This window comes from Pseudochaenichthys georgianus, chromosome 21 (genome assembly GCF_902827115.2).
Source record: "Pseudochaenichthys georgianus chromosome 21, fPseGeo1.2, whole genome shotgun sequence".
NCBI lineage: Eukaryota > Metazoa > Chordata > Actinopteri > Perciformes > Channichthyidae > Pseudochaenichthys > Pseudochaenichthys georgianus.
In genome coordinates, this window is record NC_047523.1 from 19,344,947 (window position 1) to 19,489,125 (window position 144,179).

Sequence of the window (144,179 nt, forward strand, 5' to 3'; positions counted from 1 at the left end):
ACGACACTCCCATAGACCTCCGTTGTAAAAAATGGCGGCGCCTACTTCCGGGGTATGGACATCGAAATAGTTCAAAATATTGTCATTTGGGCGTTGGACCTCATTCACTTCGCGTCGATTAGTTCCAGAGGTAAGTTTCTGAAATATCGAACTCTTTTGAATTGTCAACTGTCTATATTGTATCAGAGGCCCTTTATGATGCTTATACTGGTCTTCATTTGTATATGCACAGCGTAATTATCTATATTTTATCTTGGTTGTTACAACCAATTTTGCTAGCATTGCCTGCTAGTTAGCTAGCGGGACTTCGTCAGCTTTGAAGGTAAGATGTCAGTAATGAATCGCTAGCAGCTTATATATCAATGATGCTGGGTAACTAACAAGCAGGATTAGATTGATTATGTGTTTTTATTGTTATTTTGGTTTTTATCTGCTGAACCTGACCGTGTCAGCCATCCTTAGTCGGCTTTTTCTGTATGATATGACTTAACTGCTAGCACTAGTAGAAATGAGGTGGCGTTTGTGATAAATATTTCATTTAATATTTCATTGCATTTTGGGATATACTAACATTTCATTATGTGACATGTTGACTGTACTTCGTTTTTTTTTGTACTGTTCCGTGTTAACTCATCTGTACTGTACAACTAGCCTAGCGCTACTTTTTAATGCTTGATGGCATGCTATGATAGATTCCTTTGTAATATACACGGCCGAGGCTATATACAGGACGGTCCTGTACACAACGCCAAATGGCTATATACAGGACCGTCCTGTACACAGCTCTCTGAAATGGCTATATACAGGACGGTCCTGCACAGAAGCCCTGAAATGGCTATATACAGGACGGTCCTGTATATAAGGTCTCTGAAATGGCTATATACAGGACCGTCCTGCAGCTAACGTCAAATGACTATATACAGACCGGGCTATTATAGCATGCTTAAGAAAGTTTCGCGGGTGGTAATGTAGGGATAGGATTCACAGATAAATATTCTCACGACAACATTATTTTCAATGAGTTTCCCCTCAATATAAAATGGTGGCAATTAAATCTCTTTCCATGCCAATTGCTTAGCTTTTTATGCTGATTTCAGTCTTTTTTTTGGCTTATCTTTTTATGTTGTTTCAATCATTTTCTACTTTATATTTTGTTTTACTTGTAAAGGATATCACTGCATACTTTAAAGACTACTCGGTTTTATTAAAACTGAAGGTTTTTTTTTTAAAGAATACGCCGACATTTCGTTGACGTGTAGTGATTTTGCATTGAAAGCAACACAAATCATTTATCGGCTACGCCGGCATTTTTATTTTAGAAATCGGAGAAACCGTCTTTTGAATTGTATGTAGTATGCTGTACATTTTTGTAATTTATCCTGCTGTAAACGTTAATTGTACACCAATTATATCCATATTTCTGTAGACTACATAAAAAGCGACTCGATTTTTCTGCCGATAAAGACGTGAAAATCCCATGAAATGTCAGGTTTCATTTCTAAAATTGGTGAAGGTCACCCTCTGGTTTCAAACTGGAACACCTTTGATACCTTATCTTGTCATTTCGTAAATCCAAGTGCTGGCCCCTTGCCACAATACAATCTATTTTTACCAGGCAATTAAATTAATATCACATTACATTAACGGTAGTTAGGTTTTGAATTTTGCCTGTGATCAATCTGTTATTGTCGTTTTTGCTTAGAATACTATATATACAAATAACCAAATTAGTGGCAATTTATAAGTTAACGGGTGAGGCGTGTTAACACCGGTTGATCTTCAGCGTGACCTTTTAAACATAACAAGTACATAACAAGTACTCTTGTACTCTCTTCCATGAAGCTTGTCTACCGCTAGCAAATTATTTTTTTGTTATTAAAAAACAAAAGTTAATGCCAGTGAAGTAATATTCGGAGAATCAAAGCCGTATCGACCATGCTGCAATGATTTTCATGGTTGAACCCGTTAAAGCTGGTCCATCTTTCATGTAAGAGCTACTAGTATACGCAATGTGAAAGAGTGCACGTTTCCTAAAAGGGTACGTGGTTTCTAATTATTTTTAATATCAAATAAATTGCTCGTTAGTTCTTCACTTTGATATGAATTCTTTGAAATACCAATCCGCAGTTGTCAAATACCGGTTATGTGTACCAAGTAGAATTGTCAATACTTTGATGAAGAGAACTAGTTGGATACGGGCCATATTACAAAGCTATCTTACGTGCGTATATATTTTTAGCTCATCCGCAGATGTGTAGTCCGACAGGGCAGGTCTTTCCGAATTAGTTTTCATTGTGGAATAACATCAAAGGTATTTAATAAGTTCATACACTGATTGTTCAATTTTAATATTCGGATGAAAGATAATTTCTCCACCAAAAAGGACAATGGTTATTTGAGAAAAAAGAAAGTAAAAGAATTCAACAAATTAACGTATTTATTATATAACAACACAGAGTTCCCAGTTTTTCTTGAATATATCATTTGGCATTACGTCTATTATCACAATGATCACTACAGTCATACCACCAATTAAAAGTAAGACAAACACGATCAAGCAAACTGGTGCAATCTTACTTCATAGACAAAGTGTTACAACTATAAAAAAAACACACATAAAAAACTAGTCGTAACTATACTGAGTGTAATCTAGGTATCGGTAATACGGGAGATCCGAGCTCTCTAGGTTTCCAGTTACGTTTAGCGCTATATTGTGACGTCAATCTCAGAAATGTTAGGCAACGTCACATTGTCGGCGATCTGACACGTCAGTAAAAAGCTCTGTGGATTATTGAAACAACTACATCAGCTTTCCGCGATCAGCTTTTTTACGTTTTTACCGACAATGTGACGTTGCCTAACATTTCTGTGATTGACGTCACAATATAGCGCTAAACGTAACTGGAAACCTAGAGAGCTCGGATCTCCCTTATTGGATAGGTTTCTGCAACAAACTCGGTAGAAATGGAATAACTGTCTCTAATGAGTTTACAATAGCAACACCTAGCTAAAAAAAAAACTCAAGATATGTCAAATACTATTTGTTGTCATGAAGCTATTTAGGGGTTTTTTCAGTCACACTTAATGTTGGTTATTTTGGGCATGCACTGTTATTCACCCCTTCCATTTTATGTACAGTTTACTGGGAAATATCAACACAATCCCGACAATGCCATTCTTTAGCCTTTTGGTTGTTCTGGAATACCTCCCTGGGGATGGAAGCACAGGTCTTATGGTAATAGTCATCACACCCACCACACTCGGCCATTTTTTCTTCTCCATTGTCTGGCAGGCGGCAGCTGCACCACAATGGGACCTGAACAGCTTTCACTGTTTTGCTTTTGACAGTGACAGACTCAGATGGGAAAGGAAGCAAGACCGCATCTTTTAGAGCTTGCAGGAGGTGCGACCTCATCTCAGTTTGTTTATAGTTGCTTGTACTGGGATCTCGCCCATTGCACAGATCAGTGGCTGCTGCTATTGCAAACAGACCACAGTCAACACCACCTTGCTGCCTTTGGAACTTCTGAATTTTAACATGCATGCTCCTTTCATTGGTCATGATGATGGAGGCAATCTGCATCTTAATGGACATGGGGACAGATGAGTACAATGAATCGTAGAGTTCAACTGTGTTGTCTCTGCTGAAAAGATTTCTGACTGTCACCCAGTGCAGCGATCCATCATGCAGCACTTGAACAAAACTACCATGAGCAATCTCAAAATGAAGCTTTGTTCCCAGGACAGGATCTTGAAGTCCTTTCATTTGTGGGAACTGATCCTTCAGCATTCGAAGGGCAGCAGCAATATGAATGTCAGTAAGCATGGAAGTAGGTGACTTCAAGACTTTTTCAAAGTTATGAGTATTATATACATTGGTCCTTGTGTCCCTCTTGTTTGTTTACTTTTTCTGCATTTTTCTTTCTCTGGACATAAATACATTTTCACCTTTCTTCACTTTGGTTTTGTTTCTTTTTTCTCTGACATTTCCTTTAACAGGGACAGACAGCGGCAATTTTAGAGATTTCAGTTGTTTTAATGCATTAACTGTGTTCTCAGCACCACCTGTAACAATGTTTGAAGTCTTTTTATCTGCTTTATTTCTTCCATCTTCCTGCTTATCTTCTTGTTCCCCGGCAGACGTTTTTGGCAACATCAGCTTCAGACTGTTCATGGAACTCAACCTGGATGTCCTCAGATGTTTCTCTGGCAACTTCATGCTTGTCTTCAAAAAGTCTAGACCTCCGTTTAAAAACCGGGGATGCCCGTGGTATACTGATGTGTGATAGTAAAATTGGAGTAGATGGGGATGAAAAAGTCTGGGCTGGTGACGGCACTGTAGTTGTATCCTCAGTTGGTTCTGTAAGTTCCTTTCTTGGTGTGAGCAAGTCATCATCAAAGGAAAAGCCCACACCAGATGTTTCATCTATCCACTGGGCTGGAGCTGGCATAGGAGTCAAGTCCTTAGCTGGTTTTAGGCCTCGAACCTTTTTGGGTGTCAACATGGCATCACCAAATGACTCTGAAATTTCCAAGGACAGGCACACACCAGATGTTTCATCCATATGTGCATGATGTGAATCCTTAGCCAGAGATTCTCCATGTTCAATGAGATTACATGTATCTACCGGTACTTCAGGGGACAGTGAGTTATTCTCAGTTTCTTCAGATGGAACAATACAAACTTTCTTGTGTCATACTTCTCATTGAACTCTCTGGTACCCTGTGTAGATGAAAGGTCAGCAATAGACTGACAGACAAACATCATTTCTTTGTATTTTTCTGTTTTAGTCTTTGCAGATGGCTTTGTCCTCTTACCCCCTAAACGCACCAGGAGCGTCTGCGCCACGCTGTGCTACGGCTGCGCCACGCTGCGACCTCCTCCTGCGACCTAACACACCAGGCGCGTTTCAAAACGTTGCGGAAGCGGAGCGTCGTGTGTGCAGCCTCGCAGTTGTTGTTGATTTTGGAATATTTCCTGGACATTTTGTACTTCTACAAGTAAGTAGGCTACGTAGTTAAATGGTTTATGTTTGTGTCTGTTTAAATCGGGTTTATTGTTGTTATTTCCTATGTTGTTGTGTTGTAGACTACAGACACAGTTAATAATAATTGTAATATTCCAGTTATAAACGACATGAATCAAAGATGTGTTGCTGTATTTTAGTGGTAAACAAATATGCATTCATCATCATAATTATTGTATATATATATAATTGACAGTGCCTGTAAACCGGAGGAGAACGCTGGCATGTATTCTCCTACTTGAAAGACGGTGGTGGGGGGGAGGAGAAGGAGCCGGTTTTGGGTGCACCCCCTCAACCAGCAAAGCAGACAACAAGGTGCTTTTCATCACTTCCTGCCTGCGCCGCGCTGCGCCGCTTCAAAAATAGGATTCATCCTATATTTTAGAAATTCCTTGCGGCGAGGAGCGTATGGTGGAACAGCACCCATTGACTAGAGTGGCCGCGATCTTTGCGAACGCCGCGGCGCAGCCGTAACGCAGCGCAGACGCTCCTGGTGCGTTTAGGGGGTAAGATATATGAACCAAATGTTGACTTGGCTCCTCATTAAGGACAGGAGACTCTTCGTTGGTTTCCATAATTCGCTTTCTTTTCTGGACCCCAGTTAACTGCAGCTGACAGGTTAACAGCCATCTATCACTAACATCATCACATGAGGCATACTCCTTGACGTGCATTTTCTCCTTTTCGGTTTAGGCCGATGTATAAATACTGTTGGAACAGCATCTGGCCTCAACCTCAAATTTCCTCCTGATTTGTTGCCAATATATTGGTCGTCTTCAAAGTGTACCTGTGGGTAGGTAGGTTTGATCAGTTTCCACTGCACACTTCAAATGTCATTGAAGAGTCATAATTCTCTACACTTGGAAATATGATGCCCTTTAAAATGTTAATAAGTCATGTCACCTCTGTGAACATTACTTACATGACAGAGTTTTCTGTTCCTATTCTTGCTCTGCTTTTTAGGGCCCAGGAAACAGATGAAGAGGATGTCGCTTTCACAAAGGAACCTTCTTGTTTTTTTCAAAATGGTTAGGCTCCTGGATGCCCCTTTTTTTAATATATATATTTACCATTCAATAACGCAATCGCTGCTGTCTGTCTGTCCCATAGAAGAACATGACAGCGCAGCGCAACTATACTACGGACGTGACTGCCCTGACGGTGACAGCAACATAGCCTGCTTGTGCTACCACACTTTCTCCTCAAAATATCGTTAAATAACGAAACTTGTAAATAGTGCCAATCCATACAAAGTGTAACCACATCATGTAAATATGAAAGCAATCTTTAAAAAATAACAGCGTTGGTTTAATCTATGACTATTTTGACCATGTTTGTGCTGTTTTTGCCATAGAGAAGCATTGCCACGGAAGTGCGTTTTGAACTATCCCGGCATACATAAACCACGTGACCGGCTGGCGGTGACATCAAAGAGTGTCGTAACTCTTATCTCTCTATGGCTCTGGCAGGGACTAAAAAGGGGGTGAAAAGGTTCTCATGAACTAAGTTCTAGTTCCGGATTTTATTGGTGTGAACGCAACATTGCAAGAACTATCGGAACTATACTGGGAAAAGTACTCCGGTGTGAAAGCGCCTAATGAAACTAATGATGATATGAGGCAAGAAATAAATGACAAAATGTGACAAAAAATATAAAATAAGAACAAATGAGATTGCCTCTTGGTCTTACAGTAAACTCACCTTTACTGGTTCCTTTTTTTGCATGAAATGTGATTGAATTCAAAACATGAATCAGCAAAAATATGACTTGTCTATTAGGATGCAGCCCTGGGCTGAAGTCGAATAGTCCATTTAGCTTAGGAACCTTCCTAAAGGAGTGAAATGACCCGGAAGTCCCTCAGTGGCAGCCATGATAAGTGCCGTTCGAATTCTCTAGAATGATGAGAATGATAGGAAAGGAGGTTTCAAACTTCCTTTATAACCTCCTTTAGCTTAGGAACCACTGGACCTCTCTAACCGACAGGAGAAGCGAAAATGCTGCCCCACAATGCCTTGCAGCCGCAGCATTTGCCGTCACTCGAGTCTCGGCCGTTCACGGAAACAACCGATTATGACCGAGAAATTATATCATGAAAGTTACGGTGCTTATTAAGCATTTTAAAACGTATGTGGTAAGTTGCCAAAGTGCTTTGTTTTGAACGTTCATCAGTATTATAATCAAAAAGAGAAATATGAACGTTAGTTTTCACTGAAATTATCAAATAAAGTCAACATTTCAGTCTTTACTGAGCTGTGTGGAGTTTGTTCAACTTTTAAAAGATGTTTGAATGGTGATATACACAGTGATAGATGTTAAGGACTAACGTTTATAATAAATACATTTGTATTGATTTTAAGATCTTTAGTTCATACAATCATATGTATTGGGACCATTTGTATTAATGTGGACCGGAGGGAGAGGGTGACGAGCATAAGTTTCACTTTCCTTTTTTATTTCAATTCCAACTTTGGTCATGAAGAATATGTTTCTCTGTTGTCCACGTTCATAAAGCAAAGCAACAGCATCAGAGCACGGTGCAGAGTCTTTAGATGAGTTTACAGTAGTCCCTCGTTCTTATTAAACATCCATGTTGTAGTCCGCTGTACACGTCGGATAGTGAAAGTGCATTCGGATTCTCTAAAGTACCGCAGTCTCTTCTCCTAAGTCCTTTTGAATTCTCCTATCCACTATCCCTTAACCCCGTGACGTTTCACTCAAAGGTCAAGGAATAGACGATAGGGTTAGAACTTAGGAGCTGATTTTTAAACTATCCGACTGCAGCCCTGGTCTTTGTTTCCCTCTGACACCTTGTGAATGAAACAAGATTTGAGGATGCAAGGGGTCAAAAAACAAATTTATGTCAACAGGAAATGAGACAAGATGAGGGGAGACAACTCAATATGAAAAAAGCAAAAAAGGACTTGTTGGTTTGCAGACTCCTCCAAGTTCACTAATCCCTTAATTAATGAGATGTGAGGAGCAATGGAACCAGATTAACTAAAGGTGAGATAAAGGGAGACGGACAACCAAGCAGAGAGTCCTTTTCAGTTTCTTATTAACTGAACAGTGTCTCCAAGACGCTAGCAGATTCTTATCGAAATTGCGTCCTGTCGCCCTAATCACTGCAGATGTGATTACTGAATTATCCGTCTCCTCTGATCTTTCCATCTGATAGAAAAACTACACTTCCATCTCTCCGGGGCACAATTCAACTCCGGTGAACTGCCACCGTTTTCCCAGCCTCGCATCTGTACCCCGGCTCTGATCATATCTGTGCAGTTCAGCAAGAGGAACAGAGGAGATCACAAGGAGTCAATTGCCTGTCCTGATTCATTGGTTTGGAGTCAGCCTTGAAGACCGGTGGTTGTAATGCTTGTCATGGCTCATAGGCAGCACACATTGGAATCAGCATCACAGTGAAAGATCAGATGAGATCTAAGATGTGAGCAAGGAAGGAATAAACATCCTTTCAAGTAATTCAAGATCGTTCATGAATGATTAACACTTGAATAAATAAAAACAAGACGACAGACAGATTTATTTTGTTTGACCAATAAAAGAAAATATATGACGGGCCATGGGGAAAATATCTGAGGTTCCAAGAATATATAATATCCTGCTTTATAGTTTATATAATATCCTGCCTGTGTATTTTTTTTTTATTGCTATTGAGATGTTGACATTTTGGAATTGACTTATAGTCTTTTAATGTGTATTGTACAATGTATTTTGATGCTGCTGCAACACAAACATTTCCCAACTTGGGATCAATAAAGTACTCATCTTATCTTATCTTAAGAATAAAGGAAAAAATGTACACGGAAAAAAGTGATAATATCTCCAAGAGAAGTTTACACCCTATTACGAGCTGACATGTTATCAACAGTTGAGGGTCAGTTTTCTATGTGTAAAATTAGGTTTCACTACTTAACACCTTATCATCGAAGATTTACACCATATTAAACTGATTAAATGAAACCAGGTACATGATGTATGAGTCATGCTCAGCTGGAGCACAGAGGGGACAGTCATTGCATTATAAAGTGATTAAAAAGCATTAGGCTCTTTGTAAAATACAGAAGAAATACATGTATTCCTGTGGTATACTAAACTGTGCATTATGTTTTGTCTTCTGGTATATCATTCAAAAGACACATCAGATTTTGGAATGTGTCTGAATGAGACGAAATTTACGAGCATTTTTTAAAAATAATAATAATAATAATAACTGTATTTGTATAGCACCTTTCATACAGGGGATTGCAGTTCAAAGTGTTTTACATCAGTAAGAAATAAGACATAAAATCAGTGTAAAACAAGCAGCAAGAGCAAAGCATAAAGTGGGATAAAATAATTAAACATTAAAACATGGGGAAAAAAACATAGAGAAATAGAGCAATGTCAATCACAGAGAAATAGTGCAGTATAATAGTGTAAAGTCAGTAAAATGCTTTGGTAAAGAGATAGGTTTGAAGCTGCCTTTTAAAAATGTCTAACGTATTGGCTTCCTTAATATTGTTGGGTAACGTGTTCCACAGTTTTGGGGCGTAGTTTACAAAGGCTGCATCACCGATCTTCTTGTGACTCTTTCTGGTGACCTCGAATAGACCTGCATCTGATGATCGCAGTGTTCTGGCAGGTGTGTAGTTCATTAGAGAGTCAGCCATGTAGCTGGGTCCTTGTCCATTTAGAGCTTTGTATGTGAGGAGAAGCACCTTAAAATCAATTCTGAAAGTTACAGGAAGCCAGTGTAGAGTAGCTAAGACAGGACTAACGTGTTCCCTCCTTTTGGTATTCGTTAGTAGTCTAGCTGCAGAGTTTTGAATGAGCTAGAGTCTTCCAATAGCTTTCTTGGGGAGACCAGTGAATAGTGCATTGCAGTGTCTAGTCGGCTAGATATAAAAGCATAAATTAGCTTCTCTGCATCATTTTGATTTATGAATGGCCGTACCTTCGCTATGTTTCTGAGATGAAAGAAAGCTATTTTGGTCACTTGGGCGTTGAAGTTCAAATCTGAGTCCAGGATGACACCGAGACTTGTCACCTCCGGTTTGATCCAAGTGGTTAAGCTTCCTAGATTATTTGTTAGCATCTCTCTTTTTGATTTGGGGCCAACAAGTAGGACTTCAGTTTTGTCCTCATTCAATTTAAGAAAGTTATCGTTCATCCATTTGTTTATTGCTATCAGGCAGTTGGTAATGGAGTTTATGGCTGTCGCATCATTTGGTTCAGCGGATATGTACAATTGTGTATCATCCGCATAGCTTTGGAAATCTATACCATACTCTCTGATGATGTCGCAGAGCGGTAACATATAGAGAGAAAAGAGTAATGGACCTAAACAGCTCCCTTGTGCAACCCCGTAGCGGCTTTCATGTTTCTCTGATGTATGGCCAATATAGAACATCCTTCCTCTGATATATATTTTGATCCAGTTCAACACGCAACCAGAGAAACTAATACGCTTTTCAAGTCGATTTATTAGGATGTTGAGATCAATAGTATCAAAAGCTGCACTGAGATCTAATAGGATAAGGATGGAGATTTTTATTTGCATCAGAGTTGAGTCTGATGTCACTAATTACCTTTGTGAGTGCAGTTTCCGTACTGTGGTATCTTCTGAAACCTGACTGAAATACTTCCAAGATGTTGTTTTCTTTAAGATAGGAATTGATTTGGACTGAGACAATTATTTCAAATATTTTACTGATAAATGGTAGATTTGATATTGGTCTGTGGTTTGCTACTGTGTTGTCCAATTTAGGTTTCTTTAATAGAGGCTTTACAACAGCTGTTTTAAAGGCATCAGGGAAGATGCCAGTTTTAAGGGATGTGTTTATAATGTCCAGGACTGGACTGGAGACGCTATCAAACACTCGCTTAAAGAATGTTGTGGGGATAGGATCAATGTCTGAGGTTGTGGAGTTTGCTTCTGAGACAGTTTTACACAGTTCGCTTAGTGTGATGCATGTGAAGTTACTCATGGTTACATTACATACTCTACTGAGATCGGTTTCATCTCCACCTCCACTAGTAATGATACGAGCTCTGATTGAAGTTACAGTATTTTGTTCTCAAAAAACAGAGCAAATTCCTCACATTTAGCTGTTGAGGAGGGTGGGGGGGCAGAGACAGTGTTTATAAAATAAGTCATTATGCTAAAACTAAAGTAGAAGGCTAATCAGATATATGTATGTCAGATACCTCATTCACACCAACAGTGTTTCAGGGTGGGTTCGGAGCTGGAGCTTGAAAAGCACCGGGTTTTCCTGTTCACACTGCAGCAGAGCAGCCTCTTGGCTCCGGAATCCGGTTCGTTTCAAGCACCAAAAAATGGTCCGGCCAGAGCAAAAGCACCGCATACGTCACGCTTACGTCGAGGCGGGGGCAGGGGCGGGATCAACTCCTGAACAACAACACAAAGCCGGCATTTTATCCAGTTTGTACACAACGATGGAGACACTTAACAAGCAACAGTGGTCCACTGAAGAGACCAGCTACCTACTGGGAATCTGGTCTTCCGAAGAGGTACAGAGGAAGCTGGAGCACAATCAGCCATTGTTGTTGTTGTCGGTGTCAGCTGTGAGGGGTTTCCGAGCGGTTTGGCTTTATGAAGCAGGCACGCAAACGGTTACGTCATGACGCAAACGATGAGGCAATGACGCAGCACCAGTCGGACTCTGGGCGGTGTGAAAAGAGCCGGAGCTAAACCGAAGAACCGGTTCTGAACCTGAAAAGCTCTAGCACGGAGCTTGAACCGGAGTTGCGTTGGTGTGAATGAGGTATGACGAACACAGATCGATGCCAGTAGTCACCCAGTTATAATGCGATGATCCTCACTTTAACATCACATTTGTTGTTAGTTGACAGTTCTGAAACAAGGACTTAGTTTATACTCTTTGAAACAATATAATGTGTGTGAGTAGAAAATGTGTCCCGCACTAAGGCATTTTGTGGACATAGATCTGTCAAAGTGAGAGCTGCTGGTGGTTTTAATTGTCTCCTGCAGCACCATAAAAAACTTTGAACAATGTTGTGTCATAATGCTGTGATGAAGAGAGAACATCTGTGCCTGACAGGCAGCCTCTCAAAAACACTGGGACTCGCTGACCTGCTTTGAGGTCCAAAAGTTTGCTTTATGAAATGTTATTCTGCTTAGCTTGATCAAAATGCCGCTGTTGTGTTACAGGCAAATTGATTATTGCCACATAGCCCTCCACCTTTCTCCTTCTCTTGATGCAAAATGATAACAGATAGCCAGTTAATGAAGCGTGGATGATTAAAGAGGCCCGCAGGGAGAGGTTGTCAAACTCTGCAGACAGTAAACCTTTTTTTATTTGTGTCATCCTCTGTTCACTTTCAGCTGGGGGCAGGAGACACACAGGGAGGGGGGGTGGGTGGAGCTGTGTCATAGGGTGAACTTGAAGGAGACATTTTCAAAACAAGTAAGACACTCAGAGAATAAGAACGGAAATACAAGCAATGTTTAAAGAGATCAAAAGTAGAGCAGAATTGTTCATTGTACCAGCATGTTCAAAATACCCTGACAAGTGACCCGCTCTAATTTGAAATCAGAATTGCATGAAAAACCAAAACATTATAATTTCCTTAGTTTAATATGGGCCATTAAACCCTCACACACACCCCTCACACGCCTATATGTTTGCAACTCTGCAGGTTCCCTCCTTACTTCACAGCTCTCCCTGCCACCGTCCATCTTCCCCTCCATCCTTTGATCAGGAGTCCTCAGTAAACAGCGGCAGGATTTACATCAGTGAAGTCAAGCTGCTCTCATCACTTTGTGTGCCAAAGCTCCGCGGAGCATTTCAGGCACCCATGGAGAAGAATTACATCAGCTCTTAGGGTGCAGCTTTTTTCTGTCAGCAGGACTATGACTGTGCTTCAGAGCTAGTAAATAATCCCTAAGTGCTCCTTATTTGACCTCGGATTGATTTGTCGGGGATAAATCTCATTGCCGTGTGCAAAGCTCTCTAATGAAAGTGTGAAAACATTTGGTTGTAGTTTAGTAATTTAGTTTGTGTCAACACATCAAACAATAAGAAAACAATACATCACTGGAACCTGATTTGTAAATGGTGTTTATGGAAATGCATTAATATGATATAGAGATGTTGAAATGCCAACAGTGTTTCTTTCATGCTGTAGATCAAGCTGTTAAGTGGCTGCTATTTAAAGCCTCTTCATTTCATCAACATATAGGATCTTATTCACTTTGAACATTCATCAGATATCCAGTTTACAGTCATTCTTCACAAGCTGAGCCCGTCAAGTATCTTGGGAACAATGCTTCTCCTTTTTTCTGTAAGTGTTTAATCTTTCATACACATTTCAGAGGTTTTGACTCTTATAATTGAATAAAATATACTCTGAAGTTTCAGCCATCAAAATAATGTATTCATCCACCTTCCATTCACACGTTTAAATCACAAATGTATTATAGCCTGTGTTGGTATAGTTAAAGGTAAATACATTTGAGCTTCCTGGAAGTAAATAAGATGTGGAGATTCAAAACACTTTAATCTTTGTACACTAAAAATAGAGCCATTTTATTTACAACTTAGACATTACGATTTTAAAAAGTGTGGGAAACAGCCTAACTTAACGTACCAGAACCTCTTAAACTCCAGTAACACATGGTTATTGTTTTACAGGGGCTGTGAGGGACTATTTGAGATGGCTAATTCAAATAAACAAGAGTGTTCTGCAGAGTGGCAGGAGTAGTAACATATTTCAGCTCCAAAAATATGTATTACGAATAACATTATGTGTGAGTGACACTTTTTATTGTGTCCATATAATCAATGCCCACTTAAATCTTATTGACGAAGAAAAAGGGGAAATAAAGTAATGATATCTTCATATAAATCTAGTCCAGTAACCAGTTCCCCTGAACACTTTATCTTGATGATATCCTTAAAGGAGGATGTTGGGCTATTCATCTGCGTTGCTGATCTAAGCACCTCTCACACAGATGTGCCCCATTAATGTACGATGTTTAAACAGACTTTCACATTATGGGGGTGTCCTAATATAATAAGTGAACTCCATAAAGAACGATCAGAATGTGTTCTGAACACAGCAGATGGTTGCAATTCTGCCAGCGCTAACTAGCGCCGGGTGATTATGTGAGATGATAAGTCGCTTCTCAGTTGAAAGCCTATCATTAGGGCTTTAATTAAAGCAGTAGCCAGGGAGGGTGACACTGTCTGCCTCGGATTCCTCGTACACAGGAGGAGGTGGGAGGGGGGGGGGGGGGGTGGCACTCTTGCTTATTCTCTCTCTGTCAGAGCCAAGTGGTGCACATGTGTGCCACATGAATCCGTTTTTTCCTTTCGTGTAAGTGGCTCGGTATACACAGAATAAGCAGCACGCACACATGGCAGCATCTCAGACTGGGGGCAGCCAGTGTCGCCTTGTGTGGTCGAGCGTCTAGACTCAGTGATGCCCGATGGCATTTATTAAGGAGATGGCATGAGGAGAGGGCAATGGAGAGTCTTATTCTGAATTAATGCAACCTTTCACTGTTGTTTGGACACAAGGGCCTGTCAGACACAATGCAAACTACTCCCCTCATTACTGTCCAAAACTGCAGAGTCATATCGACAGAATTTGAACAGCAGAGACATTCAGCCACATGTTGTGCATCTGCAGCCCATTCTTTGCCGCTTTGTGGCTCCCTGATAGGCAGCTCTCATTACAAAAATGGAATAAGCACTGCTCTGTGCATTTGACCCCAGCACAAAAACAGAAAAAAACAACAATAATGCCATCTGTACAAAGGACAAGTGGAGAGTCTGGGCTCTGTGTGACTGGCCTAGTTTTCGAGGATGCAGATGGATTAATAAAACATGGCTGGGAATATATGTTGTACCCCAGAACTGATTGGAGAGACAGAGGAGGACAAAGTCGCCTTTTAACACTTTTAATGTTCAGGATTTGAAGTTGCAACACCAACAAGTTTTAGAGCAGTTAACATATTCAGGCCCGGTTCTACGGGGGTGCATAAGGGTGCATTGCACCCTCAGTTGAGTTGTTATGCACCCTCATTTGAAAAATTAAAAGTGAAAAATAAATAAATAAAAGTGAAAAAAAAAATGTAATGTAATAGAAATAAAATAAATTGTAATTGTGGTTAAATAACATTGGCTGCTGCATTTATTTGGTCAATTTAAACGGTAAGTAACGTTATTATGTCAGGTGCGCGTGACCTGTGCCGCTGCGCAGTCAATGATGGACATCAGAAAATGGTTAAAACAACCAGCCCTTATCGCCAGCAGTAACACTGCATCTACTGCTGGTAATATCAGTTCAAATCATGGGGACATTACATTACCCGCGGTAGCTCTCTTCGTTGCCCCAAAACACCGCCACCCCTCGGCGGCACCGCAAGTGCCAGAGGACCTCGGGAAAACAGAGCCTGCCATTTAAAAAAGTACCCAACTCGCCTGTACAGTGGGGTAAGGCGCTCATTTTGCAGCTAATGGTTCCACAACAGAGATTGGCTGGAATATTCCTCTAAAAAAGATGCCATCTGTGCATCGTAATGCCTGTAGACATTTCGGTCTTGAAAGGGGAGTGATTTGTAAAATATCCATAAAGAAATAGTAAACCTGCTTACAGTTCTGTTTCATATGGGTGTTGAGAGATCTCTTCATGTTGCTCTCAAAGTGCACCAGATTGATGCTTTTAACTTCAATATTTAAAAAAAAAATAATAATAATCTTCCCCGGGGAGCATGCCCCCGGACCCCCCTAGAGGAGGTGAGGACCCCCCTAGAGGGTGTTATGTCCACTCCCATTTATAAAAATAGCACTTTACCACTGCACCCTCTCTAATCTCAGATGCACCCTGAGTAATATTGTTCTGGAACCGGGCCTGCATATACTATAATCATTAGTGAAGTTTTGTTTCCATTTAAGAACATCAGACTTAATTAAGAGGGTAAAGAGCTGACTTTCACATTTAACACGCTTTGAGGTGTTCAAATTTGGTAAATCCTGTATTCATTAAATACTTGCTCACAACCAAACTGAAAGCAAAAAGTGCTAGAAAATGCAAAAAGTAAAGATGTGAGGCCTGTCGGGTGTTTGATGATGTCTGTTGGTTGTAGACTTTAGCATTGACATGATTCATTGCAAAGGGTGTGCAATAGAAACAAATCATCTTCAGTAATGATAATGATAAGTATATCAATTTCATCTGTGATCTCCCTCAAATTAAAGCTGACAGTAAGCACTTAACCTTACAGCCAATGCTTCATTACAAATCTAATGTCCTGGAGCACAGGCCAAATGATAAAAATGTGTCACTGTCCGATTGCAGCATTTACCCGGCCAAGTGGGAAAAAAATCTAGTATCATAAAATAATTGCTTTAGAGAAAGCACATCGCTTAATTCTGACCTTCTTTGTGTCTCCATCCCTTTCCCCACAACTCACTGTCTCTTAAAGAGCACTTTGAAAGCACCAGGCATCTGGCTGCACCCTTATTAAAAGAAAATACAGATAAATTGAATGCCATCAATACGGCTAAACTGCAGGAGCTGTATAAAATGTCAATCAGCGTCCTTGAGAGGCCGGCCGGGAGCGAAAGGATTTAAATGTTCCCTCACTTTGTTAGTATCTCTGGATTTATGGACGCAGGAAGGACAGTTGACTTTATATCAGACAAATTAAAAGTAAAAAACACTGCAAATAACCGCTCATCTCTCTACCAGCAAAGAGTCATTTGTAAAAGTGTTGTTTTTCAGAACATCAAGTGCAGGTGGGCGATCCATTCGCTCAATAACTGCCAGCTAAAATGATATTGTTGTGTTTTGGGCCTTGCTAATGCCCACTCCTAAATCACCTATTAAACTAAGGACATTAAACATATTTAAAAAGAAGTTACATAATGTCTTTAACTTTGAGCTATTCTCTGCTTTTCTATACATATTAACATGAAGCTAACTTTTACCCTGGGTGCTTTGCAATTCAATAATGAATATGTCCGCTTTGGTGGTTTTTCTAACAATATCAAGGAAGCTCTTATACACACTGATATTTGATTTGGATTATCTTATTTCCTTCAGGTTAGTGCAGTTAAAAGTTTGCTTTATATTACAAACAAAAGAAATGAATCCTAAAATAAATAGATGTATATAAAGAGAACATTTTAGACTTTTGCCAAAGTCTAATTGCCGTGAATGATTTTCAGTTAAAATGTGGAGAGACTTGAGTGTTTTCTATGGTTTCTCCGGATATCTGAAGTCATTCCTGAAAATCCTGTTTCCATATTTTATGTAGCTGAAAGAATGTGATCCCTGAGAGTTCAATTACATGTAAATGATAACAGAAAGTGAACCTGATCCTTTATTGAAACAAGGTTTGACTGATGGATGTCATTTCAGACAGTTTGGGTGTGTTTAGCCCGATGGAGCGAGCTATCTAAACACCTCGAGCTGTTTGAATTAATACTGTACAGCAGCAGCCACCAGCAGAAAAATTAAGATGGATGACCCTGCTATGAAAAACATTCCTCGGTTAAAGGTCAAACATCACCTCACATGCAGCCTCTGACTCTCTCCACCCATAATCCTGTAGGCGAGACTCAATGAAAACACAATCTCATCATGCACGTCAACGTAAGAAAGCAGCTTTAAAGAGTGTTCAAACATGTAAAGCTTCTTGTTTGCCCAAAAGCTAGAGCAAAACTGTATTTATAGACATCTCAGGGGGAGTAAACAACATATCTGAAATGTTTTAACGTCTACAGCATACTGTTGCCCTCAGGCAACAAACCACTTTTTCGACCTCACACTGGCCCTCTAAATATTTTTATTTTTTTAAATATACACAATGTCACCTGACATGCTGGTGTCCAATACAATTAGGGAATTATATGGGTGTGGCATTTTGTCTGGGTGGAGCATATATACAGTCTATGGGGTGGAGCAGTCCTTTCTGCAAGCAAAGCTGCAGGGGACTCAGGGCCACCACTTGGTAAGATACATTTCACTTTTTAACATATTAGAAATGTACACAACTTAAAATAAAAAATACATGCATGTGCATGAATACGTAAAGAAGTATATTTGATTGTTTAAAGACTTATTATGTATTTATTAATTAGCTAAAACTATGTTTTTTTGTTTGTTGCCTCAGGGCAACACTGTGCCACTTGACCACTTTTTTCCAGGCAATATCATACAAGTGTGCAAATGTGCTCAGCTGTAACATGATAAACCTAATCAATGTTTTTACATCTACTGATATTTACAGGACATGGACAACAAAACATGTTATGGGCAGAAGGGACACGATCAGGCTGTTAGGGCTATTCCGTCTGACAGTGAGGACAGTGAATGTCAACATAGGGTTAGGCACACACACACACACACACACACACACACACACACACACACACACATACACACACACACACACACATACACATACACAAACACACACATAGACACACACACAGACACAGAAACACACACAGATACACACACACACACACACACACACACAGAGAGAGACACACACATACAAACACATACAGACGCACACACACACACACAAACACACACATACACAAACACACACATAGACACACACACAGACACAGAAACACACACAGATACACACACACACACACACACACACACACAGATAGAGACACACACATACAAACACATACACACGCACACACACACACACACACACACACACAAACACACACATACAAACACACACACACAGACACAAACACAGACACACACACACGCACAGACACACACACACACACACATACATACACACACACACACACACACACACACACACACACACACACACACACACAGAGAGACATATACACACAAACACACACACACACACACACGCACAGACCCACACACATACATACACACAGATACACACAAACACACACATACACACACAGACACACACAGACACACACACACAGAGAGACATACAAACACATACACATAGACACACACACACACGCACATACACACACACACACACACACAAAGAAAACCTTTTGAATTCATATAGAGTTGTTTTTTCTATTTCTTCTGAATTGTAGAAATCCTTGGTGTTTCAATACCCTCGTAGCACAGTGTTGCCCTGAGGCAACAAACCAACCCCTGGTTGAGGGGTGAGGGGTGAGGGGGGGTCACATGTTATAATTGATATAATATCAGGGACCCCTAAGCTCCTAAAACACATGGTGAAACATTGTTTTCCTCCCAAAATAAAAAGTCATGCCATAGAGGGTTAAATTAAATTGCATGTAATACAGTCATGATCATCATCCATTACCGCTGCTGCTCCTGAAATGAAATCTCAGTCATCCCGTCCTCTATTAGCTGTGCATTATATTACAGCCGAGGGAACGTCAAGGCAGCGTGTGTGGACGTGTTCTGCTCTCCTCATCATCATGCTGAATTCATTCATGGCAATAGCTGCAAAGTTGCAATATTCTGAGATTTTCTATGAGGGGTACTCCGCTTAGGGAGGAGGCAGACTTCACTTGTTCTCCTTTCCCCTCTTCTCTTTCTCTCTTTGCCCGTTGTTTCCCCTGTCACTTTCTCTGTGACCCTCGCTAAATGCAGTAAAGACAATTACCGTCTCGAAGCCTGATATTAAGAAGCCCAGAAATGTTCCACTGAGCATGATACTGTTCTCCCAATGGCCATGATATTGCGGTGATGCCCTGGCTTTTAGCAAAGTGCTTCATATTTACAGTGCACTTTCTGGAATAAATGAAACATTTAGTTACATTGTGTATGATGATATGGAGTATTTTTGCAAATCGCAGCAGCTTGCTGTAGAAGATGGATGGCGACACTAAAAATAACAGCCTTTATATAAGCAAAGTCAGAATATTGTTCAGAAGGCAGAGTTGTAAAGTGTTCTGGATGCTTCTATAACTTTATACACGTTTTTCAAAGCTTTTTTATGAACACTCTCTTTATTGTAGCAAAGAAGAGACTTATAAAGGACTTCTTTATGGCCAAAGCTTCACATTTTCCCTTGATGCCCCGCACACAAAGATTAAACTAAATAATTCATACGCTACATTTGTACTGAAGGTGTATCATCCTATGAAACGGTCGGTTTGTTCTCCAAACTGGCTAAAATGGTGTTGTCAGCACTGCCAGATTGGACCATAAGTGCTTACGTCTGCTTACTGTGCACGACTCCACCCGGCTAAGAGTCCCTTTCTTGCACAAAACAAACACCCCCCCATGTGTCCGTTCATCATCACAAATACCTCTCCGTCACACGAATGGGAAGCACATCATGGGCTGCCTGAGTTATGAGCCTTCCTGTGAATACAGAGGAGAGGTGTGTGTCCTGCAATGGATATTCAGTGGAAAGAAATACTAATACAATGTAGACTGTTTTGCTGACACATCTGCAGCGGGTTACTATTCGCTGCCAACTGGCAGATATGACGATGATGACATATTGACAGAGAATCCACGGGGATCCTCCCAACTCCATCGCTTTCCTGGGCTCGGGGCATGAGATTTCTGCTCTGGGGTTTCGTCGGGGGAAATCTAGACGGGGTTGATGACACCTGCGGGCCTCTTGGATGAGGATGGATGAGGACATTTGGCTGTCAGCAGTAAGGAGGCCTATCTGGCTTTGTCAGGGGCTCACAAGGGAAAGAGAAGACACCCAGGGGCCTGGTCTCAATAGGCAAATGTAGCCTTCCTCACACACATTCCTCATCATCCTCATCTTTCTAAGGCTGGAATGTGTGGTATTTTAGTGTTAGAGTTGTTTTATAACACCAGGATGTTAGTCATCGATTGCCGTTCCTTGCAGTTCCTTCCTGCACTCTTGTGTCTTTAACAAATCTTGCTATTTTTTTAGTGGTGGCAAGTAGAGATGTCAAGGGAGCCACTTGAGATGATTGGGACGAACATGTAAGAGCCCTGTGTGAGACGGCCATTGATTTGGCTGTCTTTCTCTGCCTGTTAGTGTTGTTCAGAGCCTTCAGGGCAGCAGTCCCACAACAAACACTATAGGGGGCGAGCAATCCACAGCCCGATCCACTGGGTGCTTTATCAATCAATATGACCTTCTGCTACAGCACTGATTCCTCCCTTCATCTCTGCCTTCACCCTCCAGCTCCTTTTGCCCCACGGCCTACATTGCCCACTGGGTAACGTTGGCCCTCAGCACCCACAGAAAGGAGGCAATCTCATTATCTGGGTATCCTGTAAAAAGATTGCAATGGGAAAATGATGAGAGGAACTCTAGCTTGTCTGCAGGATGCTGCACAGCCAGTTTATTTGCAGCCCACTGGCATGACATTGAATTCTTGAGACACTCCTTGGTGGACCATTAAAACCAGTCGTAGAAAAATCTCAGGAAGAAGGTGAAACAAGAAATGGATTTAATAAACGACTACAGCCGCCTTGGGAGTTTGAGTCCGGAATATTTTCATTTTCACTGACTGAGGACTGGTTCACTAATTGGGTTACGTGGGCTCAGCGAGGAAGTTGTCAGGCTTCAGGGGTTTTTATTTGTGCCTGGCCGTCAAATCACAGTCCAGGGCAGTGACCCTCGGGGCGACGCCCCCACAAGGACCTTTAAGGTACAGCTGTCTGATGAGTCAGTCCAGAAGCCCCGCTTTCCCAGAAAATCCCAGATTCTGAGGTGATAGGGTGACAGAAGGCGAGAGGCCACACAGCTTGGTATTATGGGGGGGTTTTACTGCCCCTCAGGTCGGCTTAGCGGCTGCTGAGGAGGAGTAGCAGCCGCAGTCAGTAGGTCACTCTCAACTTTCAAGGATGAAAAAAAAACTCACAAGCTGATGAGGTAGTGTGGATGATGCGCTCAGTGGACATCTACACCTACAACTCTATTGTAATGTGTTATCATCCATGCATGCATGTGGTGCTGTTGTTTTAATTGCTTGATTTGTCTGTGTATTTTAAATAAACACACAAAGTTTCATGTTTGTTCATTAAGGAAGGATGTTGTCTAATCCGTATCGCCACTAAGCCGCTTCACTTTTGCTGATTATGCTACATTTGCTCTCAGGAAAGTGTTTGCGTATGAGCTTGAAAATGTAATGAGTCAAAGGTAATAATATGGTATGACATTGAATTTTCCTTTACATTTTGTAGCACTACCATAATTACAAGGCCACCCTGCTGGCCCAGATGTTGGGAGTTTACCAGATGTGGTCCACCTGCTGAGATGAGGACAATGACTTATGAGCAGCCGGTCCGAACAACTTTCTTCTTGTCCGCCGGCTTACAGCTGCTAATAACATTCAAAAATGTGACGCAGAGGGTGTTTGCATCTGTGCATATGATCACAAGAAACACGAAACTTATATTAGTCAACATATCATCATGACTTTCATGCACAGACTCAGAAACAGTGCGCATTTAACCAGCAAATTAAATTGTTAGTAAAGATATAAACCATAATTCACTAATAATCAAATTGGTGATTAAGAAATACTTAAGATGACAGATTTGGAGGGTATAATTAAGAGATAACAGTTTCCCTCAAATGTAACTATTCTATAGCTACCTCCTCCTAATTTTGAACCATAATTGCAGTATGACTGTATGTAGGTGTGCTAAATGAGAACATGCAGATGCAAAACATTTTGAATATCTAACACCGTTCGTACATTTACGCCTGTCCATGCATGTTTGTGTGTGTGTGTGTGTGTGTGTGTGTGTGTGTGTGTGTGTGTGTGTGTGTGTGTGTGTGTGTGTGTGTGTGTGTGTGTGTGTGTGTGTGTGTGTGTGTGTGTGTGTGTGTGTGTGTGTGTGTGTGTGTGTGTGTGTGTGTGTGTGTGTGTGTGTGTGTGTGTGTGTGTGTGTGTGTGTGTGTGTGTGTGTTTGCCTGTCTAAAGAGCTACGGTGGTGGTGGTGGCGGCTTCCTGGGGAATTGAAATTAATGAGTGTAATCAGAAGCAAACAGCGAGCCAGGCAAGGGCAATTAATACAAGCAAGTCGAGCAGAGCTGCTGGTTTGCTCGGCCAGGCATGGCTGCAGCCGAAGAGATGGAGGATTAAGATGCAGCCGCAGACAAACTGCACAGCTTTTCCACACGCAGCAGATGTCCATGGAGGGGAGGCGCTGGGAGCCCGGCATGGACACGCATCCGCCAACCGGCCACTCGGTCAGCCCGGCCCAATACGAGCTGACAACCTCCTGGCAGCACTCTGATAACACCATCTTCTCTGTTTGGTTCGAGAGCCAAGGGAAGGCCCTCAGCGGGGCCCTTGCACTGCATACTGAAGGGACTCAGTGCAAAGCTGCACAGTGGAGCCACTATGTGTGAGAGAAGGAGAGGGACATAAAGAGATAAAGAGAGATGGGAGGGAGGGCATTGTGTTGTGAGATCAACTCAAGTACATCTCAATGTGAGGGAAATTGTTGTTCTCCATCCATGTTTTCCTGATTGAAACATCCTTGGCTGGTGCATTCACCTCAAACATGCATATTTGCCTCAGTATAAATACAAACTTTGGACTCAGCTGCCTCCAGGAACGTCTCTGCTTGTTGTTTTCTTTAATTGACGCTGAGCGAGAGTGTCACCGCCCAGGATCTTTTCACTCAATCCCTCGCTTTGTTGCCTTGAATGGCGTTTGTTCCCCCGGCGGTCTCCAGTTTCCAGTGTTTACGTGAGATAATGATGCATGTGTAAGGACACACCGCCAGGCCAGGAGAGGGGCTGATATGAACTGTGACGGCTGCCTCCTCGGTCCAAACCAATTTGTGTTGAAACGGAACAATGAAGTCAGCTCGGACATCGGGGAGTGAAATGAAGAGTGATGCTTTAGGGGAGATCTGTGATGCACACTGACTGTAAAGGCTCAGGCCCATTCCCAACAGGTTACGTAAGGTCAAACCAACATGAGGCCAAACCTGATTCTACAGATGCCACAATGTTGTTGAACTCATTACCTCTCTGTGTAATGTCCTTAAAATGCAAATGGTATCACTTTGCTTGCATATTGAGTCTAAGTAGACCTTTTCAGGAAACAACCACTACTTTATGGCTAGAGTTGACCGTACAAGATGTTTTCCTCTTGGGTAATAATGAAATAGATGTCGGGACACTCAAAACATCAATAATGTTGTTGGGATCAACTTAAAATGTACGGATAATTAACTTTACTCAAATGAAAGCTCTAAAGCAATTCAAATTGCAATACATAAAAAGTGCAATAATAAGCCAAAGCAGTTTGTCGCCCTATAATCAAAACAAATAATGAAATCCTAACCCCTCCTGAGCAAACAGAACGTGTGAGGTTGGAGTATTGGGGATTGTGGCTTTAACACCAACGCCAAACTCTGTTGACCTCATTCCCCCCTCCTCCTCCAGTTATGTGGTTGTTTCTGTGCAGTGTTAGTGTGTACTGGTTTATGAAACACTGTTGGGTTGGAGGGCAAGTCCAACAAAAATGACAACTACGTCAAACTGTGATTGAATTCTCCTCCAACATGTTTTGTCAGTGGGAGAAATATCATGGCCTATTGATTGCGTCCCCTTCCCAATCATAAATCATTTTCTTTATTGTCCAGAGAATGCAGACCGCTGAGAGTATTGTGTAAAAATGGTCTCTGACACTTTCACGGGTACAGATAAATTACTGACACTTCAATAACTTGTGAAATACGTGCTCTGATGCCTATGAAAGACAACAGCTTAACGGGTCTCTCTTTTAGAACCCCATTATTTTAATGGAGGACAATTCAAAAATGTAAAAATGTACGGTTTTCCTCATGGCATTGGCTGGATAGATATTGCCTGGTAACATCAGATTGCTCTGAGGAATTGATGAGTTTCCTCAAGTAATAGTGTTAAAAGGATTTTTTTCACCCCACTCTTCTATTGGCCCGGTATCAAAGTCTGTCTTCTCTCTGGTGCAGCTTGTCTGCCCTCTTCTGGCCTCATGTTGCCATGAGGTCAAATCAAATTGACGGATCACTGAGCAAAATAAATGAAATATTAACATGGTACTTCTTGTATAAATCCAAAATCACATAATGACACAAGTTACTTCAAAAAGACCCAAACAGTACGGGCACATTTATGAAATGATTGAGTAAATGTCTATTTGACAAGCTGGAGATTTATAGAGAGAATGGGACATGCATGTGTTATTCTAGCCACTCAGATCATTTCTATTAATAAATACTATAAAGATGAGACTCATTTTGCATAATACCACTTCAAGGACTACTTCAACTCGCTGAGAAAATCCTGGGTGTCCCTATGCTCCACTTTGAGAATTACTGCTGTAGACATTTAAAAAAAATGCACTTTGGCATTAATGGATGTGTAAAAGCATCAGATTGTCACACAGTGAAAAATGGCTGTGGCGTGAAGCGTTTAATAAAGTAATTTTTGAAACCTAATGAAGCAGTTTCTATGAGCAAACCCAACATCCAATCAGTCACAATCAAAGTAAAAGGTGGGGAAAAATGGATTGACAATTAAAGCAGCAGTCTCCATGGTTCAACACCCATAAGCTATTTGAAATAGCCATGCATCGAAGTTTTCGCATGTTTCTTTATGAGAAACACACTTCCCTATTAGAGGAGGGGAAAGAAAATGTAAGAGAAAAAAAAAGCTTTCGGAGTCAAACCCATCACCAGACGCCACTGTAACGGTATTTTTGAACCCATGCGTCAGAGCTGCGCCCGTGGCCAAACCGCTTATTAAAACTCAGAGAAGCCATGTGCCATAAAGACAGAAGGCGAGCAGCTTGTTATTATTCTTTCTGAGAGGTGAACAGGCTGAGATCAATGGCTGCAGTGGTTTCCCCTCACCACAACTATGGCCCAGTAAAGCACAAAGAGCCATGCGGCTCCGACCCATATAGTCACAGATATTAAGTATTCCAGGAGCCTTTGAGAACAGCTGCCAAGAATAATTTCCCACATGTAACATTTCCCACCAAAGCCACAGAGTCAGAATGGCATATTCTGTACCCACCAGACCCCATGTGCCCTGCCGGGGATGGCAGAGTAATCAATGGAAAACCAGATCCACTTCACCAATAAGGTCTTTATTAGGAGCTTATGAAATGTATTATTTTTGTCCAATTAATAGGACATATAAGCATATCAAAGAAAATTGTGTTTTGTACAGGTAAATAAAAGTACCAGTCAATCAGAAAGGATAAGCTGAAAGGGATATATTGTCTTTTTAAAGCTGATGGAGTCTTTTCAGGTTCCCATCGGGTGTTACCATAGACTGTATGGGTGTTGTTCAGCTGTTGCTCGGCAACTCATGACCTGTATTAATGATGAGGAGGCCAGATCCCCTCCTCCCTCCTGACTGTCACCCTGGTATGTTTGGTATTGGTACTGAGTGCCAATGAGGCTGAACCTGCTGCTATCAGGGATGCAATGAGGACGGACTTGATTTCTTTTTCACTTTTTCAAGGCAGAAGTTTCGCTGTTTCCAAATTGTAACAAAGAGTGTAACAAACGGTTTGCGTGTCATATGCATTTTGCAAACAAATAAGATGCTAATAAAATATAACAGATCCTGCAATCAAACCCGACAGCATGGAGGGGGTCACATTTATGGATATTGAATACATTGTGGTGACCACCTATTAATACACTGGGACATAATTCATACATGGAACTACAGTTGGGTGTATTGTTCCCACACGGACATGTTATGTGTTTACTATTTATGTTGTGTGCCCTCCTGACTTCACTCTCTTCTTCCCGGACTGCAACCGGACAACATGTCCTTTTCTACTCTCTAATAAAGTACCGCCTCTGACTCTCTATCTCTCGGCACTACAACATTCACAAAAACGTGCCCGTTATCATTGGGGGTTGGTGACATGCTTTGGTTTGGACACAATGTATGTTTTGGAAGAAGTCCTTTACTTAAAGTGGACCTATCATGCTATATTTGAATAATATAGTGTAGGACCATACCTATATAAGGCATATTTATAATTTTTATTTTTCGAATAAAATACCAAACAGATCATGCATTTTAGCCATTCCTCATTTCGCTCAATTTAACACTGTCTTTGCATGGGCTGATTCTGTGAGAACAGCACCATCTACAGGCCTGGTATATGTACTACAGCGTCTCCAGCGCTTTCGAACGGCAATGTCCGTGGCTGTCTCCTCCTGATTGGTGGAGTTGGCCCAATAGCCGCGCCACTTCTGTGACGTCAGAGAAGTGTTCAAATCTGGATCAGTCTGTATCAGATCCGTTGCAGCCCCTTTTTAAGAGATTTGGGTATGGAGGAAAATAGAGAGGGTTGTGTTTTCTGACACTTGGTGAGTTCCCTGGAACACCGGGGACACATATTCATGTATAAAAGACGTACAAAAGTACATTTTGCATGATAGGTCACCTTTAAAGGTGGGGTAGGTAAGTTTGAGAAACCGGCTCGAGATACACTTTTTGTTATATTCCATGGAATGCTCTTAACATCCCGATATAGCAATGAATATCTTAAGTGCTTTGACAAAAAATCCATTAAAAAATGTCATCTGTGGAAGCCGTGGCGCTGTAAAAAGCACGACCACGACGATGGCCGACCTGCCTGTCAGCCTTCCATCTGTGCACAAATCTCGTGCCCTCATTGGTCATGTGCGCGTTCGTGTGTGTTGGAGGAGGGGCTCTGTAAGGAAGTGGCAGATTTCTTCCGGCTGCGTATTTTCAAATTCTAGCGCACTCAAGCTGGTTTCTCCAAAATTACCTAACCCACCTTTAAGTAAAAGCAAACATATAATGGTCTCAAAATACTCAATCACAAGTTAAAGTCCTGAATAGAAAATGCTCTTAGTAGACATACAGAAGGATAATCAGCAGAAATGAACTCCAAGTACCAAAAGTAAATGATGATGTTCAAATACCGGTTAAAAAAATATTGATTTATGTTGTCAGTGTTGAGCCAATTTTTATTTATTTATTTTATAAATACTGGGTATATCGGCAGTAAAGTACTACATCATATCTTATTAGCATATCATGTGTTTTAATAGTAAGTACAAAGTAGCTAGTGTTAAATAAATGTATTGGTATTAAAGTAAAATAAAATAATATTTCCCTACAAAATGTAGTATATATATATATATATATGTGTACTTTGTCACTGCACAATGTACAGATGCTTGTCCTCTGCTGGTCTATGAGGGATGGAAGTCCCAAATATGAAACACAAATGTGACAAAAATGCATCTACTCATACATTCCAACTATGATAATCAGAAAACATCTTTCTTCGCAGTGAAATACTATAATGATCACATCTGTGAGAGGAGTTTCGACTTGAGAAAAGCAACACGGATCTGCTCATGTGGATAATACTTGGGGAAATGATATGATTATACCTTCAATACAGCATCAGTCTGAGCTGCGGGACTGCACAGCATCTGGCCTCCGTGTGAACAAGGGAAGTAACTCAAAGTAATCCTCGTTGTGTTTAGGTTGAGGCTGAATGGGACTTACATTCATCAGTCAAATGTTGTGCCAAATTACACTGTGCCCTGGGATGAATAGATCGAGAACAAAAACATAACAACTAGGCTGCTATTCTCCCAACAGCTGTGCACTATGCTATCAAAATGTAAAATGGAGTAAGACTGATATGCTACTGCTGATAATCACAGGATACTTCACTGCCACAATGCCATGATTCAGCAATAGTGTCATCATCAGCAAACATCATGAAACTGTTTGTATACTGTGTGTACAAAAAGTGAGAATCACTCATATCAACAAGTAAAACCTGAAGAAAGAGAAATAACCGCCCGGATACTAGACATTGAGATATACCTACATTTATTTATTTTGATACATATATACAAAAGCCCATCCATGTCTGTATTTACATTGTATTTTAAGTAAGGCAAAATATGAAAGAGAAAAACGTTTTATAAAAGTACAGTATAAAGTTAAATAAAATGTTTCCACAACAAGCAGCAAACTTATATATTTCTGGAAAGCCGAAAACAATATTTGTTTTCTCGAGTTTTTTTCCTGTGTTCATGTTACATCAACAATATGCCGAGTAGATTTAGATGAAACAGTGAGAACCTAACCCTACATCCTGACATGCTAAGCATCAACATATAAAGTGTCTCATCAACTGTAGAGAAGTTGCAATTCAGTGGAGTTGCAAGTCAAGGCGGGCGCTGCCGTCTCTGCGCCCCCCAGAGAGTCCTGCCCTCTGATCTTCAGGTTGACGAACTTGATCTTCCAGCTGTTGTTCTCCAGCGGGGAGCGGATGAGGCCAAATATTTGCTCAAACACGCCCAGACAAGCTCCGTCTCTGTGGATGGTCCCGGCTACTGCCACCAGCACCAGGCCGTGGGGAGAGGCCAGGGTCCTGAGGCCCTGGGGCTCCAGGTTGGGGCTGAGGAGGAGCTGCTCGTCCCGGGTCAGAGCCAGGAGACGCAGGCTGACCAGCTCAGCCCCCAGGAAATCCTCCATCTGCTCGCTGCCAGCTCTGAGAACAGAGACACAGCTCTGTCATCACTGTTTAGCTTTTGGGTTATTTTCCCAAAATATATTGTGACTGCTTTAGTTCAAGCCTTTACATGTGAAAGGTGCTTATCATATCTCACAAATCATTCTGATTTGTATGCAGAAAAGTTGAAGACAATTGGTTCAGTTGGTCCTACCCAAAATAAATAACTGATTTGAACATTGATAGTCCAACAAACCACATATCATTATAAGAAAAAGATATATTGCAATACACTTTCCAAATTCTGATTATGTTTTAAAGTCTTTTTAAGACCTACCATTCCAATTGTCTTTCTAAAAAACATAATTGACAGCATACAAACATTTTGTAACTTTTTCTTGAATGGAAAATTCAATTGTATGTTCCCTTCTTTGAAATAAACCTCTATGAATCCTATCTATTTACAAGAATGTAAAGGTATGCATAATATAATAACTTGAGACGTGCTCCTGTCTGCCCCACATTACCTGACAGAGGAAGGATTCTATGTGTGTGTGTGTGTGTGTGTGTGTGTGTGTGTGTGTGTGTGTGTGTGTGTGTGTGTGTGTGTGTGTGTGTGTGTGTGTGTGTGTGTGTGTGTGTGTGTGCTATGTTACTGTTAGTAAATACACATACATACATACATATACATACATATTATATACATATATATACACACCAGGGTTTCCGTTAGCCGGTAATTACCGGTTTTTAGCTGGTAAAATTTATAAAAAACCGGTAAATTCAAAACCTGACGGTCAAAATGTCTGGTAATAATTAGGGAGGCTCCGATCGATCGGCCACCGGTCATTATCGGCCGATATTCACTCTTAATAGTTTGATCGGTGCTCTCTATAAAGGCCGATCAGGAGAGCTGGATCTGATCGATATGGACATAAACGCGAGTGAAGTGTAACCGGACGAGAGAGAGATCAGATCAGCTGCTGAGTCTGACCGAGACACGCAGCTCTGCAGGATCACCTGAAGCCCCGCCCTCTGTTTAGCGAGCTGCATGAGAAACTGACGTGCTGTCAGGAGAGAGAGAGGGAGGGAGAGGATCCGTTTCTCCCGTGTTATTATTCAAAGTTGATGTAAACTTCTGAATAATGTACGTTATCTACTACAAGTAGTTTGTTTGAATGTAATAATTATGTTGTTTGTTGTTTGTGGAATCATTTATTGAAAAATGAATCTGAATTTTTCGATCTGTTACGATTATAAACTGAAGCAATATAAAAATGAGCCCGTGAACTGAGTTTTAAACTGAAGCATATCTGCTCATAGTCCGGTAATTACCTGCTAACGGAAACTCTGCTACACAACTATTATTATTATTGAAATATGACTGGTAAGTTTCAAATTAGTCCGGTAAAATAAATTCTGCCCGGACATTTGACCGGCGAGAAAAAATCCTAGCGGAAACCCTGATACACACATATACACATATATATATATACATATATACACACACATATATACATATATACACACACATATATACATATATATATATATATATATATATATATGAGATTGAATAGCCGGTCACCATAATGTCAGACTATCTGACAACCCTGACATTTTGCTTGGTGAATCTCTAAGAGTAGCTTAATTTCAATGTACTTACTGTTAATGGCATTCTTACCTGGAGAGAAGGCATAGCTTCGCATCAGGCCAGAAGTGTTTTGGTCCCCAGTCCTGAGGCAGCTGGCCCAGAGAGGGGTTCTGACTGTTTAAGAGTGGGAAGAACCACTGGCAGAACTGCTGGCCGAGCACCAGCAGGTCAAAGCCCACCTCAGCCTTCACGATATCTGTGTCTGATGTCAGTCCCTGTTTGGTGTCATCTGTTTCTCCTGGAAGGCTTTGGTCAACCCCAGCCTTAAAGAAAAGAGAAGGGACTCATTATGGCATACTTAAAAAAACATATTAGTACATCTTTCAATAATCTGTGCTGTTAATCGCCTTATTATTATGTTATCAACCATGTAAACATATCAGTGAGGGTAAACTGACACTGTCCCTACCTTCCCAGAAGACCAGAGCTCCAGGGTCCTTTTCACCAGCTTGTTTTTCTCGCTGTTTGGGGGCATCACCACACCTTCATTGGCAAGGTATTTAAATATGAGGTCGCGATGAACCTTCTTCCTTTTCAGGAACTCTTCAGCATTTTTAGTAAAGGTGATAATTGCTCCAATGGCCTCTATACAAACATATGAAGAAAAGGCACATGGATGATGTTATTATTTGAACATAATATGTTCTTTCGGTATAAGAACAAACGCACGAGCAGTCCCTGGCGTCAGTTCATGCACATTTAAATGTTCTGAACTAATGTCACGACTCATGTTAGTTCATATCTGAGACATTTATAGCTGACAAAATAGCGCCACCAAGTCTGTGGCACGAAAATATAATTTAAATAATATAAAATATATTTAAACAGACTTGTTCAGTCTGTTTAAATATAAGGCAATTGATTGTAGTTAAGTTAAGTACGCTTTAGTTGATACTAGTATGCTAGCTATCTTGCTACTTGTTATCTGGTACAACGTTACCTGTCACATTCTCCACAACTATCAGCTTGTTCGTCACTGTGTCACTGAGTGAGAATACATCGTCTTTTGACAGAGACTGCAATAACTTTGTACATCCAGCTCGTTCTGTTTCTGACAGTCCAGACATTTTCGACACTGCATAATGAAACTTAAGATCCTCTTCCGTCTATTTTTGTCCTTCTAGAAAAGTGTCCGTACAGAAACATGAATGAGTGGGAAAACGTTCCGGAAAAAGCCATGGTAGGACCATAGACTGTATAGGTAGGACCGGTGTTCCGGATTAACTGGTTCCCCGATCAACTGGTTGACAGATGTGGAGGCGTGGCCTTCGACTGAAATACACATTTCGATCGCTTCTTCTGTCGTTTACATAAATCTTTTGGTATATTTGGCTGGATAGGAACACTTTGATGCACATTCAGTACCAGTGTGTGAGGTTGTGGTTACGATGGCCATATCCGGACGCGAACAGCGAGGACTACAAAAAGAAAAACGAGTTGACTGGGGATGTCTGTTCAAAACATTGCGAGCTCCAATAAATCATTTAAACCAGCTATTGTTGCCAGACTTATTACTGAATATCGTTCTTAATGTGATACCAAGTCCATCTGAGACATGTGTACACCTTCAGACAGCCTCCAAGTGAAGCACACGTTGTTTACTCAGAGTTTGAAAGCAGCGTGGAGAAGTTTTCAGCTGTGTTAAACTGTGATCCTCTCAGGTAAACTGTGATTCGCTCAGGGTCAACTGGGATCCACCCAGGGAAAATGGGATCCGCCCAGATTAAACTGTGTTACATCTTCTGTGGCTATCTACCAGCGATCATGTTTAATATGAAAGACACACACATATACATCCCATATAAAAACGCCATTCTGCAGCACTCATCCAGATAAGATGTGACTGTTAACTCGTTTTGCAAAGATAGCAGCAGAAATGTCATTGCTGCATGTGCAGGGATATTAGACTTTAAAATGCTGATGGGTCATTCATGTTGGTCTCGGCAAACAATATTAGGAATCCTCTATTCAAACATAATAATTCAGTGTGCATCGACATGAAAATATCAAAAGTTCATGCTGGACTCAAACCCGAGTCCCAACAGCAAAAGTCACTCCAGCCCTGCGCGTTATGAGTGCGCCACGGATCAACACGATACCACGGTAAAACTAACAGTTATCACAACATAATGTGGGCTCGCAGGCTGATAAACTAGGATATCTGATCTCGTGGGTCTTAATGAGGCTTGATACAAACCTCAGTCAGTATATTATAATATGTATATCATATGGCTTAAAGTGTACATACATTCGCTCACATTATAAATGATGGTCGGGTTGCATTTTTCTGGAACTTTTTAACAAGGTTAATCTAAAATATTATAGTGTGGTGGACTCATAACGCGCAGGGCTGGAGTGACTTTTGCTGTTGGGACTCGGGTTTGAGTCCAGCATGAACTTTTGTTATTTTCATGTCGATGCACACTGAATTATTATGTTTGAATAGAGGATTCCTAATATTGTTTGCCGAGACCAACATGAATGACCCATCAGCATTTTAAAGTCTAATATCCCTGCACATGCAGCAATGACATTTCTGCTGCTATCTTTGCAAAACGAGTTAACAGTCACATCTTATCTGGATGAGTGCTGCAGAATGGCGTTTTTATATGGGATGTATATGTGTGTGTCTTTCATATTAAACATGATCGCTGGTAGATAGCCACAGAAGTCGTAACACAGTTTAACCTGGGCGGATCCCATTTTCCCCTGGGTGGATCCCAGTTGACCCTGAGCGAATCACAGTTTACCTGAGAGGATCACAGTTTAACACAGCTGAAAACTTCTCCACGCTGCTTTCAAACTCTGAGTAAACAACGTATGCTTCACTGAGAGGCTGTCTGAAGGTGTACACATGTCTCAGATGGACTTGGTATCACATTAGGAACGATATTCAGTGATAAGTCGGGCAACAATAGTTGGTTTTAAGGATTTATTCGAGCGGATCACAGTTTAACACAGCTGAAGACTTCTCCACGCTGCTTTCAAACTGTGAGTAAACAACGTGTGCTTCACTTGGAGGCTGTCTGAAGGTGTACACAGGTCTCAGATGGACTTGGTATCACATTAAGAACGATATTCAGTAATAAGTCTGGCAACAATAGCTGGTTTAAATGATTTATTGGAGCTCGCAATGTTTTGAACAGACATCCCCAGTCAACTCGTTTTTCTTTTTGTAGTCCTCGCTGTTCGCGTCCGGATATGGCCATCGTAACCACAACCTCACACACTGGTACTGAATGTGCATCAAAGTGTTCCTATCCAGCCAAATATACCAAAAGATTTATGTAAACGACAGAAGAAGCGATCGAAATGTGTATTTCAGTCGAAGGCCACGCCTCCACATCTGTCAACCAGTTGATCGGGGAACCAGTTAATCTGGAACACCGGGGCTGAAGTCGAATAGTCCATTTAGCTTAGGAACCTTCCTAAAGGAGTGAAATGACCCGGAAGTCCCTCAGTGGCAGCCATGATAAGTGCTGTTCGAATTCTCTAGAATGATGAGAATGATAGGAAAGGAGGTTTCAAACTTCCTTTATAACCTCCTTTAGCTTAGGAACCACTGGACCTCCCTAACTGACAGGAGAAGTGAAAATGCTGCCCCACAATGCCTTGCAGCCGCAGCATTTGCCGTCACTCAACAGTCGGCCATTCACGGAAACAACCGATTATGACCGAGAAATGATATCATGAAAGTTACGGTGCTTATTAAGCATTTTAAAACGTAGGTGGTAAGTTGCCAAAGTGCTTTGTTTTGAAAGATCATCAGTATTATAATCAAAAAGAGAAATATGAACGTTAGTTTTTACTGAAATTATCAAATAAAGTCAACATTTCACAGTCTTTACTAAGCTGTGTGGGGTTTGTTCAACTTTTAAAAGATGTTTGAATGGTGATATACACAGTGATAGATGTTAAGGACTAACGTTTATAATAAATACATTTGTTTTGATTTTAAGATCTTTTCATAGTTCATACAATCTTTGGGATCATTAGTATTAATGTGGACCGGAGGGAGAGGGTGAGGAGCATAAGTTTCACTTTCCTTTTTTATTTCAATTTCAACTTTGGTCATGAAGAATATGTTTCTCTGTTGTCCATGTTCATAAAGCAAAGCAACAGCATCAGAGCACGGTGCAGAGTCTCTAGATGAGTTTACAGTAGTCCCTCGTTCTTATTAAACATCCATGTTGTCGTCCGCTGTATAGAAAACTGAAGTTTCCATAGTTTCCCCACAGCAGCAGACGCACACAATGACGTCCGCATCATAAACACCTCGGATAGTGAAAGTGCATTCCGATTCTCTAAAGCACTGCACTCTCTTCTCCTAAGTCCTTTTGAATTCTACTATCCACTATCCCTTAACCTCGTGACGTTTCACTCAGAGGTCAAGGAATAGACGATAGGGTTAGAATTTAGGAGCTGATTTTTAAACTATCCGACTGCAGCCCGACACTCTTTGATGTCGCCGCCAGCCGGTCACGTGGTTTATGTATGCCGGGATAGTTCAAAACGCACTTCCGTGGCAATGCTTCTCTATGGCAAAAACAGCACAAACATGGTCAAAATAGTCATAGATTAAACCAACGCTGTTATTTTTTAAAGATTGCTTTCATATTTACATGATGTGGTTACACTTTGTATGGATTGGCACTATTTACAAGTTTCGTTATTTAACGATATTTTGAGGAGAAAGTGTGGTAGCACAAGCAGGCTATGTTGCTGTCACCGTCAGGGCAGTCACGTCCGTAGTATAGTTGCGCTGCGCTGTCATGTTCTTCTATGGGACAGACAGACAGCAGCGATTGCGTTATTGAATGGTAAATATATATATTAAAAAAACACACACACCCAAGTACTTTTTCAGCTGTAATTGCATTATTGCATACTTTTTATTGACAGTTTTGCATTTGGAGAGGCAGGGTGACAACGGAAAGCTTGGTAGCATATTACTTACTTACGATACGTTTTACATGTTTGGAGGGAAACGCTTGTGTTCATGTTAGCATGGGTAGCATGATCATGTTAAGACTATGAATATCATTTTACCACAACAGTGGATGAACTATTTATATATGTGTTTCAGGAAGAACAAAGTAAAAGGGACGAACAAATGTGTGAACAAGTATTAAGAACAGTGTATGGAAAAAGTGATGTGTGTTAGAACAAAACAAAGTAAAATGAATGAGAAGGAGAACAAAGAGGGTTAGGGTTCAACAGAAAAAGATTAATTCAGCCAAAAAACACAATTTTTATTAATCGAAAGTGTAAAACAATCTTCAACACAGACCAAATTAGTGCCCTTGGACAACAAAATATATGGTGGGGCCAGGGCCGGACTGGGACAATAAGTCAGGCCGGGAATTATACACCCAGCCAGGCCACTACCAGTTTTCTTTTGTGCCATTTTCCTGGATTTATTTGTCAATATTTACAGCGTTGCTGCCCATAGTGATAGCCCTAAACTTTAAATCTACTACCCCAGAATAAACATATGGACATGGGTTTATTTAAAAAAAAATGTTCCAAGCTATTTAGGAACCTATCCATGTGAACAAAATTTAAGTGGGGGTGGACCTCAAATCTTCTAGGGGGGGTCGGGGGGCATGCTCCCCCGGTAAGATTAGTTTTTTAAATGTTGGACTTAAATGCATCAATCTGGTGCATTTTGAGGGGGAAATAAAGAGACCACACCCATATGAAACAGAACTGTACACATTTAAATAATCATAAAAACATGGCTATAACCAATAACATACCATATCCAATATGAAAAAACATTGAAACTTGTTTATTTATTTGTTTTTTGTTCATTCATAGTTGTGAGTGTGTCTGGGCTCCTGAACCAGCCTCTCCTGTCTCCCTCCTCTCCCCCTGCTCCTCTTTGAGGCAGCAGCAAAGACTAGTTTTAGCTCTCAACAAGTTTTTAAAGTTTATCTTACCTTTTGTAGTGGCAATTTCTTATATTATTGTATATGGTAAAACCAAATGATGATATTATGCTTAGAAGCTGTTTGGTCAACTCGACCTGTTGTACCACACGGTAGCTTCCTGCCAAGGTCGTACCTGGAAAATGCGGCTCTGCCTATGAGAGCATTGTAAGATAACAGTCAGGAGAATGTCTTATCTCTTTTCCTTTCTGCACAGCAACAGTCCTCTATAAAACACACACACACACACACACACATTATACCCTGTGCACACTCCTGCAGACTATCCTATACTCTGTGAGACCTGTGCCTTTGAAGCTTCAAATAAATAACCAACAAGACAACGCTGTTTGATTTCACCAGTTTATTATTGATTACTCTCATTGTACATCTTTGCAGTATTGACGAGTCTAAAATATCCACAACACTTTTTTCACCTAGTTAACATTTTTTTGTTATTATTCATGCATATTTTACTAATCACTCCCCCCTCAAATGGAAATATGTGTTTACATAAATGGTGACCAAACCGTTTGAGACCCACAGAGAACTTAGACTAAGTTAACTATCTAAACACTCAGAGTCCTTTACCTCACCTGAGCTGTAGTTATCAGTCTCTCAGTCTGACAGCAGAGGACTCTCCTCCACCTTGTTGACAGCTCATTATATATCCGTTAGCACAGCTAGCTAGCACCAGATGCTAACAACAACAATACACGTAACCGGTGCGCGCGCTTTCTCTCGCTCGCGCCACACACACCCCCTCCCGAGCTTGAATGACACACAGAGACCAATCAAGCGCATTAGTGTGTGATCTGTATGAAAGTGGCCGTGTGGGCAGGCCACATCATGTAGACAGCCAGTCACCCTCTGTGAGGCAGAGTCAGACCCACATTTGCGCAGCGTTGCATTCACAATACATAAAAAAAAAAAAATCCTCAGGCCAGCAGGCCACTTAGCAGGCCAGGCCATCGGGAAACCTCCCGGTGCTCCCGATGGCCAGTCCAGGCCTGGGTGGGGCAAAGAAATGATAAATTAAATTGAGAGAGTGGGAGACTGAAAATGATTACTATGATAAATATGCAAACTATTTACAAAACTATTTACAGAAGCTCCTGTTGAACCATGGTTCAACAGAGCAACAAAAACAGGTTTGTCAACAATAAAAAATAAAAATGACGAGGCCACTTTGCCAACATTTTATTAACATTTTAAAGGGCATCATATTTCCAAGTGTAGAGAATTATGACTCTTCAATGACATTTGAAGTGTGCAGTGGAAACTGATCAAACCTACCTACCCACAGGTACACTTTGAAGACGACCAATATATTGGCAACAAATCAGGAGGAAATTTGAGGTTGAGGCCAGATGCTGTTCCAACAGTATTTATACATCGGCCTAAACCGAAAAGGAGGAAATTCACATCAAGGAGTATGCCTCCAGCTGTCAGGAATAATGACCACACCTATTACTGCACATCAAACATTGGTATGATATATGAAGCTAACAATGTTTCCAATGTTATATAATTAGTGTGAATGCTGTTTACAGCATTCCACTATAGTCCTTCAAATCTTTATTCTTCCCCTTAAACTTATTTCAGCCAATACTTTGGCTCTCCATAACTTCAGCTTATTTTCAACTACAGAAACCATTCAAATATTAAACTATTCAGCCTGTTCAGGAATCGATGGAAAACCTTCAACCTTTTCAAAATATTTCATACCTTTTGAAATATTCAGCTTTTTAAACTCTTTTTTTTACATTGAAGTCAATGGGAAGAGCCTTCAAATCAGCCAATACTTTAGCTCTCCATAACTTCAGCTTACTTTCAGCTACAGAAACCATTCAAATATTAAACTATTCAGTCTTTTCAGCAATTGATAAGAAACCTTCAACTTTTTCAAAAATATTTCATACTTTTTGAAATATTCAGCTTTTTAAACTATTTTTTTAACATTGACGTCAATGGGAGATGCCTTCAAATCCTGTTTTCCTACACTTTGCGCCAAATGCATCTCCTTCCACATAATTTCAGCCAGACCCTTCATTCCAACTTTCAAATGACCACAAGACCTTCAGCTATTCAAACTTGACTTTTACTTTTGATATCTTTTAAACATTCTGAGATATTGAATTTAGTTTGGAGCTTGGTTGAGAGGCATTTTTCAGATTTTTACAGTGGATGGAGCAGCTCGTTAACTCTAGAGTGCTTTGATCTCAAAACAGAGTGTAGGACAGCTCAAAATTCTCCCCCAAAAATGTTTTAAACTTGCCATACTTCCCAAACCCTACACTCCTCAGACATATTTTTTCATGGAAAACGTAGGAAAAGCTCTCCTAGGTTGGAAAATAAAAAAAAAATAAAAAAAAATATTAGACAAAATGCCTCTTGAGGGCATGAAGTGACAAAAACGTTCAACATTCCTCCATTGAAGCCCATTGTAATTTCAGGCAGATATTTCCTCACGGTAGCAGCCGCACACCTTTAGTGAAACTGCCAAAAAGGCCACATTATTAACCCGAAACTACACAAAAATTACACTTCAGATACTCAACTTCGTTGACATGCTTCACGTTTTGAAATTTCACAGATATCTGTTACGGTTCTTCCACAAAACGTTCACATGTAAGAGGTTTATCTCTCATTCAGAACAATGGAAACCTGTGATCTCTACAGAGTTCGTTAGCTCAACTATAAACACCTGTGTAATGGAACACGATGATGTCATCACTCCAACTGACATGCAGCAGACTTCAACAGTCCAGCTGTGAAAACATCTTCGGGACAGTTTTGAGATTTCTTCAAATGCCGTTGCCATGGCAACACAATGCTCGCCTTGAAACACGGTTTTCTCATAGCTTCAGTGAAAATACTCCAAACAGCCCAGAACTTCACAGGTTTGATAACGATGCAGCCATAAATGCATCTAAGCGTAGTATGGGGTGTCATCAAATGTCGTTGCCATGGCGACAGACCACTCGCCATGAAACACGATGAGGCTGTAAATCCAATCGAAACTGTCCAATCGTCCCCCAATCTTCACTTGTATATCACCGGTCCATGCCTCAACAGCTCTACGACAAATCTGAGATCTCACCATATGCCGTTTCCATGGAAACGCATCCCTCGCCATAAAATATGATGTCACTATAACTCCTATGCAAATGTTCAAAGAGTGCTCAAACTTCACATGTGTGCTAACAGTCCAGCCGTGAAGACATCTCCAGGACAGTTTTGAGATTTCTTCAAATGCCATTGCCATGGCAACACAATGCTCACCATGAAACACAGTTTTCTCATAACTTCAGTGAAAATACTCGAAATGGCCCAAAACTTCACAGGTTTGGTAACAATGCAGCCATCAACACATCTAAGAGTATTATGGGATGTCATCAAATGCTGTTGCCATGGCGACAGATCATTCACCATCAAGTTAGTTCAAAAGTTTGCAGTTCAAATATTCTTCTGCTTTCCCAAGCCTTTTTACATTCTTTTCTCATCTTAATACAAATTCATTCACTACTACTTATATCTGATATTTAACTCCTTCAGCCGCAGAAAACATTCAACTATTACATTATTCAGCTATTTCAGGACATCAAGGCTATACATGTTGTTGTTTATACCTTTTTTTAAACCTTTTCTTTGAAATATTAAGTATAAATATTTTTTCTGCATTTTTATTTGCTAAAAGCAGCTACCGTTCAGCTAATAACACATTCAGCTTTTTCTGCATTTTCAGCTAAATTCAGCCATACATGTTCACAGTTTACAGCATTCGCACGCATTTTCTGCAAGAAATGCATTTTCTAGTTCAAGGATTGACTACACTCCTAATGCAACTTTCAGATTATACAGCTTCAAAAATACCAGGGTTCAGGGATTCTCTGAAGACTCATATACCACATGTACATAATCTACAGATTTCTTCATACTTTAACATTGCCAATAGACAAACTTAGAGGAATGTCACTATAGTAGGGATGTGCATCTCCATCACTGAGGCCGATGCGATGCGCATCTCGATACGTTGCCACGATACGATACATTAACGATACATTTGAAACACCAGGCGATGCGATACGATACGATTCACCCCTGTTGCGATACAGTTCGATACGATTTGATTCAACATTATGCGATACGATGCGATTCAACACTATGCAAAAATAATGATACTTCAATATGGTACGACAGAGGTTTTTTGTTTCATTCCTTATATGCAGCAAATCATACATTAACAAAAAAGTGCTTTACATATTTGGTACTGCACATCCCATCATGTCGTTTATTTTTTACCTTTAAAAGCTCTCCAGAGTACAGTACAATTGTATAACACCTCACAGTTAAACAATGTAAGGATGCATTGCTCATGATTAACAAATAACAGCTACCATGGTGCCATGCCCATACAGCTGCCAGCCTGATGTGCTTAACACTCATAGGCTAACTCACCAGTGGGTTCTATAACAATAAAGAATATAAATAACCTTTCACAAACAGGTATTTCATAACTGCTTATAGTAAGGAAGACATTTAAATGATTATTGGCCTTCACATGCTGCTGTAAACTAAACACCACTCTCTGACAGGAACACCTCACTGAGTGATTTAACTCATAGTCTAACTTTCAGGTTTCTCTTTTCAGCCGCAGACCCCATGTTGCCTCTTTATGAGCGTCGCTAAGTTCCTCGTACTACTTGTGTACTTTAAAGTGGCTCGGCATCGTTAACAATTTGCGAGCGATTGTTCAAGTTGACCGTCTGTAGTATATAGTGCCGCGCACATATACCATCAGGACGTTACTGATGGGGTGCGGCTGCGGAGTGATACTGTGTGTATGCAAGCCTGCATCAAGGACGGATCTATGTATCATGGCTGTAGACCTGTTGAGTAATAAAGATACCTCATACAAAGGTCTACGGATACCTTATTACTCTCCATGACCTGCGGTCAACTATATAGCATAAAGGATTATTACACCGTCTTTCTTGAACAATCCGAAGTGTTGCCAAACGTTTGATTTGTAGGTATTTTTCGGTGCGCTGTGTTTCTCTTTCTCCTCAACTTCCATGTGGGTTGATAACTGAGACTCTCGGCCTCCGTAGTGGCGAAGCAAATATCAAAGATCGTCTCTGCTGAGCGTTGACAAGATGAGGGGATTTTATATGAATGAATCGTTTTTTTACCGATGCAAAGACGCTACGCAATCGATGCATCGCGAGTTCAACCCAAACTGTAGCCGATGTGCACTCTTTCAACCGGTGCACTCGCATCTTGAACGTTTATGCCGGTGCACCGATACGAATCGGTGAATTTTAACATCTCTACACTATAGGAGTGTAGTGTGCCCTTAAATGACAATAGGTGCACATGTAAAGGCAGCATACACATATAACAGCAATTGCCTTGTTATTGTTACAGAGATTCAGAGAGATATTGAGGTGGAGTTCCAAGGGAATGAAAGGGACATCACAGACAGAGAGAGTGAGACAGATGTCAGCAGACTGCCAGGGGCCAGTATGTCAGGGGCCGACAATCAAGAGGCCACCTTACCAGAGATCAGTGTGCCAGGAACCAGTCAGTCAGGGGTCAGCTATGAAGAGGCCAGTTTGCCAGGGTCAGGTGCTCCAGGGACCAGACTGCCAAGGGCCAGTTGTGACCGGGCTCACGTGGAGGATCGAATGAGGCAACTGAGAAGGGAGAGATTACTAAGAAAGAGAGCCGAGAGGGCTCTGGTAAACCAGAAGAGGATTAATTCGGCATTAAAAAAAACACAATTTGATTAATCAAAAGTTTCAAAAAATCTTCAACACAGACCAAATTAGAGCACTTGGGCAATCAAAAAAAGGTGGGATACGGTGGGGGAAAGAAACCGTGAAAAAAGCAATACAACTAAGGTTCTGTTGTGGCACTACAGCACTGTAAACCCGAATGTTCAAAATAATTAAATAGATTAATTAGAGTAAACTTAAATAAAATAAAAAGTTCTACTAACTTCAATAGATTCAGTTCCTGTGACTGTTCTTCCTTTTTGAGTTAACTAAACTGATAATCTTTGATTAACTTGAACTATTTGGCGGATTAAGTAAGCATCACTTAAACATATACATTGAACTGTACTCATTTCTAATGCTTATTGTGTGTCTGATGTGACTAACCGTCGAAAGTGGGATGCAGCACATGCGGCTAATACCTGCAATAAGGTGGATCTTCACACTTAATTTCCACACTTTCCGGTGGTAATCAGCATCATTGGTCTCACTGTAAGTGCAATATTCATATTTCTTCTCTTTTTTAAATATTTTGAGATTAAACATGTGAAAGAGAGTGTTGATGTTAGCCAGATACATGGATGTTAGCTAGCATTAGCCAGAGGTTGAGTCAGCAGATTCACAAAAATGCCTTAATTATTTGCAGTTAATGTAATGTTAACTTGTAGTAAGAGATGTAGTTGTGGAAACTGTTGGTGTCAAAGTAGGGCTGTCACTTTTTGTTGTACGTTGAAATGTTCATTAAAACATGATGAAAAATGTCATTGCCCCTAAGCTAATTATGTATTCAAAAAGTTCAGCCAAATGCATTGTGGTTGTGGATGCTCGTGACGGCAGCCGTTGAAACACTAACAGAACGGGTAGGTTTCCTAATAAAAGCCTTCAATGTTAGTTTAATCAATTTATACTCAAATGTGTGTCATAATATACCCAACCATTTACTTGATTTACTACGAGCAACACCGAACGCATTGGACTGAAAGTCACTATTTAACACGGTCACTCCTCAAACCGAAACTTGTTGCTAACAGTTAGCAAGCTAACGTGTTCGTTCCAGTCTATGGTTCATACACTGTAAACCACGAGGCGCGGAGGATTGTGTGTGCTCCCTCCGTGTTCCTCGCTGCCGCTGAATTAAGAGACCCGCTGCTAAAGTTTAACACTCTCCTTCACCCAGGTTTCAACCTCTTTGTACGGGTTCAACGAGCGTGAGGCCACACACACGGGACCGAGCAGAGACAGGTAATGTTAAATTGAATATAACGTTGTCAGTTATAAACAGGCTCGGTAGTGAACGCTTGTCCATTTGTTGTCCATTAATTCATCATTTACCATACTAACATTTCCCCAATACAATGGATGTTTAAGAATGTATTAAGCAGTAGCTTATGTAACCCATATGAAATATAGGGCTACTCGACCCCTTTATGTCATTTAGATGTATGAATACATGTTGTTTCTGCACGGAACACTCTAGAATGTACACCCATGCTAATGAGTGGCGCGAATCACTCCGCCTCTCTCTCTCTCTCTCTCTCTCTCTCTCTCTCTCTCTCTCTCTCTCTCTCCTGTGAACACCAAGTTGAGCAGCTCCTAGTATATTAATAGTATTTTAAGTGTTATTTGTACTCTCAACTATATCAGTTGACAAACTCTGACCTGCAAGAACCCCTGTGTGAACCCGAACTAGACGGCCGGCTGTGTCGTCTTATAAGTGTAGAAACTCCGGTGAGTTGAGGCTGTTAGCTCCTTGTTAGCACTGAAGGGCTAGCCTGCTAATATGACAATGACAGTCAGTTTTTGTTGTTTATTATGAGATACATTTCATTTAAAAACCAATCGGGGTTATGAAACTGATGTCTAATGTTTTTGATGTACTATGGTGCACATTGTATCATTGTTCAACCATAAGATCGTTAGCTTATGCTAATCGCGAGCTAGCGCTAACTGAGTTGATGCTAAACGCTAGCAGAAGCTAATGGCTAACACCACGTGTTAGTTCCATAGAACAGAAGCTGATCGCATAGATATTAAAAGAGCATTGCTCTTCTTTTACTTAAAACCACTCTCTTTTAGTTATTTAATTTGTTTCATTAGCTGTAGTGCTGCTACATGCTGACTGCAATATCTGTTCATGTTCATGTTAAGAATAACTGTTAAACGTGCTTGAAAACAGTTAAAATTATAGTTAAAAACATAAAGTGTATCCCTTGTGTATTTCAACTTGAATGTAAGATGTGTTGTTTAGAAATACAAGTTAATTATCACTAGTTAAAATACACATTGGTGATGAAGGTGAACTCTGCTGCTCCGCCACGGGTCTAACTTCAGCAGCTTGAGTAAAAGTAGAAGTACCAGAGTGTAGGAATACTCTGTTACAGTAAAAGTACTGCATTCAAAATGTTCCTCAAGTAAAAGTAGAAAAGTATTCTCATCAAAATATAGTGAAAGTAGCGACAGTAAAAGTAGTCCTTGTGCAGATTGGTCCATTTCAGAATAATATATATGATATGTTTTATAATGATTGATCATGAAAGTGTTCTCAAAGCTGGTGAAGGTGCAGCTAGTCTGAAGTACTTTGTAGACTGCAGGGTAGCTGGTGAATTTACTCCAGGTGGAACTAAAGTCTGAATTAACACTTGATTATATTTCACATCATTCATCCACATCTGTAAAGTAACTAAAGGGATTAAATACATATCGTGGAGGAAAAGTACACCTTTTACCTCTGAATTGTAGAGGAGTAGAAGAACAAAGTAGCAAAACATTTACATACTTAAGTAAAGTACAAGTATCTCAAAATTGTAAGTATAGTACTTGAGTTTATGAATTTAGATAAATAATAAACTGTAAATGTATTAACTGTGAATATTTTTCATTTATTTAACATTAGAAATGTATTATAGTCTGGCCAAACTTGATGGCAACCTAAAATCATGGATGTATAATAAGAACTACCTAAGAGAGGGGGAGAGAGAGCGCGTGCAGCGGTCTGCTCGCGCGCAGAGATATTTTAAAATGTTACATTTTAGAACAGTATTTGCTGTGGTGGTGACATCTCCCCCTCCCCCCCTAAAAGTATTTTGGGGAAGTTTCATCCAAAGTAGGTTGTTAAAACGATAGATGAAAAATTGTCATAGTTGGTGATGTTTTTGTAACCTGATATTGGTTGGATACTGGTATTGAACTTTTATTCAGTTGTAAGTATAAGCAGGGCATGACATTAAGGATTTTGGGAGATGGCCCTGTGGGCCATCTAAGCTAATTTACAGATGGCCCTGAGTCCAATAGAGATGGCCCTGAAAAATGCGCGCGGACGAAATGACTCACGAAAGGTTTGGGGGACCTGCGGGTCTTAGATGCTGTCTGGTGCATTCTCTATAATTATAAGATGAACCACCACAATATTATATTGTACAATTTCAATTGTATTCTGAATTTCACTTCTTCTTGTTTGTGTTTGCTGATTCAACGACTCAATCAGTGCTGGGGCCGATCCTGTTTTTAATCTATCTATTACCTCTGGGTCATATCATCAGACAACATAACATCAACTTCCACTGCTATGCCGACGACACTCAGGTCTACATCAAAACACAACCCAATACCACCACTATCCAAACACTAAACACCTGCCTGGAAGACATCCGCTCCTGGATGACCACCAACTACCTTCAGCTCAACAGCAGCAAGACGGAGGCAATCCTGATAGGCACCACCGACCAGCTTGCCAAGGCCGCCAACATCAGCCCCTCCCTTGATGGTCAGCTCATTCCTCTCTCCTCCGTTGTCACCAACCTCGGTGTGAGGTTTGACCCCACTCTGTCTTTCCAAGCCCACATCAAACATATCACCAAGACCTCCTTCTTTCACCTGAAAAACATTTCCCGACTGAAGCCCTCACTCTCAACTGATGACATAAAAAAACTGGTTCATGCACTCGTCTTCTCGAGACTAGATTACTGCAATGCACTCCTCTCCGGTCTCCCAGCCAAATCCATCAACCGCTTGCAACTAGTCCAGAACAGCACAGCCAGAGTTCTCACCGGTACAAAAAGGTCAGCACACATAACCCCCATACTTGCAAAACTACACTGGCTCCCAGTCCACTACAGGATCCAGTTCAAGGTTCTGCTCCTCACGTACAGAGCCCTGAATGGACAAAGCCCAAAATACCTCTGTGACCTCATTCATACCCAGACATCTACCCGCTCTGTCCGCTCCAGCCACGCTCCTCTTCTCTACATCCCCCGCACACGTCTCCGAACAATGGGAGACCGAGCCTTCTGCTCATTCGCCCCGCGCCTCTGGAACTCCCTCCCAGATCAGCTGAGATCTGCCCCTTCCACCGAGGTCTTCAAAACCGGCCTTAAGACCCTCTTCTTTCGGCAGGCCTTCGAATAAACTTTGCGCACGGTACACCTGGAGTACTGCCATTTTTATCGCTATCTCCGACTTTTATTTTTGTACTCTATTTTATATCTTATTTTTTGATTTCTTATTATTATTACAATTATTTGTCTTTTATTATCTCAAAGCGTATCAGTATCCCTTGTTGTGAAGCACTTCGAGATTTGTCTTGGCAGATGAGAAGCGCTATATAAATTAAATATATTATTATTATTATTATTATTATTATTAATGGCCCTCTGTCTGTCAGAGGGCCACTGACTGGGGTTGAAGATGGAACATTTTGAAGGGACACTCCCTTTCTGGAGATCTTGGAATCTTTTCTCCAGGTGCTTGATGAGCACATCTGCAAACACATACAAAATGTCAAATTATAATCCCTGTCTCTGGACCACCATAAAAAAAAATCATTTATATCATAACAAATGTGAAATTATATTCCTGTCTCTGGACCACCATAAAAAAAATTATCTATTAAAACATGTTATGCCCATATTTACTTATGAAGAAAATATTTACTTTTGAAGAAAAAATATTGAATAATTACTTTGAAGAAAATATTATTGGGCACATACCTATCACTTTGATTCTCTTTTTTCGGGGGGGGGCTGCAGCTCAGTCTTTCTCTTCTTTCCAGGTTGTTCACCTTGCTTTGGTGGACTAAGAAACATTGTAATACACTCTGACTTTAAATTATTTGATCATTATGTATTCAGCATCAGAATCCGTAACAAACTGAAATTCCCGCGAAAATGTGGTTGCATTAGATTCATTGTCCGGGTAGTATTAAGTTGCGCCACTTATGTGACAGACAAGAATAGTCAACTCTAATGTCTAACACTTAATGTGGAGAAAGAGATGTCCTGTATGGGTTGATTGTGCGTTGATCTGTTGGTAATGCCTCGGGGTTCCGGTGGGCATGTAAACAAATGCATAATGCTGCGCTATACTTTGTGGCCTCACCCAGTTGCATAGCGACACTTATTGTTTAGGTGTCTTTTAATAAGCAGGTAGTCCTATCATTAGCTAGAACTAGCTGGATCTGATCGATATGGACATAAACGCGAGTGAAGTCTAATCTGACGGGGGAGAGAGAGATCACCTGCTGCTGCTGCTGCTGACGACTCGACACGCAGCTCTGCATAATCGCATGCAGCGGTGAGCGGAACAAAACACACTACAGGTTAGAATATCACACGTAGCTATTTTAATGACCTCTCAAACTACCTAAACTAGTTATAGATGTGTTTAGTTTTATTGTCGGGTCACTCATTACTGGATCCGCGAGCTGCATGATACTGGCATAATAGATTGCCCGATCGGGCCACCAGCAGGTGAGGCTTCATTGCCCGAGCTAAATGCTTGCCTTTCAGCTCGCTGGGTCCAGTATGATTTGGCAATGTAAGTTGTGTTCAACTTCTGTCTCTTCCAGACCACAATTATTTAAACACTACAGACTGCAGCACGGCCACTTTTCCAGAGTTAGCCCCCTTCCATGCCTCTATAATGATTGTATGTGTACATTTCAGTCGCTTAATGCACTGAGAACTCATTTGTCAAGAACACATACTGCACAACTTAGCAGTAGTGCAGAGCAGAGTCGGGAGACTGCGTTATTTAAATGCCCTTTATGCACATTCCAGCAACCTTTTTCTGAATCTGTTCTCAGAAGGCATTTAAAAAACCATGAAACAGTGACATTCCCATATAGGGATTGTAACTATAGCACAAATGTGTACTCTTCATTCAATTCCCATAAAAGTAGAGCACATCAAGCAAGTCTTACATCAGACTTTCAAAGTGCCATTGTCAGTGAGGATCCCCAGAATCTCCAAGCCAGTATTTCAGAGGTTACTGGTGATTTGGATGAAGAATGTCTAGGACAGAGTACAGAAGTGGGGGATGATGATCAATGTGACACTGTCAATCTAAGACATCAACTCAAAATGAATGTATCATCCTTATTCTTAAGGATGCAGGCTATCCTCCATGTCTCAAACACAGCCACACAAGAAATAGTGGACCACTTGAATCAGATCTTCTCCTTATCTCAGCCATTGATAAAGGAGGCAGTTGGTGACATATTGCAGAGAAATGGTCACAATATTGCAGAACCTACACTGGATGAGGTTGTTAGTGCTGTTGTAGACTCAAACATTCTATTTACTGCTACCTCTAAAGGTGCAGAGTTGTCTTCATACAAGCGCAGAAAAACCTTTATTGAGCATAACTATCCATGTGTAATGCCAGTAGAGTATCAGTTGGAGCAACCTGGACATACCGTCATGTATGTTCCGATCCTTCAAATGATTCAGGAGTTGTTTAGAAACACAGACATTCTTAACAAGATTACTGAACCAAATACTGAGCCTGGTCAATATGTGTCATGCTCTGATGGCTCTCATTTCCTTGAAAATTAGTTACTGTCAACAGGGGATCTCAACCTACCACTTCAGCTATATATCGATGACCTTGAAATTGCCAACCCGCTTGGCACATCACGTAAAATTCACAAACGTTGTGCTGTATACTGGGTCCTTGCCAACGTGTCACCAAAATACAGATCAGCATTACATGCTATACAACTATCAATACTGGTAAAAGTGACAGACCTCCGTAAGTATGGATATGCAGCTGTGCTTGCTCCATTGCTGCATGATGTTCGTATTCTTGAGGAGGATGGTGTCTTCATTGAAAGAGTTGGTCAGAATATCAAAGGGACCATATTTTGTGTTTCTGCAGACAATCTGGCTGCCCATGGGTTAAGTGGCTTTGTAGAGTCATTTAAAGCAGGTTATCTTTGCAGATTCTGTATGGCCACAAGAGAAGAGTTTCAAGCAACTGAAGTCAGAGAGAAAGAGTTTTCTCAGAGAACCAAAGCCAGCCACGACCTTCATGTACAACATGTTCAAGAAAGTGAAACTTTGAAAAGCCACTTTGGTGTTAAAGCTGGCTGTGTCTTGCGTGAGTCCCTGAATTACTTCCATCCAATCACAGGCTTTCCTCCAGATATACTACATGATCTTCTGGAAGGTATCGTTCCTGTGGAGCTTTCTCTTTGCATTAAGGAGATGATCCGGCTGAAGTACTTCAGTTTAGAGTATTTGAACCAAAAGATTGCATCATTCCCGTATCAGCACACTGATAAAGTGAATAGACCTCAGCCAATTCCCAAAACATTTCAGTCTCGAGGAACAATAGGAGGCAATGGGCATGAAAATGCTACTCTGCTCCGACTGCTTCCATTGCTTGTTGGCAGTGTAGTACCAGATGGTGATGGTGCATGGGCAGTTCTGATGGAATTGAAAGAGGTGGTGGAGTTAGCATTGTGCCCATCGTTTACTGATGAAACCTTAGACTATTTTGAGTGCAAAATCAGTAATCATAGGCAGGCACTGCTCGAGATTTTCCCTGAGGTTAGGCTTCGTCCTAAACATCACTATGTGGAACATTATCCCACCCTAGTCAAGTGCTTTGGGCCCCTGCTGCACATGTGGACCATGCGGTTTGAAGCCAAACACCGCTTTTTCAAGAGAGTGGTACACGACGCTCAAAACTTCAAAAATATTTTGAAGACAATGGCAATCAGACACCAACACATGATGGCCTATCATCTTGCTGCACCATCTTTTTTCAAGCCAAAAACAGAAGCGTCCAGGGTGGACTCTGTTCTAGTCTCAGCTCTACCAGAAGTAGTTCAGGCACACATAAGAAGACAAACAACAAGTGACACAATCTACCACACATCAAATGTGACCATTGATGGCACTGACTATGTCTGTGGAATGTTTGTGTCTGTTGGAGCCAGTGGTGGACTGTCTACATTTTGCAAAATAGAACAGATCTACCTTGTGAATCACAGTGTGTCTTTTCTTTGTAGTGATTATGACTCCTGGTATGTAGAACATATCCGGTCTTATGAGCTGTTAGCCACACGGACAAGTCTTTCGATCCACCTGCAATCTGGTCTCAATGATACAGTCCCACTCTCAGCATACAAGATAGGCGGCTCGCTGCTGTTGACACCCAAGCGGTTCTTGCAAGTGAAACAGAACTGAGGACAGCCAATGGTGAGTAGTATCTTTATTTATTACTCTGTAATCGCGCAGTTCATAATCTGTATATTTTAATAATAACCTTTTAACACACTGAATGGCTCTTTTTCGTTAGCAATGGCAACAATGGCAGCTGAATCCCCACAACCCATGATCCTTCGTGTTGTTGAGACGGCGGGCCGGGTTAGAAAAGTAAAACTCAATGCACGACCAGCCTCTGTTGATGCACTGATTCATATTCTAAAAGCACAGTTGGAAATAGACCTTGACTTCAGTTTGCGATACGAAGATCCAGACTTTGATGGAAAACTCACTTCCCTCATTGACATTGAGGAGTTGCCCCAAAAAGCTGTTGTGCATATCTCACTTGCACAGGATTCCAGCTCTCTTGCATCAACTGAAACACTTCCAAGTGTGTCATCTGAAGAACGTCAAGGCAGATGGCCTCCAGGTCCTTTTCTAGTTCCCACATTTTCATTTGATGTTGAGCTGAAACTTAGAGCAGGGAACACTGAATTTGAGAAGAACAACACATACTTTCAGATGACAAGAGACCTAAAGCACGACATATTAGAAAAGCTTGCATCTACAATCTATGGCTTCAAGGCTTACCCAAGTGATAACAACATAGCAATGGTAGCTGAGGCTCTTGTGGCCACACATCCCTGCTTGAAAGAAGCAGGATCGCAGACTGGGTGAAATGGATGGAAGCAGAGCATTACGTTTAAGATGGGCAATTACAGGAACAAGATGAGACAGGCTGGATGTCAGGAGGTCATTGTAAATGATGGAAAAAGAAGTAGAAGCAATCCTCACAATGAACCTCCACACTCCAACATTAAAAGACCCAAGCGAGCCGAAGTCAACTTTCTACCCAACCTTCCCCAAGGAGAGGATCCCTCAAGTCTTGAGCACTTGAGGCAGACCATTTTTGAGGAAGTCAAGAAGACTGAGATGGACCTATCCCTCATTAAAAAGATGATGCAGACCACATTTGCACTTCGGCGACAGACCATAGTGAGGACATGCCCGCCAGTGAACGAGCTCATGGACCTCTGGCCTGCTCTCAAAATGGAGTCTGAGGTAATATGGATTAGCTCTCTTTTTCCTGTTTTCTTCTTTATTGATAACATATGGCACATTCTGTGACTCTTATAGTGGCTATTTGCTGTATAGAGGAGTGTCATAGATCTTCAAAGTTCCAGCTCCTTCCCTGTGGTGTAATGTAATGTAAGGAAAAGAACAGTCCAGGGGAAGTTCTCGTTCATGCCACAGGGAAGGAACTGACTGGTCAAACTTGGAGGATCTATTACATTTGTAAGGAAGATACCACTTTAACCTGGTTTGATTTATTTTGAACTGACTAATTGACATTGCTGTATGTTCTGCTCTGTTTTTTAAATAGGTGTATGCAGAGTTCCAAAGGATTACCAACCAGAATCTGCCTAACACATTCTACGCTGCTTTTGACCGCCATCTTCCTCGACTGATGGCCATATTTAGAGAGAAGGCGTCCAAAACTGGGAAGACAGCTGAGGCTTTGGCTGACATTTTTAAAATCCACGATGAACAGGTAAAGAGATTATTTTTACAATTCAAAGGTCGAACATCTAACGTTAAACAGATTAAAAAAATATCTTTTGAATTTTACAATTAGCCCACTTTGTTTTTGCTATTTGTCTGATTGCATTAAAGATGTGAACAGGTTATCTGTGGATATATGTTCCGATTGGATTGTTGGATTGACAGGTTTGTTCAGTAAACTTCACAGTCAACAGTTTGTACGCTTATATTTTTATCGTTATAGGAATTACACGACATCAACACCAGGCGTACCACCGTCATCCATGCCCTTCCTGTGTATCTGCAAGAGGACACCTCTGGATTTTTCCGAACCTGCACAGTGAGTCTCCTTAATGTGTGTGTGTGTGTGTGTGTGTGTGTGTGTGTGTGTGTGTGTGTGTGTGTGTGTGTGTGTGTGTGTGTGTGTGTGTGTGTGTGTGTGTGTGTGTGTGTGTGTGTGTGTGTGTGTGTGTGTGTGTGTGTGTGTGTGTGTGTACCCAGTTTGTGATTATTATCTCTCTTTCATTAATTTAGGAAGAGTCCGAACCAGAGCTTGGAGGTGTTGCAGTGGCCCTCCTTACTGTCACCAGTGACAATGGCACAAGTCAAGTGCATTATCAGCCTGTGACGATCTCGGTTGTCATCGAAAATGACATTGTGGTCAGCCTCCCCAGACTTGCAGATGCATTCCTAGTAATGTTTGGACTAATTTATGCACTACACCTCAGCTATCCCAAAGGACTGACAAACACTTTCGAGTTCACACAGAAGGTTTTACTTGGTCTGGAAGATGGTAAATTGTCGCCCAAGTTGCAGACCCTCAAGAATGACTTGATGATGCATCTGTAGAAATGCATCTGAAGAACAGGTGTGGAGTGGGGCATTTTAAGGCATTCATCAAAGTATCTTTGATTTTTAGGGATGACTGTTTGCACTTTATTAATGCCAGTTAATCAGAAATATTTGGTATTTTAATGTGAATGTGTGTTTATGCGTTTGGTTGTTGTTGTTGCGGCACTTTTACTCATCCAGAGATTTGATACTTGTTAATGTAACTCTTTTACATTTTAGAGTTTTACAGTTAAAGGGTTCAGACTGTCATTGTGTTTGGTTTGATTGTAATAATAAATATTGAGTTCTGTTAACCCAAAAAAAAAGACTTTGAGTACTTATTTCTTTAAGTTCTGGTAACTTAATCCATTAGTAGAGGTGAATTCAAGTGTTTAAGTCACAGTACCTGAACATATTTGAGTTGACTTAATAATCCATTTTAATTTTACTGTAACCAATAGGTACATGTAGCATTTAATCCAATTATTTAAGTTCTCGAAAATTGTAAGTTTTGAGTTGATTAACTTAAAATACTTGAGGCAATCAGTTGCCCTAATTTTTTTGAGTTAAGTTTACTTATTGGGGCTTACAGTGAGGATATAAAACCCTCCAAGCCATGAATATGCCTCTGCCTGACATCAGGACCATTCAGAGGAGGATGCAGCACGTCAAACTGGAGCCAGGAGTGTTGGGGGAGGTGTTTGATATGCTGAGGCTGAAGGCAGATGGCATGAGTGAGATGGAGAAGAAATAGCCGCTTTCACACCGCAGGACTTGCCGAAAGTACCACTAAAGTACCACGGCACTAAATCCGCCAGGGGGCTAGTGCCAATCGCATTCACACCGCAGTACTTTCCCTGAGGCACGATTACGCTGACGTCACTTCGTCTTCTTTGGGTTTACTGGCAGGCCGCAAAACCACTTCACGGCGAGTACAACAAAAAAACAAGAGAAGAAGAACTACACGGGGGAGGGGGTATAAAGCCCACCCGCTGTATGAGGCGTTTGTTTACTTTCAGACCTCAGACATGATGGAGTTCAATGAGCTTGTTGTCTTTGTGCTCATGTTATACAGCTTTGTAACTGGGTTATTGCAGCCAACTAGGGATTTGACCCACTCGTCGGATGCTGTAAGTGCAATGCTGGTTCGGAATCGAAGGCGTACCATAACGAGTATTTCAACCGCAAAGGCTGGCACTCGCTCGTCCTGCAGGGTGTTGTGGATGCTAGGGGCCTCTTTTGGAGTGTTTTTGTTGGCTTACCAGGTAGCATGCATGATAGCAGAGTGTTCAGCATGTCCTCACTGGTTAGTTTTGTGGATAGGGGTGGTCTACTTCCTCATGTAACAAGGAATATTGGGGGACATGATGTGGGTTACTATATTCTTGGTGACTCAGCCTACCCCCTGCAAAGATGGCTGATGAAACCTTTCCAGGACAATGGAAGGCTTTGTACAGTTCATTTGGTTCTCTCTTTTATTTACCACATTCAAGACAGGCAAAATTACAATAGTGCAGACACACCTTTGTGCAAAGAAAATATGTCAGTATCAAAACAGTGTGGCAATATAATAACAAACTGCCAGGTGTCGTATGCACATTAAATAGGCTCAGCAGTAAACACACCTTTATTATATATCCTCCTAAGATGTTCCCTTACTATAATTAATTAAAAATATTGAACTCACAACACTGGTAATTACAAACTTAACCATTTCTCTTTCAATAAATAAATAGTGCTTGTGTTGATGGACGCCGTTTTGAAATACAATGAAATTATCTATTTCAAAGCCACATTATGGCTGGGACACAACTAAAGCTTCGCCAGTTTATAACCGATGAAACATGATGGTATCAGAATAATCACTTAAATGTGATTTATAGGATGCTACACATGTCACTGTAAAGATAGTGTCAGAGGAGAAATAAGCAAGATACATTATCTGTTAAATCGCCATGGAGGTTATCTTTTATTTATTAGCAGCAGATCAATAAGTGTCAGTATCAAAACATAACACTGGCAAATACAATAGGTAGGCTCAGCAGACAGACCGTAGTGCAAAGTTAAAGTGTCACATGATTATCTACTAAATAGTGAATTCAGCATCAACATCACCAAGATGAAGTTCAAAACAATGTAACAGACACACCTTAGTGCAAGTTAGGTGTCAGTATTAAAAAACAGTGGCAATATATATATAATAACAATAGAAAATCAACTTCAATCAAATGTACCCAAAAAAAATACACTTATAACAAATATATAAAAACAGCACTGTAAGAGTTTAACTGTGGGCTAAGCCCTGAATGTTTCCATGTCCAGGAAAACACCGCTGTGTGTCAATATTTAAAACAATACTACAGGGAGGAAGGCCTGTTGGACTTCACTAGCTCTGAAAGCACTCCCAGAAACCCCTGCTGAAAAGCCTTTTGTTGCTCCATTTGCTGTGCCAAGACTGCGTCCCGTTCATCCTGGCGCTCCATCATCGCAATCACCCTGTCCTCTGTTTCCTGGGCCTTGTGTAAAAGCATCATCTGGTCCTCGTGCATCGCCTTGCTGGCCATGGCACGCCTGTCCTCCATAGTCTCGATGGTGGCAAAGAACTTCTCATCATGTGTGTCCTGTGCGCGCTTTCCTAAGAGGAAACATTATTTAATCACCATGTAGTTTTACAGGCAGAAGGGACACGGTCAGGCTGTTAGGGCTATTCCGACTGATAGGGTTAGGCACAGACACACACACACACACACACACACACACACACACACACACACACACACACACACACACACACACACACACACACACACACACACACACACACACACACACACACACACACACACACACACACACACACACACACAAAGACATAAACACACACACACACACACACACACACACACACACACACACACACACACACACACACACACACACACACACACACACACACACACACACACACACAAGAGAGAGACACACACGTTACGTTTTCTTACCGGAAGTCATCTGACCTAGCCCGGATGTTTACAATTTTGTGAGCGTAAAATGGGCGCGAAAAGTGTAAACGCCTGCCTAGGCAAACACGTTTTCCACGGTGTTTCATAATTCATAATTGTACCATGAAGGAAGTAAACGTGATTGTGAAGCTACACTGTGTGTGTGAACGTACTTTTGCGTTTGGTTGATGGAAAGGGAGACGAGCAACGGCTGCTGTTGCGATCGGGAAAGGAAAGTCCACTCGTTTCCAATCCAGCGAGTTGTCCCGCCTCGCCTGAAACAAACAAATGTAGTGCCATGAGTTAGTGAAGCACATTACAGAAAACACTGCCCACTTATTCACAAGACAAAACGTTTTCATGGCGGCCGAGAATAGCTAGTTAGATGTTATGTTATTAGCCAGCTCAGGGCCGGCTAACAGTGTTAGCCAGTTCAGCCTGCTCATGGCTACCTCGATCTACTGAGCAAATAAAAGTACATCTGAGACCAGTAATGTGCATATTAAAAACCCCAGTACAAGTAGTTTTTCAAGTACAAACAATATACTCGCTCAGGTGTGGATGTGGTTTTGTAGCGAGGGAAAAAATGGCTGCCTAACAAAAACAAATTCAGAGTCTAACGGGGCGTGGTTTGCAATTCGCCCAGCCAATAGAAATAGAATAGAAATTGGCACTCTTTTGTCACCAGGTTCGTACCACCTCTCTAGCAGGGACTAAAAAGTTCCAAAAGAGTTCCCGGCACTGAGTAGTCCCGGCGGTGTGAACGCGACATTATTGGTACTAACGGAACTAAAGAACTAAAGTACCAGGGAAAGTCCTGCGGTGTGAACGCGGCTAATGTGTGCTCACTTTGGATGAGATGTCCATCACCCCTAGTGTGGAGCTGCATCTGGGAACAGGGAGGCTGTTTGGGAACACAACACTACCTGGCCACAAAGGCCAGGCCATTCATGCCTTAGTGTTCATGCTGGCTGGTGCTACTATGCGGTGGAAACAGGTTGTGGCTTACCACTACAGTGGTAATTCTACTGACGGTGCAGTGTACCGGCCCATACTACTCACCATCGTTGAAGCAGCGGCATCTATAGGGCTTCATGTGGTTAACATCACCACTGATATGGGGAGCCCCAATAGGGCTATGTGGAAGTCCTTTGGGGTTAACTATGACAAGCCGTGGATAGCACATCCTGTGAAGCCACACCAGCACCTGTACTTCATGCCTGACGTTCCACACGTGGTGAAGAATTTAAAAGTGCCTTGGTGAATGGTCACGTCATCACCTTACCACAGGATGTGGTGGACAAAGAGAAGCTGCCGTCCAGTGTGGTGTCTGTTGGCCCCCTGAAGGATCTGGTGTCATACCAAGAGGGAATGGCCCTAAAACTGGCACCTAAGCTGTCTAGAGGCGTCCTGGAGTCTATTCATTTTGAGAAAATGAAGGTCAGTTCAGCAATGCACGTCTTCTCCAAGTCATTGCCCTGAGGTTCATGGTGGCGGAGGAGCACAGACCAGAGTCCTACCTTACCACTGCGTGGTTTTTGGAGACGGTGGACCACTGGTTTGACCTCATGTCGTCACGCAACACTGTTACTGCCCTAAGTCATTTCAAGATCATTTATCTCTCTATGGCTCTGGGTAGGACAGAGGACGCCAAGCTGCTTTCATGACTATAGGAATTATTGGTTCTATGGTTAACCCTAACCCTAAATACACATGAACAACAACCCGTAATACTTGGTTCTACTATCTGAAGAAGATCATCAGAAGTTAACGTGTTTTTAAGGATTAACTAACATTTCAAAGATTATTTTACATTTCAAAGCAGTCCTTTTTTGTCCGATAATAAATTACATGTATGGTTGTATATGCCATGTTAAAAGGGGACCTTTTAATTAGAACAAAATGCAGAATTCAGTTCACAGATACAACAATCTGGTGTTAGGTTTTAAACATGTGATTGTTTTTTTGTATTGGTAATTTAGGTTTTGGATGTTTTTATTTATAATCACTCGTATTTACGAGGAGCACTTTAAGGCATCACAGGACAAGATAGCTAGCTAAATAAAAGCAGCTAGCCTGCGCAATGATGATGTTCTGCCAGTGCAGCTGTGTGGAAATACACCTGCAAGATAAGCGACACACATAGCATTTTAATTCGCAGGAAAGAAGAACGCCACTGCACGATTTAAAACTGTACTGCCGAATAACGAAAGGGAGTAAATCGCGTAAAGGTGACGTACCACTATGTTTTGATAACAGATCCACATTAGCTTGTTTAACCTTTCGCCCCTGCATAGTTTAGCTTGTATACGCATACCTGTATCGTTAAATGTTGTTTATCGTATGCCACGACTTGTGTAATGATTTAATCACTGTTGATATTATCGCGTCTTAGGTATTGGAGCAAACGCCGTATCCAGTGCCAAACTCCATAAGAAACTTTGCAAATTTAAAGTAACTTTAGCATTGCTCATCAGTAACCCTTTACAACCAGTAAAATGTACAGTTTTTCTATAACGATACGTTTTATTTTACAATTCGGGATATTGATATAACTTGATTATATATTATATATATAGTTTGAGTTGATTTTTTGTTTTAAAGGCTTGGTTAATGTGCATTCATCTTTTATCAACATACTGCATAAGGTATTATTACTGTATAAATGAAGCTGATATACAGGCGGACGGGAAAATTCGTTAGTAGTAAATCAATTATAAAATAAGAACATGTTGTGGAGTCACTGCTTGTGGACTGTTTTATGCAAATGTTATGTTCTCGCTTGCATATTGTTTTTGGAAGCATGTATTTTGTTAAGCAATCAGGACATGGAATTTGACCATGTTTTCAACACTAGGTGTGGTAATGATTGATAAGCCTGACAGGCTGACATTGCCTAACTGCTGCCCTAAAACTCTGTCACAATGAGGAACTGTTTTATTGGCTTACTTCAGTTTCTATAATTTCACATCGTTGAAATACACATCACAGTGGCCTGCTTTCAACACAAGGAAATGTTCTGAAATGAGCTAATGATGCAAACATAGTTCCTCAAACCAGAGTAATAAAGAAACTGGTTTAAATCTCTCAACTGGCCAACATAACTCATCATACAGTACTATTAGAAATTGTCAAAAAAAGTAACTTCTTTCCTTTAGTCATTTGCAAAATAACTCTGAAAACAGTGTCCTTCCTGAGAAAGCACAAATTAAACGAGAAGAGAGAGATACAAATCTGTAAACAGAACAGATATGAAATAATTAGCATGTCCTGGATCTTGTCTAAATAGAAGTCAGAATAAATCATACATTTTAAACCTGCAGTTTTCTTTGTACTACCAAAGTCATGCTTTAAGTGTCAACAAAGAAAGGTGTAGGTATACAAACAAACATTTTTCACATTTAGGCAAATCACACTATTAAAATGTTTTTAAATCAGTCTTTCAAGAGTCTGAAACGCCAAGTAGAGGGAATTAGGATTTAATATATTTTCTGACTTTGCATTATAACATTTCTTCATATTTGTAATATTGATTCTTTGTTAAATATGTCATCAAATTCTTTCATTGTCTTTACGTAGATCCGGATAGAGGAAATGATTGGGTTCAAAACAGTTTTTTAATATTATTCCGAATATCATTCAAATAAAAGTCTTGCTCCTAACTAGCTTTAAGCTACAGAAACCAACTCTTCATGCATGAATAAAACACAGACAATATGGAGCTACCCAATAACACAACAAGCCAAAAAAGCTTAGAATTACACTTTCAAAGATATAAAGACTTGAAAAGTGAAAAATTGGAATCCACATGCTAATCCAGAGAAATGCTTTAAAGCTTTATTCAGGCCAAAAGGTATGTCGCTTATCAGGCCCTGAAAACTGCAGTCATTAAACCGCTCTTAAAAAAGAATAATCTAGATCAGGGGTTCCCAAACTTTTTCAGCATGAGACCCAAAACAGAAATGTTGTGGTCCTAAGGGACCCAAGCTCAAAACATTTCATGATTTTCCATAATATCTACAAACAAAGAATGCAACACACCATGAATTTAAAATGAAAATATTTATTTAATTATAAAAGTGCATGGCAGCAATTAGGTTTCTCACCATAACAACCTTCCCTTTGAGCTTGCCCAGAAAAAATAAGGATCAATGCAGAAAGACGAAACATGGGAAGTGCAGTCAAGTATATACAGTACAAATCCAATTTAAATTATACAATTATCAAAAGTGCAATATTAAGTTTGTCACTAGCTCAAAAACTATGTACACACCATTTTAAATTAACAAAGAACAAACATGTTGTAAATAGAAAGGTACAAAACACTAACTATAGGAAGTGCAGTATACATGACATCACAGGTGAAACCACATTTAAATGATCAGAAGTGCAACATTAAGTTTGTCACTAGATCAAAAACTATGTACACACATTTTTTAAACACTTTTAAATGAACAGAGCTGTTTTAAAACACTCTGAGAGACAAAGAAACTCCAACACTTTGCAACTGATTAACTTTTTTTTGTGGAGGCTGACTTGATAGGATGCCCTCAGTGCCCCTCTGTTCCCTTTGAATGCCTGAAAATAACAGAGAAGATATTATCATTAACATTGCTGGGTTATTGGGTGATAACCCAGCAATGTATACTAGCTGTATACCCAATGTGGACTTGGCAATAGTGTTAATTTCGTCGGCTATTTTTTTATTTAGTTTTAGTCTTAGTCCTGTGTTAAATTTCCTTTTTAGTTTTAGTCATATTTAGTCACCTTCATCCTGTTTTTATTTAGTCAAGTTTTAGTCGACTAAAAGTCTGAGCATTTTAGTCTTATTTTAGTCGACTAAAACAGTCAACATTTTAGTCAAGATTTAGTCGACTAAAAGTCTGAGCATTTTAGTCTTATTTTAGTCAAAGAAAACTAATTATTTTAGTCTACTTTTTGTCAATGAAAACTGTTGAGTCTTTTTTAGTCATCAGATTACATAGAACATTTCAGTCAAACTAGTCTAGCCAAAACCAATAATTTGTCATTTTAGTATATATAAATAAATAAGATTATCTTGTCCTTATTTGATGAAAAACACAGGTTGAATGATTTAAGAATGCAGCTTTGCAGAGAGTATCTGGTCAGGTTTGTGGTGTTTTTACCAGCTGTGTTATGGCCACATTGCTTCCCTTCTGATAAAACAATGCATTCGCTTTTTTTCTCCGCCTCATTGTAGCGAAAATGGGCCCAAATATCACATAGTTTCTTTCTCCCAAGCAGTGGTGGCTTTAGACTTTTTCGTTGTCAGTCATTTTTTAACGGACAGGATTGTAACATTTCCGTCATAATCCATTATTATCCGTCGAGTGCACAATGTATCACTCACTCGCGCTGACGGGGGGGTATTCGGTTAACGCGACCACTGCTCCTAAGCACTGTTGTTGCCATTTTATTTTCTGTTAAATAAGGTTAGTTAGACCATGAGTTAGACCCGAGTCTTCCTGACAGTTCATATTGTGCCGCTGCCCGGTGTAATTCAAATGTACCGCCGCGCGCAGCACAGAAACAGCTGCTGCTCTGCCGCAGCACTGGAAATGGAACTGCTGGGAGAAAAACTGACTGTCAGAGATTTAACGTTATCTTTGATAATATTTCGTCTCCTCATTTTTCGTCAACGAAAGTAAAGAGAGATTTTGTCATCGTTTTTATTTAGTAAACTACATTTTCGTCTCGTCACTTTTCGTCAACGATATTGCATGATGATTTCGTTACAGTTATTGTTTACTGCCGTCGGTGCCGGCTCGTCATCGTCTCGTTTTCGTCATGGAAAAAAAGGTCGTTGACGAACATATTTCGTCATAGTTTTAGTCAACGAAATTAACACTACTTGGCAACCGCATTTATAGCGCATTACATTACCGTACTAGCCGCGACTTTTTCCCCCATTATTTTTTTTGTACAGCTAACGGCCACTAGGGAACCTCCTAAATCTATGGATTTTACAGGTAAAATTAACCACCTTTAACACTATGGGCTCTATGACCGGTCCGCGCCCGCCACCTTTAAGCGGCGGGCTCCAGCAGGAAAAGCTGAAGGCCGGAAAAGAGTGAGACAGGTAGCGCGCCAAAGTAAAAGTGGAACCGAGAGACAGAACGAGAGCAAGACAGATGGACAATTTAGCTGCTGCGGCTTATATGCAGGTGCGCTTTATAGTCCGAAAAGTACGGTAGTTACTTGTTAGACGCTTTTATCCAAAGCGACTTACATACTCAATATTGTGGGGAATCCCCACAGAGGGATTTTGACAGGTTTGTTGCACAAAAGATCCAAGCGCGCACAGAAGAAATCTGAGAGCAGCCATTTCACAAGCGAACAGAAACAGTGCGAGGAGAAGGTTTTAAGCTGGAACACAGGAAATCTGTAAGCAGCAATATATCTGAGTGCAAGCGTACAGTTTGAGCAGAAGCAGAGCAAATCTAAGCGCAAGCAAGCACTATTTGAGTGCGAGGACAGGGTTTGAGGGAAAGAAATACATATTCTGAATGTGAAATCAATAAAGTATGCTCTCAAATTTAAAGACCACGCTCTTGAATAAAGATAGGTAATAACCCCCATATGTATTCCTATGTGCATCACACTGCAGCAGTCACGTCCGTGCGGCTGCTACTATCTCTCGCTTTCCTTCTCATACTGCCCTCTAATCTTCCTCTGGTTATTGTTTCTCTGTTTTTCTCGCGGCCGTTTTAAAAACATTTCAGGCAAGTAAAAGTTGAAACACGGCTCTATGCCGCTGCAGAATGTAGCGGACTCGCGGGAGCGCGCAGCTGGCGGTCCGCTCCGGGGCTCAGGCTGCATTTCATCCAACTTTGCATTAACGAAACAATTTCACAACAGACCCTGACAAGCTCACAAACACACAAAACAAATGATTAAAATGAATGACTTACTTTTCCGCCGTCAAAACACTGCTTCTTGAAAGACTCTTCTTTGCAGATGAAAAAATCCTTCGATTTGTCCCGATGCAGAGGATGTTTTGTTTGGAGATGTCGGTCCAATTTATTCATTTTCAAGCTTTCATTACTGAGCACCTCTCCACATAAAACACACTGAGGCCGCTCCTCTCCATTTCTAACAGCTTTTGTGAAGCCAACTTTTAAAAACTCCTCTTTGTATCGTCTTTTTGCCATTATCGGGATTAATCAACAGACAATAAACAGATGGCGCGAAAACTTTCGCGGGGGATGCGTCAGAGCTGATACAAATACATTCTATTATTTTTAGTTTATTTGGATTTAGAAAATTGAATCATTCAATATACAATGCTATATTGCATAATTTCATTTTCAAAATAAAAAGTAAAATAAAAAAATTGTATTTGCAACACAGCCATCAGCTCTGACGCTGTGTGTATGTGTAGCAATGCATTTAACTGGCGACCCAATCAAAACGGGTCCGCGACCCATCTTGGGTCGCGACCCTGAGTTTGGGAAAGGCTGATCTAGATGCTTCAGTAATGAACAATTACAGGCCCATATCAAACCTCCCATTTCTAGGTAAAATCATTGAAAAAGTTGTTTTTCAACAGTTGAGTAATTTCTTACATTTAAATAACTGTTTCGATTTGTTCCAGTCAGGCTTTCGTCCAAACCACAGCACTGAGACTGCTCTTGTAAAGGTCTTTAATGACATCCACTTAAACACAGACAGTGGCAGAACTTCAGTGTTAGTATTATTAGATCTCAGTGCTGCGTTTGACACTGTTGACCACAGCATATTACTAGACCGACTGGAAAACTGGGTGGGACTTTCGGAAACAGTTCTAAATTGGTTTGAATCCTACTTAAAGGACAGAAACAACTTTGTTTCTATAGGTAAATACACATCTGAGTTGACAAATATGACATGTGGGGTTCCTCAAGGCTCCATCTTGGGGCCTCTTCTCTTTAACATCTACATGCTACCACTGGCTCAGATAATGAAAAACAACAAAATAAGTTACCATGCAGATGACACACACATTTACGTAACAATTTCACCAGGAGACTGTGCTCCAATTCAAACACTGAGTAAGTGCATTGAACAAATCAATGACTGGATGTGTCAGAACTTTCTCCAATTAAACAAAGATAAAACTGAGGTAATGGTTTTTGGAGCCAAGGCAGAATGTATAAAAGTTAGCGCTGAGCTTCAGTCTGCAATGTTCAAAACAACAGATAAAGCCAGAAATCTAGGTGTAGTCATGGACTCTGACCTGAGTTTCAACAGTCACATTAAAACAGTTACTAAATCAACCTACTATCACCTATAGAATATATCTAGGATTAAAAGACTAATGTCACAGCAGGATTTGGAAAAACTTGTCCATGCTTTTATCTTCAATAGACTCGACTACTGCAATGGTGTCTTCACAGGTCTCACTAAAAAATCTATTAGAAAGCTGCAGCTGATTCAGAACGCCGCTGCTCGAGTCCTCACTAACACTAAGAAAGTGGATCACATCACTCCTGTTCTGAAGTCTTTACACTGGCTTCCAGTGTGTCAAAGAATAGATTTCAAAATACCGCTGCTGGTTTATAAAGCACTGAATGGTTTAGGCCCAAAATACATTTCTGACCTCCTGCTAAATTATGAACCATCCAGATCTCTCAGGTCTTCAGGGACTGGTCAGCTTTCTGTCCCGAGAGTCAGAACTAAACATGGTAAAGCAGCGTTCAGTTATTATGCTCCAAATATCTGGAACAAACTCCCAGAGACCTGCAGGTCCGCTGCAACTCTTACTACTTTTAAATCCAGGCTGAAGACTTTTCTTGTTGTCGCTGCTTTTAATTGAACTATTCATATCTTAGAATGCACTGTAACTTTTATCCATGTATTTTTTCTTTTAATGTTTATTTTATTAGCTTTTCTTTTTAATGACTGATTTTAAATGCCATTTTCTTAATGTCTTTAATTTTTTGTAAAGCACTTTGAATTGCCTTGTGTTGAAAAGTGCTATATAAATAAACTTGCCTTGCCTTGCCTTGCCTTATACTTTGGAATTCAACAACATTTAAATGTGTTGAATAAAGTACATGTGATTGTGAATCACTACGTTTATCAGGAAAAACAGGGAGTGCAGCATTTTTTTTTTATCTGGCAGTCCAAGTTTAAAACATTTTGCTTTCTTGTGTTTCCTTTATTGCAGCAGATGGAGGAGTTTGAGAGCAGTTCTCTGGGCCGGGTCACAGTGTACTCCATCCAGGGCTGCCCACACTGTGTGCAGGCTAAAGCCACCCTGGGGGGTCTGGGGGTCCCAGTGTGTGACGTGGATATGGGGAAGCATCCGGAGCTCAGAGCCAGGGTGAAGGAGCTGACCGGACGCAGTTCCGTGCCTCAGATATTCTTCAACAACATTCATATAGGCGGGAATAATGACCTACACAAACTGGTGAGAAGAAACTAAGTTTAATGTATTACATTTTTTGTGTAAGTGTAAAACAAAATCTAATTGCAGAAAAAACACATTTTTGAAATTGTGGTTTAACTCTTTTAAATTATTTAACCATTTTGCCCCTACATGTACTTTGTTTTTCACACTATATAAATACAACAATACAAAGAACATGCTTATGCCATATATCCAATAACATTTTGGCAAAGCAAACAGACCAAATAATATGTATACCAAAAAGTCGAACATATACAGAAGAGGATTAGGGCCACATGAAAACAAAAATGTGGGGATGTAAAAAAAGTCAGAATTCTGAGAAAAAAGTCAGGTCAGTCAAAAACACTTCTTTTTAAACTTGCATGCGTGTCTGTCCTCAGGCTCCTGAAGAGCTGCAGAGGCTGGTGAATGTTGTGAGGAAAGAGCCTCTTCCAGCAGACGCCCCCCCCCTCCCAGAGGAGAATCCAACAGGGAGCCCGTCGGGGGAGACGGATGGAGGTGAGGGATTCAGGTTCTGACAAAACACTTTTTCCTTTTCCCAATTAAAGTTGTTTTCTTTGCCAGCAATATCATTTGTTATAGATTTTGTGCAGAAATACATTTTACACTGCTGTACTTAATGCCTTAACCCTATTTGAATGCACATTTCATGGTGTGTTTATCTTGCAGTGTATTTAAAAAAAATCAGATGGTTTACTGTGCTCAGAAATGAGATGGTGAAATGAACCACACTGAGGGGTGTGCTTGGGTAACAGCAGATGTGTGTCACTCTTGCTAACACACACAGTTGATACAGGAAATATGGCACTCCGTCTGGCAGCACAGTACCTGTTTGGCTTTAACCTCCTACAGTGTAAACAAAGTCTGTCCAAAGAGACACAAACACAGCTCTTAGTGGAGTAAGATTTGACCTACAGAAACAGAATGCGTTTTGATTATATCATTATGTTAACACATTCCATCTGTTTATTACTCCCTTGACAGTCTTGATTAAAAAAAATCTTATAATACCGTTGATGTATTTCAGTAATTCTGTCCAGATTTGGCTGCTATGAGGAGCAAGTAGGCCACTGTATAGCAGCCCCATGTTATTAGGAGAGAATCTGACACTCAAGTTGTTAATCTGAATGAACCACTGTAATTTCCCAATTCTTTAATCCAAATAAGTAGATATAGTGAAGATATTTCCTGTTTAACTATGTTTTACCACATGTTGTGTGGTAAAAGGGCCAAGACATTAAAAAAATGTAAGTTAAATAGTCCTAAACTCTATGGTACGTTTTTTCTCTTTGGTCTTTCTTTCTTTAAATACAAAAAAACCGAACAGTCATGGTGGATTATTCCTTTATTTCCCGGGGTCTACACAAAAACATAAAAAGTGAAAAGCTAGTTAAAATAAAACAAGGAAAGACGAAACAAGCAAAATATAAGGATCAGAAATGTGTGAAATTACATATGAAACAATAAACAATGATATTCTACTGTACAATGTAAACAAAAACAAAATTGTCACAAATACATAGCAACAAAGTAATAAAAATAGTAGATGCAACACTGAAAAAAAACAATAACCAAAGAGAAAAGGATAAGCTATAACCTGATAAAACTAATTTGCCATCTTTCCCACCAACAACATTTTCTGTGTTTGTACATATGTCGCTGACCCTCACAGAGTTTGTGTGTGAGAGAGATGAGTTGGCGGACCTGGTAGAGAACTTCAAACATGGCAATGTGATTGGCAGTCATAGGAAGGGGCTGACAGTACACAAAAAGAGCTTCTCCAGTGACCAGCTGGTTGACTGGCTGCACAAAGAGAAGGGCATGGGTGAGTAAGGCTGTGGACCTGCAGTCAAACAGGCGTTCAGCGTCCTGTCACTCTGATTCTAAAGCAGTTAATAGCATAATCTGATGCCCTGATTGATACACATTGTCTGTGGTGTGTGTGTGTGTGCCAGCCAGGGCTGAGGCCTGTAGCACTGGCCAGGCCATGATGCAGAAGAAGTACATGGTGAGTGTGCGTGGCTGTGGGGAGAAGGAAGGCTGTTTTGGAGAGGGGAAAGATGCTCTGTACAGGCTGCTGGAGCACGACCCTCACTCAGCCCTCAACGCAGGACGGATGGCCGTCTGCATCCCCATCCCGGGTAGGTCAGGACTAGACCCGGCTCTGGGGCGTACGCACTCACATTGTAGATTCAGGCTGACTGGGGACCTCCAGTGCTCTCTAACCCCCGTCCTCTCTCTGCTGCTGCTGGCTTTGGTTTATGAACTCTTTGGAGGCTTGGGGGTGTGTATTATGTCTGTGAGCTTTGTGGTGGGGCGAACTGAGGTAGGGCTTAATGATATATCTTGTATATATGGCCTTTTATGATAAATGATGGACAGAAACATCTATGCTTGACCCTTAGAATTAAGCTGTAGTTAGATATATTAAGTCTGTAATGTTATATTGTAAATTCAGTGCTATAATTATTTAGTCTGTCAGAAACCTCATCCATTGATTTTGATCAAAAGGGAAAATTGGCCTGAAAAATGTGTATCATTGAAGCCCTATTTCCAACCTCATCTTCTGATGATTCTTTTCTTCTCCAAGTGTTTTGTTCTTTGGTCGTGCTTAGACGTTTGGTGCGTTGTATTATACCTGAATGTTTCTCACCTCCAGAGACTAACTAACAAACTACTCCGTGACCATAATCACTGTTAGCACGTGTTTATTATGCTTCATCTGCAGTGCTCTCTTTTTCCACAGGTACTAAGTATCTTATCTGTAGACAACACTAGCCTGATCTTTATGCAAATGATTTATTTTTTCCCCCATGGATTATTTCACAGCTACTCGGAGTACACTCACCAAACATGTATGGTGCTTTGCTAACACAGTTGCTTTCACCTTTCAGATATTGGTTTTGTTAGTCTCACCAAAGAACACTGTTTAATCTAAAACATGAACCCTTCTCTCTATCTCTTTCTCTCTCTCAGCTGCCGAGCTGTCTTTGCTTTTACGGGAGTTGATCCTGAAATTGTTCTCTGAACATCTTTCTGCTGACGGCAAGGTAAGGAGACGCAGAGTGTTTTCATCCGTCTGTAACTGGTTATGATTATAAGCATACACTGCATACTATTGCACTTGGAAGGTGAATGTTAGGGGAGGTTTGGTGTTTTGGAGACAAACAGGTTTATTTACAGGTCTATCCTTTTCTGCTATAACTTAAAAAGGTCAAACAAAAAAAAAGATGATATATAATAACTCATATTATTTAACTAGGTAAATGTGTCATTGAGATTTCAAATCTATTTTTCAAGAGCAGCCTGGCCAAGAGGGCAGCATGAACAATGTTCCAACAAATGAACCCAAAACAAAACAGGCAGACGAATACAGGGGTCGCAAAACAGAAATGAAGCGGCACATTAACCAGTCAATATGCAAATAAAAGAAACTATTATAAAACATTTAAAAACTGGCACAATTTTAAAGCGACTTCAATTAGGGGGTGTAAGAGCGATCACATCGACCAATGGTTTCTTGTTCTCTGTTCTTTAAGATGGACTTGAACTCTCCATAGTGATTACATCTGACGGTTCCAGCTCCTTCTGTACATTATTCCAGGCAGAAGGAGCTGCATTTAAAATCTTGTTTACCTAGTTGTGCTCTCACTTTAGGAACCAGCATCTGAATAATATCTTGAGAGCGCAGGCCATATACTTTTTTTTACACATATAAGTGCAAATATAATTGATGGTGTAGAGGCTAAGCCAACGCTTTAAGCCTCTGAGGATCCGCTATGTTTGCGTAATTGACGCACATAAAGTTTGCCAGGTGAATAAAAGTCAGATACAAAGTTTCCAGTTAAATACAGTCTTTATTTCCTTTTTACTGGTGTCCATTTAACTTGCTTCATTTGATTATTCACCATACACAATATTACGGTTCACACAATACCTTTAGCAAATGTTTGTAATCCCGTGTTTGTGTGTGTTCTTCTTGTGTGTTCTCCGTGTGTGGTCAAAAACTGTATGGCCTTCCGGCGGAACCTCTAACCACGAACATTGGTTCCTACCTTTACACCCACAGTGTTAATTGGCTCCTAGAGATGGGTTTGTTAACCTGTGCATATTTGTGAAACAGGGTACTGTATGTTTTCTTGTTGCTCCACCAGTCTGTGGACTACAAGGGCATGTCAGGTGACCCTGCCTTCGAGCGGTACTGTGAGCTGGCCATCCAGCTGCAGCGGGTGGAGCTGCTCTCTCTCAGCCGGGAGGAGAAGCTGGCCTTCTTCATCAACATCTACAACGCCTTGGTCATCCACGGGAACCTCCGCCTGGGGGCCCCCACCAACATGCTGCAGAGATACAAAGTAGGGTCACACAGCCACACTTTAAGACTACAGGGTCTCCTGAAGTCCTGATAGCCCATAGTCCTCATTGTAATTGAAAATACAATATGAAAATATTTGTGTTTTTTAATACTTTGAAATAGTGCTGCAAAAAATATGTAGATATCAATATTGCTAAGATAATGTTTCTATGTTGAAGTCGAGGTTAGCCATTTCTTTATGCTGATTTTAACCAGTATCTCCTGTAATGTACATTATTTTACATCCAGAGTGAAATCTAAAGATAAACATGCAAATGAAGTGACATAAATGGTTGTGTTATCTTAATATTTGAAACATGTACTTCTATTAAAAATATATATTGTGTTCCTGTCCCTTATGTAGTTCTTCAACTATGTGAGCTACCTGATTGGAGGAGAGTTGTTCACACTACAGGACATTGAGAACGGTGTTCTGAGAGGGAACAGAAGAGGAATGGCTCAGCTATTAAGGCCCTTTTCCAAAACAGACCCACGACTACAGGTATTCAGACATTCTGTTAAATCACAGTAGAACATTTAAATAATTCACAAGATAGACACTTTTTTGATAGAATAACTAGAGTAATGTTCTATTTCTCATTTTGTCCACTAGGTGGCGCTTCCAGACGCTGAGCCCCTCATTCACTTTGCCTTGAACTGTGGAGCAAAGGGCTGCCCACCCATCAAAACATACACTCCAAAGGTGAGCAGAGTTCAGAAATATGCATTAAGTGTATCTGCAATATATCTGGTAAATAAAAATCTGATCTACCCTATCAGGACATCGACAGCCAGCTCCGCACAGCAGCAGAGGCCTTCCTGGAAAACGATGACTCCTGCCTGGTGGATTCTGGGAAAAGAGAAGTGCGACTCAGTCAGATTTTCAAGTGGTACAAAGCTGACTTTGGAGGAACGGATGAAAAGGTACATCTGAGTCCCAACTGACCCCTGCGCAGTCTTTTTTTCAAAAACTGGAATCACAGGAGTGGTGGAAGAAATATTGCAATATTTTTCACAAGTTAAAGTAGAAATACTATACTTTTTTGTATTAAATTGTACCAAAAGTATGATGCAATACAAATATTTTCCAACAAAATTGAAGTTAGTGTTTCCAGTGTCTTAATCATATTTCGATGATAATTGTGAATAAATACCATCCATTAAGCCTGCGTTTTCTCTCTCTGCAGCTGCTGAAGTGGGTGCTGGATCACATGGGCGACTCCCCGAAGAAGAGCAGCCTGCAGGATGTGATATCTGCTGGGAAGACCAAAGTCATCTTCCTCCCTTACGACTGGAGCACCAACGGCACACACTGAGCATCTCTCTGCTGCTCCAGTGTGTCTCTGCTTCTGTCCACTTCCTACTGAGCTGCATCTCCTCTGAAACCAGAAGGTCGGTGACCATGTGTTTCACAAATGCAATCCACTGGTCCTCAACCATGCAAATCGACGTTATGCAAAACAAACTGTACATTCAAGTGGTGAGAGGGGCGCGTTTGCACTGTCCCATAGTCATACTTCTCCCCCATGTTTAAATGTCATACGTTGTGTATGAGTTGAACATCAACGTTTTCATTGGTTTGAAGCAACAATAATCGAGCTATTTAGAAATCAAGATGTTATTGACTTCCGTTATTATTGTACTATGTTCAATTTTATCCTGAAACTTTCCCAAATTAGTATTCCAACCCCTACCCAAAGACTGAATTTAGTGTGTTGAGAAACAAAATCTATGATATGTATTGTAATTGGTCTACATTCTTGAAATCGGATATGGACCTACTTCATAACCAACACCACAACTTGGACATTTTTAGATCGCATGAAATCTGACTTTTGTAATTCAGGAAAAACAATGACAAAATAGACTAGTGTTTTTTCCTCAAGTATAACGATGTATAGTACACACACCATTTACCCAAATACTGTATGTACTGTAGTAAGACAAGAAAATCTAACTTTGTCCTACAAAAATGTAACTGTTCTTCAGATTTGTCTTGGGCAACAAGCACTTCAACCTTTGAATTAGAAAGGACATTTAAAAATGAACTAAAAGCATACTGTATAATAATTTAACAATTCTCAACATGGCTTCCATGTCCTCAACACTATGTCAGCAACTCAGGAGTCATAGATTACCACCCTCTTCAGTCCAATACAACACTCAGCAGGCGGTTCATGTGGAGCATGTAATCAGAGCAGAGGTAGGCGATACACACACCCTGCCTTGGAAAGCCATATCGAAGCCCTTTTAACTCACAAACGTACACATTCAAGTTTAGTAGCTGCAGATTCTCCTCATTCTCCAATGTTTTAAAATGCTTTTTTACAGGTAAAGAAACTACAAGCTGTGGAAATTAAACATTAGTATCTAACTTATGGATATTAAATATTAAAATATAAAGACAACGTCGCCTCTGGCTGTAGAACAAGATAACATTATTTGAAGCTTTTTACAAAAAAACTGATAATGAATTTATTATAAAAGAAAATCTTGTTTACAGCGCTTTTGCATGGCTTGATAATTGTTTTATTATTTTGTTACTTCCTTACTTTATGTTAGCCTACATGGATGTCCACCCCTCTCTTTTTGATCCAGGTCTTCCATTTGAAATGACTACTGCTGTGTTTTTAAGCGCAGTCATTTAGTAGTGTGTGTATACATATATAGTAATATTTTGAATTCTAGAAATATGTATCTTAGCTACACCCCTTTGGGAAGCACTCTGACACTTTGCATGTGTATCACCAACTCTGAATGCTGTTCAGACATGTTTGTACTGTTTTTTTCACAAACAAAAAAGTTAACTGTTGGTCAGTGTGAGATGTAAGGGCAGTTTGTCCAGATATGTCAAGGGTGTCTGCGGGAAGTGAATGTCTTCAATTATCGTTTGTTTTTTATTACCCAGATCAGTAGTCATGAATATAATTAAATGTAGCAGTTAAATCTGTACAGGACCTACCTTTGGGTCCATAAGTGAAGGATTTTCTTATCTCAGGTCAAAGGAAAATGTGTGAGGAGACGATGTTAGGGTGTCTGATGTCATCGATGCACTGTAGGATGCATGTTGTGTATAACATGTCCATCTCTCTCCATATTCCTTCGCAAAGACATCGTGTCTGTCTCTTAGTCCTTAAACTATAAGCAGCACGAGAGCATAATATGGTGAAATAAGCATGTGTTAAAAACTAGAATGCATTCGCTGCACGACTCTGGAAACTGTTGAAAGCTGTTCTGTAGCCGGACAGCCGGTCAACTCTAGAGCCTGTTATTGGAATGCAATAGATTGAGAATATAACCTGAGTTCCTGTTACTCTATTGTTTAGTGACTGATGGTAAAATACACTTTGTTGGCTAAACAAGTACATTTTATGTACGTATTTAGATTTTCCCTGTACTTTATAGAACCTTGTGTATCAGGAAAATGTGACGCAAAAAGTTTTTTTAACAAGAAATTGTAATATATTCTACTTCCTCTTTCCTGGGGTGAACAATAAAGCAATATGTTTATGAACAATAAATATGCAATGCCTGAACTTAACTGTCTCCTTACTTACTGTGTAATCTCACTGCATTTTCTTTTGAAGCAGAAAAAAACGGGTTGTTTTATGTGAATACATTATTGTATTAAACTAATGACAACGTTTAGTTTCATTTGTTTATTCAAACAAATTAAATCCCTTTTTTTAATGAAAAATAGATGGGAAATCGTCATTACATTTACAAATCTAATATATTAACATTTGTACATATAAATAAGCAGGTTTAAGTGCAGTCCCATAAAAAAGAATACGCATAAACTTATTTTACGGAGTATCTCAAAAGTATATACCTAACATGGGGTTAAACTGAATCAAAAAATAAATTCAAAGTGAACAGATTTTAAATTGTATCTCTACCGACAGTGCAAAACGGATTTGTTCATGGCACTAAAGTTATAAATGTGTCGTATTGTACAGAATAATAGTGTGACTTTACAAAGGCATAACAGGGTTTCAGACATTTTAATAGACTCCTGTTGTCAGAAGACTTGTTGGGAAATCCTACATCCTCCTTAGTTTCAAAAGTTACTTTTGAGGATTTATTTAGAAATAAATACTGTTTAACAGTATAGATGTACAACCACCACATATCTGTTGTCATCATTAGTGACACTTTTTACCAAAGCTCAAACCAGTGCATTATTGGAAGACAGTCATTGAACAAACACATTTCATCTTTCCATCCATTTGCGGTTTGATACTAGAGTAAAATATACTGCTCATGATATACTGCATGTAAATGCATAAAAGGTTCAAATCAAGAGCTGAAGCCATTAAAGGAAATTAATTCAAGTGCTGTCAGGAAGAGAAAACATATTCTAAGCCAGATTCTTAATGCCTGCCTTTTTTCTTCACAGTGTAAAGTAAATCATAGTTGTCCCTTTGATTCAAATCAAAAGCACATTTTAAATCCACTTGATCGAATAAAGGCTTAGTGAAGTGAGTAAAACAATATATTTAAATTAAAACTACCTGAACAAGTGGTTCGAATACATTTTTTCAGGCTCACTAACCAGTATATGAGCGACAGGGACATTCACCTGATAGTGTTAACGGGTCAAACTGAAAGACAAGCAAAAGACAACCCTTCAACTATTGGCCTTCTGTTGGTGGAATAAACAAATGCAGTAACCAACATAGTATTTGTTTGAAGAGGAAAGTGAAAACATGGTAACTATCACAGGTTTAGTTTGTTTTATATATATATACTTATATGATATGTTGAAAACAATATGTTAAAATATAGTTTTAACTATGCAAAATATTGCTTTGAAAAGGTTTAATCAGTTAAAGAGAAATACAAATCCCCAAATTAGCTATTTTGGCACAAATCTCCTCTTTCTTTCGAGTACTGTAGTATTATGAGAGTCTTCCTCCATCTTGATGCTAGCCCTGAGCCCGGTGGCAGAGTAGAGTGGTCACCATGGTTACAGCTCCTTCAGTCATTACTAACCTAAACAAATAAAACAAAGGTCATCCAGTGGTTCATGTAGTCCTAAAACCCAGAAATGAGTTCAGCACTTCTGTTCCCTTGGTTAGACGTCTGGAATAAGATGTGTGGTGAACGCAAGCTTAAGAAATGTTCATGTTATGTTCTAATCTAGGACAACAAATAAGTGAGTTAATACCCTACAGGTGAATGTCTAAAGCTTCTATGAGTCATACAGACTGCGGATACTGCCGACTACTAAGCGTCATCACGGGCAAAAACAAGTCTGCCTTTAGCTGAGCAGTGGTGACGCAAAGCTATATTTCCAGGAAGTAGTCCGTTTATCGCCTAACGTTAGCTATTATAAAAGTGTTGTTGATACGTGCGGAGTTTCCTGCTTGGAAAAATATGTGTATGTATTATAATTATTTGTTTGTCACAATACAAAATCCAATTGCATAGTCCCATTGACTTTTGTTGAGGAGACATTGGGATGCTACCGTCCAGGTTAGAATCCCTGCATCCAGCCTACTTACTTTCATCGTCTGAGTCGAAGCCAAAGAGTGCGGAGCAGGTGTTGAGGGCTTGGTGTTTCTGGAGTTCCTCCACGCTGCTGAAAGAGGAGAGACATTTGTCGCAGCGCTGCCTGACCTTCTGCACGTCCTCCTCCACCTGCTCCTCCTCCTTATTTTTCTTAATGTTCCAGTAGGCGTTCTTCTTCGGAGCGACCTCTTTGGGGGCCCTCCTCTTGCGCATGGAGAGCCGGGCTTCATCCAGGTAGGTGGAGGGTGGTGGCCGGATGAAGGGGGCTTTGACGGAAGTGGCGGGGTCTTCTGGTTTGAAACTTTTGTGCTCGGTGATGTGCGGCTCTCCTATTGCCTGCTGGACTGCCTCGGACAAAGTGGCCAAGTCCTCCAGGTCTTTGACGTTCAACGGGTCCACCTCGGCGTGCACTCTTTTCCGACGGCTCTTCTTTGGAGTGGACTTCTTTCCTTCTGTCCTCCTCGTCTCCTGCTCATGTCCGTTGATGGTGGATTTAGTGTTGCAGATAGGCTCATGACTGACTGTTTTCTCTGGGCAGTTATCCGGCTGATAGTCGTCTGGGAAGTTAGTTTTACAGTGCTGACCTTCAGTTTGAATTTCTCTGGAACCCTCGACTTTAGAGGCCTTCCTCTTCCCCTTTTTACTCTGCAGCCACAGCTCCTCTACTTTCACCCTCTGCTTCCAGGGGGCTTCAGCACTTTGCTGCATCTGTCTGCCGGGTCCCAGCTCATCTTTCTGAGGCGCTGGGATGTAGTGTCTCCATTCGTGCTCATGGAGCCCTGTAATGCTTGAGAACAGCTTCTCACAGTCTGAGAATGGACATTGAGGGCTGAAGGGCTTATGGGTGATGACGTGGCCCTTTAGTTCCTGCTGTGAAGGGAAGCGCTGCTCACAGCCCTGATGGTAGCAGAAGTGCAGCAGCGTGGTGTCGTGGAGCTTCATGTGGTCCTTATAGTGCTGCACAAACTGGATCTGCCTGTGGGGGGGGAGCACAGTCAGGATCATACGAAATATTGTTAAAAAAAATAAAGATAAACTAAACATTTTTTTTTTTAAATGTTGAGAAAATTGTAACATTTAAAAAATAACGGTTGTGATCCTGTATTATTAATATTATAATAGTCTGGTATCCTAAAAAGTACCAAACCCCAAAATCAAACATACATATTTTACGTTTATTGCTACTTATCAATCAAGACCGTTTTGGTGTGAGTGTTGGAGACTTCCGACACAGAGCTTCCCGTTTCATCAAATATCAAGGAGCTCAAAGAACCACAACTAATTATTTGAAGGACACAACAACAACGTCTCTTTGCCGAAGTTCTGAGCCAGTTACTCAAGATAAATCACAGACCTTGCGGTGAGCAATTTCACGTAGAAAACATTTTCTACCAAAATCAACTCAATAATGATGACGAGTGACAAAGAGACGCTCATCCACGAGGAGCTGCATGCTTGCTTGTGCACATGTTGGTCGGTTGCCTTTTAGTTCTAATGTTACCGTCATAGCTACAACTGATATCCCCAACACTGAGCAATTCACACCAAAATAACTTTAGATTGATACGTAGCTTTACAAGTAAGAGCAAAAATAAAACAAATAGATTTTGGGGTGAACTGCTACTTTAAGTCCGGAAGGCAACATACATTTGCTCATGTGGTTGATGTCTATATAAATTCACTTAACAAGTCAGTTTTCACCATCCCTGATTTACATTGCCACTAGCTGTAGCTTTGGGAAATGTTAGATGTTAACCTACGAGCCTTTCTTACCTGAGGCATATGGAGCACTTGTGTTTGGCCCACACAAAGGTCTTCTCCAGCACCTTCTCTTCGCTGATATGGCATTTGATGGCGTGCTTGGTTAGTGTGTTGCTGACCCTCAGGAAGACTCTGTCACAGGTCTCTGAGGGACACAGGTGGTACGTGATGTCCACACTGAAGCCATTCTCCTCCTCTCCCACTCTCTCCCTCCCCACCACAAAGGGGTCCTTCACGATCACCAGGCCATCTTGAATGACTACCTGCTCGTCCTTGAAGTCTACCTGCCTGTATATATTAGCGTCGGGGTTTTTGCACTTCTTGTAAAGCACAGCTGTCTTTTTGATGAGGGTGCGCAGGTTCCTGATGATTCGATCTTCCCTTTTGAGGCTTGACACTTTAGATTTCCCCGCGGGTTTGGGTTCAGGAGTTTCCTCATTGGAAATAGAAGTTGTGTTTTTATCCTGATGCAGAATGTCCACATGATCTTCTGCAGCTACACCATTAGCAGCAGGAGCGTCCTCAGTGCATGGCTTCTTCTGTTTGGACATTTCATCAATGTGGTCCATGACATGCTTTTTGGCAAAGGGGAGCTGCTTAAAGCGTTTTCCACAGAGTATACATTTGAGTTTCCTACTCTTAAGGTGCGAGAGAGCATGCCTCATGACATTCAAGCCTTTATAGTCCTTGTGGCACAGGTTGCAGTGGTACATCAAGTGGGCGTATTGTTGAGCACGCAGCATTCGGTCCTTCCATGGCCTCTTGGATTTCACCTGGACAAAAGAGACAACAGAATGAGTGCCATGACATTCTTGTTCTCATTTATATCGGTAAGTGTTCTTCCTGAATAGCACACACATTCCACAGAAATATAGCAAGTTGCTGCTAATGCATAATGCACAAGAGAAATACAACTGAACGTGATTTCCCAAAATGAAAAGGCCTGCATTATGAAATTCCCGAGAGGGTAAAACAAACTGACCTCAGTGTCCGTTTCCTCCGTGGGTTTTGACTCCTCTTCTGTATTGCCATTAACCTTGTCCGGTGCCGAGGATTCTGGGGGTTTCTCCTCATCAGGCTTTTTGGATTTTAGAGAGTAGCTGTGTAACGCTTCTATTGGACAATGCATTAAGTATAAGGGAGGACCATCGAGCTCAGGATCAGCTTCAACAGCCGGAGCAGCAGCTTCAGGTTCAACAGGAAGAAAAAGCTGTGTTTGAGATTCCTTTTGGGCGTGTTCATCGACAATGCTTTTACAGTCCGAGTCTGGAAGTTTCTCAAGTCCATTTTCCCTCTGGAGGTCATCCATCTGCTCAAATTGATTCTCTTCCTGTTTGCTCGTTTGATCGAGTTCATTCTCCAGGTGAGGCATGCCCGGCTCTTTGTCTTCTGTGTCAGTTATCTCCTCAAAACCAGACTCGTCCTCTCTACGGGATATTTCATTATCAGGGTATGAGAGTTCCACTTTCTGTAAGGGCTTCCGCCCGCGCTTTTTCCCTTTGTATATGACCTTCTCCTTCACTTTGACCGTGGTCTGCAACTGCTCCAGCCTCGGGAGGCCCTGCAACCATCGCTTCTTCCGACCCTTCCTTTTCAGAATTTGGCTCTTCACACACCTAGCAAGATACTCCCTCTTGGGTTTTAGAGGGACTTTTACGGAAGCTGAAATTTCCGTTTTAACCTGATTGCGTCTTAGTGAATACATCGTTTTATTGCCTACAGAGGTGAGTTTGAGTTTGTATTTGAACTCTGGATCATCTACAATTTCGGGTTCATCGTCAGACAACGATCGGCTTCTCCTTCCAATCTTTTTTCTCCATTTTCTCCTCTTCAGAAGATTATTATTTGACGGGGCCACACACTTTTCTGTCTCTTCAGCCACAGCCTGAACCTCTGGGAGGTCTCGGCTCACAACAGCAGTCTCTGCGGCCTCAGTGCACCGACAGGGATTTAAACCTGGACTGCATGATTGGTTTATACACTTATTTATGAACAACTCTTCCCTGTTTTCCTCCTCCTCTTCTTCCTCCTTCATCTCACTGAGAACAGCAGCCTTCATGACGTTGTCACTTATCAACTCCAAGCAATGAGTCCTGATGGTCAGGAGGTTCCAAAACTCCGGGTCGAAACACAGGCGCGCCTTGAGCATCTGGAAAAGAAAGATGCAGCATTTTTAGGCACAGATTATAATGCTATATATAAAGAATAACTATACATGCAGATCATATATCTTCCTCTGACCTGCAGGATATGGAATCGCACGCTGGTCCGGACCGGGCTGTTTTGGGGATGCGGCTCCTGGTCGGGATGATTGTAGAGCAGGCAGACCGTTCGGTAAGCTTCCAGGCTGCGCTCCTGGCAGAACACCAGCAGGGCGCACGCTCGACAGATCTCCAGGTCGTGAGGCAGCAGGAAGGCGATGGTCTTGCAGGCAAGAGAGCGGGTCACACTGTCAGCCTGCATGTCAGCCAGCCGCAGGGCCCTGGCACAAAGCTCCACACACACCTGGACGCTTTCCACTCCCAGCTATCCAAAGGAAAACGAGTGGTTGAACAAGATGACATGGTAGATAAGAGCATCAAACGATTAAGACTTTTTCATTTCGACTTAATTACAGAAAACGGAAGATGCGACATTTTTTCTTTTCGTTTGTCCTGAGAAACACAACATGGTAAAAAGGTGATGCTGTGATGTGAGTCTCACCTCTGTTGTGACCAGTTTGATGAAGGGGAAGATGGCTCTGACGTTAGTAGCGGAAGAAGCTAACTGCAAGCACTCGGCCAGAAAGCCATGTCCGGAGGGATGGGCCCGGAGATGCAACCTGCTCCAGATGAACACCAGGTCCCTGCAGGAGGAAGCGCATGGCGAGCAAAATATATCAGTTCTATTTTAATTAAACAAACTCTTTTCCTAGCTATTCCTATTTCAGCAATCTGTGCACCCTGACACCAGCTCCAGGATGTATCATAAACGCTGGGGGAATGACAGAAGTGTATCATAATCATAGTCCGGTGTTCGAGTGATGTATTAAAGCCATTCTTACCAGATGTAATACATGTCTCCATTGTGTAGCTGCTGGGTAAGGAAAGCTTTACACAGCGACAACAGGAGCTCGTCTTTCTCCATGCTCTCTGTGTTGCAGATGATCTCCACTGCATCGCGGCCATCTATCTCCGCCATCTGAAGAGGAATATGTAGGAGCACATGCTTAGAAAAATACACCAAACGCAAACTTATTCAAAGCGAATTACAAACAACTATGGATACAAGAATCATCTGTTCAACTGGCTGCTTATAATAAAAACATTGATTAACCTAAATCACACAATGTTAACACATATTATTTTTATACAGCATCATAAACATTTGTTGGGTTTGAATTATTTGTCAGATTATTACTGGTTGATTTATATATATCAGATTATTTAATACTATCATAGTCCAACTATTAGAGATCTTGCGATGCGCTTTGATCTAAATCCCATTATGACTTCCTGTCTCTTACCTCCTTGTGAAGGTGCTCGTGCAATGAGGCCTTGTAGAGGCAGGTCAGGTAGGCCTGATGGAAGTACAGATGCTTTCCAGCCTCGAGATTTTCCAGGCAGCTTTTAGCCAGAGCCATGGCCTCTTGCATTCGTTCACAGGCCAGCAGGTAGCGAATCCGCAGCTCAAAGAATACTGCCAACTCTGAGCTTAAGTAGTCCTCAACTGCATTGGAGGAAAATCACAATGATATGTGACAAAGGACATTTAGGTGTTTGCTTGGGGTCATGTTGGTGTTGTTAGAATTCTATACTGGCAAAGTTGTTGTAATATACCGTAAAGTCTTAGGGAAATTATTTGTTAAGTATGAAACAACCACATTTTAATAAACAGCTTATCATCAATTACTAGCTTTGCTAAAACTAGACCTTTGAAAGTAAGTGAGTGTATCTGATTGACAGGAAGGAGAGTCGATCACACAACATCTCACGCCCCCTGTCAATCAGCACTGCTACTCCACAAAGCTGTTTGCTCACCTCTTCTCTTCTACCTGTACCTCTCCATTAAACCCATGATGCTTGTTGATCAAACAACATCGGTAAGTCTGCTCACAGGAGTGGGCTGACCTCCTTGATAATGCAGTGTTATCTGTGTGTATGCTATATTAGCTATTAGAAACGGACAGGAGCCCACCCTGTTGTGGTGGAAAGTGGGCCTCCTTCAGGATTCCTTGCAGCACTGGGTTTTCCCACGGGCCTCCGGCTTTGATGATGAGCTTTACATGCTGAAGGTAGCTGTTCCTGTGCCTCAGGAGCTGACAGTGGCACTGCTGCAAAGAGAGGTAAAATGACACGTTAAACACAAAAACCTTACTAAAAACAACCAAAGTTACAACTAGTAGCAAACACTGAGTTAGACGTTGTCTTATTTTAAAACAGGGGGGTACAATTGGCTGTTGGATAGGGGCTGGGAACTTTTAATGAACACTCACAACTAACAAACGGTAGATATGAATATAGGTATTAAAAAAGAGTTGTGGGAATTAGAAAACAAGGTATTGAAAGTGTTTTTTCACCTGAAAGGAGTCAAGGATGTCTTTTAAAGGCTCTTCTACAAATTCTTCTTTGCTGAAAAACAGCATCAGTTCAAAAAAGCTCCTGCAAGACAATGAGAGGAACATGTCAGATAATTACAAAACCCTTAGCAGTTGTGTTCTCTGCAAGTGCTACTGTCAGAGAGCAAATGACGACGACATTGATGTTACAATACTAACAGCGGATCCAAGCAAAACGCTATTAGGTTTCTACTGGTTTGCCAAATTAGACAGAAAACATAACATTAGTATACTTTAGCACTGGGACAATGTATTTAAAAAGGTGTGGTCCAGCATTTTGCTAGCAAACAAGGTTGTCATGTTCACAAGAGTATAGGGCTGCACGATATAGCATGTCGTGATGATAACCGCAATATGCACATGCACGATAATCACATCACAGGACGTGACGATTTAAAATAAAAAAAATCTTTAGGACGTGCGATATTAAGTAGGCAAATTAACTCAAACACGTCATGTTACAATTATTTTGCTGCTTGCTACAAAAGGAAAACTTGCGCGGCTCTCATGTCAGGGGTACTTGAGTGAGTGACATGCAGGCTCTGCATGCACAGCAAACCACCAATCACAATCAACTCTCCAAAACAAACGGACCCGGTGATTAAAGGTAAAAACGCTGAATAAAGTAGTTTCATGTGTTTCTCCAGTGCAGTTCGGCGCTGCTAACCGAGCTAGCTCAGCTTGTTGCTCTGATAACTTAAGATCCAGACGTCCGTGACTAAAATCCTTCATCTGGTAAAATATAGTTAAAAAAATACCAATTGTATAGCATTAAAGTTCAAAAAAGGATGGTTTGCGGAATAAATATATATATCGCAGCAAATCGCAATGTCAGTTTTTTCCAATATCGTGCAGCCCTACAAGAGTATATGGTCTAGTTTTTAGATTACGGGTGAGCATATTCAAAGTGTAGGCTAAGAATTCCCCAGTATGCATGTTTGCCACTCTGACATGTAACACAGTACTTACAAGGCCATACTGCTGAGAACATAGTGGACGTGCTGACAGTCCTCAGGGAAGGCAGCAGTGGCTTTGGTGAAGCTGCAGAGTGCGGTCCGCAGCACCTTCAGCTGAGGGAGAGGAACCTGCCATTGCCCTGTGTACTCCTCAACCAACTGTGCATACAGAAGACAGAAATGTAGAAATATGAGACATTATGCACTTTATGTATTATAATCTATTGTAGCTTTAGTTGATTATGACAGCAAGGCTTTGAGTGCATGACATAGTAGTGAACAATCCACATTTCATTTCAATTATTTTAAAATATGACTTTCTTAAAGTGCCAAAAATCCAATAGGTTCAATGTTGGTCTTATTTGTTTAACCAAGGAGAAAGCTGTAGAAATACATTAAAGATAGTCACTTGGGTGTGTGGTACATTAAAGGTATCTGTCTAACAAATCAAGGAGGTTCAATATATGGAATAAATCATGACAATATATACCGTGTTATACATAGAATAAGTATTCAATATTGTATCCATACCAAAGCAGTAGTAAGAATTATTGTCAATTGAAATATAATTATCCTTGTGTACAACATGTGTGAAATATCTCGATCTTAGATAAACCCCTAGGAAATGTCGGCCAATCATATGAGGAATTTGGATAAGATCAGTGTATAAGCAAGGCTAAAACCTGACAAACGCATGACAAGGCGTACATTTGATTTCACAGTTTAGAGTCCTAAGCAAGGCAGCTTTGTAAATAGTGTGTAAACTAAGTTTACTGTTGATACATGAGTGACTGTCAGGCTTATGGCTGGTGAATTCAACGTTTGACTCAGCCAAATGTATATCGTTCAGAACTTAACAACATTAGAAAGGTATTTGTAATGTGTCAAATCATGAAGATATTAAAGAGGGGAACATAGGATTCTGGAAACATAGATACGCTCTGCTCTGACTGCGTTAGCTATGAAGCGAAGCATTAATAAATGCAGGCAGATAACTCGAGAAACATGGGAACCATATGGAGTTACCTTTCCAGTAACACAGTATATATGTATCTATACTTAGGTAATCAGGTATGTGTGTTTCGGGAGGGCTATATAACAGTCTTAGAAACACAACTTAGCTACACAATAAACAGAGCTACTTTGGGGGCTAATGTTAGCTAGCATAGCTAGTTAGCGTTAGCAATAAACAAACGCAGACTATGGAGACCATTTAACACAATTGAGTTTAACTCACCTCACAAAACTCAGAGCAATAGTCTTTGCTCTTCAGAGACAACTGGTTGCTGCAGTGTCTTCCACACAATGTGTCCAGAGCTAATTCAAGCCCTTCTGTTTCCAAATCACTCTCGCATTCCGCCATACTGTCTGCTGTATCCAGCGCATAGCCCAAGTTGCCAGGTTTGTAAGGTAGCATCCTTTCTGCTCACGGCAAAAGCATCTGCAACCTGGCAACCCAGTCATAAATACGTGCGTACAGATGAATGTTTTTTAACCCTTTCATGCATGAATTATGAAAGCCTCAGTCAGGATTTTTTTACTAAGTGTTATTATTGCTCTTGGGGCATGAAAAATAAGATTTGAACTTTGAACTAGTTTTTTAAAAGACATTTTTATGTCCACTCAGGTGGACAGTATGCGTCCAGAGTTTGAATTGAATTGAAGAGATGAGTCCTTACCCCAAGTGAAGGAGTTCAAGTATCTCGGGGTCTTGTTCTCGAGTGAGGGATCAATGGAGCGTGAGATGGGCCGGAGAATCGGAGCAGCGGGAGCGGTATTGCAGTCGCTTTACCGCACCGTTGTGACGAAAAGGGAGCTGAGCCGGAAGGCAAAGCTCTCTGTCTACCGGGCCATTTTCGTTCCTACCCTCACCTATGGTCATGAAGGATGGGTCATGACCGAAAGAACGAGATCGCGGATACAAGCGGCCGAGATGGGTTTCCTCCGCCGGGTGGCTGGTGTCTCCCTTAGAGATAAGGTGAGAAGTTCGGTCATCAGGGAGGGACTCGGAGTTGAGCCGCTCCTCCTTCGCGTCGAAAGAAGCCAGTTGAGGTGGTTCGGGCACCTAGTTAGGATGCCACCTGGGCGCCTCCCTAGGGAGGTGTTCCAGGCACGTCCAGCTGGGAAGAGACCAAGGGGTAGACCTAGGACCAGGTGGAGGGATTATATCTCTTCGCTGGCCTGGGAGCGCCTTGGGATCCCCCAGTCAGAGCTGGTTGATGTCGCCAGGGAAAAGAAAGTTTGGGGCTCTCTGCTGGAACTGCTACCCCCGCGACCCGACCACGGATAAGCGGGAGAAGATGGATGGATGGATGAAGAGATGTACATTTTGAAAAAATGATAAATAAAGATGTGCAAACTTAAAATTACATTATAATAACATAAGTATATTGATTTACGGCCCAAAAAGATATTGCAGATGAAGTATTTTCAAGAATAACCAGGGCTAGGGGCCAATTAAAGGCCTCATGCACAGTTATTTGATGAGTGCTATAGTGGAGCCTCACAGCGGCGAAACCGTGCCGCGCCACCCTAATTGCGCCACATAAGCGCATAGGTGCGCCTCAGATGAGGCCCCCCTCCGCAAGGTGTGGCCCCCTCCACAAGGTGAGGCCCCACACAGTCTGCATGATCTGCCTGTAGGGAGGGACGGCCCTGGGAACATCAGCAGCAGTACCAGTATGAATTGTAGTTGAAATATAGCCAGTGATGCATGACGTCCACTGTAGTGGACAGGTGGTTAATCACGATTTCCTGCAAACATAAAATCAATACTTTGATCATTTATGAATGATATGATTCCTTAGTTGTTACTTGATGTCACCACATGTGTTATACCTGCAGGGGACGCTTTCCATAAAAGGATTGGCAAGATATAGATGGGTGACTTGCCATGTGGCTTTCTGTCGTCCATCTTGGTTTAGAGACATGTATCATGCACTTACACTGACTTGGCACTGAGTGGCAGTGTATGGGATGATGCAATAGGGTCCTATGTAGTGGCTGATGGTGCAACTATGCACAAAAAAACAATGCATAATATACAAGAAAACACCTTTTGAATAGCTGTCCATTGTAGTGACCTCTATGCATAGAGGTTAAAAGAGTAAACAATACTCTTAAACCACGTTTAATGCAGATTTAAACATTGATCAATATTTTTGGGAATATTAACATGACAAGCGGAGTTTGCTGCAGCGCTTAGAAAGTGAAAATACTTTCAATCAAGGACTTAGCCGCATTATACAATACATCCATGGTAGGGACCTGACAAGTTAGAGTGCATGTGTGAGCTAGGGGCCCCATATATATTTTCTTCAGAATATCTTTGTTACTTTATTGAACTTTGAGCTCATGTGTTTTGGCCATAAGCATCAACTTGCTGAGAGGTGAAACTTGCTTGATTGTATTGAACAAAGATAGGCCACTTGTTTGAGGTAAGTCAACACAGGGTGATGCTGTCCATTTTTAACACTAGATTTGTTTAATGTATGTTTTTCGTTCACACTTCAGACTGTTATGGCGCTATCACGATTAAATCCAAATTAACGAGACGCGACCAATGAGCAAACTTGGGTAAGTATGTTTTAATCGGATAGGATAGCAGTTCAACTTTCAGAGGTCTTAATTGACATTTACTAGTCATTTAATTGCTCTGTCTAGTCATTTCACACTGATCAAATACATATTTCACTTTTATTTTCTATAACAAGTAAGGTGGTTAGAATGTACATACCCAAGTATTTTGGTGAACAATTGTGTCTAATCTTGAACAAACAATGTAGAAGAGATGAAAGTTTGACTTTGTTCTAAATATTTTCTTCTCCATGAAACACGCCTTTCGCCTTAATTTTAAAGCCCGATTTTATGAGGCATTTTTACACGAATAGCCAAAATTGTTGTATTTTATAGGCATTTAGTTTCTGGTTTGTTGTTCTCTTATAGAATATGTGTGTGTACGTTTTATAATAAGCAAGAATATGTTTTCCCTGAAAATGTTGACACAAAGTAATAATTGCACATAAATGCAGACTTTCTATTCTATAAATGTAATTTGTTTGATTGATAAGGCTACATTAGACAACATTTCCAGATTAATAAATGTTATGCTGAAGCAGCTACAAAAAGGCTGCACTGTTTCCAGCAGCCACAATGGGGCGCCATAACACAGAGATATCGAAACATCCCTTCACATTTACTCTAACAATCAGCTAACTGAAATGTTGGTTTGCAGTATATCATCAACCCTGATCAGTATGTGATCAGCATTAATTCCCACATTAAAATTATTATTCAGCTACAACATTAATTCCCCTAAAAGTGGTCTAGCACAGGATTTGACTCGACCTATTCATTTATAGGGTGCATTTGTGTAAGCAGAAACGTTATAAAGAATATGTATTGAATTGTGTGTGATCAGGCTGATGTTGGAATATTTAATGTTTGTTTTTTTTCTTTATGTTTGGGTCTGCGCTAACCCTTGCTCCAAGACTATGACCCTAAACATCATGTTTTCATTCATTCATTCAATCCATGCATATACTGTATAACTCATGTACCAAATCCAGAAATATATCTATAAGAATAACAGGGGAACATCATTCATATGTGGGCTTTTTATTATTGAATAAGACAGTGGGAGACAAAGAAATAAACAGTATACAAATACTGGTCATACTGTATGAGATGTATGTACATGTAGGACACACTTTCTATTATCTTCCTGGCATTCAGTACACCCGCACACATGACTCATCCACAGTATTTCCATCAATTTATCGTGTGCCCTCTTGCAGGCAGTAAAGAAATAGTAGTTGTTTTCCAAGTACTCGAGTGGGATTAATGTAATGAGGATTTCTACACTGGTGGTTCTCACAATAATTGACCTATAATGCTGCCTATGGTGGGAGTGAGATGAGAAGGGGTGTTTAATAGCTCCAAAAGAGATTCTTGTGAAAAATGAATGAATAATTACCCCACAAAATAACATAAAGGAAATTAAAAAGTGTGCGAAACATAAAATAAAGTGGCAGTGTCTTAAAAAACATTTACACCAATACCTTAAACCATCTCTGAAAAACATTTTGTTGTGAAAGTTGAAGAAAGCTCATTTTAATTTTGGTCCCCAAATATTCTTTGTTGTAAAATTCAGAAAGTGCTTATAATAGTATAATTTGGTCCAGGATCATATAACAGTTTATTTACATTAAGGGCATTCTTAGCGAAACCTTTAAAACATGGTTTGTTTAGTTCAGCATTCTGAGATCTATGAAAGCCAGCTGATAACCCTTTGCTATCAGATGGCCTAGTGAATCAAGCTGGTATCATTTGCCAATAACAGACATAAACTTCAAAAATTTACAAATGTATAACTTATATTTGTTGGGAGAGTTTTCTGAGTACATATCACAACAATGTTAATAATCATTGCGACAGTCAATCGGATAAAGGTCACCCTCTGAAACGCCATGGCCCCATGAAATCACAAATTGGTATGCTGTGGTATTTTACACATGTTAGCTGGCAGCTTGGACGAGATAGAAGGGAGGTCATTAGATGAAAAAGCGGTAATGGCCAGCTATCTCAAGGCCTGTTAATGGGGCTGATCACTAATGATCAGAACCCAGCCCTCAAAAAGGTCAGCAATGGCCCATTTCCAAAAAACCAACATGTCACTGTCCTTTCCATCACAACAATTAAGATCAATGAAAGCATTTCCATCAATAGCAGGACTTGGACTTCAATATGGAACTTTGCTGCAAGCTCATGGCTGAGCTGGTGCCATTCTGGCTGTTGGAGTGCATGGCAGATGTTCTGGAAATGGAGGTCATCCTTAGTGTCTCTCAGGTAGATTCAGTCAGTATTTGATCAGTTCTCTCCGATCTCCATAGTTTGTTTCATGGGCATGTGTTGGGGTGTATGGGTGTGATCATGTGCAATTGTTACCATCAGAGGTAATGACTGCACCTAACAAGTCTTTGGAAAGCTTTTTTGAAGTCTTCATTAAAGATAGTGTAGATGAGAGGATTGATTAGCGAGTTGACGTAGCCCAACCACGTCAGGAAGTCAGCCATCTCCATCGAAGTACTGCACTCACTGCAGGTGTTGACAATCACCTCCTTGACAAAAAATGGCAGCCAACAGATGACGAATGCCCCTATTATCAACCCCAACATTGATGCTGCTTTGCGCTCCCGTGAGCCTGAGATCCGTGGACCTTGGTAAAACTGGCTCCGACGTGACTCACTACGTGACTCACTACGTGACTCATGCCGGCGCGACTTGCCCTGGAAAGCCTTAGATTTACGCACCCGTTCACGTGGAGGCTCCTCAGTTGAGGGTTCAGAGAAAGACTTTTCTGGAGGGCTTATGGGCTCCGGACTTTGGGCTCCCCTATCCTCGTTGCCATCTCCAGCAGGGTAGGATGAGGGGATCATGCTCCCATTGGTCACACTTGAATAGCGGCTGGCTCGGCTGGCCTCCCTGCGCATATACAGGGTCTGAGCGGCACGGTATATCTTGTAGTAGAGGATGAGTATGAGCATTAGAGGGATGTAGAACGCTCCAAGGGTAGAGTATAAGGTGAAGGCCATGTGATGGTGCATCATGATGCACTGGTCTACCTGCTCGGCATCCCCGCTGTAGTGCCGCCAGATTAGAGGAGGAACTGAGATGAGGATAGACAGGAACCACACCAATGCCACCATCGCCCCAGCCCTGGCCCCCGTGCGTTTGTGTGAATACTCCACTGCATCTGTAATGGCCCTGTATCGGTCAATGGCGATGGCAGCAAGGTGCAGGATGGAGCATGTGCAACAAGTGATATCCACACTTAACCAGATGGTACACACCACCTGGCCCATGCCCCAGGTCTCTTTCTGGATATACATAATACCAAAGGGCATGACCAGCACAGCCACCAGCAGGTCGGTCGCTGCTAATGAGCAGATGAGGTAGTTGGCCGGGTGGTGCAACTTGCGTGTGACTGCGATAGCTGTGATCACCAGGCAGTTGCAGAATGTAGTCAGGATGGCCACTACAGACAGGGTAAGCGTTAGCAGGATCTTACTAGGAGGGGGTTTAGTGGCCTCCAGGGAGTCATTACCACTGCTGCTTGTGGCAAACACCCCTTCAGTGTAATTAGGAAAATCCATTCTGCAAGCAGAAGAGAAAAAGTGCATTAGATATAAAGGGAGCTTAAGGAGAATGTCAAACATCATTTACAGATGACGAGAAAAATCATTTGAAGTGAAAAAGAAGTTTCACTGCCGTGTATATTTCTGTTTGAATCTGGCATCGAATTTTCATCACTTGATTGCTATAAAATGACTGCAAGAATTGTACTGTTATTGCTTCTTTAAATCCGAGTCAAGGATTTTGCTTTCTGCACTTCATACAACGTGGAGGGAAAAATATTCAAAATGTGCTTGTAAAGCCAACGGACTTCCAAAGGTATGCCTACCTTTCGGACTCTAACGTGTTGCATCCAGTTGGTTTAGTGTGCAGCAGACAGTCTTCTCAGATCTGTCCTGCCTGCAAGCGCTGCCATCACATCACCCCTGTCTCTTATTAAAACCTGGAAGAGATAGAGAACAAAACGGAAACATTTTCAGAAAGGAGAAAAAGAGAGAAAAAGTTATAGGGAGGAAAAAAGACTTAGAATGAACTTCAACAAAGTAAGGATACAGTCAAGGACGAGAACACCTACACAGCAGATGCACTGAATAGTTTCTATGGAGCTAATGTTTGCATGACTGTGTTAATTAAATTCAATCTTCATTCATGTGAACCACTTTGTGGGTATGTGGCTCTTTTATTAAGTTGATCTATTGAGTGTTCAACAATGTTGCTACCGCTCTTCCAATTAGGGTCAGCCTAACATATCCTATTGTGTTGCTAGTATGATTATCTTTTGTTCTTTTTATTTTAACCTCATGGTCTAAACTTTGTTTCACAGGCTTCTCAAAGACAATAAGATTCAAACTTGACTGTTTTGTAATTCTGTCATGGACATACTTAAATGTATGACTAAATCCGAATGTACTTATTGTAAGTCGCTTTGGATAAAAGCGTCAGCTAAATGCAATGTAATGTAAAATGCTCAGGTATGATTGTCATTGCAGCTCTTCTTCACTTTCCGCATTGCACAGTATCCTGAAGACATGAGTGGGAACTGTTGCTATAGAAACAACAAGAAGTAAAGTACTTTTATTTAATATGGCGTCGAAGCAGAGGCAGCTAAACTCTGACTGCAGATCTCTGGTGAAACTGTTCGATTCCCAGAGTAGGTCCAGGGGGTAGGTCCAGGGGGTAGGTGGGTGGGCGAGCAGGGTGGCAGAGCTACATGACAACAGAATGAGATAAGAGATTTCAGTTCACTGAAACCTAACAGATGGCAAAGTGCCAGCTAATATCATTTCCCATGATATCTTCCAAAGCTGCTTTCAAGACAAAATACGTTTATATATGAGCAAAACTGTTTTTAATGTTGGTGCAAAGCTTGCCTTCCTACATGAGATTGTTTTTTACTTTTATAAGTGTTGAAGCATTAATGTAAAATCCTGCTCAAACAGTGGCATATCATTCTCATTCTTACAATATTGAGCAACTTATGCAGAAATGTGTAGTAGCACATAAGTATTGTTTCACCACTTCATTCAAGGTGTGGGCACTGGCCATCCCTGAGTCACCTAGATGCTCTTTGATAGTTTGATGGTTATCGTATAAGGAACACTGTTTATACTGAGACAAAGAGCCCTTTACATAATGAAATAACCACTGCACTGTGTTTATTAGTCGTATCCATTCAACTACCCATTTTGTTTATTTTCAATGTGCATGCAGCACTATTTCTAGGAGATATGAGTGCTTCCCCTTCTCTCTGTTAACAGTGCCAACGCTAGTGTTGAAAACAACAGCTTCTTAGCGAAGGTTTTTAAATTGATCTTCAGTGGAAGAAAATAACTTACTAAAGTGAAGGTTCAACAAATACTTTATTAAAGTGTTTAAAAAACCATGATGCTATTGGCTGCAAATACAAATGGTCTCAAGCTATTCCAGAACAAATTGTTTTGCAGTGGACCAGTGAAGAGTATTAGCTTCTCTACACCTTTGATTTCAGTCTTTAAAGAAAATGCAATTGCCTCCTCTGTGTTGTGATGCAATTATACACTCCTTTCCATTTACACTTGAATGGATCTGGAAGAACAGTACTTGATATGCAGATTGCTTTGCTCAGATAGATGGATGATCATTACTGCTGCACTTCTGGTGTGCACTGTCATTGCATTGTTACCTCACCTGTGTATCTGAAAATCTTGTTTTTTTTCCAGTGTTTGTGCCCAGAGGTATATTTATATGGTGTGGGCATAGTTATTTTTTTTTTTGAGGGTATGCATGCATGTTTTTCAGTGATTGACAGTAGGCGTACACTTTGTCAGCCTGTCATTATGTGGAACAAAGAAAATCCTTTGCCTTTGTCTCAAAATGTTCTAAAACACAGGCTTTCGTTTCCAAGGCCATCTGAAGATAAGCTCCACTGTGAGTGAGTATACTCCCTGCTTTAATCAGAACAAAACACACTGCCCTTGCTGGAGAATTCAGCAAACACAGAAAACACAGAATGATGGCAACATTGTTATTACATTATGGAGTATATTTCAAGTTTGCTTTTTAATACTGTTTAAGTACAACATGTCCTTATTAACTATCTACTCCTATTGGGTGAAGTGATAAGAGATAAGAACCAGCACACTCCAATACGCTCAATACAATTATTAAGCACTCAAAATCCATCCGATTTGGCTGGTATGTGGCCGTAATATAAAGCTGCAGAAATACTGTGTGATGATGCCCGTGTAGTCAGTCAACAAACAACAGATGCAGGTTGGCAGATAACGAGGAGGCTGACAAAGCAGACACATGTTACAAATATCCCTCCACATTCAGAGATGAAGAGAAAGAGGTGAGTTTAATTCATCCTCATCCAGTGTCTCTCACTCTCTCACAGCTCAAACACACAAAGCACCCTAAGACATAAGGTAAACACACACACACACACACACACACACACACACACACACACACACACACACACACACACACACACACACACACACACACACACACACACACACACACACACACACACACACACACACACACACACACACACACACACACACACACACACACACACACACACACACACACACACACACACACACGTACAGTATGCCCAACACCAACTTCCCTCTAATTTCAAAAGGTTTGCCGTTACCAAAATAATGTCAATCGTCTGACATTCAATCACTCCCTCCTTCGCTCTATCCTCTTACAAGAACAGGAAAGCTGCTTTTGTCCCACGGAGTACAATCTCTGAAAAACAAACAGTTTGGCTCAGGCAGGACATCAAGCTGCCAAGTGTTGTTTGGTGAAGGAGGAGAGTTGTGAACAAAATGACTGACAGCTCAGGAAAGATGATAAATAGATGAATAACGGCAGCACCATAAAGCAGCACAGCAACCCTCATTCATTTGCCGGTTTATCTGTCTCCTCATCTCTTTCCATCCATCTATTTAATTTGGTGGTGGAGGTAAATGACTTAGTTGGCAGGAGGTAATAAGGCTCCATCTTAGGATATATTGTTTTTGTTTTCTCTTGAATTTGAAGTGTGTAATCTCATATAAACATGAATATACCATTCTGGTGCAGAAAACCACCCTACATTCAAATACGATCATGATAGATGAACACAATACACTTTATTTTTATGGGATAGTAAATGCTTTGATGAAATGCAAATGAGGTGTGACTTTTTATAAATATTACATTTTAATCAGAACATGCCATGAGATGAGACCAATCGCAAGAAAATGCAACTGCACAACAAGGATTCATTACATAAAAAAGATTTTTTTACATATATGAATAATATTTTGGATGATGAAGACAATTTATTGTGCTAATTGCTAATTTCAAATTAGTTTGACCCATACTGAACGCCCTGTAATTCACAATATGACCATGCTGTCATGTCCAGCAAGTCACTAGTCACATTCATGGACCTGTGTCCTTGTTTCAGGCTTGACTGAATCACTTAATGAGTGTCACAGCTGGGGTTTCACTGCACAAGCAAATGCCCAGCATGTCAGCGTCAGCCCGCTACCTGCCTCATGCAGATAGAGGTATTAACAGGTAAGGACCCTTCACCCAGAGGGCTGGCTTTAATGGAACTGGTTCAAGTGTTCTTGTGGCATCCTAGAATGTTGGATGCCAGGCGCGGTACCTAAGTGAGTGAGTGAGTGAGTGAGTGAGTGAGTGAGTGAGTGAGTGAGTGAGTGAGAGAGTGATTGATTGAGAAAGGAAGGATAGAAGGAAGGAAGAAAGGAAGGAAGGGAGTGAGTAAGCAAGGAAGTGAGTAAGTAATTTAGGTTTAAGCACTGACCAGATGCTGTCAGTGTTGTTTGAATTGTGTTAGCTTTAATTGCTCATATAAGTACAGTGTACACCCTTGTGACTAATTCTCAAGCCAACCGTTTTGATGTTTTTCAATTAAGCAATTTTGTATGCAAAAGTGGCAGAAAATGCTGCTTTTAGCTTCTGAAATATGGAGATATCCGCATTTTCTGTATTACATCAATTTAAACAGAATATATTTGGGTTTGGACTGACTAAAGGGACATTTAAAGACATCCCATGATAATTGAATAAACTAGGATAAACAAATCAAGTGAAATAAGCTGCAATTACAGTAACTAATAAAGAATATAATCTTTAGGTACAGCCCTACTGTTGAATGGTATGGTTTTAAGACAGATCAGTACCTGGAATGGATTGGTCGTTTGTACCTGGTGCGCTGTGTGCAAATATTCTATATTGAACTATATTTAAAAAATCAGCTCCATCATCAGTGTATGCGCACCGGAGGCTTCTAGCTACATATTGGACTTTGCTTGCCCAAACTAGTTGTGTTACCACAAACTCATGTTGTGACACTCATTTTAAGGTGAGAAACTTTCCCCCTCCAGCAGATGAATGTGAAAACTGCTTTCTGGTGTCAAAGTCTGCACAAAAATTCTTCTGCAAAGTGAAACAACAAATGAAGGATAATAATCAAATGATATTCTCAGTGCAGGGCCTTTCAGAGAGGGCTGTGATGGCTGAAACTCTGAATTGCCTATCAGCATCCATCAGTGCTTAAAAGGATATATTATTTCTTCTTGTTAGCATCTGTGGTTCTGCAAGTCTATCCCTGCGAAGTCGGTTTATCGAGCTTGAATGTTAATGCAGTGTAAGGCAAGGCAAGGCAAGGCAAGGCAAGGCAAGTTTATTTATAGAGCACTTTTCAACGCAAGGCAATTCAAAGTGCTTTACACAAACAAACAAAAAAAGAGCAAGCATTAAAAAAGAAAAGCTAATCAAATAAACATTAAGAAAAAAATACATGGATAAAAGTTACAGTGCAGTCTAAAATATAAATAGTTCAATTAAACATTACAAGAAAAAGTACATGGATAAAAGTTACAGTGCAGTTTAAGATATGAATAGTTAAGATAAAAGCAGCGACAAAAAGAAAAGTCTTCAGCCTGGATTTAAAAGTAGTCAGAGTTGCAGCGGACCTGCAGGTTTCTGGGAGTTTGTTCCAGATATTTGGAGCATAATAACTGAATGCTGCTTCTCCATGTTTAGTTCTGACTCTGGGGACAGAAAGCTGACCAGTCCCTGAAGACCTGAGAGATCTGGATGGTTCATAGTTTAGCAGGAGGTCAGTAATGTATTTTGGGCCTAAACCATTCAGTGCTTTATAAACCAGCAGCAGTATTTTGAAATGTATTCTTTGACACACAGGAAGCCAGTGTAAAGACTTCAGAACAGGAGTGATGTGATCCACTTTCTTAGTGTTAGTGAGGACTCGAGCAGCGGCGTTCTGAATCAGCTGCAGCTTTCTAATAGATTTTTTAGTGAGACCTGTGAAGACACCATTGCAGTAGTCGAGTCTACTGAAGATAAAGGCATGGACAAGTTTTTCCAAATCCTGCTGTGACATTAGTCTTTTAATCCTAGATATGTTCTTTAGGTGATAGTAGGCTGATTTAGTAACTGTTTTAATGTGACTGTTGAAACTCAGGTCAGAGTCCATGACTACACCTAGATTTCTGGCTTTATCTGTTGGTTTGAACATTGCACACTGAAGCTCAGCGCTAACTTTTAAACGTTCTGCCTTGGCTCCAAAAACCATTACCTCAGTTTTATCTTTGTTTAATTGGAGAAAGTTCTGACACATCCAGTCATTGATTTGTTCAATGCACTTACTCAGTGTTTGAATTGGAGCATAGTCTCCTGGTGAAATTGTTACGTAAATGTGTGTGTCATCTGCATAGCTATGGTAACTTATTTTGTTGTTCTTCATTATCTGAGCCAGTGGTAGCATGTAGATGTTAAAGAGAAGAGGCCCCAAGATGGAGCCTTGAGGAACCCCACATGTCATATTTGTCAACTCAGATGTGTATTTACCGATAGAAACAAAGTTGTTTCTGTCCTTTAAGTAGGATTTAAACCAATTTAGAACTGTTTCCGAAAGTCCCACCCAGTTTTCCAGTCGGTCCAGTAATATGCTGTGGTCAACAGTGTCAAACGCAGCACTGAGATCTAATAATACTAACACTGAAGTTCTGCCACTGTCTGTGTTTAAGTGGATGTCGTTAAAGACCTTTACAAGAGCAGTCTCAGTGCTGTGGTTTGGACGAAAGCCTGACTGGAACACATCGAAACAACCATTTAAATGCAAGAAATTACTCAACTGTTGAAAAACAACTTTTTCAATGATCTTACCTAGAAATGGCAGGTTTGATATGGGCCTGTAATTGTTCATTACTGAAGCATCTAGATTATTCTTTTTTAAGAGCGGTTTAATGACTGCAGTTTTCAGGGCCTGTGGAAAAATACCTGAGTGAAGAGATTTGTTTACTATATGAAGTAGTTCTGAGGCCATGCAAGGCAAAACATCTTTGAAAAATCCTGTTGGAATAATATCAAGGCAGCAGGAGGAGGATTTCAGAAGTTGTATAATGTCCTCCAGGTTTTTATCATTAATCTGATGGAATTGTGTCATGATCTCTGAATTGATGTTAAGTGGACACAGAGACAACACATTAGCTGTTCCTGATGCAGAGGCACTGACTGCTTGTCTGATTTTCTGAATTTTGTCAGTGAAAAAGGAGGCCAAATCATTGCACGCCCTGGTGGATAGAAATTCAGAGGCTACTGACACTGGGGGGTTAGTTAGTCTGTCGACGGTAGCAAACAAGGCACGTGCGTTGTTTTTGTTTTTGGTAATGATGTCAGAGAAGAATGATTGTCGTGCGTTTTTCAAGTCCAAATTATAAAGGCCAAGTCTCTCTTTATAAATTTCAAAGTGAACCTGGAGATTTGTTTTTCGCCACCTGCGTTCAGCTTTTCGACATTCTATTTTTTCTGTTTTAACGGTCATGGCCTTTCTCCATGGAGATATTTTCTTCCCAGTCACTTCCTTTACCTTAATTGGAGCAATGGCATCTATAACATTTTTAATTTTTGAATTAAAATGATCTACTAGCTCATTTACTGAGGTGTTAGCAGGGGCAAGTGTGGAAGAAAAATTCTGAGTAAACATTTCCCTAGTATTTTCAGTTAAACATCGCTTTGTGGTTACCTCTTTTTGAACACTTGTGTGAACAGAAATAGAGCTCTCAAAGAAAACACAGGAATGGTCAGACAGTGCAACATCAGTCACCACAACCTTAGAGATATTCAGACCCTTTGAGATAATTAAGTCCAGAGTGTGCCCCTTATTGTGCGTGGGCTCCGTCACATGCTGAGTCAGTCCATAGCTATCAAGAACACAAAACAGTTCTTTAGCCCCTCTGTCCTGGGGGTTGTCAACATGGATGTTAAAATCACCAACAATGACTAGACGGTCAAAGTCAATACACACTATAGACAGCAGTTCAGTAAGGTCATCAAAAAAGCTTGCACAGTATTTGGGTGGCCTATAGATATTTAGGAACAGAGCTCGAGAGGAGCATTTCAGCTGAAGGGCCACATATTCAAAAGAATCAAAGTTTCCATACGATGTCTTCCTGCATTGAATGGAATCATTGAACAAAATAGCAACTCCACCCCCTTTCTTATGCATTCTTTCCTGACTCATAGAACTAAAGTTGGGAGGGGTTGATTCGATAAGAACAGCTGCACTGTTATTTTGTTCAATCCAAGTTTCTGTTAAAAACATAAAATCAAGATTGTGCTCAGTGATAAAATCATTGATTAAAAATGTTTTTCCTGCCAAAGACCTGACATTTAATAAAGCTAGTTTAAGTTCGTTAAACACACTATCAGTCATGTTTTTTGTAACAAGCTGTGGCTGACATGGAATCACTGCTAAATTAGATAAACTCACACAAACGTTTGAGTGCTTCCTGTATCTAAGATCATTCACCGCTCTTAATCTATTACCTATCAACACAGATATCGGCAAAGCTACTGGCAGGCAGGGCCCGGCATGTCCTGGAAAGAGTTGAGAGTGCCATACGCCCTTGAGCCTGGACCCAGCAGATATCAGTTTGCAGATTGTTTTGGTTTGGATGATTGTGGTAGGCATGGTGATGAAGCCGGGGGAGATGGTGCGCGTCTCTGCTTTGGTGATTTTGGTGGGCGTCGTTGAGGAGCGGGGGTAAAGGACATGCTGCCAGCCCTGCGTATCGCCTTAGTCTGGTCTTTGAAATCCAGGAAGGAATCGGTGCCAGCCCTCTGTATCTCCTTCTTGTGTTCCACGATCTCCAGGAGGGTGGGCGAGGGCGAAAGGGTGAACGGAGTATCCTCAAAGGCGTTGACAGGGGGGGGGGGTGACGGGCGGTGGGGACTCCTCCGTGTGTTTCATAGGTCTCCCATAATCAGAACATTCCTCAGGCGGGTGCAGTGATACTTCTTCAGGGTTTTCTGCGCGATGTGTTGTGTCTATCTCCTGTTTTGATTCCTCTTGCCGCTTGTCCTTGGCAGAGGGAACAGATTGATGACGCAGGCAGTTGAATATGTTAGAGATAAACAATTTCACTCCTGACTTGTTAAGGCAAACTCCATTTGCCTTGAAAAGATGTCTGCGGTCCCAGAAAAAGTTAAAATTGTCAATAAAATGCACAGAATGGTCAGAACAGACAGTTGAAAGCCACGTGTTCAGTGCAAACAATCTGCTGAATCTCTCCACTCCTCTTCTGACTGGCGGTAGAGGGCCACTGATGAACACCTCTGCATTTAGAGAGCTGGCAGTTTCCGACAGACATTTAAAGTCTTTTTTCAGCAGTTCTGACTCTTGTTTCACAACATCATTTGTTCCAATATGTAGTACCACATTCTTCACAGTCGGATGTTCAGCCCCAATATGCAGGATCTTCTCAGCCAAGTCAGAGACCATATCCTTAGGAAAACAGAGTACTTTGGTGTTGTTCTTACTACACAGACCTTTTACATCTCTTACAGCAGAGTCACCCACAATCAGAGTTTCAGGCCCAGTCGTTAGCTTTCCCTCTAGCCTTTTACTTTTGGAGTAGCTATTGGTCCTTACCCTGCTGTGTGAAGAGGACGGGTTATCCAGGTCATCAGAAAGAGATCTCCGGCTCTCGGTCAGCGGAGCGTATCTGTTCTGGATTGGCACACTTGGTGGTTTAGGAGGATTTTTTGTAATTCTCCCTTTAGCAGCTGTCCACTGCTGTTTAGGGGTTGAAGAGGCGCTCCTCTTGGGTGATAACAATGCAGGCCAGCCGGTCGCATCACATATTTCAGAGTGTTGGGCTCTGCCCGTTATCCTTCCTCCCAAATCCCATGAAAATGATTTACTCTTAGGCTTTGCACCCAGAGAGTTCCAGGGAGGACCACCACTTGTAGATTTATGACCCGGTACACAGCCCTCCTGTTCCTTGGAATCCTTGTAGCTGCTAACTAGCTGTGAGTTAGCATACCCTTTTCCATTATTTTGCAACACTGGTAAAGTGGTGTCATTCCCACAACATAGTCCATTCACTTCCACGTTAACTTCCAGCCGTTGCATTTTCATTTCCAGCACGGCCATCTTCTGTAGAAGTTTGTGGAAGTCATCTGTAGAGAACGGAGGCATTTTTCTACCAACTAGCTTAAGCTAAATAGCATGCAGTAGCCTACCAGGCTTTAGCTGTTGCTAGGCCACGCTACTGTAAGACTGGGGTCGCCGTAAAAATGCTGAAATATGGCTGAAAACCTCCGTCTATTTACGAAGATGAACTGTCCCAGTGATAGGTTAATGTCCAGGAGCCGCTGCTCGAAGTTTTCAGAGAATAAGAATAGGAAAATCAGCATAAAAAGTAAGCAGAGGCAGGAGCAAGCAGAAAAGCGTCTGCACTGTAAGAAAGATAAGCAGCTGAAAAGCAGTAGTAGACAAAGACGTCCTTATTTTATACTCCTAGATAATCTTCGATATATTTGTTATTATATATCTTACTGGCTCGCACTTAACTAAAGCAAAATACAGGACAGCCAAATATGTACACCATGACTGATACATAATACTTCTGGGAAGAAGTTGGTAACGTATTACAATAAAGTTATGTACCTCAATTATAAACCTTGTCTCATTGCTCTGCTGCTGTTAGACTGTCTGCAGGTATGAAAGACATGAATTGCACTAATAAATGTAAGCTAAGTCTGGGTCAGAATCACCTGTTCAGGGGAAACTCAACTTGACAAAACACTCACATTATGGCAAATTAATCCTTGTCTTGTAACAGATGATGAGAATGTCTGGATCACAGGCTGAGATTAGTTTTGCCAAGTCATGCACCAGTCACACAGGGAGCTCTGGAAAAGGCTTTCGTCAAGCAACCATGCTAACCAATGGGATACATTTCCTCATGAGTAATGAGTACTGTATTCTTAATACAACTTTATAGTAATACCTTTACAATGCAACAAAACAGCTCTTACTTTTGATTTCACCGGCAAGCACACAAACTGTAGAATGTCTCTCTGATTAGACATTCTCCATGATTATAGAGAAAATCATCGAGCTTTTTATCTAGTGAACAGTGAATTAGAGAGATTAAAAAAGCAGGAGACATGTTTTTGAATCCGCATTAAGAAGACAGTTCTGAAATGACTATAGGGAAACAGGCCAAAAGCAATTAGTACCGAGTTTAAAATGAATGGGAATTGTTACTATATTAAAATGTTAAAAAAAGGTATAACTGTGGTGGACATGAATTAATAAATATCTGTATAGCTTAATGGAATTCAAATAATGTATACAATTATTGTTTAATATATAGGAACATTTATAAATTATTACCTCTGTTATTCATACTGTATGAAACAGTATGATGTGTTATTTATTTAATTGTAGCCCACGTACATTTTCATAATTTATGTTTTAACAACAGCCAGCCAGTTCTCCCGTTAATTAAGGTATGAACACATTTATCATCCATTGCTGTCAGAAAATGTTTGCAAAACAATACATGATTAGAAAGTGTGAAGCTTGGGACAAACTCAGAGGCGGATTGTGTCCATCGCGTAATGCAGATACAATTATTTATTTTAAGACTTATGCGTCACCAATATGGGATAAGAGTCTTAACTAATAAAGTGTGTTTTACTGTTCATTGTTTTCACCAAAGGAAGGAAAGAAGTCAGATATGTAATACTGTATTTATGTGGGCAAACATGCACTAGGAGGAGAGCTAACATGTGTCCTAAGAGCTTGTAAATTTGATATAACTTGGAGATAAAAATGTGCTTTCTCAAAAGACAAAAATGATCAGAGGGCAATTCAGACTCCAAAACTGAAGTGAAACATCTGTGCTATTTACTTCAATTTCACATCAAAGAAACCTGAAACCCCACAGTAGATGCCAGGAAAGAGCAGAGGTTATTATCTTTCACCAAATTACGGTTAAAGAGACACACAATTGTTGTAATATTTAAAAAGATATTTAACAAAATGAGTGTCTAATTTAATATAACTAATGACCTGATACCCAAATGTTACAGCTCTGAGGGTCACACATATTGTCCAAAGTGGTTCTAATGAATTGGAACCTTCCCAGGAGGAGAGGCATGATTACAACTCCAGAAGGATATATCCCAAAATATGAAATAAATGAATTGTTTGCCTCTCTAAATTGCATTTCCCTTTAACATTGAGGAACATCAACACAAGCTGCCAGATACTCAGCAGCCACCAGATAATGAAGTTGTTTCTGGAATGTGTTGGCAAAATATGCCTCCAGACATCATCACTTTATCATTCTTCTAGTCACATGAATACTTAATAGCTATATCTTTCCTTTTCGTTTGGCTGGATCCACCATTGCTAAAGTAAAACGTACTACTTGAACTGGGCTGGCAGTGTACAGTTAAAGTCTGTATATTTCAGATTTTGCTGCCTTTGTGTGATCATTCTTTGTATTTTCACACAAAGGGAAAACGCTTGATATTCAGTCGATATCACAAATACTGATTCATGCTAAGTTAGTGCATAAATAAACCTGTTAGTATCAACCTCATAATGCCTCTCAAACATAGGCAATGACTTTTGCACGAATGTTCTCTGAAAACCTCAGCCAGTGAGCAACCGTTCCCTTAGTATGATAAACACACTGCGGCAGTATCTTAACTCAATCGTGTGGAAGAGGATTATAAACAATTGTCACATTATGCACATACTTATAATTTTTGCTTCATTAAAAATGCGTTATGCATTATGTGTAAATAACATGAACAGACCCGAGGGGGGGGGGGGCACACACACACACACACACACACACACACACACACACACACACACACACACACACACACACACACACACACACACACACACACACACACACACACACACACACACACACACACACACACACACAATGAGCCATACTGACGCGGTCATCATCTCATGCATAGGTCCCTAAACCAGCAGGAGCTAATATCCCCTGCCGGTGGTCACTTATTTCTACACGAGTTACCTTCTAACGGGGGAAGCTAAGTGTCAATGGCCTGGGTGGAGGCATTAAATCAAATGGATTTAAACTGATAGGATATCCATACGAACAATTTAAATGTAATTAATGCAGAAAATAAATAATGTAATGTCCTTTAATTGCATGTCCTCTTTTATCCTACAATGAAATCATGTTCTGTTTTATAGCTTAATCAAAATACATCAACAATTTGAATTAAGATATTTCTTGGAAATTCAACAGTGAGATCTAAAGACTCAAAAGTCATTTGAATTCATCAACGACATTTTTGAAGTCATAATGCCAATTTGTCCAATACATCTGTCCTGTGAACTGTTCACTACTTCTGCTTGAGATTTTGCTTGGAAACAGAGCCATCTATTGAGTAAGTCTCCTTGCAAATAGTTTGGAGCAGATCAAGGTTAAACTGGCGCACTCATGCTTTAACAAAAGTGATGCTGTAAAATGTGATGCAGGACATAAACTGGATGATAAAAGATAAATTAAGTACTTTCTTGGCACAGGATTGTTCAAGGTGAATCTGTGTGAGAGAGGAGGACTTGATATGCAAGATTGTTGCCGATAAAATGTCGTCTATTAGTACCATGGTGTTCATATAAATCCCTCTGAAAAGGTAAATGACATAACTGATTTTCCTTCTGATATGATGCTGACCCAAGCTGCACTGTTGGGAACAGAAAAGAGATGAAAGGCTTGGAGTGCAGCAGCATGCGGCTCTATAGTTTAAATACACTTGAAAAGGACTTCAACATAATTGCAGGGGATGAATAGTGTACATAACATATTACCAATTGAATTAAGTTATCAAGTGTTGAGATTAAGGGCTTTCAAAATAGTTTTCTTCTCAGCAAGTTGTTAGGCCTTCACTCAGCTCCCAACTGGCAGATGATGGAAAACATTGGAAACATTCTAATATACATACAAAGCTTTACGCTTTATTACACAGAAGTTGATGTTTTTGCCACCTATTACAACATTTGATTTTAGGTTTGTTTTTTCTTTTTTTTTCCAAAATAAGAGCTGTGTTTGAGATGAATCTCACTGGAAAAATGTTCTTTAGTGTGTCAGATCTCATCAATTTCTCCTCGTAGTCCCTCGTCTTTAATTGATGGATTTCAAAGTGACTATTTTGTAAGCAACTTGTTTATGAAGATTCTGATCCTCAAAGCTTCGATGAAATATCTGTTATGGTTTAGGTGTTTTGCTCTCTCTCTCTCTCTCTCTCTCTCTCTCTCTCTCTCTCTGTCTTCTCTGTCCTCTCTCTCTCTCTCTCTCTCTCTCTCTCTCTCTCTCTCTCTCTCTCTCTCTCTCTCTCTCTCTCTCTCCTATGCAGTGTGGATTAGAAGGCACAGCTGGTTCACATGAGGAGCACCTGTACTCGTCTAATCAACTCCTCCATAAAACCCTGGTCATGTTCACACTCCAGTGCCAGATAATTCCGTCTCACTCGGTAGAGCTGAACGTTGTAGTATCCTAGCTTAGTGTGATTTTCTCTTGCTGTTTTTGTTGAAGAGTAACCTTGTTTTTCCTCTGTTTTTCCCAGTGTCTGCTCGAGCCAGCCTGAGTCCTGCCGCCGCCACCAGCGTGAACTAGATCCACCTTCATTTTGTGGATTGTTTTTTAGTTGCTCCTTTTTTCCTTTATTAAACTTTGTTAAAAGACTGAATCCATCTGGTCTCTGCCATAGTAGGTCCTGAACGTTTGACCCAGCCCTAACAGAATTATCTGGCCAAAAAACATGGACCCGGCCGAGACTGCATTTTTTTTTAATGAAAAACTTGAGCAACTCACGCCGGGTATGATTCAGCTGAGCGGCCGCATGGAAGACGTGGCGACCCGGCTTACCCAAGATCCTGTTCCAGTCCCTCCAGCTCCTTCTCCCGTTTCACCGTCTGCTCATCCAGCAACACTGAGTCCAGGTCTGCGGGAGCCACATATTCCCATCCCTGCTAGGTATTCAGGTAATCCAGGGACATGCAGCCCATTCCTTCATCAGTGCTCGTTAGTGTTCAGTCAGCAGCCAGTTACATATGCCTCTGATCAGTCTAGAGTAGCTTTTGTTATGAGCCTTCTTTCTGAGAGAGACTCCACTTGGTCGCTGGCAGTTTCTTCTAACAAGCCTATAGATATAAACAACATTAATCACGTATATATTGCTTTTTTCTTCTTCCGATTCAGCTCTCTCTATGTCTTAGAGAGTTTAACTTAATAAAATATAATATATACATTAGACTTACAACAAATTGATAACATTAAGAACGAAAAGAAGATTGTATTTATTCCAAGCTGGTAAATTGCAGTGCAAAACAGAGGCTAAAAAGGCAGGTACAGATGAGAAAATATGCCAAATAAAATGTGATACTGTGCTTTGGCATACAGTAAAGCAATTATTTCCAAAAGTGTAATTATGTTTCAATAACTAATTGTTTTTATTGATTTGGTAGAGACTTGAGTGGTTACTCTTCCTTGTAGCAGCTTGTGATTTGAATGCAATCATAGCTTACAATGCAAATAAATTCACCTTAAATTATGAAGTTGTTATTGGATAAACACCGTGACAACCACCACCTCAGTGGTCTTTGTCTTAATGGAGCGGCTAGTTATATTGAACAAGTTGCTTATTTTGCTTAAAGATATAATGATAAATGATGTATGTTTTATAAGTAAACATCATGATATCAGGAGCATGCACAGTTACTTAAAACATTGCCAAAAATGTGAAAACAACAAGATTGTTACACAAAACTCCTCTAACTCCTCTCACAAACAATAAATGATTCCTCTAAGTTGATCCTCTAATGATATTTGTGTAGTTGTAAATAAGACAAACGGAAGTCTGTTAATGGATGCTTCTTTTATATTCTACCTTGATTAACCCAACCCCTATTTGGTCAGAAAAGAAGCAAAAACGTTAGATCTGCTCAAAAAGCCAAAAACCTCTTCCTAATGTAATGGTTTCGTATCTAGTTTATCAATTTAACTCAAAATTAAAATACTTTAGTTCAACAAATTCTTGGTCAATAAGCGGTAGCCGAGCTTTGACTCATGTGTTGTCAACATTTGAGATTAAGATTAGATTTATACATTCCAAAGTTAAAATCAGCTGATGTTGCCATGACACCAGAACAACATCCAGAGGATTTTTTATCTTGGTTTGCAGACCAACACTGAGGATGTATAGAATATAGAATATATATATATATATATTAGGAGAGCAATAAGAACAGGTGCCACATTTACATTGGCAGAAATCAAAACAGACACCTCTTTGGGGAACATGACAGCATCACTACAGGGGTACCAAATGTGTATGTATATATTTAAGAGCCTCTTTCACACATAGTTCCCAGTCACTTAGTCCATGGCAATGCAGGAATAGATGAGGAAATGGACAGGAAAGTATTTGGTGGCAATGCAACACTATTGGATTCAACCCGGCATTGAAATTAACAAAAGATGTTTGTTTATGCTTTGCGGCTGCTGTACGTTGCTCAGTTGAAAATAACTTGTGATTTTGTAGATGATTTTTGAACTTGTTTATTTGACCTTCCTCTTTAACACTATCCCCACCTATTTAAACCAGATGAACTGGTAGTTCTCCGGGGTGCTGGAGTCATTTTCAGGCTCCTCTCCACAATTTTCCCCCCTAAAAATGATTTAAAGCACATCACCAGTTCCATATCAATGCGATGGAAGACCTCTCCTACAATTTTCAGAAACATGGAAGGAAGAAGCTCTTTTTTTCTGGAGCCAATGTTCTTGTAACATGTGTTTTTAAAGTGTAATGCTAAACAATAAACAGATCAAATGTCATCAGCTGATTCTTGTTATTGGTTTGTGTGACAATGTCTGTATTCAGACGGACGTAACCCTTTATGTGCTTGTTCCTGCAATGTCCCTGCTTTAATTCACAACACAGCCAGGCACCTTCCCTGAAAGGTTAATTGGTCCTAAGGTGGAAAACTATTGGCATCAATTTCCCTTCCCTTGCTCACTTTCACACATGCGCCCTATGCAGAGGATGTTCCTGAATGTCAAAGTTTGCACGTTTTGGAAGGAGAAGTGTATCCTACAAACACCTATCCAACCAAAACTCACAACATAGAATCATATTGTGCTTGTGGTGTGGCGCACATTGTAATAAAACACCACAGTTAACACAAACACAGTCACACACAAATACTGATGCACACATTATTCTGCCTGCATCTACAACACACACACACACACACACACACACACACACACACACACACACACACACACACACACACACACACACACACACACACACACACACACACACACACACACACACACACACACACACACACACACACACACACACACACACACACACACACACACTTTTAAAAGCAACTGCAACAAGTCCATGAGGTCACTGCAAACCCTCGTGAGATGAGTAATGGACAAGTGCTGCACAATAAAATTCAGTTAAACACTTAAACATGCAAACGTGAGGCAATACAACTGGCCGCATTCTAATCGATTGGCTTTTGTGTGTTTGTCTACGATGCAAGGCTTGACTTGCTACAATGTGCCATCTGGACCCGAATTCACCAAACAATAACCTGAAATATTAGCTTTGATCCTTGACTTGTCCCACACATGTGGTTGTTGAATTGGTACCACTTACTCAAAAAATCAGCATAGTCATAAATGTAATTTAATCATACAACAAAGGCTTAATCTTCATTTAAACCTTTTTTTTTAACACCAGGTTAATTTAAATGTGGGGCACAATTAAGTGCCAACAACGTTGTGTTTAATGACCCAAGCAAAGAGGTGGATTTCAACCATACGCTTTAATAGATGTCAAGTTTTTGATAATGGCAGACGAGACCAGTCCTTTGTGTGTATTTGAATAGCTCGTTTACATAAAAGCATATGCTGTATGTGCGCAGAGAGAATGATGCACATTGCCTTCACTGCTTATTTCATTCCGGCAAATAGCAATGCAGCTTTAAGGATGGTGATTGATGGTAGGTTAGTTGGTTTGACCTTCAAAAGTCACAGATACAGTAGATGTATCCATAATCCACATGTTTTTTGTTTCTGGTAATAATTTATTTTTAATAAATGTATCATAACTTGACAGATGGGCGAGAAATTGCAGCATGTAAATATAGAACACACAAACTCCACTAATTGTCTTTGCTAGCAGCTTGAACATGTTGGTAATTACAAGGTGTAACATTGGAAATCAATGGACTGCTATGGCATGGAGACATGAGCTGTATAAGGCTGTGGAACCACTGATTACTGGGTTTAATTAAGTGACAGAGTTGGTGATTATAATAAAAGATAAAGCCTTAAGAAATATCCGTTTCCATTGGACTGAGAGCTCCCAAGAAGAACTACAGCACCACTTATTTCAGCAGGTGCCTTAAAAACCTTACCGTGGTAGAGAGGTTTGTGTGCCCTGATGAACCTGGGGGCTGTGTTGTCTGGAACCTTGTGTTCCTGGTAGGGTCTCCCATGGCAAATTGGTCTCAGGCAAGGGGCCAGACTAAGATTGGTTCAAAAGACCTCATGAAAGAAAAACCAAGAAGTGAGGATACCCGGCCCGGAGGAAGCCCGGGGTCCCTTTCTGGAGCCAGGCCCAGAAGGAGGACTCGTCGGCGAGCGTCTGGTGGCCGGGCTTGCCACGGAGCCCGGCCGGGCCCAGCCCGAAAAGGCAACGTGGGCAACACCTCCGCTTCTCCGTCCCGCGGGCCCACCACCTACGGGAAAAAATGATGGGGTCGGGTGCGCTGCCAGAAGGGTGGCAGTGAAAGCGGAGGGTCTCGACGGACCAGACCCGGGCGGCAGAAGCTGGCTTTGGGGACGTGGAACGTCACCTCTCTGGGGGGGAAGGAGCCGGAGCTTGTGCGGGAGGTGGAGCGTTACCAGTTGGATCTGGTTGGGCTCACCTCTACGCACAGTGTCGGCTCTGGAACCTTACTTCTGGATAGGGGTTGGACTCTATTCTTTTCCGGAGTTGCTCAAGGTGTGAGGCGCCGGGCGGGTGTGGGGATACTCACAAGTCCCCGGTTAGGTGCTTCGTTGTTGAAGTTTACCCCAGTGGACGAGAGGGTCGGGCCTCCCTACGCCTGCGGGTTATGGGGGGGAAAACTCTGACTGTTGTGTGTGCTTATGCACCCAACAGCAGTTCAGAGTATACGGCCTTCTTGGAGACCCTGGAAAGAGTCCTGTATGGGGCTCCTGAAGGGGACTCTTTAATCTTGCTGGGAGACTTCAACGCACATGTGGGCAATGATGGAGACACTTGGAGGGGCGTGATTGGGAGGAACGGCCCCCCTGATCTGAACCGGAGTGGTGGTTTGTTACTGGACTTCTGTGCTAGTCATGGATTGGCCATAACAAACACCATGTTCGAACATAAGGATGCTCATAAGTGTACGTGGTACCAGAGCACCCTAGGCAGAAGGTCCATGATCGACTTCGTTATCGTATCATCGGACCTGAGGCCGTATGTTTTGGACACTCGGGTAAAGAGAGGGGCGGAGTTGTCAACTGATCACCATCTGGTGGTGAGTTGGGTCGAGTGGCGGGGGAAGCCTCTGGATAGACCTGGTAAGCCCAAACGTGTAGTTCGGGTGAACTGGGAACGTCTGGAGGAGGCCCAAGTTCAGGAGGCCTTCAACTCGCACCTCCGGCGGAGCTTTTCGGGCATTCCTGTGGAGGTTGGGGACATTGAACCAGAGTGGTCGGTGTTCAAAGCCTCTATTGCCGAAGCCGAGGCGGGGAGCTGTGGTCTCAAGGTCCGAGGTGCCTCAAGGGGCGGTAACCCTTGAACCTCCTGGTGGACACCGGTGTTCAGGGAAGCCGTCCGACTGAAGAAGGAGGCCTTCAGGGATTTGTTATCCCGGGGGACTCCCGAGGCAGTTGCAAGGTACCGACAGGCCCGAAGGGCAGCAGCCTCATCCGTGGCCGAGGCAAAGCAGCGGGTGTGGGAGAAGTTCGGAGAAGACATGGAGAAGGACTTTCGGGCGGCACCAAAGTTGTTCTGGAAAACTGTCCGACACCTCAGGAGGGGGAAGCAGGCTTCCTCCAAGTTTACAGTAAAACAAACTGGTGGTATTACCAATGACCATTTACAATTATGAATACTATTACTATTATTAGCATATATATATTTATATATTGTGGTTGAAACTTAGCCAGAAAAAAAAAAACATAATAAAAAAACATATATATAAATAAAATCGATTTTTAAAAATAATATTCGATTATGGAGACTGTAGCGAATATTCGAATAATCGCTGTCATCCCTACTGTCCACTCCAAGTAGGGAATGAATCCTTACCCCAAGTGAAGGAGTTCAAGTATCTCGGGGTCTTGTTCTTGAGTGAGGGAACAATGGAGCGTGAGATGGGCCGGAGAATCGGAGCAGCGGGAGCGGTACTGCAGTCGCTTTACCGCACCGTTGTGACGAAAAGGGAGCTGAGCCAGAAGGCAAAGCTCTCTGTCTACCGGGCCATTTTCGTTCCTGCCCTCACCTATGGTCATGAAGGATGGGTCATGACCGAAAGAACGAGATCGCGGATACAAGCGGCCGAGATGGGTTTTCTCCGCAGGGTGGCTGGTGTCTCCCTTAGAGATAAGGTGAGAAGTTCGGTCATCAGGGAGGGACTCGGAGTTGAGCCGCTCCTCCTTCGCGTCGAAAGGAGCCAGTTGAGGTGGTTCGGGCACCTAGTTAGGATGCCACCTGGGTGCCTCCCTAGGGAGGTGTTCCAGGCACGTCCAGCTGGGAAGAGACCAAGGGGTAGACCTAGGACCAGGTGGAGGGATTATATCTCTTCGCTGGCCTGGGAGCGCCTTGGGATCCCCCAGTCAGAGCTGGTTGATGTCGCCAGGGAAAATAAAGTTTGGGGCTCTCTGCTGGAACTGCTACCCCCGCGACCCGACCACGGATAAGCGGGAGAAGATGGATGGATGGACAAAGTTTGAGCATTCAAGGTGTACAAAGTAGGGTTGCCAGAAACTGACCATGATCAAAATCGATTATTCGGCAGCCCTGGCGAATAATAATCGATTATTCGACCCCTCCCCCCCCCTACGAAAAGAAAAAAAAAATCAGACAAAAAAAAAAAAAATCAGACAAAAGGAATTCCGTTGTTTTCTTTACTGGAACATGTTTAACAACCAACAAACAAGCATGTTGTCATCACAACGACGTGGCCTTGAAGTGAAGTTGGTAATGGCCGGCTGTGCTGCGTCTTTCTCTGTAACCTCTTTGGCTTCGCACTCAAATGCGAACGCATTGTTGAGGTTGAGCTGTGATAGACCAACATCTTTTCGCAGAGCTTGCATTTAACTTCCTTCGGACTTGTATGTTCGAAGTAGTTCCACAAGGAGGAACTCTTTTTACCTGCCGCTTTGTTCATCTTTAGTGAGGGAGAAGGGGGGTGGGGGTGGGGGCGGGGTCGGTGTGTAGCGTGCTGCAGCAGCAGTCTGCTCTGCTCGCAGGCTTCCTCCAAGTTTACAGTAAAACAAACTGGTGGTGTGACCAATGGCCATTTACAATTATTAATACTATTACTATTATTAGCATATATATATTTATATATATTTTGGTTGAAACTAAGCCAGAAAAAAAAAAAAACATAAATAATAAAAAAAAATAATAATAATAATGAAAAAATATATATAAATAAATCGATTTTTAAAAATAATATTCGATTATGGAGACTGTAACGAATATTCGAATAATCGAATAATCGCTGGCATCCCTAGAACAAAGTTATGGGTTGAAATGCAACAACTAATTTATAATAGAAACATCCAAAAAATAGATTATTTTTCAACTCTTTAATTAGAATGCTAAATCAAGCTACATCCCACAATGTTGTAAAAACTAGCAGGTTTTAAAAAGTTATAAACCATCTGTTTTAAGCATAATTCTGACTTTTTTTCTCAGAACAAAAATTATTTAAATTTTTTTTAAATCCTCCCAAAAAAAAAATCATGTGGCCCTAATCCTCTTCCGTAGTTTTGCCTCTGCTGCTTCATATATAATACGATTGCAATGAGCATGTACATGTTTGTATCTATCTAGTTAATGGAATGATGGCCAATTATCTGCACATGTGATGGAAGAGGGCGCTGCTGAATGTGGTACACGATAACATCACATTTAAATGCATACCCATACTTCCATCAGTTGAAGGGGATCAATTAAAACACAAGTACAAAGTCATCAGAAATCCTATTATATATTTGTAAGGTTTGTACTTTGAACCAAAATATATCATAACATGTAGAATTGCTTTTTCTCCCTCCATAAGATCTTCAAAATCACTCAAATTTCCCTTGAGATTTACGAAAAAATAAACACATGAGCTCTCTCAAACTATTTCTTAAGTGCCAAAACCTTATACAGCATTTTTTTTTCTTGCGGACAAACAACATTTGGACTTAGGGACTGGAAATGTTTGACATCACCAATTGATTGGGGCGATTCAATTCACCTTCAGTTGTGGTGATAGCAGTTCAAGTATTATCTTTAGCCCCAGGTAAAGCTGTAAGACAGATGGGAATGTAACTACAGTATGTGGCTCATTCCAACAAATATTCATCCTGTGAAATTGAATGCACATTGCAACCTTTGGGTGTAGCAAGCATGGTTTTAGGCTTTTACTCTTGTTCCATTAGGAGTCAATTTCCTGTAAGAGCCACGGGGAGAGCATCTGTCAGGCAGGGGCCACTCTATTAAATGTAGCCCCTACAGGTCTGTCAAAGTGAGGCAGTCGTTCATACAAGGTCTCTCACTCTGTTGCTCTGCGTAATGCCTCCACAACACATGCAGACACACAAACAGAAAATCCCTAAGATATAGTGCCGGTATGTTCTTTCTATGCCTGCTGGATTTTAAGGCCCTTCTGATGTCTTCAAAGATCCATGAAGAAACAATGAGAGCTGTCTTACATTTGCATACTTCTGGCAGCTAATGTCTGCTTGAAAACCTATAATTTGAATCTCCATCTGTCATGGATTGGTAACAATTAATTAAACATTGATTCCTGAAGGCTATGGGCTTTTAAAGGTAGCAGATAATCATTTTCACAGCTACTTTCAAAAATAGGCAGTGCTGGCAGACACAGTAGGGAAAGAGAGCACAAAAAGGCTATTTTTTATCGTGTTCTTGGATATATCCAGACATATTTTGATTGAAGCTTTCGCCTCTGTGACATGTCAGTGAAAATCTGGACCAGATCAGATGGATCCGTCTGGGCTTTCTGAATAACCAGGGGAAAACACCGAGAGCTTTTCCAAAAGTTAACAAGCTAACATTTTTAACAAGAAAAGTTACTTGTTTAATCAATCAAATGTACGTGATAGGCCTACAAGATTTGTGTTTTGTTTCAGCCAAACTAATTGCTTTTGTCCGAATGAAATTAAATTGCCAGGAAAAGAATGCTCTGTCACAGAAAAGGACAGACTGAAATAAAAGAGTAAACACCAGAAAATAAACCCTTAAATCCAGTCAGAGAACATGAAGTCCTCTATATTGAGGTTGGTTGAATTATGATTTTATCGGAAGTACAGATAGCTGTTAGGAAAACGAGCTGTATAAAAACAGAAACAGTGGGCCTAATTAAAATGATGGTGCTGTGTGGTTGAGTACATACCAGCCGCAAACTGCAGCTATTATAACCCTTTTATTTCAGATCGATACACTTTCAGTTCACCACTTAGATCCACCAGGCTGTAAACAAAACAAATGCACCCAGCACATCTCATGCAAAAAAAGAAAGATAGAGGACACACTTCTTTAACATCATTTTAAAATGAAGCCACCATGTCCTCTACACATTCAAATTGGCTCAGCTACAGCTTTGCGTTTGCCAGCTGGCTTTCAAGGGTTGTAACAATACAACAATACAGAAAGTTTGGAGATCAACCTTCACATTGAAAGTTTCTGAAGTAAAGGTCTTCTTCTTAAATCTTTCCTCACCTGGAAGACCATAATCCACTCTTGGGGATTTGAACTTGAAAGCTTATGTGAATGTGAATCTGTGTTTACTGTTGTGTTCTTGCTTTTTTATTTTCGTTCACAGCCTATAAACGTCTTTTGTTCTCATTGCGGTTCATGATTGTCGTTATTGTTTCTTTTTGCTTTTGTCTCTATTTTTTAGGTATTTTATATGTTTGTTTCCTTTTAAAGCACTAATATTTAAGAACATCGGTTAATAAAGGCTATTATCACTATAAAAAGTCCAAAGGTGGTTCAGTTTAGTTGGATGTAAAATGTTAGCTTGCCAATGCCTGTCTTTGAAACTGCCACTAATATTGTTTCATTGCAATTGGCTGTCATCAAATGTGTCAGCCTAGGAGATAATAAGGTTTTGTAGTCCTTTAAAGGAAAGAAGGTGCTTGCAGAAGCAAGAATAAACAAGGAAACAATATAAAACGTTTGAATACAAATGGAAAAGGCAAAGGCATTCATCATAATAGTTAAGGCACATCTGTGTCCTCTCCTTGTCTCTACAGTTGCCTTGAATATAAATCATGGATGGTGTTGGCACCAGCAATGACGACTCAAATTATAGTTAAGAAGTTGTGAGTAGCTAAATGAAACAAATATGATGTGGTAAATCCAGTCAAATAGAGAAATAAAGAACCACTGGTATTGGATCGGTACTCCCTATCAGTCAATAGTCATGTATCATCAGAGGGAAAGTGGATTTCCCATATAAAAGCCCACTTGGCAGGATGCTGCAGGAAGAGCTACACTGAATGCGCCTCAAATCAGGCCATGTGTCCTTGGTTTGACTCTGCTACTCTCCATCACTGCTGTCCATTATTTTTTTTCCAACATAACTCCCTGACTGTAATTAAGTACCGCAGGGAAATGTGTCTCATCTGCCAGAAAAAGAACCAAGTGGACCTTCATTCCAATATTTCAAGCCATTATATGAGGGTCCTCAATCCTAATGTCCTTCAACGCAATGCAATTGCTGGCTTTATTGAAAATACATTTACATTACTTTGCATATTTGGCATGCATGAACCAGCACAGTGTCATGGGAGTTATGTCAATGTTTATATCCAATATCATTGGGCAGTGCCAATGCAGGAAGTCGTGTATCCTTTATGTTGGAAGGTAGAAAGGGTTGAGGTGGATAGGAGTGCAGTGTGCCCAACTTTGATGCTAAAGAATCAAATTGCATACAGCCCGCAATTTCTATGAACTGTCCTGGGAATCACATGCAAGTCACTCACCATTCTCTTCATTATCAACCAGGTCCAACTGGATCCTGCACAAACACTGCAGCATGCACACACACTCTCCTCGCATGCAATACTATAATCTCTACCGCCACACCATCCTTTTTGATCCCACATCATATAATGGGTTTGATATTCCATCTGTTGTGGACCTGCTGCTGGGCAAAGAACCATTCCCACAGATTCGGAGAATTCCAGCATGTACCTTTGCTTACTTTTAATAAAGTATAATCCGCGTATGAAGTTAATTTCAAGCAGATAGTGTATGTGGACATACTGGGTATTTGCAAACACACATGCGACAGTAGACCTTTGCTTTCAGATTGAACCTTCAGGAAAAAAAGGACTACTGATCATGACTCCCTCCAGAGCCAGGATAAACCCGGTCTGATCCTGGCAATATCAGCCAATATATATAACACTTTATTACTAACAGCTTAATGTGTCTCTTTTTTCTCTATTACGATTCAAATGTCCCCCTGTAATTATGAATAAAAACAGTTAGACAATTAAACATATTGACATGCAGTCAATGGGACCACCCAGCCCTGACTGTATCTGTTTTATAAGCATTAAAATAGTTAGGTTTATAAATGTGCAAAGACCAATTTGATGAGTGCGATATTTAAAAGCCAATTAGGATGACAACTGCATATTTAAATCATGTCAATTAAACCTAATGCGCACACATATAGCGACTGTCTACGGTAGAAACTATACTTCCCAATTTCGGAGCATGAATTCAGAAACTGCATGACAACCTGTGTGTCTCAAAACATGTGCCACCTGCAAAAACATGAACTTACCCGGGTTTCGTTGCAGAGATTGAATGACAGAAGAAAGCAGGCACTGGGAGAAGAACATAACATTCCCTATTAATGTCCATTCACGGCTCAGCGACGTTCACGCCGACACCCGTTTACTGTTACGACGGAGAGGCGGGGGCGCGCGCCGGCGAGTGCACGCTTCTTGGCCAGAGACAGAGCTCAGAGAGGTGCGTCAGTGAGGAGGAGGAGGAGGAGGAGGAGGTGTAAAAGACAAGATAAGCGTAATAACAGCCTTCCAGCATCAAAGGCTAATAAGACAAACGTTTATGGAGAAAGACAATCTGACATTATACTGTAAATCTTTATTTGATACATTGTGACGTTTTTCTCATCTCAATATTGTTCATGGAGCTTAATTAGGGCTCCCATACGGTGGAAATACTGAATAAATATATAGTTTAATATCTCTGTAGTCATACAGAAACATTTATATATTTTTGATAACACATTAAAAACGAACCATCTTTATTCCTAGTATGATTTCTAAATAATAAATTGTGTTGTTGAATGAAAATGTACATATAATGGATTCCTCTGTGTGTTACAGTGTGTGAAGCAGGACCCAAAAAAATAGCTCCTTTATTACAAGGCTAACTATTAACAAACACAGAACAGAACACTCACCGCAGACCACGTCAATACACAAGACGAACCGACAAAGACAGAAAAACGAGGACTTAAATGCACACAAGACTAATCACACAAACAAGACAGAGGTGAGGAGGGAGGAGAAAACACAGGGGCCACAGGTGAACACAATCGGGTAATCAGACACACCAGGGAAACTAGGGAACCACAGACAGATCTAACCCCCTAATCCCACCAGGAGCGCCGCGACCGCTCCGCACTGCGACCGCGCCGCGATGTATTCTCCTACTTGAAAGACGGTGGTGGGGGGAGGAGAAGGAGCCGGTTTTGGGTGCACCCCCTCAACCAGCAAAGCAGACAAGGTGATTTTCATCACTTCCTGCCTGCGCTGCGCCGCGTCAAAAATAGGATTCATCCTATATTTTAGAAATTCCTTGCGGCGATGAGCTTCTGGGACACTTCGAGCCGCGGCGCAGCGGATCTGGTGGAATAGCACCCATTGACTAGAGTGGCCGCGATCGCTAAAAACGCCGCAGCGCAGCGCAGACGCTCCTGGTGGGATTAGGGGGTAAACAAGACAAAACACACCGCAGACAGAAAACCACAGACAGATCTAGACAAGACAAAACACCAACACAGACAGATCTTAACAGTACCCCCCCCTCAAGGGACGGATCCCAGACGTCCCAAAAAAAGTCCAGCAGGGTAGGTGGAGGGGGACCGGAGGAGGGACCGGAGGAGGGACACAGAACTAGCGCCAACAGGGTGGGTGGAGGGGGTCTGGAGGACGGGCTTGGGCTGACAGCCCAGGAGCACAGCGGAGGACCCGGAAGGGGTCTCGGGCGGACGGCACGGGGGCGAGGCAGAGTTTGAAAAGGGGGTTATGGAGGGGCGAAGGCAGTGGCAGGAAGAGTCAGGGGGCCGGGCTCGAGGGCGAAGGCCGTGGCTCTCAGGGGGCCGGGATCGAGGGTGAAGACCAGCCAGCTCCGGAGGCCGGGCAGGAAGACACTGACGGCACAGCGCCGGAGGCCAGGTAGGACCCGGTGTCGGAGCAGGTGGGACAGGCCTCGGCAGGATCCCCCACGGAAGAGGACCAGGACACGGGATTGGCAGGAACCCTGGCAGGAGAGCAGTCGGCGGGACCTCCAACGGGACAGGACAAAGGGTTGGCAGGACCCCCGGCAGGAGAGTAGTCGGCGGGGCCTCCAACGGCACAGGACTAAGAGCCGGCAGGACCCCCGGCAGGAGAGTAGTCGGTGGGACCTCCAACGAGACAGGACAAGGAGCTGGCAGGCCCCCCAGCAGGAGAGTAGACGGCGGGACCTCCAACGGGACAGACATACGATTGGTAGGACCCCTGGCAGAGGAGTAGTCGACGGGGCCTCCAACGGGACAGCACATGGAGTTCGCAGGACCCCCAGCGGACCAGGACATTGGGTAGGGACTTGAGACGTGACTCGAGAGGGGACTCGAGAGGAGACTCGAGAGGGGAACCAAGGGGAACCAAGGGGGAACTCGAGAGGAGACTCGAAAGGAGACTCGAGAGGGGAACTAGAGGAGAGACTAGAGGAGGAACTAGAGGAGGGACTAGAGGAGGAACTCGAGAGGGGACTTGAGAGGGGAACTCGAGAGGGGACTGGAGAGGGGACTTGAGAGGGGACTTGGGAAGGGACTAGAGGAGGGACTAGAGGAGGGAACTCGAGAGGGGAACTCGAGAGGGGAACTCGAGAGGGGACTAGAGAGGGGAACTCGAGAGGGGACTAGAGAGGTGACTAAAGGGGGGACTGGAGAAGGGACTAGGGAAGTGACTAGAGGAGGGACTTGAGAAAGGAATTGAGTAGGGACTAGAGAAGGGACTAGAGATGGGACTTGGGAAGGGACTAGAGAAGGGGCTCGGGAAGGGACCAGAGGAGGGACTAGAGAGGGGACTAGGGATGTGACTAGAGGAGGGACTTGAGAAAGGACTTGAGAAAGGAATTGAGTAGGGACTAGAGAAGGGGCTAGAGATGGGACTAAAGAAGGGACTAGAGAAGGGACTAGGAAAGTGACCTGAGGAGGGACTAGGGAGGGGACTAGAGAGGGGACCAGAGAAGGGACTATGGCAGCTGGGGCCAGAGCTGAGTCTGGAACCATGGCTGCTTGGGCCAGAACTGGGGCTGTAACCATGGCTGCTGGGGCCTGTACTGGGGCTGTAACCATGGCTGCTGGGGGCTGAACTGGTTCTGGAACCATGGCCTTTTGGGCTCGTGCTGCTAACCTGGCCTTGCGACTCCTCTCAGGAGCCGTTTTGGAGGCTCCGTGGACCAGAGCAGCATCTCGCTGCTGAACCCTGACCGCTCCTATCCATCGATGAGCGCAGTCAGACAAAGAAAAGGTATAATCCACTAGTTCCTGCTCAAACGGATCTGCTGGGCCCATATCGTTGGTCGGTTCGTAATGTTACGGTGTGTGAAGCAGGAAGCAGGACCCAAATGCAGATTAATGTGACAAAAAATAGCTCCTTTATTACAAGGCTAACTATTAACAAACACAGAACAGAACACTCACTGCAGACCACGTCAATACACAAGTCGAACCGACAAAGACAGACAGAAAAACCAGGACTTAAATACACACAAGACTAATCACACAAACAAGACACAGGTGAGGAGGGAGGAGAAAACACAGGGGCCACAGGTGAACACAATCGGGTAATCAGACACACCAGGGAAACTAACGACAGGGAACCACAGACAGATCTAGACAAGACAAAACACCAAGGGCCTATACTACGAACCTGGTTCAACCTAACCTGGATGTTTGAGTTAGCCGGTTGGCCTAATCCAAAACATACGCGCTCTCGCTAAACTGTACTACAACACGGGTTATCAAGTGGATCGCTCAAGCCAGCCGTGTCCTATCTAGTTAGGTGCGCGTTCACATGAAAGGGGTGGTATCTGGAGCATTCGACCAATCACAAACATGGAGAAGCGTACTGACAGCGCAGCGTCATACTTCCTGAATGAAAAGTGAACTTTAATACTAGTCAAAAATGAAGAAGTTAAACTTTAAACATCCATGACTTAAACACTTTATCCAGGATAAAAGCCACATAGCTGCACCTGCAAGGTGAATACAGCTGGTAACAGAACAAGTGTTTGAATGCGTACATTAACAGGTTTATGAATTCAATGCCCCGTCTAAAACACGATCTGACTTCAATTATATTTGTCTCGAGTGTTTCGTCAACTTATGTGTTGCTTAAAATAATACCTCTGCATACAGTATGTGACACTGTGAGTGTTGCACGGCCAGATACGGCTCAGCTGACTCAGATAAGGAGATATATGATACATTATGAAGTGATATGCCGCGGACTGTACTTAATGTACTCTGATCCAGTTACTTATGTTGTGGCCGATATTTAAGTAAGCTTTCTTAACGCTAATGTTATAATAGTCAGATTGCTCTGAAGATGGGAGGTGATATTCTATTCATGTTCACGTTCACACAGTCGGTGATTTTTGCCGGCCGTCTTTCCTGCGACGGCAGTTTTTCTGTATTTCCTTTCTCCTGTAATATGACTTGATCGCTTTAAACTCCGCACACTGAGCTCTGATTGGTCAGCAGGCGGTGCTTTCACTGAGTTGAGCTCTTAGCCTGCAACCTAACCTGGTCCCGACCAGGTTAGCTGCTTAGCATATATTACCATGGAGATCTAGCCTGCTAAAAAGAGAACCAGCTTCGGATGACCGGAAAGCCGGAGTTTTCCCTGAATTTAGCCGGCTAAGCGAAAATCCTGCTTCGCAGTATACCCCCCAACACAGACAGATCTTAACACTGTGTCTGTAAACATTGAACATACAATACTACAAAGAAATTACTAAAATGAATTACTAAAGTTTGTTATGTTTCGGATCAATAATATTAAATATGTGGCGAATAATAAAGAAAATGTATGTATATGTATATTAAACGTTTGTTCCAAGTCCTCACACATATTTTATATTCCTTTCAAGTAAAATGTTATGTTTTTTCATTGTGTGTGTGAAAGAAAATAAAAGAATAAATTAACCAATGAGTGTAAAATGTGTTGCAGCAGGCTGTAAGCAATAAAGTGTCTTCTTATGAGGGTTGTGACTTCAGGACTATCCTTAAACCTTGAGGATACATTTCATAATGTGTTACCATTGAGAGGTGTGTTTGATTCTGCAAACCTTCAGTAAGTGTTCAACTCAGTCTGACCCACCGAATGTCCTCGGTTGATGTATATATGTAGCAGGTAAGGTATATGGAGGTGGGTTTTGAACCTATATTAGTGCAGAACATAAGAAGGGTACTTGAAATGCCACTGAAGAGGCTCTGTGAATTTATAGCAATAGTACATAATGTCTAAAATGCCCCCCTTGCTCACATTAACAAGTTATTTCACACTATCACAGTGACACATTCCTTGTATTTCACAGAGAGAGTGTGAAATATTTGAAGGTTTCATGCAGAGGCAATGAAGGTTAATCCAAGAGTTAAAACGCATATGAAAGCACTAGAAAATGCTGTAATGTAAGAGGAGAAGGACGATTTGTTGATATATTGGCGGTTTGACGGTCATATTAAGCAAATGGTTATAAAATGAGCTGACTCCTGTTTTTGAGTTGGAGGTGTGTAACATTATCAATCAATCTCTCAACTCATCTCCCTCCCTCCCTGCTGCATTTAGCTGGCAGTTATGTAAATGTGTAGTCTTTTTGTTTCCGGTAAGAAATCACTGACTGATGCTCAAAATCCCCTGAAAGATGTTAAGATGTAGATTAGTTTTAGCCTGCCGTGGAGATATAAATGTCGACAGTTGGGTGTGATGTGTGGGCTGACGTGCATTGAGGATTGACAAGAGAGAGGCCAAAACCAATCCAGCAGACAAAGACAGATTCATTGTGTGTCAGATAAAGGGACGGTAAACCTCAGTTCATCACTATTGAAATCAGTTTTTTTGCTTGGACTCCTTTGAAACATGTGAACCTTGATGTTAAATGTTGAAAATTATCACCATGGGAGAGTTTGCTCTTTTTAATCTAATAAAAAGGTAATCTCTTGAATAAAACGGGTTTTTCTGCATTTCAGTCACTTTTCTTGGCTTCAGTTATGAACAGTATGATGGCTGCTGCCTACAATAACACTTCAGTGAAGCTCAAGCTCATATTAGTCACTGGTAACAAAATGTCTGCTGCCAAATGGAAGAAAAGCAATTTAATCAAGTGTTGACAAAGTGAAAGATCACACCAGGATATGGAGTGACTCTAGGACACATGTCCAATTACCTTAGAATAAAGTCTTCATTTGAAACTGTGGAGTGTGAAGAATGTGGTTGTACAGGATTTGAAAAAAGTGAGAAAGTCACAAAGGCGACTTTATAGAATGACATGGTCAGCCTCTCAAAAGACACATTTTTGTCAGTAAAAACACAGCAATACAGCAGCTTTTAACAAACCTCAGTTTGAAAAAAAATAACATGGAGTCTTCCTTCCGAAAATAAATCTGCTGGAGTTGCTCTCGGGCTCCTCGTCTAGCTGTACAGTGGGCGGTAAGAGCACTTATGTTCCCTCTGAGGATTCTGCTTGAGAAACTCTGGGAAGTCACAGCACATCATGAAATATATTTTTCCTTCCTGAAAGAGTCCCACAGAATAAGTTCATTCAACCATTGTTTTAATAAGATTACACACAATGAAACCTATTTAATCCTTTGGGAGATGTGTGCAATGTTTCCCTTTCGTGTAGCCCTATCTGTCAGTAAATGTACATTGTTTTTAGAGCAAATGCTTACCCTTGCAAGTTAAAAATGTTCCTAATATTGCAACCACGGTTAGAACACTTTCTCATTATAGCTCCTGTGTTTGAAGTGTATCTGAAAGCCTCAGGATGAATGGTCCCTCCCAGCAAATAATCCGTCAAAAATCTGTCACTCACAAACTTTCTTGTCACATTTGTGTTTGCTTATTAGGTACATTATTTTAGTTAGGAAGCAATTTGTGCAAGCAAAGTTTGACTTCAATAATGCAGTATTTCAAGCTTTACAAAAAGCAAGTAAATGCTCAAAATTGCATATCTACTACTGACTCCTTATTCCTTTTTTAATTGAATTGTGCATTGCATGTTATAATGTATAATAAATACATCATCATTAAATAGCAGTGACCCCAACCTTCTGCAATTAGTCTGCATATGTAATTATCAGTTGAAAGGTTTGTGTAATGCAGAGTATTGTGAATACTAAAAGGGGAGAGGAACGGAAATGTAACAATTTTTACTATTATATTTATCTATTCAGTTAATTCCAGTTATAATAGGCTCCGATTTATAATTGTATGCATATTAAAACTGTTAAAATGTAATTAAGAAAAGACAGCAATGAGATTGCCATCAGGAGAAGCAAACTCTTACATATTTTCCAGCACTGCATCATTTTGCATGTCCTATGCTCTGAAATACACAGCCCCGTTTCATAAACTATTTGTTAACAGATTATGGTTGTAGCATTTTACTCAAATAAGTGTTTATGGTTTCTAATTGATTTCTAAACCATTACGGAATTGTTTATAGAACATCTATGAACATTACATAGATAGATGGATTGAAAAACAGGAAAAACATTTATTAACATTTCTGTAGATTATTTAGAATAATTATCTAAATAATGTTTATCGATGGTTTATAAATCTGTTTATAACGACTAACACATTTCTGTTCCATAATTTTTCAGATGTTTTACTAACAATATCGTCAAGGTTTATAAATGGTTTCTTAATCATTGGAAAAAATCTATAAATTATAAAGTGTTCGACAACTGTTCAAATAACATAACATTCATAATTAATATAAGTCATTTTAAATTATAGTTGTATTTTTTGTAAACACTTACAGAACGTTTTACTAGGTTAACTGAACTTAATCAGTTGTATCACTTATGATCATGGTTATTATATCACTTTATATTAGAAATGATAACTAGAAATTCCAGTAGTTTTATGAGAGGAAGAGAAAGTGAAAGTTGGACAGAATTCACTTTCCAGCTAACTGTGGTATCTGACAAACAGAGACATTCACAGTGTGCAGTAAAAGGTGCAGTAAAACGGCTGAGCAGTACAAAAGATTTGTGTAATGGATCCCAGGAGGAATAGCTGCTGCTTCAGCTAGAGCTAGTGGGGATCCTAGAAAATAAAACAAATGTCAGAATTTCTGGATACAGATTCCCTTCTAAGATGCCAAGCTGTTTCATAAATCCCTTAATGAATAATAAAACAAACATAACTAAATCAGCCCCCTGTGCTCTGAGGTCTTGAACATGCTGCTGTCAAAAGTAAACAATAATACCATGCTTCAGGAGCTCATGAAATGGATATAGAGAGGCTTTTTGCATACTCAGTCTGAGCTCGCTGCTAGTCCCTTTGGAGAGGGATCTGATTCATCATTGTAATCATGACAAGTCGTAGGCCTACTGATTTTCCTGTCACCTCAAAAACTGTACTTCCATCCTTCACTGCAGAGTAGAAAAAGTCTTCACCTCATGTCTCAGAACGGCTCCTAATCGTCTTCCTATCTCTTTCTCGCCATAGTTTTTAAATGCTACTCACACCATGGTTCCATACTGCAACACAGAGACATAATTAAGATCTGCTAACCAAGAAATTGCAGTCACCCTTGTTGTGGCTAATTAGAATTGAATGAGTTTTTCTTATCTTGTTACTTTTGAAGATGAACGAGCCAAATTAATGAACTATGATCGCAGTGTCACTGTCACTGCCATGAACGAGCAAAATAAGATGGTATAATGCTGCCTTCCATGTAAAACACAAGACCATTGTGGTATTCAGCGACGTGCACGCGTACGGATTATTGTTGCTCGGCAACGGCCTGTTTTCCCTTTTTGGCTGACTTCCCCCTTTTTTTCTTTCTGTTGTGGTCGAATCAACGTGATAAGCCACAATTAGTATTGTAGTGTCTCGCTATGGGAAACACACCAGCTTCATTCTTCTTCTACTACTTATTTTACTTCTTCTTCTTCTCCTTCTTCTTACATGTATTGCCCACAACATTTTCAATGAAGAACTCGTTTCAGTGTGAACTCGTTCTACAGTATGACCACAAAAGTGTTTTAAACAGGCCTACGATTGTATTATTTATGTGCTATATCGCTAAGTGTGTGATTACACATGTTACGTATTATATATTATATAATATTTAGTATAGGCTACTGTATTGGTGCCGGTGCGTTAAGACCACCTCTAGTGTCGGATTTTGGAAAATGGATTTTGAGTTTTCTCACGACAGGGACTTTACTTCCTCTTGACACCGTTGGTTATTTACAAAAAAACACCTACATATACTTGTTATTGTGCTTCTGTCTTTCTGTTTCTTTTCATCTGCTCCGTAAACTGCTATTAAACATCCATGGTAAACTCCCTCAATGGGGCCGCTCGCTCTCTTTTCTTGATCGCCCTCTCACAGGAGAACACTTCACTGTCCCGCTTCATTGTAGGATTTCTGCCATGTCTCTTCTTTAATTTGACCATCTCTGTTATTAAGTTATGGAATACTAAATAAATAAGTAATTAGATACCTTACCGTTACTGCGCTCATAAAGAATGATAAGAATTTGAATAATGCATATTGAACTGGTTTAATTAATTAGTGAGTTTATAGGTAATTATAGAAGCCCTATTTTATCAGTAGTCTGCACAGCAGTTACAATGGTCAAACTACATTGAATTGTCCCCATTTTTTCTTTAATAGTTACTAACATTATATATTTTAATGAGATATGGACCGCAAAACAAAAAATCTCCCTGGTTTTCATTTTAAAAATCAAGTCACCGAATGCAAGTAGTTGCCTTAGCTTATTTTGTAATGAGATGATGATGTGAATTACTGTTCAAATTAGTTAATGTAATTGTTTTGGTCTTATATTTTTTTTCGGGGGGGAAGGCCCTTTTTCCAGTTTAGAGCAATAGCCCCTCCAAATGTCTGTGCACGTCCCTGGTGGTATTCATGTGTTTATCTTCACCAAATTAGTTTTAGTTATATGGCAGAGAGAAGAGATTTTTTTTACTTTAGGCTTGCTAAAGCAAAAAAGAATACAGGATTTGCTTGTCAACTCCTACTGCACATCCGTTTTTACCCACTCCTCTATGCTGTCATGCGAGTTAGGGAACAAGTTCAGCAAAAAGTACGCACATTTACTCATATAGAACCTGTGTGTTGTCTGCTGCTCATTAAGCTAAAATAGAAATCCGAGATGTCTCACAAATAACAGGGGGGTTACATCAGCATGACCCTCTCCCTGACAATCTTATGTTTTATTCAATGCTTTTTTTCTGTGGCTTTGTCTTGTTGCAAAGATTTGAAAAATGGGGAGACAAAGTAAAAACTCAAGAATTGTCTTAAACTGCGAAGGTATTCAGTGTAGTTATTGAGATTTTAATTAAGATGGATTGAAAAAATGCCCACTTTTTGAGATTGCACAAATCCCCATGGCAAGCATTCCTCTACATAAGAAAAAACAAAAGGTTTTCCATCCCATTTCCAATAGAGACACCAGATCTCTACATTCCCCACACTGAGGTAGATGAAAACCCACCAGAAAATCAATTCAAGCATGTATGGTTTAAACAATGTCTCTTCCAAAATAACCACAATAACCACTATAAACAATAACTATTACATACACCTTCACTTCATTCTCTGTTTTGTGGAAAATGTATTCACTTCTAGATTATAGTAGCTGTTTTATAAACATTAAAAAGGTTAAAAATTGCAATAAATCAAAGGAACTCCAACTACTAGGAATAGTGATGTTAGACTTTAGCGCAGCTTTCGATGTAATCGATCATAGTCTGCTGCTGAACAAACTCAAATGCTATGGCTGTGGTTCTGTTGCTATGTGTTGGATGGAGAGCTACCTGACTAGGAGAAGGCAGCGAGTGTTTTTCAATGGGAGCTTTTCTGAAAGTAAGGTGTTGCAGTGTGGGGTCCCACAGGGGAGTTCGCTTGGGCCTTTGTTGTATTCTATATTCACAAATGACCTTCCTTACATATTAAATAAGTCCAGTGTAATAATGTATGCTGATGATTCCACAATGTACAGTACAGCATCAACATGCAGTGAGTTAAACTATCTACTTAAAATAGAGATTAAAGCCATAGCAGACTGGGTCAACAATAACAAACTGGTACTCAACATTGCAAAAACAAAAGCAATGGTGTTCGGATCCAGACATATGTTAAGCAGCAATCCTCAATTAAGCCTGACACTGGCTGGTCAGCCAGTGGAACAGGTAAACAAGACTAAGTTGCTTGGCATTGTTCTTGATTCTGGTTTACGGTGGACAAAGCAAATTGACAGTATCGTAACTAAAATGGGAAGGAGCATAGCTGTGGCGAGAAAATGTACAAAGTATGTAACACCAACCACTTTGAAACAAGTCATTCAGTCTCTGGTTTTGTCACATCTTGAGTACTGTCCGGTCATATGGTCGTCAGCAGCAAAAACACATTTACAGAAATTACAAATAGCTCAAAACAAGGCTGCCAGACTAGCTCTCCACTGTTCGAAGCACAGTCATATTGGAGTTATGCATAGAAGCCTATCATGGCTTCCAGTCAGGGGCGGACTGGCCATTGGGAATACCGGGAGTTTCCCCGGTGGGCCGGTGCTGTGTGTGGGCCGGAGGGCCAAAAAAAAAGAAAAAAAAGAAAAGTTTATTAAAAAAAAAAAAAAATCTTTATTGTTTGCCTAAATCCTACCGGCCCACATTTGTAAGTGTTCCGGCCCAGCCCAGCCCAGTGGGGTGTGGCCAGGGTTGGGTTGTAACGGAATACATGTAACGGTGTTACGTAATCAGAAAATCAAGTAACTGTATTCAGCTCGCGTTACATTTGAAAAACGAGTAATCTGATTACAGTTACTTTCGTAAACCTGAAGTGAATACATTTTGGATTACTTATTGGAATTATTGGTGGAAAGATTTCCTCACAACATTTAATATTCATTACTAAAGGTACAGCCTCACAATGCACAAAACCGCGCAGATGGACCAAAAAGGGGAGAGTTTGAAAGAAATGTGCGGGTCCGCTCAGTGAAACAATAACAACGTAATATGGAGTAACAAAAGTCTGCGTTTAAATCGCGCGCGCGTATGTGTGTGTGTGTGTGTGTAGAGGTGTGTGTGGTTAAAACACATCAGCCACACCGCTCTTTAGCCTTTCTAATGATTCTGAAGGTGAAGGCACTGCGCGCTGTCCGGTGCCTTGCTCAAGGGCACCACGGCAGGAGGTGAACTGGGACCTCTCCAAGTAGAAGTCCACACTCCAAATAGGTCTGGTCGGGGACTTGAACCGGCGACCCTACGGCTCACAGTCCAAGCCCCTACTGACTGCCATAGATTTAGTCCCTAATTTTGCTCTCAAAATGGACCAGATTGATGCATTTAACTTCAACACCTAGAGGAGGTGAGGTCCACCACCTGCTCACACCCCCTGTTAAATTGTCTCACCCACATTGAGGATGCTTCCTACGCCCATGTTTTATTCCATGTGTCAAGTCAGGCAAATTGGGTCCAAATGTTATTGCATCAATGATCTGTTAACATTAAAATTACTAAATATATGCTGTAACTATTTTGGTGTAGGCAACTCAAGGGCTCAGGTAATGTGATTACTATATGAATAATGGTCCAAAATAACATAAAATGCATAGGGTTTTTTGTTAAGTTACATACTTTCGTCGCCGGCCGGCCGATACATGCCGCGCATTAAGTGGGCCTGTCTGTCAATTAATCCCCGGGCCACTTTTTCCTCCCAGTCCGCCCCTGCTTCCAGTTGAGAAACGTCTGCAATCTCGTGTTATCAGTTTTCTTAATGTCCAATTTAGCAAAAAACCACTGTATTTTTATGATCAAATAGTTTACACAAGAGACGAGCATGACCATAAGACTAGACAAGCTACACCAGGCCATCTACTGGCACCTAAACCCAGGACACATCTTCTGAAATCTTCTGTGTCTTATAGAGCTATAAAGGAATGGAACTCATTGCCAAACTACCTTGTTGAAATAGAGTCCAGAGCCTCTTTCAAGAAGAGATTGAAGGGCCATCTACTAATGACCATGTACCCTTGTGAGCTGTGAACCCTAATTTAAATTAATCGCATGTTGTTGATGCTATTGGTGATGTTTTTAATGTTGTTAATGATGTCAGGACTTATGTCCTAAATGTTGCTGTATTATTGTTGTATTATTGTTGTATTGTTTTAAGTGTTGGACCCCAGGAAGAGTAGCTTTTGTCGAGAGCAAAAGCTAATGGGGATCCTTAATAAACATAAACAAACATAAATTACACTCAGAAAAAAATCACTTGCAATAAGTATGTTACATTTACAGATGGTTCACATTGATAATAAACCTATTATTCGATGTGTCAAAAACATACATGTTGTAAATATGTTTCTCTTGAATTTTACTATACAGTTTCAATGTATAGGAAAATTACTTTAGGAGACCATGCTGAAACAGTCTCATACATTTTTGATTCCTCATTTCGAGATGCAAATTATATGTCTCTGGATATGTACAAGATTGACCTACTCCTTCTACCAAAGGCAATATGTAGATTGGTTTCAGCAAGCCTGACCTGCATGCATATAGAAAACAGGAGAACACACTTGCAAAGACAACATAAACTGCATATACAAGGGGACAAGAGTATTTGAACACGGGAAATTAGGGCTCATTTGAATCATCGAAGTGCGTCTCCGAGTGTGTGCCTCGCGTCAAGTCTGATCCACATGTTGATTTAGAAGAAGAAAAGCCTGTGGGACACCCCTTCTCTGAACTAAGAGTTGCTTTCTTTTGTAGACACACTCTTAGACTCATACTGTGTGGCTTCAATGATGATTGCCCCACAAGAGCAATACATCGGAGGATTGAAGATGAAGGATCACATGGTGAGAGGGCATTTGAATATGATTTTTTTCCTTTTTACTGAACTGCAGTCCAGTATTTCCAACACAAATCATCTATTTCACCACCTACACAATTGTAAATCAAGAGTAACACAAATATTTTGAAGCAAATGTTCTATCCACAGTGTGGGAACAGTAAGGTAGACCGTGCAAAGCAACCTCTGGTCAGTCCGGCGCAAGCAAGAGGGAACAAAGAAAACATGAAGAAATTAGAGCATCACTCGAAGGTGGGTTATTGTATGAGTCAAATGTACAACTTGCGAATGTTGTATAAGTCAAATTGCCAATTGCCATATTAAAACATCAGCTGCAATTCACGACATGAAGAAGGCAGTCTCTGCATAGCATATAGGCTAATGGAGATGCAGTTATTTCCAGCATTCTTTATTTAACATTCATTCAAGTATGTTATGCCTTTTATCTGCTAATGTACAGGAGGAAGAGTGATACACTGTCTGTCTAGTTGGCTTACATAACAGTTAAAGTTTACAGCCTAAAAAACATGGAGCATTTTTTCCCCTTACATTCACTTTTATGTCAATTTGCACATTTCATGGTGATGCTCAGCCTCTCCCCTTAACTCCTAAGTCATCATCATGTCAACCACAACACAGAGAAATACTGATAGAAGTGTGTGTGTAGTTACATACATTGCTGACAGAGGGAACTACATTTGAATACAGATTTAAGAAATATCAGTTTTTGAGCATGTCATAAGCATGTTTTGACTATATTACAATTATTTTATAATAAAATAATATAGTATGTATATTATTGAATTGATTATGATTATTATTATTAGTAGAAGTAGTTTATTTGCATTAATTATATTTTAATTCTATTATTTATTTGAGTATTTGGCAGGAAATGCAAAAAAAACCTGTAAACGCATAGTGAACGACATACATGCACATTTACCATTTACCTCACTGTATAAAAAAGTAACTGTGTTGATAATAATAATAAACAGGAATTATATTTGCAAAGTAGCCTACTTTGTTTCCAAAAACATTGTTTTCACTCCTGTCGGTTGTGGCGGGGGGCCTCATCTCACAATGTCGCTTGGGGCCCCAAGTTGGCCAGGGGCGGCCCTGATGCCAGGGCAGGTTTGCCTTCTCTTACTGTACGGAGGCTCAGTCATTTGTACTTGTTCATAAAGCCATGTTGGGTAAACTCCCATCGTACATCTGCTCTCTGATCACAGAGAGTTGGTAGCTATTGCCTGATATCACAGGATGTTGTTTTGTTATGTGCCAAGTGCAAGGACTGACTTAGGTACGAAAGCTTTTATGTGCGCAGCTCCTCTTGCTTGGAACAGTTTCAAAAATAATTGAAACTGAGCAATTTGGTTCCACTGCATGTTTTTAAAGCTCTGATAGGTGAAATGCTCTTTGATACTGTTGGTACTTGTACATGTCTATAGGTATGTAAATGTAGCCCTGTAAATATGATGCATGATGTCCTTTATTGTTTTATGTTGTTTTATGTTTCATGTGTAACCTACTTGCTGCAGGTCTCCCTTGAAAAATAGATCAATGATCTCAATGGGACATACCTGGTTAAATAAAGGTTTGAAATGAAATGAAATGATGGCTTAGCAACATTGCTCTACACTATATTGGAAACATTTTAAAGCACAACAATCAAACATGTTGTACTTATTGATTTGCATTACTTAAAGGAGTTAAATTATTAAGATAGCAAGCTAGCAGTAGAGGTAACCATAGAAACAAAATGTAACTTGTTGTTTTCACCGCAAGGCTCAGCGCCAAACCTCGCGATGAGCAAAGAACAAATCTTCGATCATGGCTGATGTGATTCAATATTTTATTTTAAATCTTTCATACCATGACTGCCCAAAGACCCATTCATTCTGACGTAGTTACAAAGAAAAACATTTGCAAATACTTTAAACCCCAACTATGCACAAAGTTAGTTTGATTGTTAAAGCCATGCTGCTCTCATGTGAAACATTGCCAGGTCAAGACTTCAGTGATTTTTGCCCCCTACATAACTAAAAAACTAGTAAATATGAAAGCAGATCTTTGCCTGGGCAGTTTGAAGAAAGGATTCAGCTTGGTTCATTAATAGAGGTCTTGGTTCAGTAGTTTTGCTTCAGTTCAGCTGCAGTAAAGCGTGCCAATTATTAACACTAAACATTTAATTTAGATGGTAAACTATTTATTTGCTTGTAACCTGACATTACTTAGTTTATTTTAAAACAACTTTTTGTTGGCAATAATTACTTTCTTTGTCTTTGAGTTCCCGTGGCAGTTGGGGGAGGTTACTTTCTGGTTCAGTAAAAGGCGTGGCTGAGCGCAGAGGACTCACAAATACTGCAAGGAGCCAATTGGGACAAACCACCTGCTTAAAAGTAAAAGGGGGGATTTGGGTTTGTCAGGGTCCTTTCTTTATTCTGTTAATCTTAATTGCCCCTTGGTTTCTACTTGGTTTGGCCAAGCCACTATATATTTTTCTTGGTTTGTCATTGTAGCAGGTCAGTTTGTTTGAGTTAAGTTAAGTTGATGTCATATTTATTTGAGGTAGTTTTTCTGGTCAGTTTCTGGTGACCTCTTTTATAGGCCTTGTTATAGAGATTCTTGGTTTATAATGTTTTCTTTTGATTTTTGGGTAAATAAAAAACCCAGTTTATTTAAACAACTTCTGTGTCCTGTTGCCTTACTGCTTGGTAAAAATAAACCCTAATTGTGCAAAAAACTTGCCTTGAACATTTTAAAGCTAATTACCAGGTGATGTTGTATTGTGATTCTTACTGTTTTCTTCAAGGATTGCAGCCCTGAAATATTTGAAAGTTAATATCTGATTCATTTTCTTTCTTCCTCATTCTCAGAAACACCTCTCACAACAGCATCACCTCTACAGTTTCACAAAATTGCCATAAAAATGAAACAAAGCACTCGGTCTCAACACAAATCGAACGCTTAGAGCTTTATAGTGCAGGGTAATTGTATTTTGATCACATTATACTGGGCAGGCATACCCCCTTTTCTACTGTATTGTAAAACGATGAAATAATGTTTTTTATTATGTTTTGGAGAAGAAAACTCTTATATGCTCTCTTTAGCTTGCACTTGTTATATAGTGTTCAGAGTGTAAGCATTGTCAGGTATAGCTGTGGAGTGCATGGAATATTGTTTTGGTGAGACCATAGGGTGAGACGTATAAAATGGACGGTAAAGTACTCCTTGAATGCCCTTGGCTTTCAAATATTTTCACAATACTATCCATCCATGGGGGGCGCCAAAAATTGCGGGGAAGATAATACCCCCCACTATTAACGATATTTGATAACAAAACAATTTACCAATTTGGGATCGATAAAGTACATCTTATTATCTTATCTTAACAGAACTACGCCTACATTGCTTACAGCGCTCATAAACTATGGCGCTCCCTAGTCAGGTAAGTTGAAGTGATTTTCTGAACTGACACTTGACCTGCCGTGACAATAAAAAAGACACTAACTTCCTGACTATAATTAGCCATCAACATGTCAAAACTAATAAAGCTAACTGGTGCCCAGGGAAGAAACAAAAGAAAAGAGGAGTTGGAGAAACGGGGCAAAGGTACAGTAACGTTAATGTGAACATTAATCAAAAGTCAATTGAATAGTTACCGTTGATGGAACAGAGTGTTAACTTGCTGGCTTACTTTTAGACGATAGCAAGGTTGTTTGTTTGCTAATCAATAGTTATATTTAAAGTTAATGTCAATTACCGTTACTCCCACCTTAAATTCAGGGACATTTGGAAAGATTATTCAGATGTTACATCACCTGTTATATTTGCATCTACATCTGTTGAGGCGAGACAATGTTTGCCCTGTTTGTGGTAATAGGCTAGTCATTAAAATGCTATTCCTTTTAGCACAGGAATGAACATCCCCTTCATAAGGCCTTATTTTATTTCCTTACAGTTTATGCCGTCTAAGTATTGTAGCGTCTCGCTATAGAAACACAGGGAGGCTTTGCTTGTCCTTTATCCGGAAGTTTATTATGAAGATCACAGGTTACTGTTGGCCGTAATCAACATTTTCAAACTTCGTGGATAAATCCTTAAATGCTCCCGGCAACACACTGAAGGTCAACTTTGCCTCCTTATTACAATCAGCCCTACTTTAGTGGGAACAATGAGTCTGCGTCTTTGATGCGCACAGGCGGCTGATGCGGGGATGCAACAGGAATAAATGCAGCTCATCCTCCATGGCTGCAGCCTTGGTACTTGCTTTTGATCAAAGCAATGCGGAAAACCCGCACTCACACAGGTAGGTGGAGGTGACGGGAATGAGCATTTTTACAGCCTTTTTGGCGAGGTGGGGGAACTCGGTCTCCTCAGGGCGGTCTGGGACAAAAAATCAGCCCCTCCTCTGTCCATGAAAAACACCTCTCCTTTCTGTAATAGGAGGAACAGCGGCACAGCTATGCAGGAGAACCCTTTCACAAACCTCCTGTAGTAGGAGGACAGGAAGCTGTTCAGGTCCTGCACAGAGCTTGGGGCAGGCCATTCCTTCACAGCCTGCACTGTAAAATGCAAACTTAAAATTGTTGGCCTGAAAATAATTTGTTTGTAAAGTGAACAAAAAATATTGAATTGAGTTGCTTACTACATTAAAGTAGTTCTCTCGACTATCTTTATTATGGTGCTTGTTTAAAGTGTGTGTCATTCAATACATTCAGTTCGCAAAACTTAAAAATCCAAGTTTAGAGTTCAAACTAAGTTCTTTGTGTATGCTTCGAGCTACTTATGAACGGGGTCTCCAACAGAAATCTGCAGGGGGTTTTCGACAGTATTTCGCCTTTACATGTTCGGCAGTGGCACTCTGCTGTTCTCAACGGGACTGATCCTCAAGGTGAGCACTTTGTTTGAATGTTGTATTGAAATTATGAATATAGAAAATGACTGATTTAAAATGTAACATTAATTGATTGCGAATTATTTAGTTGATTGTTAGTGAATTATCAGTTAATGTGGCACTAGATTTTAGTTTGTGGTACATTAGCCGAGTTTAACATTAGCTAGCTAACGCTTCTCTTCAACAGGAAAAATGTTTTAGAAACGTTTATCATGTCTGGCCCTAGACTTCTAAGGTATGCTACGATGGACAAGTGTAGCCAGAAACGTGGTCGGCTGTTAGCTTAGCACATACAAGTTGAATATCAGTGGCAGAAAAATATAACTATGAATGGGGGTTTTAGCAATATTCTGGCAACCCGTCTCTCGGCCAGCATTGAGGACATGCGGGTTCCTATTATACATCCATGCATGCGGGTCTGTCAGGTCGAGCCTGACGTGAGAGAGGAAACAGAACGTTAAACTGTTTTATGGCCAGAATATATAAAAGACGGACTGCATAATTAAGGGAGGATTACCGTGAGTTAACGATCAACTAGAATGTAATGTGTGCGAGGGAATCAACCGTTTAAGAGCACGACATCAGCAAACATGTTTTCACCGTAGCTCCAACGATATTATTTTAAATGTTAATGTGAAATGTCAACATTTAAGGTTAAACGTGTTACAGCTTCATAGATCGACATGTCTGATAGGTGGTAACAGTCATTTCTCTGTCCCCGTCAGTGCAGCAGACCGACGGAGACGAGACGACGGAGTGTGTTGAAGCGGCCTATATGAACAACTACAATCCCCGGTTCAGGTGGCGACTGGCGCGCTAACGGAGCTCCAGGAGGGAAAACCTTTGCGACGCTGAGGTTCGGCTGATTTGCAAAGGTATGCTAACATGGACGTGTGTTGTCTGCCACATGGTCGGCTTTTAGCTTGAAAAATATACGATGGTGCATATTAGCGTTAGCATAGGACAGTAAGAAAGGTACTACTTGTTATTACTGCAAGAGCAGCTAGTGGTAAGGACCTCGGACAACTTAAACTTAAAACATGCTATTGAGACATGTGCCGTCAGTTTGAGGCGTGATTGAAGGTCATTCCAAGACCAAGGACCACAATAAAAAAGACTCCTTTTCCCAGCCTCAGTCCGCACAGCAGGAACCTGGAACCGTATCCAGGCACTGGATCTGAGGTAGCTTACTACCTCAGTCACAAACTGGAGCAAATCTGGCAAGTTTAGTGTTTTATTCCATTATAACAAAATAGCAATAAACAACGGTTTCCTTTTTAATGCCATTCTTAAATAAATGCAACAAGCTATAGTTTTTGTAGACTAAATACACCAACTATATCTTTAGTTTATGATTTGTGTTATCAAATGTGTTCTGCGGCTACAGATATTTATTTTTGGTGGAAATGGGGCTGAAATGGGGCTCTTGTGATAGTAAAGGTTGCAGACCCACCATATATATCATACACAGTTTGTGTATATCTATGTATTGCAGCAAAAAACTATGAAAGGTAAATTGACCATTTTGGCTTTTTAATTCTAATTACAGATATCATATGAAATGCAAATATTGTGATTTCGTCAACTCAAGTCATGAGTGTACTGGGGCACCATCGACTTCGGCACGGAAGAGGAAATCACTGGCCCTGTGCCTACACCGACTGTGTCTGCACCTTCAGAACCTATGGGGCATTGAGGTCACACCTCACCAGATCCCACTGCAAGACTGCATCAAGGCAAGACACCTGCACCTTTTTTTGTGAGTTATGTGACTTCAGAGAAAAGTGTACTCAAAAGACGTTTTTCACTCATCTTGGAAATCATTTAAAAAAACAACAGACTGTGAAGTGCCCCTTCCTCAGCTGTGGATTTAAAATGAACAAATGTAAAACCTTTAGTTCACATCATTGCAGAAAGCACAGGAACACAGACAAAATAAGGACGTGTTTAAAACTGCATTCTGAAAATGAGGCCTTTGAAGCTCAAGATATTGACCAGCCATTAAATGTTGAAGTTGAGGCATCACACAGCTGTGCAAGTCAAGATTCAAGTGAGAATGGCACAGAAGAGCATATAGAAACAGAGACTCTTGAACATAAAATTGCATCGCTTTTTCTGAGTGCGTTACAGAAAATTGTTGACGAACTTAATGATATTCTGCACTTCTCTAAATATCAGTCCTTTCAAACTATCAAGAGGTTTTAACTAAACATAGTATTGAAGTAGATGATTGTGTTGTTCAATACATTAACAACGCAATATTCAAAACAAATCCACTAATTATAACCACTGAAGCAAAAGGTGCACTCTCTACTGATTACAGGAGGAATCTCTATTTTAAGGAGCACTTCAGTGTAATTGAGCCAACTGAATTTACCTACAAGAGGACCCATAAAAATACTTTCGTTTATGTGTCTCTCATTCAAGTTTTAGAAAACCTATTGAGGGATTCAGATTTTTCAGCAAAGTTAGTGTTTAATAACGAAAATAAACCTGGTCAATATAGGTCCTTTCAAGACGGCCACTTTTTCAAAGTAAACAAACTTTTGGGGGTAGAAGAGGCACGTATTTCTATTGGATTGTATATTGATGATTTTGAGGTATGTAATCCTTTGGGGAAATCTAGAACAATTCATAGGATCACCGCTGTCTACTGGGTTGTGCTCAATTTACCAGCAAAGTTCCGCTCCACTCTACCCTTGATTCAACTGGCTCTTCTTTTTTTTGTGTACCACAGATTTGCTATGAGTTCCTTCAAATCACTACCAAGGACCTGTTTGGGACATTTACAGCAGCCTTGGATGAATACTGTCCTCGACTGATAAAGCTGTATAGAGCCAGGAAAGGAGCCTTCGGACAAGGGATGGAAAACCTATTGGATTCTCTTGATGAACAGGTAGCTTTTGTCTTTAATGTCGTAATGATAATTTACAATATTCTTAAAGAGAACAAGCAGGTGCATCTCAATAAATTAGAATATCGTGGAAAAGTTGAATAATTTCAGTAATTCTATTTGAAGAGTGAAACTTATATTTTATATAGGTACATTAGACACAAAATGAATTATTTAAAGCGTTTATTTGTTTTAATCTGGATGACTACAGTTTACACCTTTTTTATAACCCAAAATGCAGTATCACATAATTAGAACATTTCACCAGACACATTTTTAGACAAATTACTCGAAAAATCTTTGATTTTGAATGTCAAATGTGAAGTTTTCTGTTGCCTCCAAAATGCACTTCTCGTAACTCAAGAATAGATGTGAAAGTTATTAAAAAGGTTAAAATCCATTTATATCTAAAAGGGGTGTCCTATCTTGTAAAAGCATCATATTTTGGTACTTACTTCACTTTTACCTCATCAACAAAGTTTACATAAGTCCTGTTTAATAATTCAATCTCTCTTCCGGTTCAAACAACTATTGCAAAGTTCTTTTGTTCAGAGAAGACTTGCCGTTTAAATAAATCACAAATGGATCCTGACTTCTGAGATTCTGAAATGACCCTTTAATCACTAATTTTAACCATAAATCCTAATGCTCTGTTTTTCTGATTTACAGACATCTGACATTGCACAGCAACGAATGAGAATGTGTCTGGAAGGTCTGCCCTTATTTGTCCGTGACAGTGCAGAGAAGCTCTTCCTGAAATGCCTGGTGTGTACAGTATGGTTGTCCATTAATCATAAGTCTACATTTAATGTCATACAAGTGCAGTTATTAAGTTTTCCTATAATCATAGATAAATCTGTTTTGAAGATGAAGCCCGATTCTCAGGATAAATACTAGACCTGCTACATAACTACTAGTGAACTAGTTGTACAACAGAACAGTTAACATTTTCACAGTAATTATTGTGTCATTGCTGAGCAATCAAACCAGTGTTTTATTTGCAGTTATATAATATCCTTATTTGGTAAATAATAATTGCTTATCTGCTTTCTACATGCAGGACACTGATCCGGTTAGAAAAGCAGACTGCTGGTGTCAAGATGGGAGTCCTCACTGTTCTCGTAGATGATGGTGGACCTACCCTGTCTCAAATGGTCAACAGTATTGCTGTTGTCTTGGAAGAGACAATTGTACTCTCGGATCTACCAGACATCTCAACTGCATTTGTCTACCTTTTTGGTCTACTCTATGCCCTGAACATTGAGTTTCCAAAAGAACACAAGTACACTTTTGAGACTGTTCAGCACATCTTCATGGGACTTTCAACCAGTTGCTCACAGCGGATCAGGAGTTTGAAAACAAAGCTCTTAATCTCAGTGAGCATTGGCAAATTCAAAAACGGATTCACAAGATGTCCCCATTTCATTTTCCTGCCTTCACTGCTGTTTGTGACTTGAACATTCAGTTCCCAAAACCAAACTAACCCAACTAAACCAACTAACTAACCCAACTAAACCAACTAACTAACCCACTAACTAACCCAAATAATCCAAGTTCTTTATCTTTACAGATACAATGTTAACTAGTGACATGAACATCTTGCTACATTTTCAAAGACATGTTCTCACTCTTAAGGCACAAGCACCTTTTTTCTCTAACATTATTTCACATTTTTCTCAAGCTGGCTTGCATACTCGTTGTTGTAATATTGCAAGGACTAGTTAGTAGTTACTGCCACAATTGTTGTCTTGCAGCTGGTTTTTTTTGTATAAAGAGCCATATGAGTAGTGGAAGAGTTGGAAATGGTGTGGTCCCTCAGAGTTGTGTTGGGAGAAATCACTGGCTGTTTACAAAAATATTAACTTTGCACAACTTTCACTTAATGGAATTGTTAGTATGTAGTACTCAAAATAAGAAGTTTCTATACATATGAAAGGTGCATTTTCTAGACCAAAAATAATAACACTTTCACTTAATGGAATTCTTTGTATGTGGAACTCAAAGTTAGAAGTTTTTAAATGTATGAAAGATACATTTTCCAAACCAAAGATAATAAGTTAGCACAACCTTTACTTATTTAAAATGTTAAGTATGCAGAACTCAAAACTTGAAGTTGTACAACATTTGAATGAGTTGTCTCGACAAAATATAATTAGTTGACTCAATTGAAAAGAGAAACTTCGAAATGTTAGTTGGCCTCAAAACTTAAAAATCTTGTGCAGCCTGTTGCCTTGAAATGTTGAGTTGTCCTAACTTTTTTTTTTTTACAGTGTGCACCTTTTCTCCCATGGTGCCGACGCCGCCTCCGTTAGCCTGTGACGAGAAAAGTCACCTCACGCTTCATGAAACAGCACTTCTGGGGGTGCAATTTCAGTCCTGCTCCAGCCACTCTCCCCAGCACACATTTGAGGGACCCGAGAGCTGACTCGAAGGATTCCCCATGTCGTCTGGTAAACAACACACTCATGGCGGGGGATGTCTGCAGCACCTGGTCCATAAGCCTCTCAAATGTGGCAGGGGCATTACAGAGGCCGAATGGGAGAACATTAATTGGTGATGAAGGCTGTTTTCTGTCTGGCCTCAGGGGCAAGGGGGACCTGCCAATATCCGCTGCTCTGGTCCAGGGAAGAGAACCAGGAAGATCCTGCCAGTGTATCGAGTGGCTCATCGATGCAAGGAAGGGGGTACAGGTCCTTCTTGGTCACTTTATTGAGTGGTCTGAAGTCTACGCAGAACTGAAAGTCCTCCTTCTTTCTCCTGGGAACCATGACTACTGGAGCGGCCCAGGGGCTGTTGGAGGGTTCGATGAGTCCAGCCTCTTGCATCTCCCCCAGTGCTTTATCTGCTGCCGCTTGTCTGGCCAGAGGGAGGCGTCGTGGTCTCATTCTAATGGGCTGTGCATCTCCAATGTCGATGTTGTGTTCGATGAGATCTGTCCGGCTAACATCGGCCTCAGACAGTGAAAAACAGTCTTTGAATTCCAACAAGAGCTGCAGCAGCAGGTTCTGCTCATTGGGAGTTAGTCCATCAGAGTTTCTCTGCCAGACCTCTGTCACTGCCGAAACTCTCTCATCTGCGACAATGACTGGGTGAAGGCAAGGGTCCAGGGTTGGCAGGGGGTTGTGCAGGTGCCGTCATCTGGGGGTTGCAACAAGCAACGTTGTCGGTCACTGTCTCAGCTGTCTGTGTTATAATGCACTGTAAAACCCGATTAGTTCGGAGTACTCAAAACTTTTGTGGAAACTGATTACCACCAAAGTTTTAAGTAAACTAACGTAAGACTATAGAATAAATGATTGATCAAAAATGATAAGGTACTTAAACTTAAAACTTTAATTATTATTTGTGTATTATTTAAGTATTGTACTTATAAACATTGTTTTATAAACACATTTAACATTTTTAATTTCTCCATAATGAATTAGTTTGATGCAAAAGTACTTAAATGCATGAATATTGAAATCAACAAATATATTTCTAGATAACTCATTGGCCAATATTTTCTTATTTATTTTTTTAAGTACAAAATATTCAAAGAACTTCAACAACTTCTGTAGACTTTAGTTTTTTTAATTTATTCAGTCTTAAATTGTTCATCCAATCAAAACATGAATTCTAAAACATGCAATTTCTTACTGCAACATTTTTTTTTTAAAAGACCATCAAACTGTAAGTTACATTTCAAAATAAAATTAAAATGTACTTTTCAAAAGGTACTTATTGTTCACAAAATAGTAAAATTAATACAAATTAGTTATATTTTCTATTTGTAAAAAGAAACATTTCAAGGAGTTTTGCAAGCCGTCGAGTATGTATTCCATATCCTTGATATCAGACGGCAGCTACCTACACTAGTTGGCTCTTTGATTGCACTTGTTAGATATATGGTCACACTAGATTGGCACTCTGCTTTACTAGTTGAATACACAATTATACTAGTCACTCTTTTTCAGCAACGAGTGGCACTTTTGTCCGACTAGTTACCACATAAGCTTTACTAGTGACGCCACGAGCAGCACTAAAGTCCCAACTTGAGTCTTTGCAGTGCTGTTAACTTTTAGTGTCACTAGTACGGTCAGAGGGTCACTAGTTCATCAACAAATCTTACAAGTTGGGACTTTGATGCTGCTCCTGGCGTCACCAGTAAGGCTTATGTAGTAACTAGTCAGACAAAAGTGCCACTAGTGGCTGAAAAAGAGTGACTAGTATAATGTGTTATTCAACTAGTAAAGCAGAATGTCAAACTAGTGTGACCATATATCTAACAAGTGCAATCAAAGAGCCAGTTAGTGTAGGTAATTGCTGTCTGATATCAAGGATATGAAATAAATTCTCAAATGGCGTGCCATTGGAGTTAAAGTGCAAAGATGAACAACTGTAGGCACAGGGTTTCAGTGGTTTACCACCATCAACCTGTAACACGGCCTACTCTCTCAGTAACAGGTCATTTTTTAGATTGAGTAGGCAGCCCAAGGCCCATCAGCACTTTCTGTGCAAGCATGAACAACTGAGGTAGATTTAGGGGAAAGACATATTCTACCAAATATAAACATTAAACTGCTTTAAGCAACAAACTATCAAATAATTAACTGTGCAACACAAACATTGGCATGTGCAAAGTTTCAACCTGTAACACGGCCTACTCTCTCAGTAACAGGTCATTTTTTAGATTGAGTAGGCAGGGTTTCAGTGGTTTACCATCATCAAGGCCCATGAGCACTTTCTGTATGAAAGTGAAAGTGTTGATGAGTTTCTTGGGGTAGTCCAAATGTAACACGTACATCAAGCCGAACAACAATGCAAAGGAATCCGCCATCCTGGGGATATTGCTGATGACGAAATCACCTTCCACCAGAATAGCAGTACTTGCCGGACTGAGATCAACTTCACTTGGAGTGCCCTCGGTGACCATGCTGACAATAGCAACCGGTGTGTTGGTGATGTCTGGCCGGTCCACCTCCTCTGCCTGGAAATGCATAGAGTCCAACTGTAAGGTTGACTTGAAGTAACTAAACAATCTCATTCACATATTCCTAAACAGGTAAGTATATAGGAAGGTATTTCAAAAATGTGTTTCGGTGGCGCTGAAGTGCAAGACACTACAGCATTTCACAAAACACTACAGCATTTCACAAAACACTACAGCATTTCACAAAACACTACAGCATTTCAGAAAACACTACAGCATTTCAGAAAACACCACAGCATTTCACAAAACACTACAGCATTTCAGAAAACACCACAGCATTTCAGAAAACACTACAGCATTTCACAAAACACCACAGCATTTCAGAAAACACTACAGCATTTCAGAAAACACCACAGCATTTCACATTGGACGGAAAGGGTATTCCTTTAGGGAGAACACTTCTTGTTTGTGATTGGACAGAGCCAGCCAGAGAAGCACTGCTGTGATTGGTTGTTTTTGCTGCCAGTCAAGAAATGACGCTTCGTGATTGGTCAACACCTGACAACGAAATATGTCCCAACCATGGTCCCACAACGTATAGTCCCAACACATCAGCCGTTAGCACACACTCAGATCTCACAGCTCCTCATATCTGTTCAGAAACTGGACAAAAGTTAAACATGTACAAACCACAGACTGTCTGTCATGGTGAATACAGTCGCTGCTTTATTTATGTCTGTATGATGTTGCTGTGAGTGTGGACGGAGCAGCTACAGGTTAGTTTAGCCTGATGAATCCGATTCAGAAAACACGCATTTTAAAAGCTTTTCGCCTGCCGTCTTGTCTGCAGACTTGTCAAAGCGTTAATTCATGGTTTTTACTAACTGTTATCAGTATGTAGTTACTTCGGCATCACTTTGAAACGTGTATTACAATTAAATCACGGTCAAATATGTTCCTTTTGTTGTAGGATTTACATGAGCCGCTTTCACACCGCAGGACTTGCGGTACGTACCACAAAAGTACCACGGCACTAAATCCGCCAGGCGGCTAGTGCCAATCGCATTCACACCGCAGTACTTTCCCTGAGGCACCATTACGCTGACGTCACTTCGTCTTCTTCTTCTCTGGGTTTACTGGCAGGCCGCAAAACCACTTCACGGCGAGTACAACAAAAAAACGAGAGAAGAAGAACTACACGGGGGGGGGGGGGGGGAGGGGGTATAAAGCCCATCCGCTGTATGAGGCGTTTGTTTACTTTCCGACCTCAGACATGATGGAGTTCATAAGGGTAATTTACAAATAAAATACCCCATTATAGCAATGGACTTTATCTTTATGTATTTATTATATATTACCCCCTCAGGCTGATTTTGGAAAAGGACATCAACCCTTGTTTGGTGTTTTTCCCTTATTTATCTAAAACAAATGACATGATAAATTACTTGTGTTTGTGTGTGTAAGACTTGTGTTTCTGATAAATTCAACC

General features: G+C 40.8%; 5 protein-coding genes and 1 long non-coding RNA gene across 8 annotated transcripts; 3 read left to right on the plus strand and 3 right to left on the minus strand.

The window, feature by feature from the left end:
- Positions 1-28,853: 28,853 nt before the first annotated feature.
- c21h3orf38 (chromosome 21 C3orf38 homolog) lies at positions 28,854-32,297 on the minus strand. The gene is made up of 4 exons (XM_034110186.2): positions 32,093-32,297; positions 31,562-31,737; positions 31,183-31,415; positions 28,854-29,537 (listed from the first exon to the last, which is right to left on the minus strand). The coding sequence occupies exons 1-4, from the start codon at positions 32,217-32,219 to the stop codon at positions 29,174-29,176; spliced, it is 900 nt and encodes a 299-aa protein (XP_033966077.1). The 5' UTR covers positions 32,220-32,297; the 3' UTR covers positions 28,854-29,173.
- Positions 32,298-48,653: 16,356 nt separating this feature from the next.
- On the plus strand, positions 48,654-51,952 carry LOC139435972 (uncharacterized). Its single transcript, XR_011645179.1, has 3 exons — positions 48,654-48,673; positions 51,153-51,342; positions 51,443-51,952. It is a non-coding gene; the product is annotated as an uncharacterized lncRNA (long non-coding RNA).
- A 93-nt stretch (positions 51,953-52,045) lies between these two features.
- Positions 52,046-53,968, plus strand: LOC117466966 (uncharacterized). Of its 2 annotated transcripts, XM_034110504.2 has the most exons (4): positions 52,046-52,410; positions 52,733-52,900; positions 53,135-53,230; positions 53,425-53,968. In XM_034110504.2, exons 1-4 carry the CDS (start codon positions 52,057-52,059, stop codon positions 53,737-53,739), a joined length of 933 nt encoding a protein of 310 aa, XP_033966395.1. In that variant the 5' UTR covers positions 52,046-52,056; the 3' UTR covers positions 53,740-53,968. The 2 variants fall into 2 exon arrangements, with proteins under 2 accessions (XP_033966395.1, XP_033966396.1); XM_034110505.2 differs by lacking the exon at positions 53,135-53,230.
- A 4,803-nt stretch (positions 53,969-58,771) lies between these two features.
- Positions 58,772-74,027, plus strand: LOC117466518 (uncharacterized). 2 transcript variants are annotated; one of them, XM_034109811.1, is made up of 11 exons: positions 58,772-58,954; positions 65,893-66,135; positions 66,516-66,633; positions 67,808-67,960; positions 68,091-68,276; positions 69,112-69,185; positions 70,290-70,487; positions 70,851-70,988; positions 71,100-71,189; positions 71,267-71,410; positions 71,674-74,027. In XM_034109811.1, exons 2-11 carry the CDS (start codon positions 65,896-65,898, stop codon positions 71,800-71,802), a joined length of 1,470 nt encoding a protein of 489 aa, XP_033965702.1. In that variant the 5' UTR covers positions 58,772-58,954; positions 65,893-65,895; the 3' UTR covers positions 71,803-74,027. The 2 variants fall into 2 exon arrangements, with proteins under 2 accessions (XP_033965702.1, XP_033965703.1); XM_034109812.1 differs by having other exon boundaries at positions 65,896-66,135.
- Positions 74,028-74,471: 444 nt separating this feature from the next.
- On the minus strand, positions 74,472-85,043 carry znf654 (zinc finger protein 654). Its single transcript, XM_034110213.2, has 13 exons — positions 84,994-85,043; positions 84,552-84,762; positions 83,328-83,473; positions 82,320-82,401; positions 81,938-82,073; positions 81,267-81,469; positions 80,805-80,941; positions 80,465-80,606; positions 80,003-80,287; positions 78,744-79,910; positions 77,774-78,534; positions 75,994-76,976; positions 74,472-75,481 (listed from the first exon to the last, which is right to left on the minus strand). The coding sequence occupies exons 2-13, from the start codon at positions 84,729-84,731 to the stop codon at positions 75,477-75,479; spliced, it is 4,227 nt and encodes a 1,408-aa protein (XP_033966104.1). The 5' UTR covers positions 84,732-84,762; positions 84,994-85,043; the 3' UTR covers positions 74,472-75,476.
- Positions 85,044-87,915: 2,872 nt separating this feature from the next.
- htr1fa (5-hydroxytryptamine (serotonin) receptor 1Fa) lies at positions 87,916-116,539 on the minus strand. Its single transcript, XM_034109495.1, has 3 exons — positions 116,418-116,539; positions 90,777-90,890; positions 87,916-90,469 (listed from the first exon to the last, which is right to left on the minus strand). Exon 3 carries the CDS (start codon positions 90,466-90,468, stop codon positions 89,263-89,265), a length of 1,206 nt encoding a protein of 401 aa, XP_033965386.1. The 5' UTR covers position 90,469; positions 90,777-90,890; positions 116,418-116,539; the 3' UTR covers positions 87,916-89,262.
- Positions 116,540-144,179: the final 27,640 nt, after the last annotated feature.

Bases quoted from the DNA above. Each gene is read 5' to 3' on its own strand.
- znf654 (XM_034110213.2), bottom strand. From the start codon at position 84,731: ATGCTACCTTACAAACCTGGCAACTTGGGCTATGCGCTGGATACAGCA. The intron at 80,607-80,804 runs GTAAGAATGGCT...TTCCTCCTGCAG, and splicing joins GGAGACATGTATTACATCTG to GGACCTGGTGTTCATCTGGA. The intron at 76,977-77,773 runs GTAAGAAAGGCT...CCCCCCCCACAG, and splicing joins AAGTGCTCCATATGCCTCAG to GCAGATCCAGTTTGTGCAGC.
- htr1fa (XM_034109495.1), bottom strand. From the start codon at position 90,468: ATGGATTTTCCTAATTACACTGAAGGGGTGTTTGCCACAAGCAGCAGT.
- LOC117466518 (XM_034109811.1), top strand. From the start codon at position 65,896: ATGGAGGAGTTTGAGAGCAGTTCTCTGGGCCGGGTCACAGTGTACTCC. The intron at 66,634-67,807 runs GTGAGGGATTCA...TGACCCTCACAG, and splicing joins GTCGGGGGAGACGGATGGAG to AGTTTGTGTGTGAGAGAGAT. The intron at 68,277-69,111 runs GTAGGTCAGGAC...TCTCTCTCTCAG, and splicing joins CGTCTGCATCCCCATCCCGG to CTGCCGAGCTGTCTTTGCTT.
- LOC117466966 (XM_034110504.2), top strand. From the start codon at position 52,057: ATGGGCAATTACAGGAACAAGATGAGACAGGCTGGATGTCAGGAGGTC. The intron at 52,411-52,732 runs GTAATATGGATT...TTTTTTAAATAG, and splicing joins CTCTCAAAATGGAGTCTGAG to GTGTATGCAGAGTTCCAAAG. The intron at 53,231-53,424 runs GTGAGTCTCCTT...TCATTAATTTAG, and splicing joins GATTTTTCCGAACCTGCACA to GAAGAGTCCGAACCAGAGCT.
- c21h3orf38 (XM_034110186.2), bottom strand. From the start codon at position 32,219: ATGTCTGGACTGTCAGAAACAGAACGAGCTGGATGTACAAAGTTATTG. The intron at 31,416-31,561 runs GTAGGGACAGTG...CTTTTCTTTAAG, and splicing joins AGCTCTGGTCTTCTGGGAAG to GCTGGGGTTGACCAAAGCCT. The intron at 29,538-31,182 runs GTAAGAATGCCA...CTCTGTTCTCAG, and splicing joins AAGCTATGCCTTCTCTCCAG to AGCTGGCAGCGAGCAGATGG.